This window comes from Podarcis muralis, chromosome 3, assembly GCF_964188315.1.
Source record: "Podarcis muralis chromosome 3, rPodMur119.hap1.1, whole genome shotgun sequence".
Taxonomy (NCBI): domain Eukaryota; kingdom Metazoa; phylum Chordata; class Lepidosauria; order Squamata; family Lacertidae; genus Podarcis; species Podarcis muralis.
The window spans coordinates 5,675,584-5,818,139 of record NC_135657.1 but is presented as its reverse complement, the minus strand read 5'-3'; the positions used below and the strand labels follow the sequence as shown (position 1 = coordinate 5,818,139).

Here is a 142,556-nt window from a genome sequence, read left to right as displayed (position 1 = left end):
GGGGAGGACATGCCAAAGGACTCAGCAGAGCGCAGTGAGCTCATAATGTCCAATTTTTGGAGACACAAAACTGGGACATGCATCTTCTGTGCTGCGCTCATTGGCAAGTCACATGACCCAAAGGCAGGATCTTTTGAGAGGCAGGATCTTGCCCTACACCCAAAGATGCAATTGGCAGTTATACGAGCCAGAATATGCCACAAATAAAGGCACTTTAGTAACTAGACAAACCAGCGCTTGTAGACCCCTGTAAATTCTCAGATGAAAACGGGTTTGTAGACTTTGGCCCCTTTGGAAGATGTAAAGGTAAAGGTACCCCTGCCTGTACGGGCCAGTCATGTCCGACTCTAGGGTTGCACGCTCATAATCAGCTGATTAAAGAGCATTCAAACCACGGGGAGAGAGGGGGAGAAGCAAAGGAGGAGGGATGAGGAAATTCTGAAGCACCTCTGCTGACCACGGGAACAATAAACACACACACAAACAGCAACGCACCAGCGGAATTAACGACGAATGGCTATGCAGTCACCCCCAGGCACCCCAATCAATTAAAATTCAGCCAAAGTACCCAATTGTGAAGAGAGCAGCACAATAAAGGCAAATTAAGCAGCGCTCACTCCTAGAGGAGAAAGGAATAACGAAAGGTAAACTTCCCTGCAGGCAAGCCTCTTCCGAGATAGCTCCACGTGGTCCAGCAGCTGAGGGAAACAGCAAACCGCGTCGTCTCCAGGGAAGAAAGGGGCGAGCCAAGGGCTGCCATGACCTTAAGTGGCCTTAGAAGGCCCGCCCCTGCCACCAGCTGATTGGCTGGCGCCACAGGGTATGCTAATTGGGGGAATCCCTGTCTCACGCGAGGCTGGCGCCAGCCTCGCGAGAGCGAGTGTGGGCGGGGTCGTGATCCCACAACCCCCCCTCCTCCTGACGATCGGAAGGGGCATTGTAGACTTTGGCCCCTTTGGAAGATGTAAAGGTAAAGGTACCCCTGCCTGTACGGGCCAGTCATGTCCGACTCTAGGGTTGCACGCTCATCTCGCTTAAGAGGCCGGGGGCCAGCGCTGTCCGGAGACACTTCCGGGTCACGTGGCCAGCGTGACGAAGCTGCTCTGGCGAGCCGGCACCAGCGCAGCACACGGAAACGCCGTTTAGCTTCCCGCTAGAAAGCAGTACCTATTTATCTACTTGCACTTAGGGGTGCTTTCGAACTGCTAGGTGGGCAGGAGCTGGGACCAAACGACGGGAGCTCACCCCACCGCGGGGATTCGAACCGCCGACCTTTCGATCAGCAGGTCCTAGGCACTGAGGTTTTACCCACAGCGCCACCCGCGTCCCTAAGAAGTGCTACATATCAATTTCATAACTATGATTAATTGTTGCTGGTGAAGTTTCTTTTGTTCTTTATTCCCCCTTTCTTTTTTATTTATATAATTTTTTAATTAGTTTTTTCAACATATCATTTTCAACAGAAATTAAACATACTTTTAAACATATTATTCAAATTTTTGACTTCCATCAATCCTGTCTGAAAATTTTCCAATCTAATCTCTTAGTATGCATTTCTTATCTTCCCTATTACATTTCAAACTCATACCCAATATCTCTATCTTTTTCTACTTTGTAACACTTCGCATATTTCTCCTTACAAAACTTCTTGTAGTCCGACTAGCGTAATTTGTTGATTACAGTTGCTCTTCAAATAATTCATATACTTCTTCCAATCTTCTGTAAATCTCTGGTCCCGCAGGTTTTAAATCCTTCCTGTCATTTTGTCCAATTCTGCATAGTCCATTAATTTCGTCTGCCATTCTTCTTTTGTCGGAATTTATTCTTGTTTCCATTTCTGGGCTAACAATACTCTTACAGCAGTTGTTGCATATAAAAACAATTTAACATCTTGTCGGTTAATGTCCTGACCTATAATACCAAGTAAAAATGCTTCTGGTTTTTTTAAAAAATGTATATTTCAATATCTTTTTCATCTCATTATATATCATTTCCAAGAAGTTCTTTACTGAAGTTTCTTTTGTTCTCTGTTTTAGCTAACCAACCATCACTTGCCTCCGGGATCCTCCATTGAACCCCTTTCCCCTCACTTTCTCGTTTTTCCAATCTTAATCTGAGTTCTCCACATTTTCACAGAAATATTTTCAGCGGCCATTTTGCCTAAAACAAACATTTCCCTCTTTCTTTTGCAAAACAGTATTCCCTAATATAACACATTTTTGATGGGTAGACTTTGAAGGATGGATGTGTTTCAGTCCACATGTGGTTTGGGAAAGTGACGATTAAATTGGTTTATTTTTAAATGTGAATGGAGCATAATTTCTTCTCCTTTTCTTCTATTTTCCCCTTCCCATTTTCTCTCATTCTTCTTTCTATTCATTGTATCTAAGTCCTCCACACTGGACAGTTCTGGGGGATCCTCACATCTCTACAACAACTTATACAAAGTGCTGTCTCTGAAGATGGTGCAGAATCTTCGTCTGGTGCAGAATTCAGCCCCAAGATTGCTCACCATTACAAAACTGATCCTGAGCATATTATACTGATCCTGCCCTGGCTGCCAATTAGTTTCCAAGTGGAATTCGAAATGCGTTTTGTGTTTTCCTCTTAGACTTTTATGGAGTGAACCGTCCTGAGATCCTACAACTACAAATGCTCATGCAAAACTGTTATAAAAAATCGTGAATTTGGGTCACTGTGTGCAGTTCTGGCCAACACTCCTGTAAAAGGATATTGTGGAGTTGGAAAAGGTGCAGAAAAGGGCAATCGCAATGATCAAGGACATCAAGCAACCACCTTAGGAAGAATTGATTATTGGGAGAGTTACCGCCAAAGCACTCAGCATCCATTTCATAGAAGGCATTGGGTTGTCCATGGTGAGAACCTCACTGCTTTTCAGCTTATTACTGTGTACGTAGCCCAAGCCCAGGAAATTGTTTTCAGTACCAGAACATAATGGAGCTAATGGTCCTTCCATAGAAAAATTCACTCTTGGTTACCCTTCAAGCTTTCCTTATCTGAGTCATAAAGTTTAGATGGACGGGGCAGCAGACCATGGAGGATGGACACTCTGTGCTGTTCTCCTAAACAATTGAGATTCAAAGGCCCGTATCAAACTGCTGCATGCAACTTTCCTCTAAGGTATAGATGCTGCAACCTTTCTTCATACAGAAATTGCTCCATTCCTTTCATTGTTTTGGTTGCCCTTTTCCAAACTTTTTCCAACTATTTGATACCCTTTTTCAGGTGAGGAGAACTGTACACAGTATTCCAAATGCAGACACATCATGTTGTTGTTTAGTCGTTTAGTTGTGCCCGACTCTTCATCACCCCCTGGACCAGAGCACGCCAGGCACTCCTGTCTTCCACTGCCTCCCCCAGTTTGGTCAGACTCACGTTTGTAGCTTCAAGAACACTGTCCAACCATCTCGTCCTCTGTCGTCCCCTTCTCCTTGTGCCCTCCATCTTTCCCAACATCAGGGTCTTTTCCAGGGAGTCTTCTCTTCTCATGAGGTGGCCAAAGTATTATCATATGTGGCCAAAGACACATCATAAAAAGGTAAAGGTACCCCTGCCCGTACGGGCCAGTCTTGACAGACTCTAGGGTTGTGCCCCCATCTCACTCAAGAGGCCGGGGGCCAGCGCTGTCCGGAGACACTTCCGGGTCACGTGGCCAGCGTGACAAGCTGCATCTGGCGAGCCAGAGCCGCACACGGAAACGCCATTTACCTTCCCGCTTGGTAAGCGGTCCCTATTTATCTACTTGCACCTGGGGGTGCTTTCAAACTGCTAGGTTGGCAGGCGCTGGGACCGAACAACGGGAGCGCACCCCGCCGCGGGGATTCGAACCGCCGACCTTTCGATCGGCAAGCCCTAGGTCTGAGGCTTTTACCCACAGCGCCACCCGCGTCCCATCATAGATTTGTATAATGGCATTATAGTACGAATAGTTTTTTCCCCGATTCCTTTCCTCATGCTTCCTAGTAAGAAAGAAATCAGTATTTCTGACATGGGTTCCCATGCGCCAGAGTTTCCCCGGACATTTTATTTTATTTTTTTAAAATAATATTTATTACTTTTCCAACAATTTAAACACTACAAAAAAATAAACACAATACAAAAACACTACATAGCATAACATAAAAACACTACATAACACTAACACATTAAACTAACAAAACAAAATAAAAACAATTTAAAACACATCAAACAATTTCAATATCTTATCTTTCATTCACTTATTTCAACGACCTCCTCACACCTCCCTTTTTGTATTCCACTTCTGTTAATTGTTTCAGCAATTCCTTTCCATCTTCCTCTGTTTTTTATCCTATAATTATCTTAACATATTCTAACCTTATTTTTCCTTTTAATACTCTGATAATCTATTTATACTTAGTTCCTTATAGCATTTCTACTAAAGCCATATAACTTCATTTCCACATTTTTCTAGCATTCATTAATTTTACAGTATTTCTGTAAATAGTCTTTAAACATTTTCCAGTCTTCTTCCACCGACTCTTCTCCCTGGTCTCGGATTCTGCCAGTCATCCCCGGACATTTTAACCACTTTCTGAGCATTCTGGTTGTTGAATCCCAGATATGTCCAGGATGTGTGGCATGTTGGAAAACACCCTGGGGTGTCCCTGCAGCCCCTACTGTCCGAGCATCCTCCGGTATGCGCAGCAATGGAAAAGTCATTTCCCTTCTTCTCCAGGGTGCTCCGGCAACATATATAAAATGATACATGCACACTTAAACTTCTGGCATAACACAGCAAGACGCGTGATACATCGTAGAGCTAAGCAACATATTTATTTACACACAATTTTCGAATCCTGCTTGCAGGGTCCTCACTCAAAGGGCATCTGTTTAGCCACTGCAAGAACAGGATGCTGCAGTAGATGGGCCACTGGCCTGATCCAGCAAGCTCATCCTATGTCCTGAATAAATAAATAAATAAAATAATAATAATAATAATAATAATAATAATAATAATAATAATAATAATAATAATAATTTATTTATACCCCGCCCATTTGACTGGGTTTACCCAGCCACTCTGGGCAGCTTCCACCTGAATATTAAAAACAATACAGCATCAGACATTAAAAACTTCCCTAAACAGGGCCTTTTAAAAGTAAAATAGTTGTTTATTGTCTTGACATCTGGTGGGAGGGCATTCCACAGGGCAGGCGCCACTACCAAGAAGGCGCTCTGCCTGGTTCCCTGTAACTTGGCTTCTCGCAGGGAGGGAACCGCCAGAAGGCCCTCGGCGCTGGACCTCAGTGTCCGGGCTGGATGATGGGGGTGGAGAACGAGGCCGTTTAGGGTTTTAAAGGTCAGCACCAACACTGAATGCACATTGGGGGAGCAGGGGAGTAACCTCAGTGCTTTTCGGTCCATTAAATTGTACGCAGCCCAAGCCCAGGAATTTGTTTTCAAATGGAGCTCACGGTCCTTCCACTCAAAAATTCACTTCTGGTGACCCTCAAGCTATCAAGATGGAAAGGGCAGTAGAGCAGGGAGGGTGGGCTCTCTTTGCTGCCCTGTTAAACAATTGAGATTCAGAGGCCCTTATCAAAGCAGCCATGCATAGACCAGTAGGTACTCAGTGGCACAGCTGGGTGCTTTTTCCTGGTGTTCCATCTTTCAGGTCTTGTATGAGGCCAAAGCTTCTTATCTCTATATCTCGCTGTCTCATTCTAGAGAGGACACTGTGCTCTGCAAAGTCCAGCAGCCCCACCTTCCATCAGGGCATGGTGGCGACCTGTTGGACTTCACAAAGAAGTGGGAGGAAGCAGCTCCCTCAGGACCCTACAAATAGCTCAGCCTTGCCAACCTAACAACCTTCTGACTTGCAGCCTCTCTGCATCCGTCCATTCTGACTGAGCCATGAAGATCCTTCACCTGTGCTTAGCTGTCCTGTCTGTGCTGCTGCTGACTACTTTAGGTAAAGGATGGAGGGAAAGAAGGAAAGAGAGAGTGCTGTTGCACTCAGGATCTGCACAGGGAAAAATAATAGCAGTAATTCTATATATTTTTTTCAAATCTTTTTTATTAATTTTCCAATTTTATAACAAACATATCCACAAACATAAAAAAGAAAACATCAAAAAGAAAACAAACAAACAGATATCCTGACTGTAAAAATTCCATTTTTGTTATCATTGTTAGGTGATTTCCTTGAATCCCCCTGGCTGAGTTTCCACATAAATCATTGCAGCAGTTTTCCAAAACTGAGTTCACATAAAATTTACTTAGTCCATTAACATCTTTCTTTCTTTCATTTTAACTTTTATCCATAGTATTCTACAACATCACATATTTAAATCCTAGGCCAATCTGATACTCGCAAGTAATTCTATTTAAGTTATCTTAACATATTTAACTAAATAGTCTTTGAATTTCTTCCACTCCTCTTGATACTCCTCCTCCTTCTGGTCGCGGACTCTTCTGGTCAGGTCGGCAAGCTCCGAAAAATCCATCATCTTCATCTGCCATTCCTCCACTGTTGGTACTTCTTGTGATTTCCAGGTGTGTTTTTTAGAAAATAATTTTTATTAACAGGCCAATCAGATCACATTAATTCCAAATCACATCAGTTCCAAATTACAGTGGTGCCTCGCAAGACGAAAAGAATCCGTTCCGCGAGTCTCTTCGTCTAGAGGTTTTTTCGTCTTGCGAAGCAACCCTATTAGCGGCTTAGCGGATTAGCATTATTAGCGGTTTAGCACCTTAGCGGCTATTAAAGGCTTAGCGGCTTAGCTGCTAAAAGGCTATTAGCGGCTTAGCGGCTTAGAAAAAGGGGGGGAAAGTGGGAAAAAAATCACAAGACTAGCAAGACGTTTCATCTTGTGAAGCAAGCCCATAGGGAAATTCGTCTTGTGAAGCAACTCAAAAACGGAAAACCCTTTCGTCTAGCGGGTTTTCCGTCTTGCGAGGCATTCGTCTTATGGGGCACCACTGTACATAGCCAAATTTTTAAATTTTTGTTGGGGGTACCCAAACTTCCAGCTTCAAACGGGATCCAAACATCTCTCTTGCTGCTACTTTAATTACATAGTTCTGTCCAAATAATAATTACAGTTCTTTTCAATCTTCTCTTTGTTGTTTTCCTCATCTTCTTGTTGTTATCATATATTCCTTTCTTTTCTTTGTGATCTCTGGTAGTTTCCACAAGTGGGTTGAAAACAAACGTTGTTATATCCTGTGTGGCTTTTACATTCATCCAAGAGCTATATCAAAATAAACAGACATTATTTCAACACTCCATACAAAACATTTCCCACAGTCTGTCCTGTTTTCCACAGACCTGCCACTCTCATAAATTTTCTCAGGTGGCCCTGCCAGGCCGAACTCACATTCCGATATAGTTACGAGCCATAGTCCTCCTCCCCCTCATTCCTCCTGCGGACAGGTCTGCCATAACAGCCTCTTTTTCTAACTGCGTCACAGAGAACCTTTCCTTTCTCGATGTTCCGCAAGCCATATCTTTGTTTAGTAATTAATTTCCACACAGTTCTTATCCTCCTGCTTGTGATCAGTAAATTGCAACGATTCTTTCTTAGGGGGGAGGGTTATTAGATACTCACATAAGACACACACAAAAAAGCCCCCCCCCCTTTTCAGTCTCGTTCCGACATACCAATCTTCTGATGGGTCTTCTTGATTTATTGTTGAATCCAGCCCGTCGCTCCACATTCCAGAGATCCCTTTAATTAGCAGACTTTTACTCCCGATCTTCACTTGAAGTATGTGCATTTGCTTCTTTTCTAATTGTTTATTTCGAGCTGATGCAGCCAGTGCGTGATTAGAGACAGCGTCCGGGAGAGCCGGACCCACCTGAGGGCTTTGTGCCTAGTGCCCTCACCCCCTTCTTTTGAATCTGGGGGTGATTTATGGCCACAGCAGGCAAAGGCAGTGTTCCCCATGTCCTTGGGGCAACAGGGAGGCTGCATACTCCCATATCAGCCTCTTAATTTCCTCGTATGAGCTGGAGAGATGGTATTGTCGGCCATCTTCCAATGCGCCCCCTGGTGGCCCCCTGTGATTTCCAGTTTTTGGCCAACAAAATTCTAGCTGCAGTTGGGGCATACAAAAACAATCTAACATCTTTCTTGGGCAATTCCAAACCTATTATTCCAAGTAGAAAGGCCTCTGGTTTCTTAATAAAATAATAGCAGTAATTCTAACCCAGCAGCACCGGGGAGCAGTGCTTGCCTTGGGCATTTGGCTGCCTGGGGTGGACCAGAAAACGCTTCATCCTCACCATAAAACTGTGTGGAGGCTGGAGTTGCATGAGACAGATGAGCCAAAGGGAGAAGAGTAATCTCACTCCAAATGCGCCACCACCATCATGTTTCAAAGGGCTGGACTAGATCTGATTGACATAAGTTACAAGAGTGTTGGTTCCCCAAACCACTTTGAAAGACTGTGAACTTGTGCTCCCCTTTCTCCCCGTTCTGATTCTACTTTGCTCTCCACATTGGTCCACAAACTTTTTTTTCTCCCTTTGCTTAGGATTCGCACAGAATGCACCAACGACAGGGAGGCAATGTGTTAAAATAGAGGGTGCTGAATGTGTTGGAAATGGATGTCCCAATTACTGGACTGAGATTGGAAAATGCAACGAAGAAAAGAAATGTTGCAAAAGGTAACCTCCGCTCACCAAAGAAAAGTGTTCAGACAAGCTCGCTGACATAAGCATCACCTCTCTTTCACCCACCCCTGTCCCACTGCCCAAACCCTGTAGACTGTCTGATCTGTAGTCTCTGATCTGAGGGACTTCAGGCTGAGGGATTCTCAGTACCTTTATTAATGAGTCCTTTCTATGAAACACAATGGGGCTTACTCCCAAGGAAGCACATCTGGTTTTTGCAGCATTCTAAACCATGGATAGGCAAACTAAGGCCCGGGGGCCGGATCTGGCCCAATCACCTTCTAAATCTGGCCCACGGACGGTCCGGGAATCAGCGTGTTTTTACAGGAGTAGAATGTGTCCTTTTATTTAAAATGCATCTCTGGGTTATTTATAAGGCATAGGAATTTGTTCATTTCTCTCCCCCCCCCAAAAAAAAATAGTCCGGCCCCCCACAAGGTCAGAGGGACAGTGGACTGGCCCCCTGCTGAAAACGTTTGCTGACCCCTGCTCTAAACCTTTTAAGGAAAACGGGGCATTGGCATCTGATTCCAGGTGAAACAGAAGTAAATCTTATATACTGTATTTTTTGCTCTATAAGACTCACTTTTTCCCTCCTAAAAGGTAAAGGGAAATGTGTGTGCGTCTTATGGAGCGAATGCAGGCTGCGCAGCTATCCCAGAAACCAGAACAGCAAAGAGGGATTGCTGCTTTCGCTGCGCAGCGATCCCTCTTGCTGTTCTGGCTTCTGGGATTCAGAATATTTTTTTTCTTGTTTTCCTCCTCCAAAAACTAGGTGCGTCTTATGGTCTGGTGCGTCTTATGGAGTGAAAAATATGGTACATTTTCTGTTTTTCAGACCTTAACCTCGTAAAGTGAGATTGCTCCTGGATCCTACTTCAGTCCCAGCTAGAGTCTCCACCTGCTTCTTCACCAAAGCGTCCAGATCAAAAGAAGAAGCCTTGCAAGATTCTGCATGATAAGATGAACTTCTCCCTTGCACTAAAAGCAAATTAAAAAGTCCCTTTCCCTGTGTTTCTGAATTTCGAGTCTGGGTGTCATTGTTTACGAAGTCAAAATGATACATTATTCTCATGAGGAAGAGGTCTCAGCAGACATGTTGGTGCAGAATAACAGCATGTCTTTAGAAAAGAAGTCTAAAAGGGGAGAGGATCTCCCTCCCTGCAAAAAAATAAACCAGTCCAGTGAGGAGGAGTGAGAACATAATGAGGAGGAGGAGGAATGAGCAAAAGTGGGAAGCAGGGAATCAGAGGGAGAGAGGAAAAATTCTATTCAGTTCACATGTTAAAGTAAACCAATACAAAGCAACATGTGAATTGAAACTGGACTTAACTGTCAGGGGTCCTTTACCGTTTTCTATTCTTCAAAACCGGTACTTCTCCAAATCTTGTGATGCCGTTCTCCAACTAAGGAGAACTAAGACAGATAGTTGTGACAAGAGATGAATTTCCAGGACTAATAGACAAAATAAAAACTGACACAGCAGCAGGTCTGGATGGCATCTACCCAAGAGCTTTCCAAGAACTCAAATATGAAATTGCTGATCTTCAAACCAAAACATGCAATTTGCCCCATGGTTCATCCACCATAGCAGAGGACTGCAAAGTGACCATGCCACGCTAATCTTCCCAAAGTTATCCAAGGGTGATTTAGGAAAGTACAGGCCGGTTAGATTCAAGTGTGTCCTCAGAAAACTGGTGGAAAGCATTCATAGAATCATAGAATGGTAGAGTTGGAAGGGACGCTGGTGGTCATCGAGTCCAACCCCCCGCAATGCAGGAACCTTTTTTGCCCAAGGCTGGGCTCGAACCCACAACTCTGAGCTTAAGAGACTCGTGCTCTTAAGAGTTCTTGCTCTCTGTGTGCCAAGTAAAACAACTCTGCCTGAAACAACAACTGTTTCACGTTGGTGCACTAGACAGCTTTGCTGAAGCTTCCCTGGCGCAAACAGAAAGTGTCAGATGCTGATGGTGGTTGCTCGTGAGTAACCAGGCAGGACTCCGACCTGGCTTTTACAGATTTTATTGCGCAAACTATTTAAAGTGTAGATCTACCAAGTTCATGTCCGTCTCATTCATTTTAAGAATCCGGGAGTGGCCACTTCCGGCTTCTCCCCCAACGTAAGAACTTCGGCACCCCAAACCTCCTCCTCCCCTCCTTGCGTCTCACCCCTCTGCGCAAGCTGGGCAACAAAAGTGGTGTGCGTCCCTCCTGGCCAGCCTGGAGAGGTGAGGCGCTGGGGCTCTCAGCAGCATCCTCGACCCCTTTCCTCGCTTGGCTGGCCCTTTCCCTCTCTTCTCCACTGGAGGTGTGACTTTTCCCACCGCTGAAAAAGGAACTGCTCCTCAGGAGTTTCGGAGGCTCTCTGTATCCCAACAGCCCCCCTGCCTCCCTCTCCTGTTCCGATGGCAGTCCCCTGCCAGAAAGCAAGATTAGTAAGTGTGGATGATAAACACACACACACAGCCCAACACTGGATACCAGTGGCTGAAATCCACAGATGGCTGGGGGGGGGGCCCTCTTGTGCTCGAATCCTGATTGCTAGTGTCCCAAAGGCATCATGTTGGCCACTTTGGGAACTGAATGCTGGACTGGATGGGGCCCTGGCCTGATCCAGCAGGCTCTTTTGATGTTCTTCACACAGGTGGGAGGGGCAGTGATGACCTCACTGCATTTCAGGCCACTAATGTGTGCGTAGCCCAAGCCCAGGGATTTCTTTTCAGTGCCAGAACTATGAATGGGCTCATTGTCCTTCCACACAAAACCTCACTCCTGGTTACCCTCCAAGCTTTCGTTATCTATCATCTAGATTGGAAAGAGCAGGGAGGATAGAGACTTTTTGTTGCCCTCTTAAACAATTGAGAGACAGCTCAAACTATTGCAAATCATCCATAAATCTACCAATAGGTACTCAATGTCTCAGGTGGGTGCTTTTTCCTGGTTCTGCATCCTCCAGGTCTTGCCACAGGCCTGAACTTCATCATCTCTCCATCTCATTCTAGGGGGCACACTGTGCTTATGACTTGGCTAGAAGCCCCATGTTCCTTTAGGGCATGGTGATGTCTTGCTGGAGATTGCAGAGTAGTGGGAGGAAACAGCTTCCCAAGGGGCTACAAATACGGAAAGTTCATCCCTCCTAATCCTGACAACATTCTGCCTTGTAGCCATGCGTTGAGCCTCTCTGCATCCTCTCATCCTCCCTAAGCCATGAAGATACTTCACCTGTTCTGGGCTGCCCTGTGTGCTATGGAGAGTGCCTCCTTTTAAGACGGCATTTGTTCAGACACATGAATTGGCTTTAAAAATGTGTTTGGCAAGGTATTGTGCTCCTATCAAGGTTTCTGTGTCACTTCCAGCTCCTCTGCTTTGTGCTGGAGGAGATACGGGAACAAGGGTACTTATTTCCACGTGTGGTTGGAGTGCCCACTGGGGCTGCCATTTTGCCTAAAGTTTTTCACTGAAATAAAGAAGATTATCGGGGATCAGGTTCAGTTCTCAAACAGATTGGTTTTTGCTGTCTTTACTCCTAGATCTAGTTTGCTTAAATTACAACAAAAAGGTAGACTCCCTGCTCCTGTTCTACAGTCTGTGAACCTTTGCCTCCCTTTCCTCCTATTCTGAATTTACTATCCGCTTCCCTGTGGACAATGATTTTCTCTCTCCCCCCCCCCCCCCCTTTCTACAGGATTTGCCAAGGAAAGACCAGAGGGCAGCAAGGATTGCAATAAAACGAGTGGTGGTTGCACCCACAATGGTTAAGATTGGAAGTTGTGGAAATGTGAAGGGATGTTGCAAAAGGTAATGTCGGCTCCCCCCCCCCAAAAAAAACACCCCAAACATAATCTCACACACAGCCTCTTCCACTTCCAAAGCCCCTAGACTTAGTATGTCAAGGATCCTCTGATATGGGGGACTTCAGACTGCCCTCCTTTACCAATAATTCATCCTTTACTAATGATTTGTCTCCCATGAAACAAAACGGGGCGTACATATTCCTAAGGAAAGACATTTCTTCTTTCCATTACTCTGAATTCAAGTATGAGTATTCATGTTGACCTCCTTCTGCCCTTCCTGGTCTTTATAAGTTAATAACTTACTTGAGCAGTAATTGGCCACCTTGGATTTCGGCTGAGGGACCTGCTGAACACAGAAATCACTTTATATCACATATAACTCAGGTCACATTTTGTGCAGGGGAGAATCACTTAAGACAGTTTGTAAGATGCTTGCTAGACTTAACCATACATTTCTTTACAGGTTTACAACATTTCATACAGTATGTCTATTTGTGTGCATTCTTGTAAGATTCATTGCTTGCAGATATCGAAGGCTTTCCATGGGACAGCGTCCATAATACGATAAGAGGGTGAAATGACTTGTAGTGTAATCCTGTACAAGCCCACATGGGTAGCATGTAGCTGCAATTCTATACCTAGTGTATTTCCATTTATTTAGTGCTTTTGTGAAACCAACGACAATTCCATAAATAGAAACAATGCATATATGTAACATTTAGTTTTAAAGGAAACTCCCATATACATTGAAGTCCTCAGCTCATTAGCATATCCATTAATAAAAAAAGAAAGATGTCATTCTCTGTGTTTCCATAACAACAGAACTGGTTGCGGGAAGGTGCAATTCAATTTTCATCCCTGGGCTTCTGCATATTCCTCCCATCACTAATTCCTTTGATGATGAATTCTAAAAAAAACCCTCATGTGAATATCTCTTGAGTGTTTCTTCTTTTGTACATTCTCAAAGCTGACCTCGTTATTGGAATATGTAATTTGTTCATTAGAATGTGACAGAACAGCCCTAGGCATATCTACTCAGAAGTAAGCCTCACTGAGTTTAATAGGACTTAGTTCCAAGTATGTGAAACATTCTGGCCTGAGTTCATTATGGGAAATGAATGTTCTGAAGAATCACCTAAATTCTTCCTTCTTCCTTTTCTTTTAGATCTATAATGCTAGCTATATTTTACCTGCTTATATTATGGACATATAATATTTTATTATATTCCTTTTTTCCATTAAGTGAGTTTTCATTTGTTGCTGTTGTTCAGTGCCAAGCTGAGCTAGATCCTAAATAAAGATGTAAAACCATGACAGTATATTCATTCTTGTCTACAAGGTCTGCCCCCCCCCTTTCCCCTTCAATTTCATAGTTTTCTGAGTGCTGCTGAAACAGAAGTAACTCTTGTAATTTTCGCTTGATTTTTGGGCAAACTCAAGAACTGATCACTGCTTGATTACCCAGGATCCCTTAAAAAAATCAGAGGTGTCCCCTCACTATGAGAATCACTGGATCCTGTTTGATGTCCAGCTAGAGTCTCCTTCTTCTTCAACCACATCAAAACAAGTCCTTCTAACATTTTCAGTGATTATATGAGCTTGTCTCTTGGAATAAAAGCAAATTAAAAATCCCCATTCCATCTGTTACTGATTTTCAGTGTCATTGCTTATGAAGCCAGGATGGTACCTTATACTCATGAGAAGGAGGTGCCAGCATGCATGGTTGTGCAGAAGCGCAAAATGTGTTAAGAAGCCTAGAAAATGAGAGGGCCCACCAAAACAGTACAATAAGGACTGAGACGCAGAAGGAAGAATGAGCAAAAGTGGGAAAGAAGGAATGAGAGGGAGAGAGAAGAGATTCGATTCAGTTCACATTTAAAAGTAAACCTACCAAATTCTCACTTTCTGAAGCAAGATGCGAGGCAAAGCACATCTTCCATTCAAAATCAGTGCTCCATCGAATCTGGCGATTTGCTTCTCCAACCATGAGATGTATCAAAAGAAAACGCATATAAAGTATTCATGAACATGACCTACAAAAATGCATCACATTGAGGAATATTGAGACACCCCTCAAAAAACACCCTCCAGCTCAGGAGACCCCTCCCCTCCCGAAAATCATCCCCCCCCCCTGTCAAGTGTCTTTTTCTGCTTCTGCAGCCGCTTTTCATCCCAGGAAAAGAGACGGAGGAGGAAGTGTCCCAGGCGAGGAATGAAACGCACCTGCGATCCTGGGGGGGGGGGGCAGGTGTGGGGGCGCATGTTGCTCAGGGGAGTGGCCCCTCCCTCTGGGACTCTTCCCAGTTCAAAGCAAGAGGGACCCCTGCCATCCTTTCCCTGCGTTTCCTGCCAGAAAACCAGTTTCTACTGGGCTCCCAGAATCACATGGAGGCAGGAGACCCCATTTCCCACCCCAGAGCAGGGCTGCACCAATCAGAAGCCTCTCCAGTGGACAGCTGGCCAATCCCCTTTCAGATTCCCCTGGGCCTCCTCCTCTCCTTCGCCCGGTTTCCTGAGGGAGTCCCCCCCCCCCCCGTATCCCTCATGGCTGCTCCCCTCCCAAGTCCTCCTAGATTTCTCCTTCATCTTTTTCTTGTTCCTCCCCCCCCCCCCCCACTGTTTGGGGCAGCTGGATTACCCCCCCCCCCCATGGCCAGGCAGGCTGTTTAGGAGCCCACGGAGGCGGCAGGGCCAGGAGAAGGCGTTTCCCGCTCTTTTCCAAAATAGGCGGGAACACCATTTTGTTTCTTCCAGAGGCCCCAGCCGCTCCCAGAGACGCCATGGCTCCCCTGTGGGCCTCGGGGGTCCCACGCTCTCGGGGTCTCTCCTCTCGGATCAAGGAGGGCGGCACCTTTGGTCCTCAGCTGCCTTCCTGCCATGATGGCTTGGCCTCCACAGGGCAGCCTCTCTCCTCGCCATGTTGCCCCACGGAGGAGGCCTCTCCGTTGGGAGATGCCAGGCAAGTGGCCTTGAGGGATCCGCCAGGGGGCCAGGAGGGAAAGGCCCTCTCTGTCTCGGAGGCCCAAGGAGGAGAATAATAACAGTAGTTGTAGTAATAATAATAAGGGCTTTATCCCCTCAAAGGTGGAGGGTTCCCTCAGGGGAGTTTGACCCCCGGAGCAGCATCCTTGGTCACCCCAAGAGTCAACGCAAGCAGAAGGGCTCCACCTGCAGACCATGGGGAAAAGGGTCTCAAGAGGCAGTGGGGGGACTCTAGGGAACTGGCTGAACTGGGGCCCTCCCAGTCCAGCCCAGACAAGAAAGAGAGGGAGCTCTCAGAAGAGGAAGCCATTGTGGAGAACCGGACTTGGCCAGAGGAAGAGACAGGGCCCCCACCCTGAATCCCCTGCAGGGCCCTGGGGAGCAAGCAGAGCCTGCCTCAGTTTCCTTCCCTGAACCTTGGGGTGCGGAAGGAGGAACCCCAAATGGAGCTCAGACTCCTGGCAAGTGGGGAAAGGAACATGAAATGGCGCTTTCCAGATGAGTCTCAATACAATATGATTTTTATTGTCATTGTCCCATACAGAACAACGAAATTGAAAAAATGCACATCAGACATTCAAAAACCAACAAGCCTGCTATCCCAACCTGGAAGGATGTTGAGCAGTTGGGGGAGTGGTGCAGGAAAAACAACTTACTGCTTAGCTTAAAGAAAACAAAAGAGATTATTGTGGACTTTAGGAAATGTAAATTGAATATTCAGCCACTCATTATTGAGGGGAAGTATGTGGAACGTAGCACTTGGAATCGCCTCCAAGGTCCAGGGACTGACCCACCCTGGCTTCCACCTCGGAGGTCCCTTCAAGGAGAAGCGGTCCCAGGTCTCCATGGGGGAAAGCGGTCCTGAGGCCTGCATTCGAGGCCAATGCTTTCGCCTTTCAGGCTCCAGCCCACCTTCTCTCTGGTGTTTTTGTGAGCTGTAGAGATGAGATCACATGCAGACATTCCCAAGTTTAATAAGGATCCCTTGAAAAAGCTGAGAAACCTTTAGTCGAAATTTCTTCTTTTGCCAATGAACTTTGTCTCTGCGTGATTTAAGGAGAACCGATGCATCCACTCCAAAGAAGCTTCTGCAGCTCTGCTCTCCATGCAGACATGGAGCACCTTGGGACTGAAGACACAGAAAAAGAGACGGAGGGGAATGTGTGGGTCATAAGCTGGGAGTCATTGGAAAGGAGTCGCTGGGAGAGGCAGAAGGTTGTGTTGAGCAGGCAAGGGAAGAGGAGGAGGGGACAGAAAGAGCCCCAGGGAAAGACGAATTTGGGCTGAGCTGGTGTGGGAATGAGCGGCAGAGAAAAATGTACAGCCAACAAAAGAGGATGCAAAGCAACTCCTGAAACGGTGAACAAGGCAAGCTATGATTTCGTTTGAGGAAAAGGAATTAAGACGCCTTCTTCCCCATCCCCAGTGGATTGAAATGTCCAAAGATTAGGAAAAGAAGAAAGAAGAGGAAGCAGGATTGGATGAACGTTATAAGAGACCATAATTTTCCATTGTGACTTGGCTGAGATTTGTTGGAACAGTTTTTAAAGGGCTTTATAGAAACTGGACCTAGAAACTGGAGAAATACTGATTTGGATTATTAGACGATCCTTATAAGAGTCATATTGCACTGTCTGAGTTGATTAAGATTTGAAAGCTGGGCTGGGAGGGAAATGAAGGGAAAGTGTCATCTTGGTGAAGAGGATAAGAAGAGTTTGGATTTGATATCCCGCTTTATCACTACCCAAAGGAGTCTCAAAGCGGCTAACATTCTCCTTTCCCTTCCTCCCCCACAACAAACACTCTGTGAGGTGAGTGGGGCTGAGAGACTTCACAGCAGTGTGACTGGCCCAAGGTCACCCAGCAGCTGCATGTGGAGGAGCGGAGACGCGAACCCGGTTCTCCAGATTACGAATCTATCGCTCTTAAGCACTACACCACTGTATACGAGATACAGCTGGGTTTATTCTGGATTGCAAATTATGAATAATTGTTGCTACAGATGATTTTCAGACGGAGATGGGAGTTTGCTTTTCGGTGCCTTCCCTGTGGAACACCCTCCCAGTAGATGTCAAAGGAAAAAACAACTACCAGACTTTAAGAAGACATCTGAAGGCAGCCTTGTTTAGGGAAGCTTTTAATATTTGATTGATTACTGTATTTTAATATTTTGTTGGAAGCTGCCCAGAGTGACTGGGGAAACCCAGCCAGATGGGAAGGGTATCAATAAATGATCATCATCATCATCATCTATTTTTTAGTAATTTTTATATTTTTAATATTTTATATTAAGATTCCTTTATTTTGAATTTAGGAGGACACACATACGAAGAGGACAGTTGGAGGTCCGAGGGACCTGCAAGGAAAGCAGGGAAGGAAGGATCTCTCTGGGTGGGATACGGGGAGAAGAGGGGGTCACGCAGGGGAGAAGTGGGGGAGCCTGCCTTTCTATGTGTTGACGAATGATATGATATATATGACACAAATGTCATAAACAGTATTTTTAGTTTATATCCCCCCCTTTCTCTTTTCTATACAATTGTATTTTGTAAGGGTTGTTTAATATTTTTTCTTTTATTTCTCTTTTTTGGTTTCCCCACTGTATGAATTCTTTGATAGCAACTGAGATGGGAGCTCCTTCTGAAGCTCTTTCCACATTTCAAGCACTGATAGGGTTTCTCCCCTGTATGAATTCTGCGATGGGAAGTGAAATTCACCATCTTACTGAAGCTCTTTCCACATTCCAAGCACTGATAGGGTTTCTCCCCTGTATGAATTCTGCGATGGGAAGTGAAATTCACCATCTTACTGAAGCTCTTTCCACATTCCAAGCAGTGATAGGGTTTCTCCCCTGTATGTATTCTTTGATGCGAAGTGAGACTATGCCTCTGACTGAAGCTCTTTCCACACTGCAAGCACTGATAGGGTTTCTCTCCTGTATGGATTCTTTGATGGGAAGTGAGATTCACCTTCTGACTGAAGCTCTTTCCACATTCCAAGCAGTGATAGGGTTTCTCCCCTGTATGAATTCTGCGATGGGAAGTGAAATTAGCCATCTTACTGAAGCTCTTTCCACATTCCAAGCAGTGATAGGGTTTCTCCCCTGTATGAGTTTTTTGATGCAAAGTGAGCTGCTTCCGCTCCCGGAAGTTCTTTCCACATTCAAAGCACTGATAGGGTTTCTCTCCTGTATGTATTCTTTGATGCGAAGTGAGACTATGCCTCTGACTGAAGCTCTTTCCACACTGCAAGCACTGATAGGGTTTCTCTCCTGTATGGATTCTTTGATGGGAAGTGAGATTCACCTTCTGCCTGAAGCTCTTTCCACATTCCAAGCAGTGATAGGGTTTCTCCCCTGTATGAATTCTTTGATGGAAAGTGAGATTCACCTTCTGACTGAAGCTCTTTCCACATTCCAAGCAGTGATATGGTTTCTGCCCTCTATGAACTATTTGATGGGAAATGAGAGTGTCCTTCCGCCTGAAGCTCTTCCCGCATTCGAAGCACTGATAGGGTTTCTCCCCTGTATGAGTTCTTTCATGCAAAGTGAGTTTGGCCCCCTCCCCAAAGCTCTTCCCGCATTCGAAGCACTGATAGGGTTTTTCTCCTGTATGAATTCTTTGATGGCAAGTGAGACTGTACCTGCGAATAAAGCTCTTCCCACATTCCAGGCAATGATAGGGTTTCTCCCCTGTATGAATTCTTCGATGGGAAGTGAGATGTGCACTTTGACTAAAGCTCTTTCCACATTCCAAGCACTGATAGGGTTTCTCCCCAGTATGCATTCTGTGATGCAAAGTGAGCTTGGCCCTTTGACTGAAGTTCATTCCACATTCCAAGCACTGATAGGGTTTCTCCCCTGTATGAATTCTGCGATGGGAAGTCAGATGGGAGCTATTAGTGAAACTCTTCCCACATTCCAAGCAGTAATAGGGTTTCTCCCCTGTATGAATTCTTTGATGGGAAGTGAGATTTGTGCTTTGATTAAAGCTCTTGCCACATTCCAAGCACTGATAGGGTTTCTCCCTACTCTGTGCTCTTTCATGTGAAGTAAGGCTATCCCTCTGAACGAAGCTCTTTCTTTGACGGGAGGTGGACTGGGAGCTCTGACGGATGTTCTCTCCACACTCTGAATATTTATATGACTTCTCCACTATGTGGATTCTGTTGTGCTCCCCCTTGTTCTTCCCTTCCAGTTCATCACCATCTGCAATGAAGAGAGAAGCGAATTAGAGCCTCAAAAAGAAATGGAGCTCCAGATCATTGAACAAAGTTAATGAATGCTTGTGATAGAGGAAGAACTAAAAATAGTTAGATGTGGGGCCTTTCTATAGTTTTCACTGCCTTTGTTGGCTGGTATTTACTGACATATTGCTTGGCTTTTATCTGGAATGGATCTTGTTCAATCCTGGAATCCACTCCATCTCCAAGGTCAGTCATCTCTTTGGTCAATCAAATGCAAACAGAAGCAAAAACAACAAGCCTGACAGACTTTACATCAACTTCCCTAAAAACTCTGAAGCCAGCATTTAAGAAGGCCTGGGTGGTTCAGAGAATCCTGGTCACTGTTTTAAAAGGCATGACTAGACGAAGAACATTCACAGAGGAAACAGTTGATATCCCTCCATTCTGGGTTCACGGTGGGGGATGTTAGAATCCCAGATGCTGTTGGTCTCCAGCCAAAGAGTTGAAGTTCATCACATACAGGTATGTATGGAACGTCCACACCTTGTCTGTGAAACAAACAGCAACATCTTCACCTGCACACTCCCCGTCAGTTGTTGCCTCAATCTGGTTGGTCTAAATTTAAATTTATACGTAAATCGCTTTCTTCTCTTTGAACCGCTTTCTTCTCTTTCTTCCCATGTCCATGAGGAGACCAACTCTGTATTGTTTCATTAGCAACAGAAGAGGAAAAGTGACTATAACTCAGTTCAAACCAATTCATGAACCCAGAACTAATACACCGACCACTAATGATGAACCGTATGTTAAAGATAATCCTGCAAAATGATTCTGCTATTTTTGATATGCAAATGGCATGCGAAGACTTAGTCTACATATTTGTATCATTTATTAGTCCTATGTTCCTTGTTTTTAAAAGCAAATAAAAAGTTATTCCAAAAGGAAAAAGACAACACACAGAGGCCCCATCTGCATTCAAACTGCAAAGCGGGATCAGTGAGTTGTCTGACATTGGCAGGGCATTCAGATCACAGAACTGGTTTTAGACCTTTTGAGCTGCGGTGGCCGGGGAGCTGTGACCTATTCCTAGCTCAAATTGCCTGCAGATGACCAAGGAGCAGGCAGGCAGGTGGGGGAGCCCAAAAAGGTGCTCCCCTTCTCCATCTCCATCTGCCTGCCTGCCTGCCTCCCCCCACCCCCTAGCTGAGCAAGCCCCTATACCTCTCTGGCTCCATCCATCCAGGTCCCCATCTCCACTCTCCTGGAACTCACCAGATCTCTCGGAGGTCCCTGGGAGGGAACGCTCAGTGGTTGAGAGGAGGGATGCAGGAGACAACCTGACCAGGTCAACCATCCATCTTCCCCCTTCCATCCTCACTAGCTTTGAAGGATCTGTGTCTTTCATCCTTCCTGAGGAGTCAAGGAGCCAAAAGAAGCTGCAGGGTCCTGGGAGAGAGGAAGAAGCAAAGGCAGCCTCAGAGGCCCTGCAGGGATTTTCTGGCTGGAGGGGAAGCCTCCCAATATGTTGGAGGCCCCACCCACAGCAAAATCCCTGCTTTATCTCATTTCTGGCCAGAGAACATTCCCTCTTCACCCTCCATCCATCCATGTCCCCATCTCCACTCTCCTGGAACTCACCAGATTTCTCGGAGGTCCCTGGGAGGGAACACTCAGAAGTTGTGGGGAGCGATGCAGGAGACAACCTGACCAGGTCAACCGTCCATATTTTCCTGTGACGTTAACATATAATAATAATAGTAATAAATTTTTATTTATACCCCCCTCCCCAGCCAAGACCGGGCTCAGGGAGGCTAACAACCAATAATAAAAAGTTGATTAAAATACAATTTAAAAGATTCAGATACAACATTAAAACATTAGGATGAAGTCTCTTCATAGGAGGAGAAAGGAAACAGAAAGAGGGGGAGGGAATCAAACTGATTCTAAGCCAAAGGCCAGGCGGATCAACTCTGTCTTACAGGCCCTGCGGAAAGGAATCAGATCCCGCAGGGCCCTGGTCTCATGAGACAGAGCGTGCCACCAGGTCGGAGCCAGTGTTGAAAAGGCCCTGGCTCTGGTTGAAGCTAATCTAACTTCCTTAGGGCCCGGGACCACTAGGGTGTTGCTATTTATGGACCTTGAGGCTCTCCGTGGGGCATACCGGGAGAGGCGGTCCCGTAGGTACGAGGGTCCTAGGCCGTGAAGGGCTTTAAAGGTCAAAAGCAGCACCTTAAATCTGACCCTGTACTCCACCGGGAGTCAGTGCAGCTTGAAAAGCACTGGGTGAATATGCTCCCATGGCAGAGACCCCGTGAGGAGCCTCACTGCAGCATTCCGCACCCGCTGGAGTTTCTGGGACAGCTTCAAAGGCAGACCCGCGTAGAGCGAATTACAGTAGTCAAGCCTGGAGGTGACCATCGCATGGATCACTGTGGCCAGGTCGGGGCAGGAAAGGTAAGGGACCAACTGCTTGATGCGGCGAAGGTGGAAAAATGTCGCCTTGGCTGTTGCTGTAACTTGCGCCTCCATGGAAAGGGATGCGTCAAGGATTACACCCTAGTAGATTCAGAGCTGATGAAGCGGCTGGGCCAAAGCTGAAAGGTAAGCTGGATGTGGTCAAAAATGAGATGGCAAGAATAAATATTGACATCCTGGGCATCAGTGAACTAAATTGGACAAGGATGGGCAAAATCAGTTCAGATGACCATCATAACTACTACTGTGGGCAAGAATCCCGTAAAAGAAATGGAGTGGCCCTCATAGTCAAGAAAAGAGTGGCAAAAGCTGTACTGGGATGCAATCTCAAAAATGATAGAATGATCTTGATATGAATCCAAGGCAGACCTACAAGAAGTTGAATACAGATTTCCAAAGAATAGCAAGGAGAGACAAGAAGGCCTTCTTAAACGAGCAATGAAAAGAAATAGAGGAAAACAATAGAATGGGAAAAACCAGAGATCTGTTCAATAAAATTGGAGATATGAAAGATCGTACAAAGATTACCATAATAAAGGACAAAAGTGGAAAGGACCTAACAGAAGCAGAAGACATCAAGAAGAGGTGGCAAGAATACACAGAGGAATTATACCAGAAAGATACGGATGTCTCATACACCCCAGGTAGTGTGGTTGCTGACCTTGAGCCAGACATCCTGGAGAATTAAGTCAAATGGGCCTTAGAAAGCACTGCAAATAACAAGGCCAGTGGAAGTGATGGTATTCCAGCTGAACTATTTAAACTTTTAAAAGATGATGCTGTTAAGGTGCTACACTCAATATGCCAGCAAGTTTGGAAAACTCAGCAGTGGCCAGAGGATTGGAGAAAATCAGTCTACATCCCAATCCCAAAGAAGTGCAGTGCCAAAGAATGCTCCAACTACCGCACAATTGCGCTCATTTCACACGCTAGCAAGGTTATGCTTAAAATTCTACAAGGCAGGCTTGAGCAGTATGTGGACTGAAAACTCCCAGAAGTGCAAGTCGGATTTTGAAGGGGCAGAGGAACCAGAGACCAAATTGCAAACATGCACTGGATTATGGAGAAAGCTAGAGAGTTCCAGAAAAATATCTACTTCTGCTTCATTGACTTCGCAAAAGCATTTGATTATGTCGACCACAACAAACTATGGCAAGTTCTTAAAGAAATGGGAGTGCCTGATCACCTCATCTGTCTCCTGAGAAATCTCTACGTGGGACAAGAAGCTACAGTTAGAACTGGATATGGAACAACTGATTGGTTCAAAATTGGGAAAGGAGTACGGCAAGGCTGTATATTGTCTCCCTGCTTATTTAACTTATATGCAGAATTCATCATGCGAAAGGCTGGGCTGGATGAATCCCAAGCCGGAATTAAGATTGCCGTAAGAAATATCACAACCTTGATGGCAGAAAGTGAGGAGGAATTAAAGAACCTTTTAATGAGGGTGAAAGATGGTGAAAATATGGTCTGAAGCTCAACATCAAAAAACGAAGATCATGGCCACTGGTCCCATCACCTCCTGGCAAATAGAAGGGGAAGAAATGGAGGCAGTGAGACAATTTACTTTCTTGGGCTCCCTGATCACTGCAGATGGTGACAGCAGTCACGAAATTAAAAGACGCCTGCTTCTTCGGAGAAAAGCAATGACAAACCTAGACAGCATCTTAAAAAGCAGACATCACCTTGCCAACAAAGGTCCGTATAGTTAAAGTTATGGTTTTCCCAGTAGTGATGTATGGAAGTGAGAGCTGGACCATAAAGAAGGCTGATCGCCAAAGAATTGATGCTTTTGAATTCTGGTGCTGGAGGAGACTCTTGAGAGTGCCATGGATTGCAAGAAGATCAAACCTCTCCATTCTTAAGGAAATCAGCCCTGAGTGCTCACTGGAAGGACAGCTCCTGAAGCTGAGGCTCCAATACTTTGGCCACCTCAGGAGAAGAGAAGACTCCCTGGAGAAGACCCTGATGTTGGGAAAGATCCACAAGGAGAAGGGGCGACAGAGGACGAGATGGTGGGACAGTGTTCTCGAAGCTACCAGCATGAATCTGACCAAACTGAGGGGGGAAATAAACACCACCTAACAGGGTGGGTCCAGTATCACCAAATAAATGAGGTCTTCAAAGCTGACAAGAAAAAGGGTTTTGCAATTTCAGTATTCGATAAAGAATTATTACAAAGCAAAACAAAACAAAAGTAGTTTCTAAAATGTATGGAACCTTATTGGAGTGGGAGGATGTGAATGAACAGGTAAAGGCAGTAATGATCAAATGGGATATGGATTTAGGTAAACCTATTCAATTAACATCATGGGGGAAATTATGGAAGGAGAGTTGGAATTTTACGGCTTGTGAGGCAATAAAAGAAAATTTGATAAAGATGTTTTACAGATGGTATTTAACACCAACCAAGATATGTAAAATGTATAAAAGAAAATCAAAATTATGTTGGAGGTGTAACCAAGTAGAGGGGACACTTCTGCATATGTGGTGTCTATGTGATAAAATCAAGGGCTTCTGGGATACGGTGTATGAAGAACTAAAGAAAACATTTGAACAAAATTTTGCCCCCAAAACAGAAGCTTTTTATTGGGAATATTGGATGCACATATACCAAAAGAACATAAGGAAGTATTTCTTTACGCCACAGTGGCAGTGAGAACATTAATTGCCAATTAATTGCCAAAAATTGGGAAAAAAGAAATAATTCCAACAAAAAAAAGCTCTTTTTGGAGGAGGGTCCCTGCACTCAGGGGGAGACCATAAATTTTGTAACTACTCCAGGTCAACGCTATCTTTCCCCTTAATTCTTCATGAAGTTTCCTAAAACCAGTTATACCATATGCCTTATACCATTTTCTAAAATTCTATGATTATCCCTGCTGTGTTTTATTTAATGGAAATTGAGACTGGTTTCCTAGGTGAAGCTTTTTCCACATTCTAAACAGTCCCCTGCAGGAAATATTTCATGGAAAATTAGATTCACCAACTGAATGAAGCTCTTTCTACATTCCAAGCACTGATATGGTTTCTGACATGTATGAAGCTTTTTCCAAACACCCCCCTGTATGAAGTATCTCATGGGAATTGTGGGTGGAGCTGCGAAGGAAGCTTTCCACATTTCAAGCACTAATTTCTTCCCCCCGTTAGTTCTTTCTTGTGAAGTGAGGCTCTCCTTCTGAATGAAGAGCTTTCCTTGATCGGAAGTGTACTGGGACCTCTAACTAAAGTTCTCTCCACACTCTGAATATTTCTATGGGTTCTCCATTGTGTGGATTATCTTGTTGTCTCCTTTCTTCTTCCTTTCCAATTCACCACCTACAATCTGCTGTTTTATGGCAGTATTATCATTAATAATAATAATCCTAGCCTGAGGAAGAAATTGAGCCTGAAATGACTGAACAATGAAAATTAATACTTGTGACAGAGGAAGAAGGGAAGGGAGTTACTGCCTTTTTTGGCTGCTATTAGCTAACTTATTTATGGGAACCGGAGATTCAAAAAGCCTGGCTCTTTCCAGGGACGGATTTAATTTGGCTCAGTCATGGAATCCGCTCCAGCTCCAAGCTCAGTCATTTCTTTGCTCAGAGAGCAACAGAGAGATGCAGAAAGGGAAAGAGAAAATTGACAGGATGTACCTCCACGTCCCTAAGATCTCTGAAGCCTACACTGAAGAAGGCCTGGGCAGCTCAGACCAGCCTCATCATGGTTTGAAAAGGCAGGACTGGTGGAAAAATATTCCCAGAAAGAACAGGAAATACATCTCCTATTGAGAGTTTTCCATTCCAGGAGAGTTGTGGGTGTGTTAACATATCAGGTGCTGTAGGTGGCGCTATTGGGCTCCCTCAAAATAGGGGAGGTTTGTCCTTCAGAGATCTGTATGGAATTTCAAAAGTGATCTTATGATCCAGCAGGGAGCCTTACCAGAGAGGCCACGATCCCACGATTCTCCTCCTTGACTTCCTTCTGCAGAGCTCTCTGGTCAGGATCCAGGAAAGCCCAGCCCTCCTCTGTGAAAGGAACAGCTACGTCTTCAAAGCACACTGGACCCTAAGAGAAAAAGGGAGCGTGTTCTTTTCTGTAACAATTTTCTTGTGTATTTAAATGATGGGTATTAATCTTTGTGTAAGTGGGGCAATTCCATAAAATAATAATTTTGTTATCTATATGGCACTCATTTTCAAGTAAAACTTTGCAAGCATTCCCATTTTCCAGATGGAAAGACCTCCTCTCTCTTCATCTGGTGGGGTGGACCCTCCCAATGCCCTCAAGCCAACTTCAAGGGGCACCAGGAGGGGGAGGGGAGGGAATGTTGGTTGGTTGGCATCCATCTGTCTTTAGGAGACCATGGAAGAGTGTGTCTTTGGGAGTGAGATCTGGGGGAGAGACATGTGTTGTTGCATCTGGGACAGAGGAAGTGGTCCGGTTGTGCTGCTGCAGATGCAGAAGGGCTTTTCTTCTCCCTGTGCTCCCCCCATGTGCAAATGTTCCCGTCTGGCTGCAGCCTCTGTTCACAAATGTGACTTTTCCCTCCATCTGAAGGGGGTTTATTTTCTTGACCCAAAGTCCCCTCCCCCAAAAGGAAGGCAGCATCTGGACCCCAGGGAAGAACAGGGCAGCAGACCTCCTGCGAAGTGGCCCCTCCCTGGCTTGGCAGAGGACAAAGGAGGACCCTCTGCTCCCTGACTTGGGGGTCTCTCCCCACCATGCATGATCTGAACAGGGACCCCCATGCCCCCTCCCTGCACCCCTGGGACCCCCTTCTCCCCATTGCACCCTCAGGGGGAAGAGAGAGGAGACTCACCGGATTCCAGGAGGGACACCAAGGAAGCTTTTGCAAAGGAGAGGGAAGAAAGCAGGAAGGGAGGGGGAGGGAGGGGCTTCTGCTCTGGAGGACCTTGCCCCTTCCCCCTTCACTTCCCGTCCTCTCTAGGAATCCAGCTCTGCTCCATTTAACCCTTACAAAGCCTAGCGCGCCCCTCCCTCTCCCTGCCTTCAGTTTTCCTGCTTCTGCGCCTGCGCTCTAGCGGCTGCCCCCCTTCCCTCCCTCTTTCTCCCTCCGGGTCAAGGACTCTGCCCCACGGAGCCCACATCCAAGCAGGCTAACTGCAAGGGAGACGGGGTGGGGTCCCTTGGCTCTCCCCCAACATAGAGGCTCCTGGATCCCAAGGAAAGGCTGGGAGGGAGAAGAGGCGAAGAGCTGCCTAGTGGCGGGAGGTGCCTTGGGCTCAGAAATGGCTCCCTCAAGACACCCCTCCAAAAAACACCCTCCAGCTCAGCGGGGGAGGATGGGGGGGGGCTTCCCAGCCGGGAGACCCCTCCCCAAAAAAATTATTCCCTGCGCTCAAGTGTCTTTTTCTGCTTCTGCAGCCGCTTTTCATCCCAGGAAAAGAGACGGAGGAGGAAGTGTCCCAGGCGAGGAATGAAACGCACCTGCCATCCTGGGGGGGGGGGCAGGTGGGGGGGCGCATGTTGCTCAGGGGAGTGGCCCCTCCCTCTGGGACTCTTCCCAGTTCAAAGAAAAAGAGAGACCCCTGCCATCCTTTCCCTGCGTTTCCTGCCAGAAAACCAGTTTCTACTGGCCTCCCAGAACCACATGGAGGCAGGAGACCCCATTTCCCACCCTAGAGCAGGGCTGGACCAATCAGAAGCCTCTCCATTGGACAGCTGGCCAATCCCCTTTCAGATTCCCCTGGGCCTCCTCCTCTCCTTCGCTGGTTTCCTGAGGGAGTTTCCCCCCTGAGTTTCCCTCATGGCTGCTCCCCCTCCCAGCTTATCCTTCATTTCTCCTTCCTTCTCTTCCTGTTCCTCTTTCCCCTCATTGTTTGGGGGCAGCTGGATTTCCCCCCCCCCCCCAGGCCCAGGCAGGCCGTTTAGGAGCCCACGGAGGCGGCAGGGCCAGGAGAAGGCGTTTCCCGCCCTTTTACAAAAATAGGCGGGAACGCCATTGTTAAGTCGTGGGTTGACATAGCAGCCGGCACAGCGATCTCTTCAAGTAGCTCTTTATTATGGTAAGCTGGAATAGAACTGACAGTGAACAGCTCAGCCGGCCTGTATTTATAGGCAGCCGGCTGTCACATTGTAACCACAACAGCCCAGAGTTCCCGCCTAAAATAACTGCCGCGGACCTGAGTGAAAACTATCTACAGACCTGAGTGAAAACTATATACAGTATCCCCCTGTTGGCCCAGGGTGAAACTACACTACATAACACCCCTCCCCACCGAGATAAGGCGTTAGTTACAATCGTAATGGTTTCCTTATATACAGCACTACGCGTAATGGTTCAATTAGGCACAAAAGCATATCGGTTACATTTCCCATACTTAGACCAACAGTGATACCTGTCCAACAACATAGTCCTTTAAATGAGTTGGGCGCTTGGAAACTCTGCCAGACCGCCGGGGACTGGTAGCCAAGTCCGGAGGGCCACACAGTTCTCGCTGAGGCTGTGGTGCGACCCTAGGTGGCGTTGGAACCAACTCCCCTGGATCCGCTGCTGTGAGTGGAGCCTCCGCAAGTGGAGTGGTCTGAGTCTGTTCTGAGACGGCTTGGTTCGGCTCCACGCTGGCAGTTTGCGAGGGAGGTGTAGGTGGAGCCTCGCCATCTGTACGTGTCTCTTCTGGAGCCGCAAGCGCAGTTGGGGGCACCTCGGTAGTGTCCAAGTCCCCAACCCTGCGCCTAAGTTGGTCTATGTGCCGTCGCCACAAGCGCCCGTCTTCGAGTGCCACCTGGTACGAGCGAGGTCCAGTGACTCCCACTACTGTGGCTGGCACCCAAGGGATGTCCCCCACATAGTTCCGGGCAAAGACCTGGTTTCCTGGGACAAATGACCGTGGTGCGTTGGCACAGCCTGGGGGTTCAGCCACGGCAAAGTCTGGGTGTAGCCGGTCGAGCGGTGACCTGAGGCGGCGGCCCATAAGCAGTTCCGCAGGACTCCTCCCTGTGGCCACATGAGGGGTGATGTGTTGCGCGAACAAGTATTCGGCGACCCGCTCATGCCAGTCTCCCCGGTCCAGGCGCGCCAGTGCCTCTTTTGTCGAGCGCACCATTCTTTCCGCTTGCCCGTTGCTGGATGGATGAAAGGGTGCCGTTAGGGCATGGCGGATGCCCAGTCCCAAAAGATACCGCTCAAACGTGCCTGATGTGAACTGCGGTCCGTTGTCAGAGACAAGGACATCAGGACACCCATGCGTTGCAAACAGGCCTCGCAGCACCCGGATGACAGCTTCGGTAGTGGTGGAGGGCATCAGGGCGACCTCCAGCCATTTGGAATAGGCGTCCACCACTACCATAAAGGTCCGGCCGTGAAAGGGGCCAGCCAGATCGATGTGCACCCTCGACCAGGGTGTCTTTGGCGTCTCCCACGTGTATCCCTTAGCTGCCGGTGGTGCAGGCCTCGACTCCTGGCACGCTTGACAGGCGGACACCCAGGCAGTGATGGCATCGTCCATATTAGGCCACCAGACGTAACACCGAGCCAACGCCTTCATTTTGACAATTCCCGGGTGGCCAACGTGCAGAGCCTCCAGGACGCGCTGACGGAGTCCCTGGGGAATCACGACGCGGTCTCCCCACAGCAGACAGCCGCGATGAGCTGAGAGTTCATGTTGTCTGGTTGCGAAGGGCTGGAACTCCGATGCAAAGGGCCCTTGTGGCCACCCCCTCCACACCCAGTTGAGCACCCGGCTGATGGTGCGATCCTGGGCAGATGCGGAGGCCACAGTGGCAGCCGACACAGGCGCTGCCGGAAGATCCTCAATCAGAAGGAGCGATGAAGCTGGAGCCGGGTCTTCCACAAATGCTGGAAGAGGGCAACGGCTGAGGGCGTCGGCATGGCCCATCGATTTCCCCGGGCGGTGGATGAGCCGGTAGTGGTAGGCAGCCAGGAAAACAGTCCATCGCAGCATGCGTGGTGAGAGGACCGGTGGAGTTGGACGATCACCGGCGAGGAGGCCCAGGAGTGGCTTGTGGTCAGTGATGAGGTCAAAAGTCCTGCCATAGAGGTATTCATGAAACCTCTTCACTCCAGCCACAAGTGCCAATGCCTCCTTGTCGAGCTGGCTGTAATTCCGTTCCGTCGGAGATAGTGTCCTGGAAAAGTAGGCGAGCGGTGCTTCTCTTCCATCTGGAAAACGGTGACTAAGGACAGCCCCGATGCCAAAAGGTGAGGCGTCGCAGGCAAGGACCAGCGGCCTGGATTCACTGTACTGTACCAGCACACTGTCCGAAGAAAGGAGAGCCTTGACCGCGTTGAAGGCCGCCGTCTCCCGATGACCCCAGGCCCAAGGCGTCTTAGTGCTAAGGAGTCGGTGAAGAGGCTCAGCCACTGTGGCTTTGTGGGGCAGGAACATGTTATAAAAGTTCAGCAGCCCCAGGAACGCCTGCAACTCCGTTTTGTTCTTTGGAGTGGGGGCCTGCTGGATAGCGCGGATCTTGGATGTGGTTGGATGAAGACCGGAGGCATCGATAAGATAGCCCAGGAACTCTACCTGTGGAACGGCGATCTGGCACTTCTCCCTTTTTACCTTGAGCCCGGCCTCCTGGAACCTGGTCAGCACGGCACGGAGGCGCTCGAACAGCTGCTGGTGTGAGTCTGCAGACACCAAGACGTCATCAAAATATGGTACCACGCCCGGAAGCCCTTGCAGGAGACGCTCCATAAGGCCTTGGAAGATGCCAGGAGCCACACTCACCCCGAACTGCAACCGGCGGCAACGGAATGCCCCCCGGTGGGTGACGATCGTCTGGGCTTCAGCAGTGGCATCATCGACTGGCAGTTGTTGATAGGCTTGGGCAAGGTCCAGCTTAGCGAAGACCTTACCCTCACCCAGGGAATGCAGCAGGTGTTGGACAACAGGAACCGGATAAGCGTGCTGCTGAAGTGCCTTGTTGATCGTGCACTTGTAGTCAGCGCAGATTCTCACCGACCCATCTGGCTTGACAGGCGTGACGATGGGGGTTTCCCACTTTGCGTGGTCAACCGGCTCCAAAACTCCTTGGGCGATCAGTTTGTCCAGTTGTTCGTCCACCTTAGCCTTGAGAGCAAAGGGAACCCGGCGTGGCTTTAGCTTGATGGGGGCGACTTGTGGATCCAGGCTAAAGGAGATGGGCGTACCTGTATATTGGCCCAAGGTGCCGTCAAAAACCTCGGCAAAGTCTTTGACCAGACCCTCAGTCTCTGCGTTAGAGATGCAGTTGATGCCGGTGACTTCCAGGCCGAGGGCATCAAACCAGTCTAGCCCTAGGAGGCTTGGCCGCTGACCTTCGACCACCACCAACCGGAGCAGGCCCGAAAAATCCTTGAAGGCGATCCGGAACCGGCCAACGCCTACCACGGGAACGTCGTTTCCCTGGTAGTCTCTCAGGTGTACGCGGTGAGAGTCGAGTTGCCTTTTGGACACTCTGGGTACCAGTCTTTTGATGGTGCTCCATGACACGATGGACAGGGCAGACCCGGTGTCGATCTCCATGTCACATGGAGCTCCTTCAATGAGCACCGTGACGTTCAGCTTGCGTCTCGTAGGCGAGTCGGTTTGGCCAATCGTGGTTCCAGACGGGCAGCGGCAGTTGGTGAGAGCGAAACAACTTTCCTTGGCAGACTGGAGTGAAGACTTGGACTTGCGAGTCGATGAAGGGGGGGTGTCAGACGGAGCCGATCGGCAGACCTTAGCGATGTGGCTCCTTCTGGAACACCTCCTACAGATGGCGTCTCTGAATCGACACTTGGCACGGGAATGGTTGCCTCCGCAGCCAGCACATTCCGGTTGGCCCTTGGACTTCTGTTGGAACTTCCTGCGGTCCCGCTTTGTCTGGTGCACATCATCGTCTTCACTGGAGGATGCCTCCTCACTGCTGGCCTCTTCATGATGCACCGGAACGGGCTCCCTAGCAAGACGCAGGCTGCTGGACTTGCGGATCTCCTGAGCGGAGCGTTCAGCAGCTTCTGAGGCCACAGCCTCCTCAATGGCTTTCTGTAGCGTGAGGTCTGGCTTGGCTAGGAGACGCCGTTGCAGATGGATGTCCCGGACCCCGCAGACGATTCAATCCATCAGGGCATCGTCTAAGTCTCGGAACTCACAGTGCATTGCAGCCTGTCGCAGGGCGGTGGTGTAGTTGTTGATTGACTCCCCCTCTGCCTGGTTCCTGTAGTAGAACGCATGGCGGGCAGCAATCTTGGACGGCTTTGGTGCGTAGTGGTTGCGGAGCTTCTCTTGGATCGTGTCCCATGGTGATGCCTGGACTGCTTCAGGCGCAACCAACGCTCGGGCCGTCTCAAACACCTCAGGCCCACAGAGGCTGAGGAATAGGCCCCGCTTCCGATCCTGTGATACTGCTGTCAGTTCGTTGGCTTGGAGGTAGCAGTCGAACCGAGCGAGGTAGGAGTCCCATGATTCAGAGGCTGGCGCAAACGGCGGTAGAGGCACAAGTGAAGCCATGATTCCGATGCCGGCGTGAAGGGCGATGGATGGAACACAGTGCTCTAGCCAGAACAGTCAGCTCTGAACTGGTTCTGCCCAGTGATTTCGCTCAGTGATTTCGCTCTGTGATTCAGCTCAGTGATTCAGCTCAGTTCAGAGGCTGGCCGCATCTGGCTGTGCTCTGATGTCCATCCATCCCACCTTCGTCGCCAGAGTTAAGTCGTGGGTTGACATAGCAGCCAGCACAGCGATCTCTTCAAGTAGCTCTTTATTATGGTAAGCTGGAATAGAACTGACAGTGAACAGCTCAGCCGGCCTGTATTTATAGGCAGCCGGCTGTCACATTGTAACCACAACAGCCCAGAGTTCCCGCCTAAAATAACTGCCGCGGACCTGAGTGAAAACTATCTACAGACCTGAGTGAAAACTATATACAGTATCCCCCTGTTGGCCCAGGGTGAAACTACACTACATAACAGCCATTTTGTTTTTTCCGGAGGCCCCAGCCGCTCCCAGAGACGCCATGGCTCCCCTGTGGGCCTCGGGGGTCCCACGCTCTCGGGGTCTCTCCTCTCGGATCAAGGAGGGCGGCACCTTTGGTCCTCAGCCGCCTTCCTGCCATGATGGCTTGGCCTCCACATGGCAGCCTCTCTCCTCGCCATGTTGGCACCACAGAGGAGGCCTCTCCGTTGGGAGACGCCAAGCAATCAGCCTTGGGGGATCCGCCAGGTTATGCAAAGTGGGCCAGGAGGGAAAGCCCCTCTGTCTCGGAGGCCCAAGGAGGAGGAGAATAACTACTAGTAGTAGTAGTAGTGTAGCCTTATGAGGCTTTGCCTTCGGGTGGGAAAAATATTGCACCCGGGAAAGGGAAGTGGGAGTCAACAGACACTCAAGGAATAGTTTCGGAGAAAAAGCTTTATTTCTACCATCCATGAACTGGTAGAAGGAGCAAGTGTGATAAGTCACAAAAAGCATGCACGGGTTCACAGTCATGTGCACAGAGTTTATATACCACTTCCAGTTCCCTCCCCTTTTCTCCCTCAGGAGTCCTGCCCATGAGTTCCTCTGAGCATGAACAGAAAGCTGTCTTGGGACTATTGTGGACTCTTGGCGCCCTTCCCAGGAAAGGGGGGGTGAGAAGCCGAGGGGGTGGGTCGAGGAGCCCTGGCATGTCCAAGATGTTGCAACCGAATGAGATAAGATTCGTTTCTCAGGCCTGAGTATTCTTGGCAATGACAGAGCCTATGCATTAGCCTTTTGAAGCCTTCTTGTGCTGATAAAAGTAATGGTTTTGCCTTGCAACAGCAGAGCAAATGAGCAGATGCTTAGCTAATGCCTTTTAGCTGAGAAAATGATTTTGAAAAGCTTTGAGCCTGCTTGGGGGGGTGACTTTGGGCCTAGGTGGGGTCATCTGTCTTCACCTTCCTTCAGTAGTAATAAGGGCTTTATCCCCTCAAAGGTGTAGGGTTCCCTCAGGGGAGTTTGACCCCTGGAGCAGCATCCTTTGTCACCCCAAGAGTCAGCGCTAGGAGAAGGGCTCCACCTGCAGGCCTAGGGGAAAGGGGGCTCTTGCCTAGACGAGGCTGGAGACTCCCCTTCTGGCCCCTCGGGGTCCCAAGAGCCCTTTCTGGATGGCCCTCACTTGCCCCCCAAATGGGCCAAGACGTCTGTTCCTCCCCCTCAGGCAGTAGTTGAACGGGAGAAGTCGCTCCCACTCCTGATCCCTGCGGGTCTCAGGAGGCAGTGGGGGGACGCTAGGGAACTGGCTGAACTGGGGTCCTCCCAGTCCAGCCCAGACAAGAAAGAGAGGGAGCTCTCAGAAGAGGAAGCCATTGCGGAGAAGAACCGGACTTGGCTGTTCTCTGCTGAGGGTCTCCTCCCTTTCTTCCAAGGCTTCCTGGGGGTGCCATGGTCAGAGGAAGAGACAGGGCCCCCACCCTGAATCCCCTGCAGGGCCCTGGGGAGCAAGCAGAGCCTGCCTCAGTTTCCTTCCCCAAAGCCTTGGAGGAACCTTGGGGTGTGGAAGGAGGAACCCCAAATGGAGCTCAGACTCCTGGCAAGTGGGGAAGGAACATGATATGGCACTTTCCAGATGAGTCTCAATACAATACGATAATCTTTATTGTCATTGTCCCATACAGAACAACAAAATTGAAAAAATGTACATCAGACATTCAAAAACCAACAAGCCTGCTATCCCAGCCTGGTCAGCCCCCTAAAAACTCTGATACCCCATAATTAAAAGATCATTTCCGGGGTGCGCACTATCCTGCACTATCTCTGTAGCTTTTTTATGTAGCACCAACTGCAAATGCCTGCAGGGCCATAAGTAGTATGCATGAAAACATCAATGCTAAATTGAGCAGATACCCTGAGGCAGCGCGGATTATTGTGGGGGACTTCACTCACACAGATGTGAGGGCAGTACTCCCAAAATCCCATCAGCACATTGAGTTTGCAATAAGGGGAGAAAATACTCTTGACAAGGTGTATACGAACATCAGCCGGGAATATGAGGCGCACCTCGGTGGTTCAGATCATGTGTCCCTGCTTCTGACACCAGTGTACACACCCCTCAAGAAACAAGGCCAGCTATAAACACGGATGGTTACTCTGTGGTCTGAGGGAGCCTCTCAGCAGTTGCAGGACTGTTTCCAGGAGACCGATTGGAATATGTTCGACCATCAAGATCTAGAAACTTCTACATCAACGGTCCTGGATTATATTAGATTCGGCACAGGAAATGCACCAGGGAAAAGTATTTTAAGTTGTATCCGAATAGGAAGCCCTGGATGACGGGAGAGGTTAGGAGATTCTTGAAGGCCAGAAACTCTGCTTTTAGAACTGGGTACCGGGTACCGTATGGTATAGAAAGAGCGAACTTGAAAAGGGGTATCAGGAAAGCAAAAGTGGGTAAGGAACCATATCATTTCTTGTCTGCCAGTAGGACTTGACCCTTACCAGTTTGCATACAAGGCAAAGAGATCTACGGAGGATGCTGTGGCAATGGCTTTACATCATTCCCAAGGCTCTGTTTATATTTCAGAGACTCCAGGCTGTTGGAAGTCTCACGGAAGATGGATGTTGATATTACTGGTTTCCTGGTTTCTTTGTTCCGGTTGCTTCTCTGCTTTCACAGAGAGAGGGTGTATGTTTCTTTTATGTCTGTGTAGTTAGAAGTAAAACTAGCATGTAGCAGTTACCCCCTTCGGAGATAAGATTGCAAAGGTGGCTACTTTGCAATCCTTTTCTCCGCACAATTTAAGGTGGTAAATATTAACCTGCTATTCTCCGTCCCAGATGCGTGTGTCCATGTGAACCTGAAAGGGACTTGGATGTCATGCTTCTTAAGGATATTTGCATAGAAATATAATGGTGTAACAGTGCACATAGTTAGACATAGGATATCACGTAAAATTAATATTTTGTTGCTCAGTTACTTGTGGTATTCTAGCACCTTGGAAGAAATATTTTCTCAATAGTGGCGTATGCTTTACATTTACCAGGAAGGTCCACTAATGACTGAAAAATGTAGTTTGCTTTAACTGTAGCAGGAACCACCCCAATCATTCTGTTTGTACAAACCTCACTCACACTCACACACTACATACGCCACACTTCTGTTATAAATTCATAGAAAAATCAACCATACATTGGATTTGCACTGTTCCATTTTTATTTTACTCCATATGACAAGGACTATCAAAAGGGGGTGGCTTGGTTCTGGTCAGCCATAATCCCTTCACCATCCCAGCACATCCACAGGAGCCCTGCCCAGTTGCTATGCCAACCCTGATGATCCCAGACAGAAGACAATCAAGATCACAAAGAACTTGCATATGGGAGTGGATTCAGCATGGACTGAAACAAAGGACAATGATCAGATCTTCCCTCTGGGGCAGGAAACTGCCAACTCCCCTTTGTTTCCTGGAAGTGACTCATGGGGAGGGGGGAAAGGAGGAACCAGCCAGGTGACAGGACACTCAGGTTACCACCAACTCCTCCCTCAGCCCCTCCTTTCTGTAATGTATGCATGATGCTTCTGGGGGTGGGCTTGACCTAGAGGAGGGGAATTTCAAAAGTTTTTATAAGACCTTGCACACTATATTTCTTTGTCTTTCCTCTCTCTTGCAAGTGAGGGGAACACCCTGTTGCAAGAGTTCAATAAAGGCCAAGCCTACAGGCTGCTGTTTTGCTCCAAGTTATCCTGGTTGGTGTCTTTGTTTTGTCCAAGGGAGCCCTCGGATTTTTCCGGTAACAGATACATTCGTACCACGGAAGTCGAACAGAATCTGTTCCAGAAGTCTGTTCGACTTCTGAAAAGTTCGAAAACCAGGCTGCAGGAAGTTCCTTGGACGTTCGGCTTCCGAAAGAATGTTCAAAAACCGGAAGACTCGCTTCCGCTTTTCAATCATTCAGGAGCTGGAACGTTCGACTGCCAAGGCATTCAGGAGCCAAGGAACAACTGTAGTTGTTTATTTCCTTGACATCTGCCGGGAGGATTTTGGGTATAACATTGAGTATGATGTGTGGTTGAGGTTGCGTGGTGAGTTCCCGCCTCCCACCAGAGGAAATAAAGACTCAAGACACACTTGTTTAGGTTAATGGGCTAAAATTGGCCACAACTTTATTGATTACAGGTGATGAGCGGTATTGGCCTTAGGCATTGGTCCTAGTCAACTATCTGGCTTCAGTCTGTCTACCTGAACACCAGTAAGGGTTAACACCAGCAGGGGGTTTCCTGCTGATGCACATCAACAAGGCACTCCCCCGGGGTCACCGCTCGGGGGTGCGCTTTAGGCCCTGGCCTCCCTAGGTTTCGGACGGGGACCACGCCCCCTGGAGTCCTTTACTAGACTACCCTTCCCAACTGGGGGAGGTGATGGCGCTCCTCCCCCCCCCAGTCATCTGAATAACAATACCCCGACCAATGCCTAACGGCCAAACCAAGAAAGTTGTGACGATTTGCTAAGAGGGAGGCAAAAAAACCAAATGGCTGGTGCCAATTTGCCAAGTGGAAAAATTCCTACCACGCCCCTTAACGGCGACCAACGGGAGTCCATAGAAAGGTCAAAGGAGAACCTTAAAGGGTGGGTGGGTGGGAAATTCTACAGTTGAGCAGCGGCCAAAAAGGAAGATCCTCTGCTGCACTTGCCTTAAATGCGGCAAGCCACACCCCCCAAGCCTGCAGATTGGCTGGCCAGGGGGATGACGCAGCAGAGGATTCCCCCAATCGCGCGGGGCTGAGAACCAGCCTCACGAGGTCGGAAGTGGCTTTGTGGAATGAAAGTCTAAAATTTACAGCATGTGCCACCTTAAAAGAGGATGTAATGAAAATGATGTACCGGTTAAGCTGGCCAAAATGTACAGGATGAGTAATAAATTATGCTGGAAATGTAAAGAGAAAGATGGAGACCTTTATCATATGTGGTGGACATGTGAGAAAACAAAATTATTTTGGGAATTAATGTATAATGAATTGAAAAAGATGTTTAAATATACCTTTCCCAGAAAGCCTGAAGCTTTCCTGCTAGGCTTGATGGGAGAGGAAATTGCAAAGGTGGATCAAAGATTATTTATGTACGCAACAACCGCAGCGAGAACTTTATTGGCCCAAAATTGGAAATTACAGGAAGTACTGATGTTGGAGGGGTGGCAGACGAAAATGATGGATTATGAGGAATTGGCCAAACTGACCTGCAGGATTTGAAACCAGGATGAATCAAAATTCCAAAGAGACTGGAGTAAATTCACTGACTATTTAAACAAGAACTGTAGAATTCTGAAGACACTAGCAGGATTGAAATAAACCTTACGACATGGATTTGAATAAAGAGGAAACTATGAGATGTAGATTGGAAATAGAAAACTGTTGGCGGGAGGGAGGGAAGTCATTTCTTGGCAGAGCAGGGAAGGAAGAGTTGTACAAATGAATGTGGAAATTTACTGTTGTTTGGTTAAAGTGAAAATTTAATAAAAAAGTATTCAAACAAAATTAATAATAATTCAAATTGCCCTAGAAGTATTTTGTAGTTTTGCCTTCCTTCCAGGTGGTGGCATCATATGCTCACTTTCAGAAGAAGAAGAAGAATTGGAGGGAGGGAGGAAAAGTTTTCCCTTTGGGTGGATGCATTTCTGTAAAAAGAAGAAGAAGAAGAAGAGGAGGGGGAGGAGGGGGAGGAGGAAGAGGAAGAACAAGAGGAGAGAGCTCTGTGGTGTGATTTTATTTTCCGTGTTAAGCATGAACAAGGAGCAGCTTAAAGATTTACAATTCTTAATGAGGCATAACAAGGAGAACAGTGTTTCCATGTGCTGCTCTGGTTCGCCAGAAGTGGCTTAGTCATGCTGGCCTCGTGACCCGGAAGCTATACGTCGGCTCCCTAGACCAATAAAGTGAGATGAGCGCCGCAACTCCAAAGTCGGCCATGACTGGACCTAATGGTCAGGGGTCCCTTTACCTTTAAGGTTATATCAGAGACTATGCTTTACATGTTTGACCAAACTGCGGGAGGCAGTGGAGGACAGAAGTGCCTGGCGTGCTCTGGTCCATGGGGTCACGAAGAGCCGGACATGACTAAGAGACTAAACAACAACAACAACATGCTTTATATGTGAAGCTGAGGCTCCAATACTTTGGCCACCTCATGAGAAGAAAAGACTCCCTGGAAAAGACCCTGATGTTGGGAAGGATTGAGGGCACAAGGAGAAGGGGATGACAGAGGATGAGATGGTTGAACAGTGTTCTCAAAGCTACCTGCTGGAGGCAGTGGAAGAAGAAGAAGAAGAGTTTGGATTTGATACCCCGCCTTTCACTCCCCTTCAGGAGTCTCAAAGCGGCTAACAATCTCCTTTCCCTTCCTCCCCCACAACAAACACTCTGTGAGGTGAGTGGGGCTGAGAGACTTCAAAGAAATGTGACTGGCCCAAGGTCACCCAGCAGCTGCATGTGGAGGAGCGGAGACGCGAACCCGGTTACCCAGATTACGTGACTACCGCTCTTAACCACTACACCACACTGGCTGTCAGGAGTTGTCTGGCATGCTCTGGTCCATGGGGTCACGAAGAGTCAGACACGACTAAACAACTAAACAACAACAACATCCTTTATATACCCAGTAGATTGCTGCAGCCCACAGGAGAGCTTCTCCAGCAAATTCCAAAGATATCAGAAGCCAGCTCTGTGGTAACTCAGAGCAGGGCTTTTAGTGTGGCTGGCTCTGTTCTGTGGTATAGCATTTCTCTTGAGATATGGCACTTTCTGGAAACAATCTGTAAAACAGTGGGAAAGATGAACGAAGGACATAGCTCTATTAGATTCACAGCTCTTTAAGCCAATTAAGTACTATCGTTTTCATGTCCGAAGAGGTTCCTCTGTTGCCATAGAGACAAAGGGTTGGGCCTTCCCCAAATCACCTGGATGGAAGCCATGCTATTCTAAGAGGAAAAACCATATGTTGGGGGGCGGGGAGCTCTGAGTGTCAGAGAGAGAGAGAGAGAGAGAGAGAGAGAGAGAGAGAGAGAGAGAGAGAGAAGAAGAAGAGATCTGGCTGATTCTGGAAGCTGGAGACACAGAGGCTGGTCTTGCTGTGTGCTGAAACCCAAAGCCCCTCCATCGTACAGTGGTACCTCGGGTTACAGATGCTTCATGTTACAGACGCCTCAGGTTACAGACTCCACCAACCCAGAAATAGTAGCTCGGGTTAAGAACTTTGCTTCAGGATGAGAACAGAAATCGTGCGGCGGCAGCGGGAGGCCCCATTAGCTAAAGTGGTACCTCAGGTTAAGAACAGTTTCAGGTAAAGAACGGACCTCCGGAACGAATTAAGTTCTTAACCAGAGGTACCACTGTATACTCACATCATGTTGCACATATGTGAAAATAAAACCATAGATCCTAATAGACACCACAGTCTCCTCTGGTCTTCATTCCAGGGAAACTGAACCCTGGGTAAACGATGAACTCTCTTAACACACAGAGATTGATTTGCATGCAATAGCAACAACAGCAGTAATTATGGTTTAGTAATCACCGATACCTTTATTTTCCAGGAACTCCATCATTCTCTCTTTTCCCCCTTTCTTCTCTTCCCTCTCTCTGGTATTCAGAGGGAGATTCACCTCCAGTGATTTGTTCTGGGTTTTGCATCTCTGCCAGGTCTTGCAACAGGACAAAACCACTTATCCCCGCATCTGTGCCTGGTTAAGCCAGTGTGCTTATGGGTTGGACAGCGGCCGCACCTTGTCTCAGGTCATGGTGATGGCATGCTGGACTTTCCGAAGCAGGAGGAGGGAACCACTTCCCAAGGAGCCTACAAATACAGGCAGCCCAGCCCTCCTCCAATAAACACTGGACACCCGTCTGGCTTGTAACGCTGCATTCACCTTCGCTGCATCAGTCCACCCCAACGGAGCCATGAAGATCCTTCACCTGTTCTGGGCTGTTTTGTCTGTGCTGCTCCTGGCTTCCTCAGGTAAGGGATGGAGAGTAAAGAAGGGAGAAAGGGGCTGCTCAGCCAATAGCCGAGTGGAAGGGAGAAAGGAATTGAGATGTTCTATTTCCTCGCAAAGGAAAGGAGCATTTCTCTCTAGCTTTTCTGCCATAGAAGGATAGAATCGTAGAGTTGGAAGAGACCCAAGGGTCAGTGTGGTGTAGTGGTTAAGAGCGGTGGACTCGTAATCTGGTGAACCGGGTTCGCTTCCCCACTCCTCCACATGCAGCTGCTGGGTGACCTTGGGCTAGTCAAACTTCTCTGAAGTCTCTCAGCCCCACTCAGCTCACAGAGTGTTTGTTGTGGGGGAGGAAGGGAAAGGAGAATGTTAGAATGTTAGCAACTTTGAGACTCCTGATAAAGCGGGATATCAAATCCAAACTCTTCTTCTTCATCATCTAGTCCAACCCCAATGAAATGCAGGAATCTCAGCTAAAACATCCAAGACAGATGGCCACCCAACCTCTGCTTAAAAGCCTCCAAGATTTCCCAGACAGCTAGGTCCAGTGGTCAGGGACGATGGGAATTGTAGTCCAACAACTTCTGGGGGCACAAGGCTGGGAAAGACTAGAAACTGAACAGCAGTAGCTTTCCGGGAAGTTGGAATGCAGCAGTTATCCAGATGGTTCTGGGGTTCCCCACTCCTCTCATAAAGCTTGAAAACTTGTGCCTCCTTTTCTTCCTCTTCCTAATTTACTGTATTTTTCGCTCCATAAGACGCACTTTTTTCCTCCTAAAAAGTTAGGGGAAATGTCCGTGCGTCTTATGGAGTGAATGTGTGGTTGATCGCTGGCTCCCTTTCCGGCCCCGGCCCCTTGCCCAGGCCTCCATTGCTGAATGTTCTGCAGAAGGAGGCTGTTTGTTTTCCCAGTGACATGCGACTGGCTGATTAGATTATCTGTCTGGAAACTGTAGAAATGGCTCCCTTTCCTTTCCTAAAGAAGCTGCAGAACTGTGAGTTGAACTCCATACAAACAGGATTTTTTCCCCTTGCAAAGTAAGCTCAACAACTTTGGGCTGATCCTCAAAAAGGGGGCTTTTCCCCTTTGCAAAAGAAGCTGCACAACTGTGAGCTGATCCCCCCCCAAAAAACGGGGCTTTCCCCCCTTCCTCCTCTAAAAACTAGGTGCTTCTTATGGTCAGGTGCGTCTTATGCAGTGGACATTAATCTCTCTCTCACTCTCTCTCTCTCTCTCTCTCCCCACTTTCCGCAGGATTTGCCTTTTTCAAACCACACACCAAACGGCAATGCTATGAAGCCAACGGTGCTTGCAAATTTTTCAAGTGCCCCTCTCCCATGCTTCAGATCGGGAAATGTGGAGCCCTGAGGAAATGTTGCAAAAGGTAACTTCAGCTCGCCAAAGGAGAGGTCATACAAGTTGCTGGGGTTCTTCCCTCCCCAGCGCCTTCTGAACTGAGCATGCTGAGAAGACAGCCAAAGCTGTGGGGGAGTTAGCTGGGGTTTTTTGGGGGGGGGGTTGCCCCAGGTGAAGCCTCCAAGGGGTGCCATTGAGGTTCTCAACCTGGGTTTGGGTGTGTACGCAAATGTTTGTGGGGCGTGCCAAACTGGGTTTTTGTCCCGGATGAAATAAAGTCTAGTTTTGCCCCTGTAAAAAGGCCCTGATTTGAGGGACTTCAAGCTGCCATCCTAAGCACGAGTCCATCATTTCCATCAAATTTAATGGAACTTGCTTCCTAGGAAACACATTTGGTTCCCTGCCCACCACCTCCAGTACTCTGAATTCCAGAAGTCCAGATCAAAGCTTAAATGAAACCCTGTACAACCTTCCACAATGAAAGTCGGCGTGAAATCCAGAGTATATTACTGAACTAAACTGATTTCTATCTCAGTGTTCATAATGACCTCCTACTTACCCTCCCCAGTGTTTTTAAGTTGGTATTTTACTTGAGCAGTAATTTGCCAGTCTGGATTCAGCCTAAGGGATCTACTGAAATGAGAAAGCAGCTTAATTGTATATCTCTGATACCTTTGTGTGCAGAAGAGGAGCAATAACAAAAGTTTTGAGATGCTTGCTAGAGTTAACTATACTTTTTTTTTTTTTGCATGTTTACCATAATTTGTACATTAAGTATATTTGTATACTTTGTTATAAGATTTATAGTTTGCACATCAAAAAGCCATTCTCCAGAGCTTCTATGGATAAAAGATGAAAATGACTTACAGTGCAATGCTTATTTAGGTTAACTGTGCAACTTGGGTAGGCAATCCTATGGCTACACTGGGGCCAAAATTGTGGAAACCTTTTGGGGAAAGTGTGTTTCTGAGGTTTGATGGTTCGTAACACCTGATTGGCTCTCTTAACGCTCGTGCTCATTGGCTACATTCAAATGAAGGAAAGCTACTGCAAATCAACCTGAGCAAGTTGTGCTTCCTTTTTGTGGTTATTTGGCTACAACATTTGATGGAATACAGATAATTGAACAATCTTGGTTGCATTACATTCTTCATTAAATTATCTTCCCATTGATATATAATTTTATGGTATTACTCCTCAAAAAAGTGGTCTTATGAAACATCAGAAATACACTTTTCCCCAAAAGGTTTCTACAATTTTGGCCGCTAGTGTATTCTTGTTGTTTAGTCATTTAGCTACGTCTGACTCTTTGTGACTCCATGGACCAGAGCACGCCAGGCACTCCTGTCTTCCATTGCCTCCCGCAGTTTGGTCAAACTCATGCTGGTAGCTTCAAGAACACTGTCCAACCATCTTGTCCTCTGTCGTCCCCTTCTCCTTGCGCCCTCAATCTTTCCGTACATCAGGGTATTTTCCAGGGAGTCTTCTCTTCTCATGAGGTGGCCAAAGTATTGGAGCCTCAGCTTCACGATCTGTCCTTCCACTGAGCACTCAGGGCTGATTTCCTTCAGAATGGAGAGGTTTGATCTCCTTGCAGTCCATGGGACTCTCAGGAGTCTCCTCCAGCACCAGAATTCAAAATTCTTCGGCGATCAGCCTTCTTGATGGTCCAGCTCTCACTTCCATACCTCACTACTGGGAGAACCATAGCTTTAACAATACGGACCATTGTTGGCAAGGTGATGTCTCCGCTGGTGTATTTATCTCAATGCAGTGGTACCTCAAGTTACATACGCTTCAGGTTACAGACTCCGCTAACCCAGAAATAGCGCTTCAGGTTAAGAACTTTGCTTCAGGATGAGAACAGAAATCGTGCTCCGGCGGCGCGGCAGTAGCAGGAGGCCCCATTAGCTAAAGTGGTACTTCGGGTTAAGAACAGTTTCAGGTTAAGAACAGACCTCCGGAACAAATTAAGTACTTAACCCGAGGTACCACTGTATATCTGTCGCATTTGTAAAAAAACAAGGACAATTCCACATATAAAAACAATGCAAATGTCTAAAAACTCTTCCATGATTATTTTTTTAAAAAAGTAGAGGCTAGCCTATCAGAGAAAATGGGGCAATGCCCCACTAAGCTCAGTCTGAATTCAACAAATCCCCACCAGTCTGCTTTCTTCCTTGCACCCAGTCCAGAGGTCAGCCCTGGCTGTCCTCTTTCACGTTGCCTTTGCAGAACTCAAGGAGCATGTGAACGCAACTGGAATCAGTCGACGGTTTGGTTCCCACACCTGTCCCAACACTCAGCTGATGTCACTGGTTCAAAATGCTCACGTTGCAGCTGCAGGCTGAGATAAAGATCTTCACCTGGAAGGCTTTGCTGAAAGGGGAATTCAAATGCCCAAACAACATGGTTAAAGGTGTAGCTCAGGCCTTTCACACCCAAGAGACATAGGCAACATTGGGTGGAGACCACATTCCAGTTGTACACATCTAGGTCACATCAACAACACACATGTCAAGAACTCTGGGAACCAGGCAGAGGGCCTTCTTGGTAGTGGCACCCACCCTGTGGAATGCCCTCCCATCAGATGCCAAGGAAATCAACAACTATCTTACTCTTAGAAGATATCTGAAGGCAGCCCTGTTTAGGGAAGTTTCTTTTTCTTTAAATCAACCTTTATTATACATAAATCTTAAAATACATACAATTTCAAACATCACATTTCAGACATTACAAATTATAGACATACAAAAGAATATAGAAGAAGAAGAAGAAGAAAAGAGAAAAGAAATAGGAAAAGAGACAGAATATGATTTCATTTATATGGGGGGGGGAACCTTCCGACTATACCCGTTGTACTATTTTGAGATTAATTTTTTTACACAGTTTCCTGAAAATATTTTCCTCCTTTTTGATTCTGGTTTCCTCTGATATCACCTTATGTTACATGACTCATTCAATCTCTGCCATAAAGCTTTTGTTATCACAGTAACCTTTGAGATATATTTTGATTGCTATCCATTCTTTATTAACATCTTGTATCGAGTTTCCGCTCACTAACCCAGTTATCCTTGCTAACTTTAGATATTCTAACAATTTGGTCTGCCATTCGATTTTTGAGGGGGTGGTTTCACTTTATTATTATTATTATACAGAGGCATAAGATTTCTTTGAATGTGCTTTGTGGGTGTGACCAAGGTTAGCACAACTAAGGAGCCTCAAATACCATATCCATCGTCTTAGTGGATGCCCAGCAGCCTCTTGCTCAGAAGTAGGCAAAAGATAGCTCAGGATCTGCAGGCTTTTGCACCGATCCCTGCTCAGTGGATCTTGGGATTCTAATTAAAAAAACAAAACAAAGTAAATCCCAAAGGCCTTTAAGGTCTTAAGAAGATTAAAAGTAACCTTCTACTTTTTCTTTTATACCTACGATGAGAATCCTATATTGTTTACACTTATTATCCATATCTCCCAGTTAACTCTTTTAAGTAATTGGTGTGTGGTTTTTTACTTAGTGTGAAGATGAGTTGGGACCCCTGCTATATAAATAAATGCATAAAACACTGTCAAGTTATTTATTCTTGTCTCCAAGTTTTTTACGTTACCTTTCAATATTACCGTAATTGCCCATTTATTCTGCCCTGCACTGTTATCTTCTTGAGCGCTTCCTTTATAATTTTTACATCGGATTCAAGTTTAGCATCCTCTAATTTAGCATTTATCCTCTGTTAAAATCCATTTAATTTTTCCATTTAAATTCCTCTATTACTGAAAAACTTGATCCATACAAAAACTCCCTCCATTCCTTCCTTCCTTCCTTCCTTCCTTCCTTCCTTCCTTCCTTCCTTCCTTCCTTCCTTCATTCCTTCCTTCGACTTGTAACAATCATTCTATTTCTTCCCAAATCTAGAAGACAAAAAAAACTCAGAAGCATGTACACTTTCATTGTTGTTCTTGAAGGGAATTACTGATTATGCAGCTTGCTAGATTTATAATTACCTTAATTATGAAATGTGTTAATTGAACAGGCACTGGTTGTGCTAAGTATAACTAAGACAGCTTACGAAATACCGACATGCAATTTCAGTTTAATGGGCCAATGAGCGCTATTTGCATATCCCATTAGTTACGCACAGTGTATCAAGTACGTAACTTGTTAGCTGCTCAGAGCATGAAAGGCACATTGCACTATACATGTAGTCTTTTAATTGCACAGTCGATGGCCCAGTTAATGTCACAAGGCTTGCAAAAGTTCACGAGGAAATTTTTAAAAACAAAATTTGCATACCGATGGCGAGAACTGAACATAAAATGGTGAAAGTGAGAAACTGAGATTGACAGAGTCACCCAATGGGGTTTTGGTATGTTTCTGATGAGCTAACATTGCTTCCTTCACCTTTTTCCATTGCTAACATTGCTTCCTTCACCTTTTCCCATGTCTCAGAGACTGTGACTTGGCAATGAAATTGAAATAATTATTGTTGTTTGCTTTTAAGCCCAATGTGATAGAAGACTAATTGATGCCTGCTGACCCAGGATCCTTTGAAAAATGGGAGGTGTTCCCTCGACTTTGAGAACTACTGGATCCTGCATCACCCCCCCCCCCAGCTGGAGATCCCGTCCGTTTATTCACCAGAGAATCTGGCTCAAAATGAAGGGGCTTCTGCAACATTTACAATGAGAATATGAGCTTGTTCCCTTGCAATAAAAGCAAATTCAAGAGATTTGTCTCCTTGGTTTGAAGTTTTCAGACCTGAGTGCTGTTGGTTATCTAGCCCAAATGCCACCTTACAGCCATAAGAGGGAGGTGTTACCAGGCATGGTTGTGCGGAAGTCCAAAATGTAATGAGGGGGGAAAGCCTAAAGGGGGGAGTGAAATATACTCGGAGTCGAGAGTGGATTTCATGAACTTTATTCAGCTCATAGTGGTGAGGAGGAATGAATTTTCCCCCAAAATATCTGCTTTATATACATTATTTACACAATGGGCCCCACGTGATTGGCTAATTCCAGGATTCTCCTGTAGGCCAATCAGGTTGTGGATTCAATCAGGTTGTGGATTCAACTTGGAGCTGGATTGGGTGGCTCCTGTGGACCAATCAAACTGCTGCATTGTTCTAGGACCAATCAGACTGCTGCATTTTGGATCCTATTCAACTCAGTACATAACAGGGAGAAGATCCCCAAAACAATCCAATGAGGAAGGCTGAGCAGCAGTTAGGACAGGCTTCCTCAACCTTGGCCTTCCAGATGTTTTGAGACTACAATTCCCATCATCCCTGACCACTGGTCCTGTTAGCTAGGGGTCATGGGAGTTGTAGGCCAAAAACATCTGGAGGGTCGAGGCTGAGGAAGCCTGAGTTAGGATGAGGAAGAGAAAATGAGAAGGAAGGAATGTGAGGGAGCAAGGGGCTAGCTGGAATAATATATGGGGAGGCAGGTAACATAATAGATCACAATACACAGCATACCAAACACACCCCATTTGAATGGCAATGCACATCAACTTGGGGCTGGGCCCCTAAAGCATTTTATTGCGGGGAGCGGCAAAAGGAACTCAGTCCCAAGGAGTTGGCTTCTATGGGAGGGAGGGAGAAGAAATTTGATTTGGTTTTAATGGAGAACCAACCTAACTGGCACTTCCTGAAACAAACATGTCGACGGAGGGAAACAGCCATCTTTCAAAATTCACAGTTCTCTGAATTTTGTGGCACATTTCTCCAACCATAAAGGTAAAGGGACCGCTGACTGTTAGGTCCAGTCCCAGAGATGGCTCTGGGGTTGTGGCGCTCACTTTATTGACCGAGGGAGCCGGCGTACAGCTTCCGAGTCATGTGGCCAGCATGACTAAGCCGCTTCTGGCGAACCAGGCTTGCTCATATTTCGCACAGTGCAACAAAATATGTTTTATAGAATCAATGTCTTGAGCACACGAGCAAAGTCTGTCCTGGTAGGGAACTCCTCTCAACCTGCCATCCAGCACTGCAGAAGGAAAGACGTTTAGTCTGGCTTTGGTGAAAAGCCTTCGATAATTTGGTACTGTCAGGTTTTTAATGTAAGATGTTAAACTTAAAGACATGCCCATATTGTACTCCTTCTGCCAGTGGACTACAGACTGCGTGTGATCGAGATCGCAAGTCACTGTGTGCATTATCCCATTATTATTATTATTATTATTATTATTAGGAGCCAGTGGTCCACCTATCTCAGTTTTGTCTGGCAGCAAGCTCTCCAGAGTTTCAGACCAGGACGATTCCCATCCCTATCAGAGATTAAACCTTGGGCTTCCTGTACACAAACCTGATGCTCTACCCATGAGCTATGGTGCTTCCGTAAATGTGGCAGACCTGGGGCACGGGAGACGAACCAAACAGCAACCTTGATTTTGGGCTGCAACAGCTCCAGAGCTCATCGATTTTGTAATTTTTGACATTGCAGTATTTGGAGAAAGCGTTGCGAAACTCGAGAAGGGTAATGCCCACAGTTGCGAAATAACATAGCCCAGGTCACCGGGGACAAAGAGTCAATGTGGGTTAACGAAGCCCATAATGAGGGAAGGTGGAGGACATTTCTTCACAGACATCTCAAAATCTGCTTGCAAAACTAGCCGCTGTGTGTGATCTGTTTCAAAGGGGGGGGGGGAGTGAATCGAGATTTTTAGAACAGACCTGTTAATTCAGCGGATGGCACCACTTCAAAATGCCAGCAGAATGGACAAGCTAGGTTCCTTAGAATCACAAAATGGTCAGCTAAGAAGTGGAAAACGCAAGAACTACCAACTGTAGAAGAATGGCAGATGAAGATGATGGACTTTTCGACTTGCAGATGAAGATGATGGACTTTTCGGAACTAGCCGACCTGACCGGGAGAGTCCGCGACCAGAAGGAGGAGGAGTACCAGGAAGAATGGACGAAATTTAATGATTATTTCGTTGAATACGTTAAGTTAAACTAATTGGAATTAGCTTGCAAATACTAGGTCGGCCTAGGATTTTATATAAGTTAAGTGATGAATTAATATGTTTAATCCTGAATTGAAAAGATAGAATGATGTTAAGAGATTAAGTTAAGTTTATAAGAACTTTGATTTGGAAAACCGTTAAAAAGATATGCATTGAAGTCCAACCAAGGGAGAGCAAGGAAGCCACTTAAGAATGTTAATAAGCATAATTTTAATAAGGTTATGATTTATGTTTGTTTGTTTGTTTATAATTTTACGAAAACTATTTTAAAAAATTGGGGGGGGGGGAATAGAATCACAAAATGGTAGAGCTGCATGGGACCCCTGCAATGCAGGAATATTTATTTCCAATCCCTTCCACACAGCACCATCCAAACAGGCTGACCCAAAGCCTGATATCTTGGCCTTTGAAACAACATACATTTTCTACCCACAAAGAATTCTCACAGGACTGAAGTGTACAAATGCCCACAACCTCCGACAACTGCAGCCTTATACAAAAACAAAACAAAACCACCCCTCTCAAGTCCACAACACCATAATTCAGCCTTTCGCCCTCCCAAACAAGATGTGTTCTGGAGACTATCCTCAGTTTATAATACCCTGCTCGCGGGATTCGCACAGGCCACCAATCTGCTACTGGGCCAAGTTCAAGGTGTTGGTACTAACATATACAGCCGTACCTCTGTTTACGTAATGCTCTGGTTACGTAAACTTCGGGATGCGCGGCAAACCCGCTGGGCGGCTGCTCGATCCGATCACCGCGTGACTGTGTGAGCACTGCAAGACACACGGTGGGCGGCTGTGCGAGCTGTGGGGCCATATTAAACCAACCAGTGAGCCACAATTGGCCCCTGGGCCAGACTTTGGCTATGACTAACTTACATCATAGGAGCCTACGCAACACAAAGCACTGTTGCTGTATGTAGGTTTTATTTTATTTGTTTTTTATCTTATACAGTGGTACCTCGGGTGAAGTACTTAATTCGTTCTGGAGGTCCGTTCTTAACATGAAACTGTTCTTAACCTGAAGCACCACTTTAGCTAATGGGGCCTCCTGGTGCTGCTGCGCCGCCGCCACACAATTTCTGTTCTCACCCTGAAGCAAAGTTCTTAACCCAAGGTACTATTTGTGGGTTAGCGGAGTCTGTAACCTGAAGTGTATGTAACCTGAAGCGTATGTAACCCGAGGTACCACTGTATTTTGGAAATGTACATCCAGGTGTTTTTTTCCTTTAATTTTTTTAGGGGCCCCCCAAGAGAGTAGGGCCCTAAGCTATAGCTTGTTTAGCTCATACGTAAACCCGGCACTGATTCTGGGACACTTGGTGGGCCTGTGACAGTTCAGGCTTCAGGACCTAAAAAATGCACATCCACCACTGTTTCCATGACGTGCATCATTTTCTATTTCTCTTGGGTATTAAAAGGCACAATCGGCAGCTCAGCTCAGTGCTTTTCCCTGGCCTTGGAGACACCTCCAGGTCTGGCTGCATGCCCAGACTTCTTCTTATCTCTGATTCCAGTTAGGCCAGTGTGGTTTTGGGTGGGCCAGCTGCCCCGCCTTGCTCAGGACTTTGTGGAGGCATTCTTTCTAAAGAAGCAGGGAGAAACCCAGACGCGATATATTCAAGCCGGCAAGGAGAAGAGCCATGACTGTTGGATGACCTGAGCAGGGGCTGCCTGCAAAGACACAGAGCCTGGCCTGTCAAGCAGAGACTCCGGGGGGGGGGGGTTATTTACTAGCTTGACCTGCCATGCAGCTGTACCCCTGACCCCTTCACCGTCTGTCGGGAACTGGTGTAACCTGAGTCCCAGAAACCCAGCCCTGCCGGGGAAATCCAGCCCAGGCAGGGATGTGAGCTGCATCAGCTGAGCTATTGGTGCAAACAGCCTGGATTCTCCTTCCTGGACTGGGAAGGAGAGTAGGAGGAGAGGGAAGTTATGCACTGGAAGGATACAAAGGCTGGAGAGATGGGAAGAAGAAGAAGAAGAGTTTGGATTTGATATCCTGCTTTATTACTACCCTAAGGAGTCTCAAAGCGGCTAACAATCTCCTTTTCCCTTCCTCCCCCACAACAAACACTCTGTGAGGTGAGTGGGGCTGAGAGACTTCAGAGAAGTGTGACTAGCCCAAGGTCACCCAGCATGTGGAGGAGCGGAGACGCGAACCCGATTCTTCAGATTACGAATCTACGACTCTTAAGCACTACACCACACTGGCTCTTGTGCCTGAAGAAAAGCAAATGAAGTCTTTTAGGGGTAGAGGCATCAGTACTTTGGAAGACTGTTCCATATCCTAAGTAATTTCTCTGATGAAGATTGTTGTTGTTGTTGTTGTTGTTTAGTCATTTTGTTGTGTCCAACTCTTCGTGGCCCCATGGACCAGGCACTCCTGTCTTCCACTGCCTCCTGCAGTTTGGTCAAACTCATGCTGGTAGCTTCAAGAACACTGTCCCACCATATCGTCCTCTGCCGTCTCCTTCTCCTTGTGCTCTCCATCTTTCCCAACATCAGGGTCTTTTCCAGGGAGTCTTCTCTTCTCATGAGGTGGCCAAAGTATTGGAGCCTCAGCTTCACGATCTGTCCTTCCAGTGAGCACTCAGGGCTGATTTCCTTCAGAATGGAGAGGTTTGATTTTCTTGCAGTCCATGGGACTCTCAAGAGTCTCCTCCAGCACCATAATTCAAAAGCATCAATTCTTCGGCAATCAGCCTTCTTTATGGTCCAGCTCTCACTTCCATACATCACTACTGGGAAAACCACAGCTTTAACTATATGGACCTTTGTCGGCAAGGTGATGTCTCTGCTTTTTAAGATGCTGTCTAGGTTTGCCATTGCTTTTCTCCCAAGAAGCAGGTGTCTTTAAATTTCGTGACTGCTGTCACCATCTGCAGTGATCATGGAGCCCAAGAAAGTAAAACCTCTCACTGCCTCCATTTCTTCCCCTACTATTTGCCAGGAGGTGATGGGACCAGTGGCCATGATCTTAGTTTTTTTGATGAAGATAGGGACACCCTATTCAAATCATCATCATCATCATCATCCACCCATCTGACTGGCTTGCCCCAGCCATTCTGAGTGGCTTTCGACATATATAAAAATATAATGAAACATTAAATGTTAAAAACCTTCCCTATACAGGCCTGCCTTCAGATGTCTTCTAAAGGTTGTACCGTTGCTTATCTCCTTGGCTCGGGAGTCGCATAACTTTATACCCTCCAAAATTTCTCCCATGAAAATAGGGATGTCCTAAGGAAAAGCGTGGTTGGTTAGTGTTTTCGAGGTTACCAGCATGAGTTTGACCAAACTGCGGGAGGTAGTGGAGGACAGAGGTGCCTGGCGTGCTCTGGTCCATGGGGTCACAAAGAGTCGGACACGACTAAACGACTAAACAACAACAACAAGGAAAAGCGGGACATTCTGGAATCAAATCAGAAACAGGAATGGCTTCTGTAAATCTGGGACTGTCCCTGGAAAATAGGAGCACTTGGGAGGGTTTGCTGTTTCCAGTAAATCCAGACAGGGACCTGCAATGCTGATATATTGTGGCTTGCTAAAGACCTTTAAGAACATGCTGGGCCTTTTTTATGCTTTGCCAAGTTTTGTACAGAGTTAATTTGATTCAGGGCTGGATATTTGTTCTGTATTTTATGGTTTTTGCTTCCTGGAGGTTAATAAACCACCTCTGTTGGCAAATACACCAATTGGTGCTCCAATCTTTTCTGCAAATATACTCTGCTCCATCTAGGTCATGTATGCGATTGGAGCTTGTACCCAGGTCACAGATAGTTCACGAGGGTCACAGATAGTTCACGAGGGGAATATTTTATATTGAACTGTTCTGTTCTGCCAGCTGTTCTAAGGCCACAATCCTTAGAAATAAACCATGCATAAAGTTTTTTTCTTCCTGTTGCTCAAGTTGTACATTACGGGTACTTGGATATTTCCTGTCTCTTTTGAGGCAATCAAATACCAGCATGATGTTGGATGAAGCCATTGCAGATCCTAATAGCTAAACAAACAGGATAGCTCTGATTCTTTGCTTTCTCTCTCAACGCTAAAACTGCTATGCCTCTCTTTCAACCTTCAACCAGAAAAAACTAATTGCACAAGGTTCCTGTTTCCAAGAAATGGATGCTTTCTGGGAAAGTTGCCTGAACTGTGGATTCCTGTTCTTCTGCGTTCCTTTTGGTTTCTGTTCTTTGCAAACTCCCCCACCTGCCCATCAAAAAGTAGGCCCAGATCCAGCATCAGCCCCCAGCTCCTCACCTGTTCACAAAAGTTCACCACAAGTCCTATGTTTAGATTAGCATGGTATTTATGTGGTTTGTGACATTTCAATGGTTTGCAACAGTATGGTTTGTAACATCTGCAGAAGCATTAAAATGGTAGCAGCAGCATTCATCTCAGTCAATAAAGCATGACACTTGGGTCATGGGTTCGATTCCCATGTTGGGTGAAAGATTCCTGCATTTCAGGGGGTTGGACTAGATGGCCCCTGTAGTACCTTCCAACTCTACAAATTGGTGATTCTGTGATCTGTGATGGCCCAGAGAGTCTCTTTTGCAGAAAGGTGCAGAGAATCTGATTCTGGCAGCTGCTCTCAAAAGGAGTGGCCTCAGAGATCATTCTAAACCAGTCCCACAGAGTTCTGTCCTGGGCCCTGTCCTGGTTGTTCAAAGTCTTTATAAATAACTCGGATGAAGGAATTGAGACAATGCTTATCAAATTTGCAGATGACGGCAAACTGGGAAGGGGAGCTAATGAAGACAGAATCCAGATTCAATATGACCTCAACAGACTGGAGAACTGGGTGCAAGCTAACAAAATGAATTTGAATAGGGACAAATGTAGAAAGAACTTGCTGCACAAATATAGGATGGGGGACACCTGGCTTACTAGCAGTACATGTAAAAGGGATCTAGGGGTCTTGGTGGACCACAAGCTTAACATGAGTCAGCAGTGTGATGCAGCAGCAAAAAAAGCTAGCACTATTCTAGGATGCATCAACAGAAATCTAGTGTCCAGATCAAAGGAAGTAGGCTAATAGTACTACTCTATTCTGCCTTAGTCAGACCACACTTGGAATACTGTGTCCAATTTTGGGCACCACAATTTAGGAAGGATGTTGACAAGCTGGAACATGTGCAGAGGAAGGCAACCAAGATGATCAAGGGTCTGGAAACTAAGACTTATGAGGATCAGTTGGAGGAGCTGGGTATGTTTAGCCTGGAGAAGAGGAGACCGAGAGCTGATAGGATAGCCATCTTCAAATATCTCAAGGGCTTCCACATGGAGGAGAGAGCATGCTTGTTTTCTCCTGCTCTGGAGGGTAGGACTCGAACCAATGGCCTCAAGTCACAAGAAAGGAGATTCTGACTAAACATTTGGAAAAACTTTCTAGCAGCTGTTCGGCAGTGGAACAGAGGTGGTGGACTCTCCTTCCTTGGAGGTTTATAAACAGAGGTTAGATGGGCATCTGTCATCAATGCTCTAGCTGAGATCCCTTCATTGCAGGGGGTTGGACTAGATGACCCGTGGGGTCCCTTCCAACTCTTAAGATTCTATAAAAAAAAATAGTTGGGCCATTCTACTGATCCAGCAAGCTAATCTTATGTTCAGTGCAATGGACATATTGTGTGGTTCATGCCAGGGAAGAGAGGAATGTGTTTGGGTGGTTTGGCAGGGGTCAGTATTTTTCTAAGACCACAGATTGATTTGGGTTTTTTTTGTTTCCCTGAGTTCAACCACCCCCCCTTAAAAAAAACCGGGGGGGGGGGGGAAATCCAGTTCAATTCAACAAGAGTTCACTCATCTCTTCTTCTTAGATCACTTCTAGATATCCTGTTTATTGAGCAAATGGCCAGATACTGTTGCAGAGATGTTAGATGACCACAGCTATGGACTGGAAGTTCATCCTGGTGTTTTGGAGATGTTAGATGATGTTGCACCAAGCAATGGTTATCCCCCCCCCCCCCGGGTGGTGCCAACTTGAATAAAATATTGGAGGGTCCAGATAAGCCCCATGAAATATACTCAGAGACGAGAGTGGATTTCATGCTCTTCTTTCAGCTCATAGTGGTGAGGAGGGAATGAAAGTCCCCTCAAAGTATCTGCTTTATATACATTATTTACACAATGGGCTGCACGTGATTGGCTAATTCCGGAATTCTCCTGTAGGCCAATCAGGTTGTGGATTCACTTCTATCTGGAGCTGGGTTGGGTGGCTCCTGCCGACCAATCATACTGCTGCATTGTTCTAGGACCAATCAGACTGCTGCATTCTGAATCCTATTGTTCTAGGACCAATCAGACTGCTGCTTTTTGGATCCTATTGTTCTAGGACCAATCAGACTGCTGCAGTTTGGATCCTATTCAACTCAGTACATAACACCCCACCTCACATAATTGATCACATGACAAAGCACACACATACCATTTGAATGGCAATACCCAGTAATTCTTTTTGGGGGGTGGGGAGTTTGCTCCTATGTTCCCACCCTTTCCAGTGCATTTTACTGCAAAAAGTCTTTGGAGGCAGCCATGAACATATTAGAGAGACTCTGAACCTATCTAGAATGTGCTCCCCTTATTGCGGGATAAGCAAAAAGAAGAAGCACATTTGGGATCTCAGGAGCAAGTACTGTACATTACATACTGCATTAAATCCCACTTGGGGGAAAAGGAACACTCTTATTCTGCTCTTAAAAGCAGAAAGCACACCTACACCTGTCTCAAGATATCAACCCCAGGGTCAGGATTCTGCAATACACACAGTTTTTTTAAAGGAAAGGCAGCACAATGGAAACAACAAAAGCACTCCCTTTTAATAACAATCTGCCACAACAAATTTAAATTTCAAGAAAACAGCCGCCTGCATTTGCTAAGGCATCGCCGAGAGCCCTTCATTCCCTGCTCCTGCTCTGATAAAAGAATGGCAGCGTTCAGTGTCCACTCAACTGTCTCGGTTGCCTTTTGCCTCTCTATCTTCAACAGCTCCTTCCTCAGGTCCGGCACCTTGAAGGTTCTAGGGGAGAAAAATCCAAAACCAATAAACTTTTATGGCAAATACTCCACTGCCTGATTTCCTGTTTGACACATGACACCTAGTGTCTGTAGGCTTTATTCTTCCTCACCACCAAATTCCACCCGGAGCAGGGGTTTGGTAAACTTTGGGTGCAGCTCACTGGATAGATGTGAAATTTTGTGAAAGCATTGTGGGGGACAGTCCTGACACAGATACCATGAGTGCATGCTATAACACATAATAAACAACAACAACAACAACAATAGTAAACGTAAAGGTAAAGGGACCCCTGACCGTTAGGTCCAGTCGTGGCCAACTCTGGGGTTGCGCGCTCATCTCGCTTTATTGGCCAAGGGAGCCGGCATACAGCTTCCGGGTCATGTGGCCAGCATGACTAAGCCACTTCTGGTGAACCAGAGCAGCGCATGGAAACACCGTTTACCTTCCTGCCAGAGCGGTACCTATTTATCTACTTGAAGTTCTTTGACATGCTTTCAAACTGTTAGGTTGGCAGGGATTCAAACCACCGACCTTCTGATCGGCAAGCCCTAGGCTATGTGGTTTAACCCACAGCGCCACCCACGTCCCTTAGTAGTAGTAGTAGTAGTAATTTATTTATACCCTGCCCATCTAGCTGGGTTTCCCTGCATTCAGCTACTGCTGAACTTGCTAATGGGGAGAAGCTCTTTGTACCCCTCCTCTGTTCAGAAGAACATGGATGTCCAGTCCTGGATTCAAAGAAAATGGGGACTTGGAAAGGGTGTGTGTTCAGTGTAAGACAGGCATAGGCAAACTCGGCCCTGCAGATGTTTTGGGACTACAACTCCCATCATGCCTAGCTAACAGGACCCGTGGTCAGGGATGATGGGAGTTGCAGACCCAAAACATCTAGAGGGCCAAGTGGAAGAGATGCCAAGTCAGTGTAAACAGGAATTGAATGGGAAGAGCAAACAGTCTCTTAGGCACTGTGGATTTTTGAGGGGATATTCAGTGAGACCTTTCATGGAGGCCAAAAGGGATACTGGCAGCACCTTGGTGACCCCTGGTAAAGTGTGTCTGGGCCTGACTAGAGAATAATAATAATAATAATTTATTTATACCCCACCCATCTGGCTGGGTTTCCCCAGCCACTCTGGGGGCTCCCAACAGAATATTAAAAACACAATACAGCATTAAACAGTAAAAGCTTCCCTAAACAGGGCTGCCTTCAGATGTCTTCTAAGTGTCAGATAGTTGTTTATTTCATTAACATCTGATGGGATGGTGTTCCACAGAACAGGCGCCACTACCAAGAAGGCCCTCTGCCTGGTTCCCTGTGGTTTCACTTCTTGCAGGGAGGGAAGCACCAGAAAGCCCTCAGAGCTGGACCTCAGTGTCCAGACTGCACGCTGGAGGTGGAGATGCTCTTTCAGGTATTCTGGGCCGAGGCCATTTGGGGCTTTAAAGATCAGGACCAACACTTTGAATTATTCTTGGAAACTGTTAAAAGATGCCTGGAAGTTAAAAGAGACCTGGAAACCAAGGCTTATGAGGATCAGTTGGAGGAGTTGGGTATGTTTAGGCTGGAAAAGAGGAGACTGAGTGAAGATGTGATAGCCATCTTCAAAATTCTCAAGGGCTGTCCCATGGAAGAGGGAACAAGCTTGTTTTCTCCTGCTTTTGAGGATAGGACTCAAACCAATGGCTTCAAGTTACAAGAAAGGAGATTCCAACTAAACACATGGAAAAACTTTCTGAGAGTAAGAGCTGTTCAGCAGTGGAATGGGCTTCCTCGGGAGGTGGTGGACTCTCCTTCCTTGGAAGTTTTCAAGCAGAGGTTGGGTGGCCATCTGTCATGGATGCTTTAGCTGAGATTCCTGCATTGAAGGGGGCTGGACGATGATTCCAAGATTTGTCCAGGTGGGGGCGGGCAAGAGGTTGCAGCTATTAAGTCATCTTTCTGCATTTCAAAGTATATATATTTTTTTAAATCCCCAGAAAGGGCAAGACACTTGCCTGGAAAGTTGGTGGAGCATTTTCCATTTCAACCTTCAAATGGGTGAATTCAAGCAACTGGATTTGGAGGAGGCAGCGGCGGGGAGAGAGGGACAATTAGCCACATGAGTAAGTCACCATCAATCCTAGATTCATAAGAAATACATTATTCAGCAGTCAAAATTGCCAAAAAACCCCACAAAACACCCAACCCTTAAAAGATGGACTCTGCATGATTCAGAATTCTATATCTGTAATGCTTTTTAATAGCAAATTGTAGCCTAAAAAGGAGATGAGGGAGAGCTGGAAACCTGAGAGTGGGTTTTGCTCTATAAGACTCACTTTTCCCCTCCTAAAAAGCAAGGGGAAATGTGTGTGCGTCTTATGGAGCGAAAGCAGGCTGCGCAGCTATCCCAGAAGCCAGAACAGCAAGAGGGATTGCTGCTTTCGCTGCGCAGCAATCCCTCTTGTTGTTCTGGCTTCTGAGATTCAGAATATTTTTTTTCTTGTTTTCCTCCTCCAAAAACTAGGTGCGTCTTATAGTCTGGTGCATCTTATAGAGCTAAAAATACGGTATTTTCCCCCCCAGCGCCGTTTACCATTTTGAAAGCCGCAGTCATTTATCTCACATCACTAAGATTCGTCCCCTATTTCACCCCCTGAAAAGTGGCTGCCAGGAAACAGAATATTGATTTAGAAGGGAGAAGAAACTTTGTTTTCATGTGTGAGTGGGGTGGGTGGGTGTTTTTGAATCAGGTTAGCCAGATTGATTCGTATGCTGTTGGCGGATTCTTGTCGTTGTCTTGTTGGGCTGTGTATGTGATAAAGGGGAGGCATGCTGGGGTGAAGGCGTCTTCTTTCATTTGTCCCCGTGTCAGTTTCAGTTTATTGGTTAGTTTTTTTTTCTAATGAGGCTGTTTCCCATACTATTTGGTACCATTGGCCCATGCTTACTCCTGACAGGTCTCTCCAGTGTCTGGCTATGGTGTTTCTGGCTGCTGAGAGTAAGTGAGTTATGAGCTCTTTGTGATGAGAGAGGGCATTATTATCTCGGAAGATTATTATTTTTTAATTATTTAACATAATTGTTGCAAAATATAAGCAAAATATTGCAAATAAATACATACATATATATTTCAAATAACCACATATATTTGAAAAAGGAACAAAAGAGAAAAGAAGAAGAAAAGAAAAAAGAAGAAAAAATAAAGAGAAAAGAAGAAGAAGAAAAGTTGGAAGAATTTCTTCCAAGTTTATTCTACAAATATCTCAACATGAAAATAATAATAAAATTTCATTGATTGACTTCCGTCGCTTACACTGCACTTCCTATATACATTTTAAGCAAGATTGTATCTGTTATTCTGTATTTTCTCACAATCTCACATATTCTAATCAATGTTTTCTAAATCTTTCATAAATCTATTCTATACACAACCAATACCTTACATTTAATCTTTGTCTACATAGTCATTTCCATTGTTACTGGATTATATTTTTTGGTTTTTGTCTTATCAAATCAGTCAACTTTGCTAATTCCAAGCATTCGCATAATTTATTCAACCATTCTTCTTTGGTTGGAACATAATTTCCTTTCCAATTATTGGCTATCAACATTCTCGCTGCTGTTGTCGCATACAAGAAAATGTTAATTTTGTCATCTTGGAAGAGGTTTAGTAGGGCCAGTTCTGGGGTGAAAGGAGAAGAAACAGAGAAGGTTGCCTTGAGTGTCTAAGGTTTGTGACATCGCAAGGAGCCCCTAAGGCCTGGCAAATGAAGCACAGATCCTGCCCCTCCCAATCTTCCTCCAATTTGGGCATTCCCTCCCACCTGTTCTTATCACAACCTGCAGTGCACCAGACACCAAGAGATTTCTCTACTCACCGCACTTTCCATTTTTTCAAATAGCTGACTGGAGAAGGAAAGATAAGAATGAAAAAGAGACATTAGGACCCTCATACACAAGGATTTTAAATGACATTTTTAAACTTATAAACACCACCCCCAACTCCTCGAAAGATTCCATCAACGGTGTGTCCCAAAAAATTACACATCACTTATGAAGACAGGAGAACTAATGCCAGTGCACTGGAAGAAGCAAAGATCACCAGTATCAAAGCAGTGATTCTTCAACATCAACTTCGTTGGACTGGATGCCCGATTATCGTCTTCCAAAGCAACTACTCTATTCCGAACTTAAAAATGGAAAGCGTAATGCTGTTGGTCAACAAAAGAGGTTTAAAGACTCTCTCGAGGCAAATTTTTAAAAATGTAGTATAAACACTGAAAACTGGGAAACACTAGCCTGCGAGTGCTCCAGCTGGAGAACAGCCTTTCCCAAAGGTGTCCTGGTCTTTGAAGACACTCAAACTCAGGACGCAAGGGAGAATCATGCTAAGAGGAAGGCACACTTGGCAAACCCTCACCGTGATCAACTCCTGCTCGGAAACAAATGTCCCCACTGTGGAAGGACGTGTGGATCCAGAATTGGCCTCCACAGTCACTTATGGACTCACTGTTAAGATTGTATTCATGGAAGACAATCTTATTCGGCCACGAGGGATCACCAAAGAAGACACAAGGATTTGGGTGAAAGGACACTTCCATGCCCTCTAATCCCAAACAAGTTCAATTTAGACTTACTCTGAAAGTAGTGTGTAACGTATTGCAGTCTAAGTGAGTTTCCTTGTGCATTTTGGTGGGTGGGAAATCCATAAACAATGGAGTCCCAGAAATCCTTTGCAGGAGGTGTGTGTGTGTGCATACAGAATCCCTCATTGTGTATATGGGGCAGGGGGGACTGGATCCAGCTGTCGGGCCAGATTCTTCTCTTCCCTCCCCATCCTCCCATGGGCCAACTCTTGGAGGTGAGAGGGACCACAACACCTGTCAATCACCTGACATCATGACACCAGATGACTGACACCTGTCAAAATTCCAAGGGGGGGGGCTGTTGCTTCAATCACCAATTGGCAGTTATAATGAGCCCCTTGGGGATTTCTGCAGAGGACAAAATTCCCTTTAGAATGGAGCGTTCCCTCCTCTGTGGAGAAAGCAGTTTTGATCCATAGTGCTTCCATGAACAGATTTGCACCCAGATGTGCTGAAATCATAAGGCCCAGTTGTGTTAGCGAAGAAGAAGAAGAAGAAGAAGAAGAAGAAGAAGAAGAAGAAGAAGAAGAAGAAGAAGAAGAAGAATTTGGATTTGATATCCCGCTTTATCATTACCCGAAGGAGTCTCAAAGCGGCTAACATTCTCCTTTCCCTTCCTCCCCCACAACAGACACTCTGTGAGGTGAGTGGGGCTGAGAGACTTCAGAGAAGTGTGACTAGCCCAAGGTCACCCAGCAGCTGCATGTGGAGGAGCAGGGAAGAGAACCCGGTTCACCAGATTATGGATCTACCGCTCTTAACCGCTACACCACACTGGCTAAGCTAACAATCTACAAGAGAAGGACAAAAAGACTTCAAAAGAGTCTGGGAACCATTTATAGTTTATTTGCAGAAACAACAGAATGGACTGGATTCACTGGCAGGATTTGAATAAACTTTCACAAGTTCATTTCAGTAACAGATATTTCAGATAAATGATAATGGATTTTATTTTTGTGTAAGAAAAGCAAGATACGATAGATAAAACTAAATAACTCAGCAGAGGGGGAGTTGAGGGAAGTCCAGAGGAGGGGAGGGAGAATAATTGTAAATATCATGGTGAATGAGATTTGTACCATTAATTGTTATGAAATTCAATAAATATTCAAAATAAATAAATAAGGCCCAGTTGTGAATCCCCATGCAGGCCACTCGTTTCTGCATGTGATGGGCCAGAGTCTAATTGCCTTCCTCAAAACATTAGAAAGGCTCCCTGTGCTCTTTTCCCCACAGGAATTCAAGTTAAGGAGAACGGCACAGGATTATTCCTGTATTTTGAGAATGGCTCGGGTGTACGTCTCTGAAGTTCTTTTGATTCAGCTGGTCTTTAAAGCTAGACTTAAACTGGTAGAGTTAAGGGTGTTTGAACACACACCCTGCACACAATTGGTTGTCACTGAGAGCCCCCAATCACCCCATAACACAAAATTAAATTTTGTGACTTACCGGGAACTAGCCAATAGGGACTGTCCCTAGCAGAAGGAAGCAGCAAGAGAGAAGCTGCCAAAATAGATGGGTTACAAATAAGTCCACTGGAGTATCAACAGAGGGATTTAGAGCATCTGTGCGACAGGCACACCTGCAAACAGTATTATGCGTGGCCAATTCCACAGCTCAAAGGTCTAGAACCCACCTTTATATTGTATCCCCAGATCAATAACAGCACATCAGAAAGGGTCACACTCACCAGTCCCAGTCTCTCTGCAGCTGGTAAATGGTCTCCTGCAGAAGGTTGTCTGCCATTGTCTAAACACAGAAAAGATTGCACAATACTGGCTATGTTCCTTGCAAACTCCTTTGGTCCCAAGGTGCACATTAACCTAATGCTTTTGTTAAAACCTGCTTTTGGAGTTACCCTCATTGGGTGGATGAGGAATGTGTGCCTCCAGTTTTAATGCGGCAAAAAGTGATTTGGGACATAGGCACAGTGTACCTATAAGGGACAGGGGGGAATTCAGTTCAGTTCATATTTTAAGCACCATATTTTAAAGATCTCATTTTAACGAAGACTTCCCTAGATTTGGCCTTCCCAAAACTATCGGTTTCTGCGTTATCCCCTCAGAAGTGGCGGCCTATTCTGGCAGAAAATAAATACATTCCTGTTTTTTAAAAATAATAATAACCAAAAGTTACTTAACCAAACTCCCTTGGATTCTGCCTCAAATTTGGCAGTCTTGATCCACTCTTTGCCTGCAAATTTCACCCACTTATGTAAAAATATATAGCCATTTTTAGATTCCCCGTTGTAGTCAATGTGGTCAAAACAGAGTTTTTGGTTTAACAGATCAGATTCAGATCTGAATAATGAACTGGAGTTACACACAGTAGTTCCAAAACAGATTGGGCTGCTTCCAGATGCTACAGATACAGAGGAAAGGTGAATCTTGCGATTTTCTCCACATCCCTGGTCCTTAATGAAGACAGTGTCACTGAATAGCCACATCCTTGGCCTGTTTTCAGCTATTAGAAAACACCAGTCCTGCATAAGAATAACTTACCTGAAACCACCTGGCTTTCGTCGTTCCCAAACTCTGGACACAGAAATGTTCTCAGACTCCAGTTCTTCTGAACTGATGACGCAACTACGAGACTGGAATTCTGAGTAAACCAATGTCTCGCCGCCACCAACGGTCACACAGCTCCATAGCAACGCAATACTCATTTGGAACGGAAACCATCTTGCGGCTTCAGGAATGGCTGACCACACTGGGTATCAGAAAATTGGTTTAGATGGACTTTCAGTCTGATCCTGCAGCGCTGCTCTTATCCAGACTATACAACCAACAAGAGATATTCTTGTCTGACTTACTTGGAAAGAAATTTATTGGCTAGCCACAGAGGGTGGTGTTCAACTAGCTGTTACTCAGAGCAGACCCACTGAAATCAATGACAGTGGTGTTTGTTGTTGTTGTTTAGTCGTTTAGTCGTGTCCGACTCTTCGTGACCCCATGGACCAGAGCACGCCAGGCACTCCTGTCTTCCACCGCCTCCCGCAGTTTGGTCAGGCTCATGTTTGTAGCTTCGAGAACACTATCCAACCATCTCATCCTCTGTCGTCCCCTTCTCCTTGTGCCCTCCATCTTTCCCAACATCAGGGTCTTTTCCAGGGAGTCTTCTCTTCTCATGAGGTGGCCAAAGTATTGGAGCCTCAACTTCACGATCTGTCCTTCCAGTGAGCACTCAGGTCTGATTTCCTTAAGAATGGATGCGTTTGATATTCTTGCAGTCCATGGGACTCTCAAGAGTCTCCTCCAGCACCATAATTCAAAAGCATCAATTCTTCGGCGATCAGCCTTCTTTATGGTCCAGCTCTCACTTCCATACATCACTACTGGGAAAACCATGGCTTTAACTATACGGACCTTTGTTGGTAAGGTGATGTCTCTACTTTTTAAGATGTTGTCTAGATTTGCCATCGCCTTTCTCCCAAGGAGCAGGCGTCTTTTAATTTCGTGACTGCTGTCACCATCTGCAGTGATCATGGAGCCCAAGAAAATAAAATCTCTCACTGCCTCCACTTCTTCCCCATCTATTTGCCAGGAGGTGATGGGACCAGTGGCCATGATCTTCGTTTTTTTGATGTTGAGCTTCAGACCATATTTTGCGCTCTCCTCTTTCACCCTCATTAAAAGGTTCTTTAATTCCTCCTCACTTTCTGCCATCAAGGTTGTGTCATCTGCATATCTGAGGTTGTTGATATTTCTTCCGGCGATCTTAATTCCGGCTTGGGATTCATCCAGCCCAGCCTTTCGCATGATGAATTCTGCATATAAGTTAAATAAGCAGGGGGACAATATACAGCCTTGTCGTACTCCTTTCCCAATTTTGAACCAATCAGTTGTTCCATATCCAGTTCTAACTGTAGCTTCTTGTCCCACATGGAGATTTCTCAGGAGACAGATGAGGTGATCAGGCACTCCCATTTCTTTAAGAACTTGCCATAGTTTGCTGTGGTCAACACAGTCAAAGGCTTTTGCATAGTCAATGAAGCAGAAGTAGATGTCTTTCTGGAACTCTCTAGCTTTCTCCATAATCCAGCGCATGTTTGCAATTTGGTCTCTGGTTCCTCTGCCTCTTCTAAATCCAGCTTGCACTTCTGGGAGTTCTCGGTCCACATACTGCTTAAGCCTGCCTTGTAGAATTTTAAGCATAACCTTGCTAGCGTGTGAAATAAGTGCAATTGTGCGGTAGTTGGAGCATTCTTTGGCACTTCCCTTCTTTGGGATTGGGATGTAGACTGATCTTCTCCAATCTTCTGGCCACTGCTGAGTTTTCCAAATTTGCTGGCATATTGAGTGTAGCACCTTAACAGCATCATCTTTTAAAATTTTAAATAATTCAGCTGGAATATCATCACTTCCACTGGCCTTGTTATTAGCGATGCTTTCTAAGGCCCATTTGACTTCACTTTCCAGGATGTCTGGCTCAAGGTCAGCAACCACACTACCTGGGGTATACGAGACATCAATTTCTTTCTGGTATAGTTCCTCTGTGTATTCTTGCCACCTCTTCTTGATGTCTTCTGCTTCTGTTAGGTCCTTTCCACTTTTGTCTTTTATTATGGAAATCTTTGTACAAAATGTTCCTTTCATATCTCCAATTTTCTTGAACAGATCTCTGGTTCTTCCCATTCTATTGTTTTCCTCTATTTCTTTGCATTGCTCGTTTAAGAAGGCCTTCTTGTCTCTCCTTGCTATTTTTTGGAAATCTGCATTCAATTTCCTGTATCTTTCACTATCTCCCTCGCATTTTGCTTGCCTTCTCTCCCCTGCTATTTGTAAGGCCTCGTTGGATAGCCACTTTGCTTTCTTGCATTTCCTTTTCATTGGGATGGTTTTAGTTGCTGCCTCCTGTATAATGTTACGAGCCTCCATCCATAGTTCTTCAGGCACTCTGTCCACCAAATCTAAATCCTTAAACCTGTTCCTCACTTCCACTGTGTATTCATAAGGGATTTGACTTAGATTGTATCTTACCGGCCCAGTGGTTTTTCCTACTTTCTTCAGTTTAAGCTTGAATTTTGCTATAAGAAGCTGATGATCTGAGCCACAGTCAGCTCCAGGTCTTGTTTTTGCTGACTGTATAGAGCTTCTCCATCTTTGGCTGCAGAGAATATAATCAATCTGATTTCGATGCTGCCCATCTGGTGATGTCCATGTGTAGAGTCGTCTCTTGTGTTGTTGGAAAAGCGTGTTTGTGATGACCAGCTTGTTCTCTTGACAGAACTCTATTAGCCTTTGCCCTGCTTCGTTTTGAACTCCAAGGCCAAACTTGCCAGTTGTTCCTTTTATCTCTTGATTCCCTACTTTAGCATTCCAATCCCCTATTATGAGCAGAACATCCTTCTTTGGTGTCATTTCTATAAGGTCTTGTAAGTCTTCATAGAATTGGTCAATTTCAGTTTCTTCAGCACCAGTAGTTGGTGCATAAACTTGGATTACTGTGATGTTAAAAGGTCTGCCTTGGATTCGTATCGAGATCATTCTATCATTTTTGAGATTGCATCCCAGTACAGCTTTCACCACTCTTTTGTTGACTATGAGGGCCACTCCATTTCTTTTACGGGTTTCTTGTCCACAGTAGTAGATATGATAGTCATCCGAACTGAATTCGCCCATTCCCGTCCATTTTAGTTCACTGATGCCCAAGATGTCAATATTTATTCTTGCCATCTCATTTTTGACCACATCCAACTTACCCAGGTTCATGGTTCTTACATTCCAGGTTCCTATGCAATATTTTTCTTTACAGCATTGGACTTTCCTTTCGCTTCCATGCATATCCGCAACTGAGCGTCCTTTCGGCTTTGGCCCAGCCGCTTCATCAGCTCTGGATCTACTTGTACTTGTCCTCCGCTCTTCCCCAGTAGCATGTTGGACACCTTCCGACCTGAGGGGCTCATCTTCCAGCGTCATAACTTTTATATGCCTGTTGTCTTTGTCCATGGAGTTTTCTTGGCAGGGATACTGGAGTGGCTTGCCAGTTCCTGCTCCAGGTGGATCACGTTTGGTCAAAACTCTCCACTATGACCTGTCCATCTTGGGTGGCCCTGCACGGCATAGCTCATAGCTTCTCTGAGTTATTCAAGCCCCTTCGCCACGGCAAGGCAGTGATCCATGAAGGAGAATGACAGTGGTAGTGTCCATTAATTTTGATGGGCCAGATTCAGTTACCGCATTCCACCAGCAAAAACCAGCACAAGGACTGGTGCTAGCACAGTAGCGGCTCCCTCTGGCCTAGCCCCCCCCAAATCTGCTCTGGAGGGTCGGGGAACCCCCAGAACAGTACAGGGGGTGAGATCCTCAAAGGCGCCCTCAAAGCTATTTCTTTTTTGGCCAGCCATGGATGTTGTGGTATCATCCTAATAGATACTGAGATTTGGTCGGACAGGTGCACTCTGCGCATGCTCGTGTCATTTATTTCTGGGGCTCACAATTTCTTTTCATACCTACGTCAGCCTCCTAGATCTAGAAAGCTAACTTTAAATTCCCCCTTTCTGCCACAAGCTCACCTTATCGTTTTGGGTAAATTACTCCTGGTACTGTGTCAAAAAGGGATGCGGGTGGCGCTGTGGGTTAAACCACAGAACCTAGGACTTGCTGATCAGAAGGCCAGCGGTTTGAATCCCCGTGATGGGGTGAGCTCCCATTGCTCGGTCCCTGCTGCTGCCCACCTAACAGTTCGAAAGCACATCAAAGTGCAAGTAGATAAATAGGTACTGCTCTGGCGGGAAGGTAAATGGCGTTTCTGTGTGCTGCTCTGGTTCGCCAGAAGCAGCTTAGTCATGCTGGCCACATGACCCGTAAGCTGTATGCCGGCTCCCTCGGCCAATAAAGCGAGATGAGCGCCGCAACCCCAGAGTCAGTCACGACTGGACCTAATGGTCAGGGATACCTTTACCTTCACCTTTACCGTGTCAAAAGAGTAGCAGGAATGGGGCAATAGACCAGTAGTACTCTAAAGGCTACCAAATGTATTACCATCTAAATTTTGGTGAATTACCACAAATGATGCTACTGCACCAAATCTTTTAGCCTTTAAAGTGCTGTTCCTTTTGTTGTTCCCCTAAAGTTACGGATGAAGGACTATAAAAAAACTACAAAAATAAAAATGTTTCAAATGAGAAATCAAGTGTGGAGACCTTATATATAGTATGGGAGCATGGAACGCACTTCCAAAGTTTCTGAGCACAATTCAAAGTGTGATATACAAATATAATTCATTCTGCTGACAAAATTCAAAGGGCTGGTGCTGACCTTTAAAGCCCTAAACGGCCTCGGCCCAGTATACCTGAAGGAGCGTCTCCACCCCATCATTCAGCCTGGACACTGAGGTCCAGCTCCAAGGGCCTTCTGGCAGTTCCCTCCCTGCGCGAAGTGAGGTGACAGGGAACCAGGCAGAGGGCCTTCTCGGTAGTGGCTCCCGCCCTGTGGAACACCCTCTCATCAGGTGTCAAGGAGATAAAACAACTATCTGACTTTTAGAAGACATCTGAAGGCAGCCCTGTTTAGGGAAGTTTTTAATGTTTGATGTTTTATCATGATTTTAATACAGTCATACCTCATGTTACATTTGCTTCATGTTACGTTCTTTCAGGTTACGTCCCGCGGCGACCCAGAAGTACCGGAAAGGGTTACTTCTGGGTTTCATCACTCGTGCATGCACAGAAGTGCAAAATGGCATCACACGCATGTGCAGAAGCGGCGAATCACAACCTGTGCATGCGCAGACTCGCCGCTGTGGGTTGCGCTCTTTTCATGTTGCGAACGGGCCTCCGGAACGGATCCCATTCGCAACCAGAGCTACCACTGTATTCTGTTGGGAGCTGCCCAGAGTGGCTGGGGAAACCCAGCCAGATGGGCGGGGTATAAATAATAAATTATTATTACTCTGCCTGAACACTTGACCCAGGTAAGCCTTTCCCAGCAGGCAGCCACACACTGAATTTGCTGAGGATCAATATGTAAAGTCTGTAGTCATGAATATCTTAGATGTGATGCAAGGGATGCCAAGGGTCATCTAGTCTGACCCCCTGCAATCGCAGCTGAAGGCCCCCTGACAGATGCCCATCCAACTTGCTTAAAAGCCTCCAATGAAGTAGAGTCCAGTACCTTCAGAGGGAGTCCACTCCATGTTGAGCAGCTCTTCCTATCAGGAAGTTATTCCTGTTTTTATTTCAATATATTGTAACTTAGCGTTGCTCTGCTTATAAGCCACCAAGAGAATATTCACCTATGGGCAGCTATAGAGATTAAGTAAAGCAGACAGCATTGGTAGCAGGTGACTCTAGTTAACATCTGGGTTGCAGGGTAAATAGAAGCAAACACAGTCACCTTTGCATTTAGGATTTTATTCAAGTAACCATTACTGATGTCTTACACTAGATTGGGGGGGGGCAGTGGAGAGAGAAGACAAAATCCTAAAAACTGGCACATAAGTGATACAGAAGCCAAGTAGCAAAGCTCTTCTCAAAAACAGGAATTTATTTTTGTTAAAACAAAACTGCAGAACTTGGAAAGGTGCAGAATGAGGTGGTTTGCTTACTTCCAACTAAATACACCAGGCTGTAAACCAACAGGATTTAGTTGCACTGCACATTGGAGGCAAAACCCAAATGACAGAACCCTCTTAAATGTGTCCTCATATGAATAGTAACTGCATCTACAGCCCAAATCTTAACATAGATCATGATGGTATGTTTGACTTCTTGACACCTCCTCTTATTCCCCTCTCATCATCACAGGATAAAGGACACTGGGAAACATTTTGCTCGTGAATTACTGCTTATTTATATTGTTCATTGAACATAGTTAAAGGAAATGGAGAAAGCAAAACAAAAATGCTGCTGAGTTACTCCTTGAGATCTTGAGGAGCCCTAAAATGTATTCGATCAAGATCAACTTTGTAAGGCCCACTGGGCCAAATCTTGTAAGTCTGAACTGTTTGGCAACAAAGAATTGACCAGAAGTTCAAATTTCTCTTGGAACGGTAAATATTATGGGCAAAATCTGAACATGGCAACACACAGTTTTTTTCAGATGAAAGTATTTTGGGTAAGAAACTAATGAAAGAAGTGTATCCTGGTACCTAACTGAGAAAGGGAGAGGAGGTTGCAGTAGATAGCCCATGTGTCATTATGTACTTCTTATATGAAGATGCTGAATGCAGGAAGCCTACTGGATCAGGCCAAACACATCTGTGTGGTTAAGCATCTTACTTTCCACAGTGGTCAAGCAGATGACCCCAGAGCCTACAAGTGAGACATAGCCCTTTCCTGCTGCTTCTGCTTCCTGGCTACTTGTATTCAGAAACATATCGTGTCCCTGAACCAGTGGCAGGGGCAAGAGAGAAAGATAATACATGCAGTTGGGTTAAAAATGCCTCTCCCATGCCAGCTTCTCCCCACCCCATATTTTGAGTGTCTAAAATATCAAGCCTACAGACATGGTCCAAAAGGATTGTCAAGTGAAAGATGCTAATATAACTATATTTCTAGCTCTCAAGGAAATCTTCATCCCTAAATGGCGAAGATAATCTGCATCAGCCTAGAACACCTGGAGTTGGCATCAGCCATTATTATTATTACTACCACTTAAATCTGTATACCATCCTATACCCGCAGCCATGTTATCCAAAAGATGAAGTGAATAAACATTGCTCTTTATTTTGCAAGGGCAGACTTGTTTATTTTAAGATTGCACCCCAGGATCAACACAACTGGACGCTCAGCTGACCGGCAATGTGTGCTTAAGGTGAGCCCCACAGATGACCTGTTCACCCCGTAGATTGAGTCCATTCTCCCCATAATGATCACCCACTGTCTATTCCCATTATCGTAGCAGCTTCAGGGTTAAGACCACAGTGTACATGTCATCCTCAAGACCCTCAATCAATGTATCAACTGCAACCTGGAATAAGGTCTCAAGGAGATGTGCACATAAAATAATTTAAAAGTCAAGAACGCAAACACATTTAAAACAAGGTGAAAACAGGAGAAAGTAAAGACTCATTTATCCAGCCTATCAGAACAGAAATATCCCCAATTGTTTCCAGAAAGTGCAAATAGTGAGAGCCTGTAATATCTCTATGTGAATACAATTCCACAGAATATCATCCAGTAACTAAGCCAAATATTTGATCACATGGAAGAGGAACTCAAGAGGGAGAGGAGACTGTCCCTGTGAACATTTGTTGGAGCCTGTGGCAATCAAGTTGCACATTAGGAGTCAGGAATGATGTTTTTCTGTGAAACCCAGGAGCTACACAGCATCCAGAAGTGCTTTTGAAATTATCTATGTGGGTGCACAGGAGATGGGGGGCAAACAGGAAGAAAGATGAACGGAGACATGAGCAAGCCTTCCTAGAAGATGGTATTCTGGTGCTGTGCTGCTTCAAGACTTCAAAACAGATGAACACTCAGTATGGTTCTGCCCAGGTCTTGCCAGCTGATCACTTGAGGCTGCATCACACCTGGAGAGTCAGTTGACCTGGGCAACCCTGGAAATGGAGCGGGTTGAATCGAGGAAGGTGAACATGGTGTTCACCAGGTCTGGTAGATCATAATCGTGTTTCCATCCCCAATCTTGGCGAGCATTGCTGTCGTCAAAAATCATCGGCCAGCTGTCAGCTATAGCACGGGGGGGAAAGACAAAACAGATTGTGTCATAAGCAAATTCCTCCTCGCTTTATGCTTAATTCAATAACTTCAGTGGCTCTCCCCATCCCCCCCCCAAAAAAAACCCAGGTTTGCTTTTCTACTTCTAAAAGAAAAAAGAAAAGGAACAGCAGCTTCAGGAGGGAGAAGTTTTGAAACAGGAAAGCATCAGGGAGGGGAGAGGGCACAAATCTTCTCTCATCTCTTTACCAAAAAATAATGTTCCAAAGGGAGGAGTTTCCTTCTTTCACTGGGATCTATATATGATATACAAGCTATTTGCAGGTCTGATTGTGATGGTAAATGTCTATAGAACACAGCCTTCCCTCCTTCATTTGAATGTCACCTCCTTCATGAAGTAGGAAAAGCTTCTGCCTAGGTTTAAATGCACACATTTCCCCACTTGGCCCAAAATAAAGCAATTTTTACCTGGCATTAACTGAGAGATGTTGCCTTTGGGGTGCGGGGAGGAAGACAAGATTCTGGTGGCCCTGCAAGGTTTTCACTGGAATGTGTTGCCCATTTTACGATGGCATTTTACTATTTTATAAAACCCAGTGGTTTTTGCCTTACCATTTTGAGGCTCTGCTTCCCACACACCCCAGTACATCTTTTAATATTTCCTGTCTCCCAAGAGCAAATTTGAGCATCCCCATTGCCTATATAGCACCAGACCACTGCAGAACACCACCCACCAACTCTTCTTAGCAGGGGAACAAATGCTCCTCTGATTGATCTGACTCCTCCATTGCTCACTATGGATAAGATCCGACATAATCCACCTGTAAGACTCCTCTCGTTATCAAGATGCCTTACAAAGTCAGACCTTTGGATCTGCCGAGCCAACTGTATGCCAATTGACAGGAGTCTACCAGCTGAAAAGTGTTTTTCCAGGCGCAGCCTTGCTATCCAAGTCCCCCACCTTCACTTCACAACTTTCAAGTACTACTTAGATCAGCCTTAACCAACCTGACGGCCTTCAGAAGTTGTGGGTTACAGCCATGTTGGCTGGGGCCAATGGAAGCTATAGTCCAAAAGTTCTGGAAGGCACCAGGTTAGTGAAGGCTAGTTACATCTATCATGCCTTGGCCCAAAGCCCGGTGCCATTCATACGAAGGAGCGTCTCCATCCCCATCGTTCTGCCCGGACACTGAGGTATAGCGCCGAGGGCCTTCTGGAGGTTCCCTCCCTGCAAGAAGCCAAGTTACAGGGAACCAGGCAGAGGGCCTTCTCGGTAGTAGCCCCGCCCTGTGGAACACCCTCCCACCAGATGTCAAAGAGAAGAACTACCAGACTTTTAGAAGACATCTGAAGGCAGCCCTCTTTAGGGAACCTTTTAATGTTTAACAGACTACTGTATTTTAGTACTTTGTTGGAAGCCGCCCAGAGTGGCTGGGGAAGCCCAGCCAGATGGGTGGGGTATAAATTATTATTATTATTATTATTATTATTATGAAGAAGAAAAGGAACAATGGGATAGAGCCAAGAGGAACACCCAGACCCAACTACATCTAGCCTATTTTAAGATCCAACAACAAGATGAACACACATTGCAGTGAAAGATCAGAGCCCAGTACTGACCTATGGCTTGTCTGACAGCATCTACTTTGTAGGAAACTTCAAGTTCTGGAATATGCTTCTGGACCTCTTGAACCAGCTCCTCGGGAGTAAAACTCAAAGCGCTGATGTTGTATGTCCTCATGCTCAGCCCTTCAGCAGGGGCTTCCATGATCTCCAAGGTAGCTCTCAGGCAGTCATCAATGTACATCATTGGGAGGCGGGTGTCTGGTTTGAGGTTGCACTGGAACTTGCCCGTCTTCATCGCATCGTGGAAGATTTGGACGGCATAATCTGGAGATGAGGAAAGTTAAACACAATGCTAACTGGTAATGCAGCTGTAAGAATATAAAAAGAGCCTTTCGGATGAGGCCGATGGCCCATCTTACAGTAGCTGGCAAACCTAGACAGCATCTTAAAAAGCAGAGACATCAGCTTGCCGACAAAGGTCCATCTAGTTAAAGCTATGGTTTTCCGAGTAGTGATATATGGAAGTGAGAGCTGGACCATAAAGGCGGCTGATCGCCGAAGAATTGATGCTTTTGAATTATGGTGCTGGAGGAGACTCTTGAGAGTCCCATGGACTGCAAGAAGATCAAACCACTCCATTCTGAAGGAAATCAGCCCTGAGTGCTCACTGGAAGGACAGATCCTGAAGCTGAGGCTCCAGTACTTTGGCCACCTCAGGAGAAGAGAAGACTCCCTGGAAAAGACCCTGATGTTGGGAAAGATGGAGGGCACAAGGAGAAGGGGACGACAGAGGACGAGATGGTGGGACAGTGTTCTCAAAGCTACCAACATGAGTTTGACCCAACTGTGGGAGGCAGTGGAAGACAGGAGTGCCTGGCGTGCTCTGGTCCATGGGGTCACGAAGAGTTGGACATGATTAAATGACTAAACAACAACAACAATTTACTGTTTACAACTACTTCCCTACAGGAAGCTGGCAGGCAGGACCCAAGCAATAAGACCACTCTTTCTTCCTGCTGTTTCCAATAACTGGTATTCGGATGCATTCTGCCTCCATCTGTAGAAGCAAAACATAGCCATCGTGGCTAGTAGCCACTGGCAGCAGTCACCTGAATGAATTTGTCTACTGTAAAGCCATCCAAGTAGACAGCCATCTCTGTCACACACAGTGAAGGAGGAGCTGCTGAATGCCTCTCTCTCCTTGATGTTCATCTTCCCTTACATACCAGTTTCCCCTAACAGTTGAGAAGAACAAGTAAAGTTACTCACTAGGGCAAGGATAACCAGGCAGAGGGCCTTCTCGGCAATGGCACCCGCGCCCTGTGGAACGCTCTCCCACCAGATGTCAAGCATCAAGGAAATAAACTATCTGACTTTTAAAAGACATCTGAAGGCAGCCCTGTTTAGGGACATTTTAAATGTTTGATCTTTTATTGTGTTTTTAATATTCTGTAGGGAGCTGCCCAGAGTGGCTGAGGAGGTCTGGCCAGATGGATGGGGGAATACATTATTATTATTATTAATTATTATTATTAACATGAGGACCTCCAGATATTGTGGACTACACTTCCCATTAACTCTGGCCACTGACCATGCTGGCTGGGGCCAATGGGAGTTGGAATCCACGGAAGGTATCACACTGGCTACTCCTGCACTAGAGAAAGAAATAAAGGATGATAAACAACGGCTGGAGTGTTTATGTGTGAGAGATACCAATTCCCTCCATCGTTCCCTTCTCCTATGGCACATGAAATGTTCTGCCATGATCTAAGGCAAGACCCCCATTTCCCCCTCCCTCTTAGTATCCCTATTGTATTTTATAGGCTAACTTTATAGACTAACTTACCAGTTGTTCCCCCGCCAGGCTGGGAATCAGCTGAGATAATACCAGGATATCTTAGGCACCGGAAGTCTAGTCCATACCTGTAATGGTAATACTGAACAAGGAAAGAAAAGATACAATTAGCTACTAATTCTTCTACAGTAGCAACTCTAGCTACCTGGTGTTAGCGGCTTCTTAAAATGTTTATAGAGGAAATTAGGGAAACAGACTGATTTTAGGAGCAAAAAAGGGACGTTTGCTGCAACAAAGTCTTGTGGCACCTTCAAAACTGAGAGATTAGTTGTGGCTGATGATAGCATTTCACAACCTATCAGCTATTTTTCTTTAATTAATTAAATTTATATCCCTGCTTCTCCTCCATCATGGAACCCAAAGCAGCGTACATGCAGGTCCCCCTTTCCGAATGCTCACGATGTGAAAAAGCAATTATCCAACGTGAAGAACTGGCACCTAAACCTCACTATGCACACCACAGATTAAGTTATCAGAGCAGATGGAGTTTTCTCACTTTCTTACTTGTTTAAAAAGGTAAAGGTACCCCTGCCCGTACGGGCCAGTCTTGACAGACTCTAGGGTTGTGCGCCCATCTCACTCAAGAGGCCGGGGGCCAGAGCTGTCCGGAGACACTTCCGGGTCACGTGGCCAGCGTGACATCGCTGCTCTGGCAAGCCAGAGCCGCACACGGAAACGCCGTTTACCTTCCCACCAGTAAGCGGTCCCTATTTATCTACTTGCACCCGGGAGTGCTTTCGAACTGCTAGGTTGGCAGGCGCTGGGACCGAGCAACGGGAGCGCACCCCGCGGCGGGGATTCAAACCGCCGACCTTTCGATCGGCAAGCCCTAGGCGCTGAGGCTTTTACCCACAGCGCCACCCACGTCCCTTCTTACTTATGTTATGCTAAATTGTGGCAGCCATATGGGAGGGAAACAACCATGCAGAGAGACTGGACTAATCAGTTTTTCCCTTATGTCTTCTTTGCTGTTTGGCTGCAGCCATTTCAGGAAGAAACCATGAAGGGAGCGGGGAGAGAGACTGGACAAATCACGGATTAGAAATGTTCCCATAGGAAATATTGGAAATCGTCAGCTTGCTATGCAAACACTTGCCTAGCGAACCATTTACTGGGAACGCATTGTGTCCAGAAAGCGGGACTTGCATGTACATGTGGTTCTCAGGCAGGCGGTCCATCCACAAACCAACCAGAGCCAGACCTGCTTAACTTCAGCAAGGTGGTGGCCTCATGTACCTTCATAAACATAGCTAGTGGCATTGGTAATACAAGAGTTTGTTGTTTACATTCTCTCTCATAGAATGGAAAAAGGCCTGAAAAGTTATGAGTGTCAGTCCAGATTTTATGGAGTGGGAGGAGAGAGGGAATGTTCTACAGTGCATTTTCATACAGTCGTACCTTGGAAGTCGAATGGAATCTGTTCCGGAAGTCTGTTCGATTTCCAAAACATTTGGAAACCAAAGCGCGGCTTCCAATTGGCTGCAGGAAGTTCCTGCAGCCAATCAGAAAGCGCAGAGCATGTACAGCTTCTGAAAACCGGAACACTCACTTCCGGGTTTTGATTTGTTTGGGAGCCAAGGCCTTTGAGATCCAAGGTACGACTGTACTGGCATTTGATGAATTCTCTTGGGTTAAGATGCCATCGGTACAGGTAACTTAGAAACAAAATACAAGAAATTCATTTAAGCAACTTTAAGCAATGATGTGCGCTTTTAGCAGCATTCGCTGTCCATCCACAACACCACAGACAAATGCTCATGAAAGGGGAACCACCGCCACATATTGAAGGGGGCTGGAGGCATCTGCACAAGGAAAGGGCAACTCTTACTTCTCCCATGAGCTCAGCATGAACTTTGGAAACACCGTAGATTGTCCTTGGCCTCTGGATGCAGAGATCGGGAGTTGGGTTCCTAGGGGACGTGGGTCCAAATGCTCCAATTGTGCTGGGGACAAAGAGTCTCAAGCTGTGCTCAGCAGCAATATCAAGAATGTTGTGCAATCCTGGGAACAGCAAACAGAGTTATCAGGCTTGAAACCAAGCGTTAACACTCCCCAGAGGGAGGCAGGGACAGCTAAACAAACAATGTGAAGCAAGCTGACATCTACCAGTGATATTCACAGATCTTGCCAAAGGGACATTGGCTTCTCCAACGGCACTGAGCAAAGCGCTGTAATGAAACAGCCACGTAATCCGGTTGTTCACCACTATCTCACGGAGGTTCTTGTAGTCCAAAATGTCAGAGTAGATGAAAGGACCTAAGAGGAGGAGGAAGGTGAAAGCATGAAGGTAAGAGGCAGCGTAAGAACCTACAAACTGGAGAGGGTCACCTGCCTTTTGGACAAAAGCCTGTTGATGGAAAACAGAATCTCAAGGAATTCCATTCTCATGTTCTCTGCAGAACACTGCATGTGTAACAAACTTCATACACAAGTGTGTGCATCCTTTCATGTACATACAGAATGATCCATTACAAACAGGTGCAAAAATGTTTTGACCATGATGTTGTGCACCATCAGTTGTGCACATTAATCAGCAGGTGTCCATTGCAGTCACCCCCAAACATACATACATCTACTGCATAGCAGCTAGGCCAAATTTGACTCGTTTCAGTTTACCAAGGTGCTGTTTGAAACACCACAAGAACTGCAAAACTGATTTCGCCAGAGACCTTCAAAGTATAAAAAAAGTTGAGTGCATGCGCAACAAAGTTAAGGACAACTTAACTACAGCATCTCCAGCTCTTGAAAAGCTATGCACTGTTCACAGAGCCAGATCTCATTTGATGCAAGCATTTTGCTTTGTTTGAGCGTCCATTTGGAGGATATTTTTGCTTTGATCAGTTTCCTTCTGTACCAGGAAAATACCACTGACAAGGCAAACTGCATGGCGAGATTTAGAGAAAAATGTATCAGGCATATGAGGAAAAAGTTTCCCACCACACCATTTACAAAACTTGGTTAAACTGGTTACTTCATTTTTTAGTGTGCTATGATAAGCATGCAAGGAATCTATAGCTAGCACTAAGTTGGTCAGTCAATACTGCTTGTATAAACACTGAAGAGTTGGTTAAAATATAGAGCTGCATACATGGAATACCACACGGGATTTTCTTACATGCCTGGGGTCATTATGATAAAGGTTAACAATATGCCCTAAGCTGGAACCAGACAATAGCTTTTAAGAAAGGTAAAAGAGTGATAAAAACATTGCTTTCCACTGGAATACACACTCATTTGTTTTTCCTGCCATTGGCTTCTGTCAAACAGGATTTACAAGGTTTTGAAGTACTGTAATACCCTGTGAACCAAAAGCAGCAGTGGAATGAGTGAGTACACCACAAATTAGGATGTCCCTTCATTCCACTTTTCAACTCGACTGCCTCTCTTCAAAGCAGAACATCACACTGTTGCCTGTTCAGCATGATTAGATATGGCATACATTTAATGTACAGGTGTCCTTCGGTTTGTTTACCATTTATGTTCACACAGAAATAAGCGAGTCAATTCAATTGCTGTTGCACTAGCATCAACACAAACCCTTTCTAGCTATACTGCATACATGTTGGCTTTGTTTTATGGAAGGTGAGATCTAGCATATAACTAAGTTTTCAAGATCCTTTGCCAAAGAGGATCACTGCTGCTGGAATGTAATCATAGTGTGGCTCAGTGTAGCTCTCTCATCATAATCTGGTCACTTACCGCTATGAAAGACATTATCAGGGGGCTTCCTAATATCTGATAGGATTACATTGTTCTTTCCAAAGCGTTTTCTAGAGAAGACAGAAAGATTAGACTCAGAACAGCTTTCCTGAAATCATTTTAATTAGCACGATAGGTTCTTTGAACAGAACTAGCTTTGCTAGGTGCTGTGCCTTCTAGCCCAAAGTTCCTGCACTCTGAAATAGCAGCATCAACAACCCTCCTGCATCAGGAAACATTAGCCGATGACATATGGATTCAGTTTTGTGATCAACCCAGATCAGTGTACAATGCAATCTCCATTTCCTCCCTGCTTTTCTTCCCAGGACACAACTTTAGGATTGTGAATGAGATGTATGTGCCTGATTTTCACCTTCTAACTGCAAGTAAATGTAATCATTCATGGGAAATCTTAACCTATATCTTCAAAAAGGGCACCAGAACTTCTAGTTGTAAATCGAAATTGCAGCTTACCTCAAGAGCTTAGCAAGTCCTACTCCAAGTTGGCCAAGTCCCCCTACAAAACAAGATTAAATGTTTACAGCACCTGAAATGTTATGCCTTATAACAACACAAATAAAAATACTTTATGTTCTGCAGAGACTGAGAACTTTAGACATAAACTCAATTAACAGAAGCTATCAAAGGAAGATACAGATGGGTTATTTAGTTTAGTGATTTTGACCTGCACAAGAATGATCTGTAGCGTACTAATCCTCAAACTTCAAAATTACTACCTCATGAAACGTTGGCATCTCAAGAGGGCTTTGGCTCAAGAAAGAAGTGGCAGATGATCCATCATCTACAATAATCAGATGGAAGCTGAACCCTCTTTTTCCAGGGCTACATTTGGAGCAATGCTCCTGTTCTCAGTGGTCTGGAGTGAGGTAGAATGGACAGGCCTATGTGTACAAGGGGATAAGGGCTCCAAGAGGGTTCACAGTGTTTCTCTAAACCAGTATTTACATATAATCAGATGACTATCAATACATGTGGTCTGATACAAAGAAATACAAACAGAACAGAGGAAATCAACAGCAGAGTACTGCTTAACAGCAGACTGACCTGTAATTAACACCCGTGGATGGTCCGATTCTGAGAACGACACCGAGTGAAAGCTGGCATCTGAGGCTACCTGCCGTGGTGAGAAACCAAGACACCTAACCGGCACAACAGCAACTTGACAGCCACAGCCAGGTTTCTGCAGCACCTGCTTGACAGCTCGGCTCAAGCTCCTCATGGCTGGCATTTTTCAAGGCTGTTGGAAGAAAAGGAAATTTCACGGTCACTAAGAAGAGGTTCCACAAGCAGTCATTTTTCATAAGCGCTTCAGAAAAACCAGCTCTGCCTGAATTACCCAACAATTCATTAGCTACAGTGGGAGTACTCATATACAGTGGTACCTCAGGTTAAGTACTTAATTCGTTCCGGAGGTCCGTTCTTAACCTGAAACTGTTCTTAACCTGAAGCACCACTTTAGCCAATGGGGCCTCCTGCTGCAGCTGTGCCACCGGAGCATGATTTCTGTTCTCATCCTGAAGCAAAGTTCTTAACCTGAGGTACTATTTCTGGGTTAGCGGAGTCTGTAACCTGAAGCATCTGTAACTTGAAGCATATGTAACCCGAGGTACCACTGTACGCTCAATGGTAGAGCTGCTGGTCGATAGTACACAGCAGTCATGGCTAGTATCTATGTCAGGCATCCCCAACCTTCGGCCCTCCAGATGTTTTGGACTACAATTCCCATCATCCCTGACCACTGGCCCTGTTAGCTAGAGATCATGGGAGTTGTAGGCTAAAACATCTGGAGGGCCGCAGGTTGGGAATGCCTGATCTATGTCCTGTATTGAAGGCAGCATGTCTCTGAATAACAGTTGTTAGGGAGAGTGTTAGTACATTCAGGTCCTCCTTGTTGACTTCCCACGGGAACAGACTGCAGAGCTAGATGGGCTTTTGGTTCTGATTCAAGATGGCAACTTATGTTCTTAGCATGTGCTTTGCATCTTCACATAGGAGTCTTTCCAGGAAACCATAGGAAAATGCTGCCAGTCACAGACAACACTCATGTAGTTGGAACACTTTGACTCTGCAACACAGTTTACCATGCGCTCAGAACACTGGCATGCCACTGTCAGAAAGGGAAGTGCTATCCCAATATGGCAATTTGCTTGAGGGGACTCCCTTGTTATAACTGTTTATTATAAAACAAATTGTCAGTTCTGACAGCTAAATTGTCATGTCTGCTGGTCTACACGGTCAAAGTCGACACCAGGGCTTTCCAAATTTTTTCATGTTGGTGACACACTTTTTACACATGCATCATTTCGCCACACAGTAATTCAGTTTTACTAGCAAACCACAGGTTAAGCTAACCTCTTTCCAGCCCTGGGAAGAGCACGGGGAGCATTTGTGCAACACACCTACACACTGCAATCAGCACATTAATGTGTCGCGACACACAGTTTGGAAAGCTCTGGTCTACACTATATTAACAACACGGCATGCAATGAACTTCTCTTGCACAAGACCCATTGAAATGAACAGATGCTACAGAAGAACATATTATTTCAGGGACTACATTAAATTTGTACCATGCTTTTCCTCAACCATCAAGTTCTGCACACCCTACTTAACTCAGTAGAGCATGAGACTCTTAATCTCAGGGTTGTGGGTTTGAGCTCCATATTGGGCAAAAGATTCCTGCATTGCAGGGGTTAGACTAGATGACCCTTGTGGTCCCCTTCCAACTCTACAATTCTATGATTTTATGAATCAGCTAAGATTAGCTTTGATTGTAAGAGAACACTGTATAATGTTAAGACCAGAATGAAGACCAATAATAAATCTTCACTGATGTAATATAATAGCATAGACACTTTTTTAAAAAAATCATAATACATCACTGCAGTAAAAATAGAAATCATATTGCATACTAATCATATTTCTATCCTAAATTCCTGTTCAGCATGAGGCATACTTTTGAAACTTCCAAGTAACAAACGCACGCACAACACAGTATTAAGTACCATTCCTGCTGGCTTGCTACCTAATGTTACAGCTTCTTGAAGGCAGCCAGAATCAGCAAGGTCCTAGCTACACCTGTTGTCTATAAATCTAGTGCAGAGGGGTTAAGAAGTCTGACTGCAGGGTCATGCAATTCATTAAATTTGCAGTACCTTCCCTCACAACCGTGCAAAGAAATAGGGATTCGATTAGAGAGAACACACCTATTACAAAATATATACCATTTTCCTGTACACACACGCCCAACCACAAAGTAGAATCTTGCTCAGCCTAACTTCACTTTAATAACTGCTCAAAACTTACAGTTGATAAAGCTCAGCCAGAAATGAATTAGTGAGACACATACATTTTGGGGGTGGGGAGGTAGAAGGCCAGACAACACACTTATTGACACATTTAAAAAATAATAAATAATAAATATTCCCCCCCCCCACACACACACTGCAAAGATATAGCTGTCCAGGGGTCCTTTACCTTTTTACCTTTACCTAGTCAACAAGTGTTCCATCTAGCTAGATGGCCAGTCTAGAAGTAAAGGGTAATTGACAGCTGAAGTCAGGCTAGGGCGAAAGCTTCACAGTCATCTTGGGGTGCCAAGTTCTTCCCCATGATGGCTGTCAGTCTGGAGTTCTTAATACCTTAGTACCCTCAGCTGTTAAAATAAATTGATCATTTGACCTCCTTCATCTGTTTGCAAATGCATACTGGTTTCTTTTTCTGTATAGGCAAAGCACTTGCACGACGACTCCAGGTTTTCCAGCCTTATCAGAACGTTGCTCGTCTTTTTGTGCACTGGGTGTCCTGGAAGTCTAATTTCCATCCATTATGCCTCTGAATGTGACTTTCAAGAAAGGTTGCTCTTATCCCATGTTTTTCTTTGTTGTAAAAAGCAGAGTTCTAATGCCCTAATGACCTAAGATCCTACACATCTCTTTACTCTAGCTTTTGATACCTGAGCTTCATATTTTTAGGACTTGCTTTGTTTCTGTGTTGTTGTAAACTGTTTTTAACATTCTGTTTTAATTGTTGTATCCTGCCCTGGGACCTTGGAGAGGACAAGAGCTAATGATGGCTATTTCACTCTCTCAGCATCCAGTCAGAAATCCATTCTTGACACTCACACAGTTCATAATTGATTACATTATACTGGGGTATTAAAAGATTAGAATAGAAAAGGGCATTAAAGTGCTTCAATAAGGTTGAAAGCTACACACCTTCTAAAGTTGATATACATGAATACAAGAACACACATTATACTCTCGGAACTTACATAAATCCTCACATCACCAACTGACGGAAACGACTACTTTTCATGTAGATCAGTAATAGTGCTAAGCCTTAGCACATGAAGGAAAAATGATATCTGTGTCTGGTCATTAAAATTATACTGACAGGGTCCCATTTAGCATCTAAGAGAAGCCATCAAACTAGAGATAATTCATTTATTCTAAATGCAACTGAAAAAAATAATCTAAAAAGCAAATATTTAAACAGTGTCTTCCTTCTTCCCAAAACAATAATATTTTCTTCCCTCATCTTACCTTCCTCTTTTTTGCCAGTGGCTTTGCAAAGCAAGAAGGAAAAGAAGAGGGGAGAGACATTTATAGGGCACAGCCTCTCTCCGTCAAGCCAATTGGAGTTCTTGAAAGAGTGGGAGTTGTCCATTACACAGAAAAAGGGCGTGCGAGAGAACACATGGTATCAGCACCAAACACACATCATAATCCAGGTTGTTTGATTTAAAAATAGCGTCACCACACAATGGGCACAGAACTTTGAAGACAAGAAGCAACAGCAACGCTGCTTTTCTAATAAATACAGGGCCTGCTTGCCTGGTTCACTGGATTAATACTTTATCCTAAATTAACACCTGCCGACTATTGTTTTAATGGAAACTGAAGTAATGGTACTATAAACTGGATTTGTTTGGCTTAAAAAGAAAGATTAAAAACTCTCCAATAGTACTTCAATTTACACAACTGGTAAACTAAAAAGCCTCTAAGGTTTAGTCTGAAATGATGATGGTGATGATGGTGATAATAATTTATTATTTAATAATAATAATAATTTATTATTTATACCCCACCCATCTGGCTCGCTTTCCCCAGCCACTCTGGGTGGCTTCCAGCAGAATATTAAAATACAATGATTCATTCAGTATTAAAAGCGTCCCTAAACACACACATACATATACACTGTATATATAAGAATATAAGATGGATCACAAAGTATGAATGGTGGGGCATTTTTTTTTTACACTTATTTAAATTTATTAACACAAACTTGATGGACCAATGGTGTGACTCATCAGTACCAGGCAGTTTCCTAAGTTCTAAAAACAAAGTTATGTAAGCCTTACTGCTGGCAGATAGGTAATAGAAGTAATACTCTCTGGCTGCAGCGTGACAGATCTCCAGAGTGATAACGTAACCTAGGCACCTGCTACGCACACAGAAATCAAGAACATTTTGCATAAATTGGCAGACCTCAGGTTCATTCAGCAACAATAAGGCTATTCAGAGAGAGTTAGGGACCCTAAAGGTCTTATTTTGCTGTAATTAACAAATTTAAGGGAGAGGGTAGCAATTTGAAGCATGAAATCAATAGAAGGCCTCTAAAGAAAACTGAGGAACTGGACTATGACTTACCAGCTGGTTTCCTACAGAAGAAAACTGGTAGCAACAAGCATGCTTTTATGAAGAGTAACTTAATGTACCGTGTAGTTTGGTCCTTAGGTAAGCTGAATTGAAGCTTTTAAGTGCTGTAGATTCCAGTGAACAAAATGGGAAAACTAGAGATTATGCTATATCAAACTACCGTAATTCTTTCACTGATGTACTTAATAGCTGTCCAATTAAAGTTAAACACACTGCTATTTGGAGAAGCCATCCAAAGGGACAATATTCACACCCAAAGTTTTCAGCATTAGAAAACTGCAAGTTAGTCCTGCAACAAAATGTTGCAGTGCAAAGAACTCCTTTTCAGGGTTCCAGATATCCAACTCCCCACCTGGCATCCCCCCAACCCCCCCCCCCCCCCCGTCCTCTCACACATAGTATGTTCAGTGCTCACTGAGTTGTTTTGGGAGGTCTCTCCTGTTAGGGGTTTCCACCTTTTCCCATTCCGCTTGCTATTTCTGCAAGCATCAGGGCTCCCCTGAACTTGCCAATACCTCCCTCTTGTGCCTGGATGGTGCCATTTCTGCTACGAATGGATTGGCAGTCAGGAAGAAGTTCACAATTTGTGCAGACTCTGCTACTGAGCAGAAGTCACCAACACTGCACCTGCCAGTGTCCACAGAGGATTCAAACTCTGAGCTATCATAAAAAAAAACAACCACAAAAAACATAGCCCTCCTAGAAAGAAAATTAAGCAAATTGTGCAAGCACTCTTCTATTTATTATTATTATTATTATTATTATTATTATTATTATTATTATGGTGAAACGACCCAACCTGGCTGCTCCCACCTATCCATGTTTTTAGCCAATGAGTGAAGCCAATGCAGTGATTGATGAATTGTATTCGCAGCAGGAATCCCTGGGACCTTAAAGAGCTGTTTCCCCCTCTGCTTTACTGCCCTTTTCCATTTTCTAGTAGTCCTTGGAATCTCCATATTTTGCACTTCCTGGGGATCAAAAAATTTAGAGGAGGAGGAGTGGAGAGGAACTGACAGGATGCATTTCATTCCACTTGCAGAGACGTAGGGATGACAGTGGACAGTAGCCAACCTTCTCTTCTATGTTCTTTTACAAGGGAAATATAATTTCCAAATGCAATTTCTTTTCTCCTTCATTGATAGAGAAGTGTTGCAAAACCCACCCCACCCAACATGCTGTAAATGATCAGAGAATGCAAGAACGTTGTTCAATGGCTTCTTCCTCAAGCAAAATAAAATATTTTGTGCACCACCCTTTTATTTTTATGAACAAATCCTGCATGGGGACTGTGTGGGGATTTCTTTATCAAAAATACTACAAATTAACTCTTCCCAACTGCAATCAATGAGATTCAAAAGTATTTACTTGGGCTGAATTGTACCCTACATTATTCAGGGGAGCGGGTGGCGCTGTGGTCTAAACCACTGAGCTTCATGGGTTTGCCGACTGGAAGGTTAGGGGTTCAAATCTGCACAACGGGGTGAGCTCCCACTGCTCTTTCCCAGCTCCTGCCAATCTAGCAGTTCGAAAGCATACCAGTGCAAATAGATATATAGGTATTGCTGTGGTGGGGAAGTAAACGGCATTTCCATGCTCTCTGGCATTCGTCATCATGTCCTGTTGCACCAGAAGCAGTTTAGTCATGCTGGCCACATGACCTGGAAAGCTGTGGACAAACGCCGGCTTCCTTGGTCTGAATTGAGATGAGTGCTGCACCTCATAGTCGCCTTTGACTGGACTTAACTGTCCAGTGGTCCTTTACCTTTTACCCATGTCATTATTGTTGCAAGGCAATTTTAGACTAGACGTATTATCCATTTAATAAGAGGATTTCATTTTTAACTTCTTGGCAGCACTGAACAGTGTGCAACGTCACTCCCATGTTTACGCAGATTCTCACTTTTATGTCTCTAGGTCTATTACAGCAAGTTCCTTTCCTGGAATTGCTTTTAACACTGCAATGCCCATTTTGATTTCAAGGCGCTCTTAAATTACTACCCATAACTCTTAGCTCATGACAGCCAAGTGCTAAGTTAACCTCTGGCTCACACACTGCATTGAGCAATATAGCTTGTGCAGCAGTTACTACGCACTGCCTGCAGCACAGTTAGTGGACGATTTATGGGTCTCCCATTGCCTCTTCAGCTACTGCAGGAATGGAGTGCTGCTGCAGCAACACGTGCAAGGACTTTTTTAAAAAAAATGCTGACGAAATAGAAGTTCAGAGGAAAGTGAAAGACAAACGTTGGAATTCAACATTAAGTGGCACTGAAATGAAATGCAGACCATGATGCGTTTTATTTCTGGGAGGCGGCAGGCAGCACCTTTGCCATTAATTTCTATGCAATTTGATACCTGAACTTTGCAGAACTTTTGCAAAGTGCAAAATCAAGCATAGTTTGTTTTCTCTTTTTAAGCCCACATTCCCAGAACATTCGCACTTCTATCTCAACAAGTCTTCACTGGCTTAGTCATGTACACAGAACGGAAGGTGGCAGGATCCCCAAGGACATGCTCTGCAGGGAGCTGGCTTCAGGGAGTAGGCCTGTTGGCAGACCAACTCTGTGTTACAAAGATGTCTGCAAACATGGCATGAAGCAGCATCAACCCTGCCGTGTGGGAATCCCTTGCAGACAACCGCAGTGCCTGGAGACAGACAGTCAGGTTGTGCATCCATGGCAGGGACCAGGAGAAGTGACTGCAGGGATGATTGCAGAGAGAAGAGGAGTTTGGATTTGATATCCCGCCTTTCACTCCCCTTCAGGAGTCTCAAAGTGGCTAACATTCTCCTTTCCCTTCCTCCCCCACAACAAACACTCTGTGAGGTGAGTGGGGCTGAGAGACTTCACAGCAGTGTGACTGGCCCAAGGTCACCCAGCAGCTGCATGTGGAGGAGCGGAGACGCGAACCCGGTTCCCCAGATCAGGAGACTACCGCTCTTAACCACTACACCACACTGAAACGCCATGGTGCATCTGCAGCAGCACAACTGGACACCTTGATCTGCCCCAGCTGCAACAAAACATGTCCCTCCCTTCCAACAGTTTGACTTCATCCCCATTGGTGCGCTCTCCCATTGTATCTTGGGACAGACAGTTGCCGCCTCGCATTTCCATTAAAGGCATCAGCCTCCTACAGCACAACAGGATGCCACGTTGAATGCAATCCAGAGAAAGGTGGTTGTGCCCTCATCCTATTAAAATGAGTGTAATTTAAATTATTAACTAGGAACTTGATAAAGTGGGACTTCAACACAATTAACTACAGTATACACATATTTTTGGCACCTTTTAATGGCAAACTCTGGAATGTAAGAAGAAAACTCCTTCTCCTCTGCACCTGCACTATAAATATTCTAATTGGGAAGCTACAATTTGCCCTAGGTTCTTAAGGCATATGTTTGCAGTTTGGGGGGGGGGGGAGAGATGAGGAAAGTTGGTATTAGCATTATGCAACTCCCTCTGAAAACAAAAGTTTCACCAACATGAGGAGTGACCCTCATGGCCTTGTTAAGTCATTGCCTCACCTCACCTTGAGGACACGAGATGAAAATTGTAAGGTATTGTGTAAACGGAATAGTATTACAGAAATAATCCTCTTTCTACACTGGGTGCCCAAACAGGCCAGGGAGAAATAAAGGTGGTTTCCTTTCTTTCTTAAAAAAAAAACATGAAGAGAAAAAGCAATAGCTTTCCCAAAATGCCCAAACAGACTACAGGCTACACATGTACATTGCTCTCCTGTGATCATGCTGCCTCAGCAGCAGAAAGCACCATAAAGCACCATGCAGGCAACCCTTATGGATCAGGTTTAGACTACTGTATAGGGAAAGAAGTTGACGCGGGTGGTGCTGTGGGTTAAACCACAGAGCCTAGGACTTGCCGATCAGAAGGTCAGCAGTTCAAATCCCTGTGACGGAGTGAGCTCCCGTTGCTCGGTCCCTGCTTCTGCCAACCTAGCAGTTCGAAAGCATGTCAAAGAAGTGCAAGTAGATAAATAGGTACCGCTCTGGCGGGAAGGTAAACGACGTTTCCGTGCGCTGCTCTGGTTTGCCAGAAGCGGCTTAGTCATGCTGGCCACATGACTAGGAAGCTGTATGCCGGCTCCCTCGGCCAGTAAAGCGAGATGAGCACCGCAACCCCAGAGTCGGTCATGACTGGACCTAACGGTCAGGGGTCCCTTTACCTTTACTGCTTGCCTGCCTTCAGCCTGGGGCAGTACAGGAGAAGAGTCCAGCTGAGGGGAATGTATGAGACCTGTGCCCAAGCCCCTGACTCCATTGAATTCTTAAAGCTCCAAGGGGACCCATGGGCACTTACACACACACACACCAGCTTAAAAGGCTCTTGGAGGTGAGAAAAGCTTTTGGGTAAGCATGCCTTCAAATGTACTCCCACATCCCTGGACCAGTTCCCTCCCCAGCAAAGACAACACTAGATTTCCCGCAGCCTCATCTTTCAAGAGCTGGCTGCTATGGAGGAGGAGGAGGAGAATGTGAGCAAGGAATAGTCCATGCATCCAGCTAGGAAGGCAGGACTCACAGCAGCAAGGGAAATAAATTAGCCAAAGGTTTCAAAGGGAGATGAGCTTCACACATCTTACTTTCTGCCCTTCACTTCTGCAGCCAATATGTAAGACTTTTTCTCTGTACAAGCATACCAGCAATTTGACCACATGGGATGGTGCTACTTAGCTGCCCGTGTGCAGAGGTGGACCAGCTGGACCTCAGGATGGGGAGAGACAAAGTCGGGTATGATGCAGGCGGTGATAACAAAACATCTTGGCCGCCAGGTTATCGAGAAAAAGGAAGTGAACTTAAAACAGGTTACCCTTTGCCCTTTAAGATACTATCTGAGACCTTTTAACTTTTTGCACTAATTTAACAGCAATTTGGTGCATGGGTCAGTCCTCATTAACTGCTGCTGTGTAGAGGCGGGCAAACAGATTCTACTCAGCCCAAGAGGGTGATTCAGGATGGGAAGAGAGAAGCTAAGCATGCTGCAAACACCAGTGATGAACTGGTGTCTGTGGGGGGTCACCTCGAATGTATCCATTTGGTGTCTCCCCTTCTGGGATACAATTAAAGGTAAGGGTAAAGGGACCCCTGACCATTAGGTCCAGTCGTGACCGACTCTGGGTTGCTGCGATCATCTCACTTTATTGGCCGAGGGAGCCAGTACAGCTTCCGGGTCATGTGGCCAGCATGACTTAGCCGCTTCTGAGAACCAGAGCAGCACACGGAAATGCCGTTTACCTTCCCGCTGGAGCGGTACCTATTTATCTACTTGCATTTCGTGCTTTCGAACTGCTAGGTTGGCAGGAGCAGGGACCGAGCAACGGGAGCTCACCCCGTTGCGGGGATTCGAACTGCTGACCTTCTGATCAGCAAGTCCTAGGCTCTGTGGTTTAACCCACAGTGCCACCCGCGTCCCTCATGGGACACCTGTGGCCCTGCAAAAGTGGCAGACGGACTTTCAGTGACAGGTACGGGAGAGGGAGCGAGAGAAGCTCCTGTCTGGGAGGGTCTATCATGGGGCAGGGAAAATAAGGGCTAGACAAGTGCATGCACTTGTACAGCCTTTGTGCCCTTTACAATTATCTCACTATTGATTTGGTATGAATAATCTTTTAAGCCTCTGGCTTAAGCCTCATCCCCTACTGAAACAGAGCCTAAAGCCAGTTCCACAACATACATTTAAAGCACATGAGTTCTGGGAACTTTAGTTTAAGGGTGCTGGGAACTGCAGCTCTGAGAGGGAAACTACAGTTCCCCAATATTCTTTGGAGGAAAGTGATGTGTTTTAAATGTTAATGGAACACACATGCCTTCTGCCACCTCCAGCCCCTAGCATATTAAATTTTCAAGACTGAGTGCCTCAGGGCAGGGACCCACACTTTTTGCCTCTGCTCTGTAAAGCACCAGGAATAAGGAGGATTGCAACATGAAGGGCTGGGAGTGCTATTCAGCAAGCAAGGTAGGTCTGCTTAAAAATAATAACCAAAATAAATCAGCATAGAAACAACACCTGGAAACGTACATCAGGGAAGAAAGGGGTTTGCTGGTTGTTGTTTTTTTAAAGGGAGGGCTAAGATTTTTCAACCAAAACAAAACAGCATAGATAATAAATTTAAATAAAATGCTATTTCAGTACATTTGCTGCTGAGACAGAGAGATTGAGATTGCTGAAAAATCTTAGTCATTCCATTGGGAGGGAAAAACAGAGGAGTTTAATAAGATTACACCACAAAAAAGCCAGCCAAGAAAACAAAAACCCTTTGTTCTTTCCTTTTTTGAAACTTACCACTTTATTCTGATCTTTGTTGTTAGCCACCCTAGAAATACTTTACAATTATTATTAATTTCATGTCTATACCACTTCTAATTAAAAACAAAACAAAACCCCAGCATCAAAGCAGTTTACAACCTACATTAAAGCACCTAATAAAACAACCCAGGATGAAACATTACAGAAGAAAGTCAAGTATAACGCATACATGCAAAATGCATTCTTGTTCTGTGTGCGCGTGTTTAAAGAAAAACACATAAATGTATCCAATAAATGCCCAGGAGACAGTGGAGGCTTGATGGAAATCAGAGCAGCGGGTGGAAGAGGTGAGGCTTTCCTCTGAGCATGTGCAGAGACCCTCTCCTACCCCCCCCCTAAAAAAAACCCCTTAAAATTAATTGAGGTGGAGCCTCTGGGGTCCCACCACGTCGCTGGTTAAGAAAATAAGGTATTTTGAAAACTCGAGTATTCGGTTTTTGTTTTATTGTGTTCTCGTTTTGTATTTTATAAAATAAAATAAAATAAAATAAAATAAAATTTAAAAAGGGGGAGAGAAAGGAGGACAAAGGACGGTTCTGAGGAGAGGAAAAAAATACGCGCTCCCTCACTCACCTGCTTTCTTTCTTTTTATTTTTCCCCCCTCACACGCGACTAAATCCTTCCCGCTCCTCCTCCGCCGCCTCACGACCCACCTGACGCAACGGCTCCGGCACCTGCCCTTATATAGCCTCGCGCCGGCTCGCGGCGACCCGCCCTCCGGTTCCCGCCTCCTGATAGGCTGGAGTCGGGCCGCCGCCTCCCTCCCCCGCCGCGCCTCCCTTGGCGTAGCGGAGGCAAAGCGGCCTCGGCCAATGAGGGGCGCCGGCGCCGGCAACTGCCGAGCCGCGCGGGGTTACTATGGAAACCGCTTTGGCGGCGGCCTGGCAAGAGGCTGCGCTGCTTAAAGCGAAGGCCGGAGCGGGAGTGACGTCACCCCCGCACCTGCCGCGTCAGCGCCTTCTCCTCGTGACGTCATTTGTGAAGGTTTAGAAAGGCAGGAATACATGGAAAGGAAAGGGATGCTGCTTGGGGGGGGGGGCAGACAAGGAGTAATATGGGAAGCGGATCCAAGTTTAGCATTTCTTACAACACAGAAGCTCAGCATTTAGGAAGGACACGCCCCCAAAGGGTCATCGACCCCCTGCAATGATGGAAAAGTCCTGACAGATGGGAATCTCCTTCCTTCTAACTGGAAGCCATTGCTTCTGGTCCAACCCTCTGGTCCAACGAGCTTGCTCCATCCTGCGTGAGGCAGCCCTTGTGATATTCGAAGATGGCTTTCATATCTCTTCCCAGTCTCCTCTTTCCCTCAACCGTTCCTCATAAGGTTTGGTTTCCAGACCCTTCTACTAAGGACCCTAGATCCTTTTCGCAAGTAATACAGTGGTACCTCAGGTTAAGAACTTAATTCGTTCTGGAGGTCCGTTCTTAACCTGAAACTGTTCTTAACCTGAAGCACCACTTTAGCTAATAGGGCCTCCTGCTGCCGCTGTGCCACCGGAGCACGATTTCTGTTCTCATCCTGAAGCAAAGTTTTTAACCCGAGGTACTATTTCTGGGTCAGCGGAGTCTGTAACCTGAAGCATCTGTAACTCTAGGTACCACTGTACTGCCAAGCCAGGTGTTGTTGTTGTTCAGTCGTTTAGTCGTGTCCGCCTCTTCGTGACTCCCTGGACCAGAGCACGCCAGGCACTCCTGTCTTCCACTGCCTCCCGCAGTTTGGTCACACTCATGCTGGTAGCTCCAAGAACACTGTCCAACTATCTCATCCTCTGTCGTCCTCTTCTCCTTGTGCCCTCCATGTTTCCCAACATCAGGGTCTTTTCCAGGGAGTCTTCTCTTCTCATGAGGTGGCCAAAGTCTTGGAGCCTCAGCTTCAGGATCTGTCCTTCCAGTGAGCACTCAGGGCTGATTTCCTTCAGAATTGATAGGTTTGATCTTCTTGCAGTCCATGGGACTCTCAAGAGTCTCCTCCAGCACCGTAACTCAAAAACATCAATTCTCCGGCGATCAGCCTTCTTTATGGTCCAGCTCTCACTTCCATACATCACTACTGGGAAAACCATAGTTTTAACTATACAGACCTTTGTCGGCAAGGACAAGGCAGTGATCCATGGAGGAGAAGCCAGGTGTACCTCATCTTATATTTTACAGCTAGTTCTTCCTGCCTAAGTGCAGAACCTTACATTTGTCCCTATTGAAATTCATTTTGTTAGCTTGCGCCCAGTTCTCCAATCTGCTGAGGTCATATTGAGTCCGGATTCTGCCTTCATTTGTGACGCCTCCCAGTTTGTCGTCATCTGCAAATTTGATAAGCATTGTCTCAATTCCTTCATTCAAGTTATTTATAAAGACTTTGAACAACCAGGACAGGGCCCAGGACAGAACTCTGTGGCACTGGTTTAGAATGATCTCTGAGGCCACTCCTTTTGAGAGCAGCTGCCAGAATCAGATTCTCTGCAGCTTTCTGCAAGAGGCTTTCTGGGCCAGCGCAGATCACAGAATCACACAGGGGCCATCTAGTCCAACCCCCTGCAATGCAGGAATCTTTCACCCAACATGGGAATCAAACCCACGACCCTGAGATTGAGTCTCATGCTTTATTGACGGAGACGAATGCTGCTGCTACCAATTTAATGCTTCTGCAGATGTTACAAACCATACTGTTGCAAACCATTGAAATGTCACAAACCATATAAATGCCATGCTAATCTAAGCATAGGACTTGTGGTGAACTTTTGTGAACAGGTGAGGAGCTGGGGGCTGATGCTGGACCTGAGCCTACTTTTTGATGGGCAGGTGGGGGAGTTTGCAAAGAACAGAAACCAAAAGGAAACCAGAAGAACAGGAATCCACAGTGCAGACAACTTTCCCAGAAAACATCCATTTATTGGAAACAGGAACCTTGTGCAATTAGTTTTTTCTAGTTGAAGGTTGAAAGAGAGGCATAGCAGTTTTAATGTTGAAAGAGAAAGCAAAGAATCAGAGCTATCGTGTTTGTTTAGCTATTAGGATCTGCAATTGCTTCATCAAGCATCATGCTGGTATTTGATTGCCTCAAAAGAGACAGGAAATATCCAAGTACCCGTAATGTACAACTTGAACAACAGGAAGAAAAAAAACCTGGATACAATAACTTTCATACTGAAAGCAAAACTTCTACCGGAGTTGAAATTTGAGCTCCGCACACTATGTTGGGCCCTTAAAGAAAGCTGAGACTTCAGGCATGGTAGTACAGGTCAAAAAAGCATTTTGCCATGCATGGCTTTCTAAATATTCTTCTTGGTTAGCATACCCTGCTGCTTTGAAAAAAGTTCTTGTATATTGTTACTGCACCAATTGCTGTATTTGCCAGAAAGATCCAGTTTATCAACTGCCAGTAAGCAAGAACCAGATTTCACACAGATGAGGAAGATCTCTTGAGTAGGACCCTGGCAGAGATACATGCCCGACTGGCATGTTCTCTCCCTCCTGGTCAATCGTTCGGGAGCTTCAAAAGCTTTCTTCAGCCCGAACATCACAGCGACCGATGCCAACAGACATCGGCACACTTAGGGATCCGCAGAGTCCTTGCAGCTTGCGTAACAGACCTCAGCAACTCAGCATTTTGGCTGATCTACTTTATTTACATATAAAGACACACGGAGCACTGCAACATGGCTCCCTCTCTCTCTAGCATCAGATAGCAAAGAGAAAAAAACAAAGGACAATAGTCCCACTTCACGGAACACAGTAAGAGAAATATCCTGTCTCCGTCACTTCCCACTCTGTGGAGTCAAAACGTACACCGTCATGTGATAGACAACAATCCCATGACTGCAGTCATGGAGCAGGAATTCTAACAGTTTCAACCTCAAGCTTGAAGATAATGATGAGTGCCGAGTGAGCCTCCTTGGATACAGCATTCCACAGGAGCAGAGACACTACAGAAAAGGCTGGTTCTTGAGCTGCCACCCTCCATACCTCTTGTGGGACAGCAACATGAAGAAGGACCTCAGGTGACAATCGCAGGGTCCCGGTTGATCATATGTGGAGAGGCAGTCAGAGCATGGGGGGGGGGGCGTGTTACCATGGCAACTGTTCCAGGCACAAAAATTTTTTAGAGGCGCACCTCTACAGTTGCTGCCTTGACTGGAGGCGCTGTCTGTCCCATGTACCTTACCTGAACAGGAGCTGGGAGAAGATGGGCCCTTGCATCTTTTGGGCATGCAGGGGAGGCAGGCAGACGGCGGGGCTCGCGGCAGTACCCCAGCCCAAGGAGATGCACACATGTGACCCACCGCTGCTCCCCAGCTCTGTCCAGCAGCAGCACTGCATGGACACTCTGGTTAAGGGGTGCAATAGTTGCCTTAAGGCAGCCTTTCTCAACCTTGGGTCCCCAGATGTTTTTGGGCTACAACTACCATGATCCCTAGCTAGCAGGACCAGTGGTCAGGGATGATGGGAGTTGTAGTCCAACAACATCTGGGGACCCAAGGTTGAGAAACACTGCCTTAAGTGGATTGAAAATAAGTGGTATTGGCTACAAGATTAATAAGAACATGTAAATACGGATGGATGATGGATGAAAATATACAGTTATAATAAGTTAAGAGATAGAGTAAAGATAAATGAAAGAGGGTAAGGATTTGCTGAAATGTTTTGTAAACGGGAATACAAAAAGGGGAGGTGTGAGGAGGTCAAGGAAACAAGTAAATGAACCCAAAGATATTGAAAAATGGATATTTTTTCTTTTTAAACTTCTTTTTTCAGCTACCTGTTTTTTGTATTTTTTTAAAATTCTTTTTCCTATGTGTGTTTTTTAGTTTGTTAATTGTTGTTATAATCTTAGTTTGTTAATTGTTGTTATAATTTTCTCTATTTTGTAAACTCATGCTTTCTTTTTGTAAAACTTGAATAAATATCTTTTTTTAAAAAAGAGAGAGAGAGAGAGAGAAACACTGCCTTAAGGCAGGCATAGGCAAACTCGGCCCTCCAGATGTTTTGGGACTACAACTCCCATGATCCCTAGCTAACAGGACCAGTGGTCAGGGATGATGGGAATTGTAGTCTCAAAACATCTGGAGGGCCAAGTTCGCCTATGCCTGCCTTAAGGGATGCAATACTTGCCTTGCCCTGGCAGCCCACACTTCACTACTGCAGGCGGTCCTCAGCGAATAAGGGTCCTGAGCCACATGGGGTGGTGGACGAGATGGGCTTTGGACCCGATCCAGCAGCCTTCTCCTCCTACTCTTCCTTCCCCCCTCAGATTAACATTTCTGTATTGTCCTATAGTTTAGACATCTTAGTGCAGGCATCTGCCCTCCAGATGTTTTGGGACTACAACTCCCATCCATCCCTGACCACTAGCTAAGGATGATGGGAGTTGTAGTCCCAAAACATCTGGAGGGCCCAAGTTTTCCTATGCCTTAGTGCTTGTCTCATCATTGCATTTTGTGGGGCGGGAGGGGAGCGCCCAAACAATAAAAGCTTGAAAGCAAATGGGAAGAAAGCAGCGTATTTTGCCAGATGTGACCACACACTCAAACACCCTACTTCATTCATCAGAAATAACACTAGCATAATTCAATACAAAAGACACACACACACACACACACACACACACACACACACACACAGGGGAAACCAGTAGAGAGAGCCAGCTGCTTCTTATCTCAGCACATTTTCCTTTTGACTTTTGCATCCAGGGATGGATACTGATGCAGCAATTCAGAGCGCCGGGATTGCTTCACAAACATTGTTGTAAGCCGTACAGAGATCCTGTGACACAGAACAGTATGATTAACCCCCTATTGCAAAAGTGTGGAAACATGAGGGAGAGGCCAAATGTTAACTTATCGCACTGCTTTCTAAGCAGACATCTGCAGAACTGAGCTGTTAAATACTTCCTGAGCAATAGAAGAAGAAAAAAGCAGTATTTTCCAGCACTTTGAAGACTATAGCAGAATCTGTATTAATAATAAAATAGGAGATGTATTGTGGCAAGAGGCTTTTGGAGACGAGTGTGTCATTAGAAGCATGAGGCATCACGCTCATCTAACAGAGGGCGAGGTCTTGGCAGAGCTGTCACTCAATTAAAGAAATCTTAAATGAATCTGATTAGTTGAAACTGATTAACAAGTGCAGTCCTGACCATGTCTGCTCACAATTAAATCCCAGAGTTTGGTATTTAGCCTACTCTTGGGAAAGCGGGGCTAGGAATGCAACCTAATTATGCATGTATGCATGCAGATTACAGAAATATCTGTTGATACAAGATTTCTGCTTTTATCACACTGTTTTATGTTTGTACTTTTGTATGGTGCTTTTATACTTCCAAATATGCAGCAGTTTAGAAATGCTTTGCGTATATAGTAAGATCGGGGGCAGAAAGCACTGTGCATCATGGCAGGTGTGATCTTAAAAGACCGAACACTGAGATTATCTGCAAGAGCGCCTCTGGTCATTTTCCAAGTTGGTGAGGCTCATTTCACAACAAGGAACAAAGCCTTTGGTGTCATCAGGCAAGTCTTGTAGAACTCTCTGCCACTGGTGCTTCAACCTATCTATTCAGCCAGGCCTATATATGTAATTAAGAATACAGTCATACCTTGGGTTACAGACGCTTCAGGTTGTGTGTTTTTGGGTTGCGCACTGCGCCGAACCCAGAAGTACCGGAACGGGTTACTTCCAGGTTTCAGTGCTCGCGCATGAGCAGAAGCGCTAAGTCACGCTTTGCTCATGCGCAGAAGTGCCGAATCGCGCGTGCACAGACAGGGTGCTGCGGGTTGCGAACGATGCGGGTTGTGAACATGCTTTCCGCATGGATCACGTTTGCAACCCGAGTGTCCACTGTACCATATTACACACACACACACATACAGTGGTACCTCGGGTTAAGTACTTAATTCGTTCTGGAGGTCCATACTTAACCTGAAACTGTTCTTAACCTGAAGCACCACTTTAGCTAATGGGGCTTTCCGCTGCTGCCGCGCCGCCGGAGCACGATTTCTGTTCTCATCCTGAAGCAAAGTTCTTAACCTGACGTACCATTTCTGGGTTAGCGGAGACTGTAACCTGAAACGTATGTAACCTGAAGCGTATGTAACCCGAGGTACCACTGTATATATATATATATACACACACACACACACACACACACAGGTATAGCCTGCTTTTCACTGCTAAAAGCAATTTCAATCACTAGAAGATATCAACTTTAGTCTCTATGTGTGTGAGAGAAAGAGGGAGATCCCAGATGACTCCCAAATTGTATTATTTGGGTACAGTATATCAAAGAAAGATCAGGAAAGGGCAATTCATTTACTTACAGTAGGCAGTTCAAATGGCCATAGCATAGACATGAATAAAGCTTCATCCAAAGAATTATGGGAACTGTTGTTTGTTAAGAGTGCTGAGAGTTCTTAAGAGAACCCTATTCCTTTCAGAGAGCTACAATTTCCAGAGTTGTGAAGATGGATTGAATGTTGAACCACGCTTGGGAATTATAGCTCGGTGAGGGAAATTTAGGGGTCCTCCTAACAACTCTCCGCACACCCTTAACACACCACGACTCCCAGAATTCTTTGGGGGAAGCCATGACTGTTTAAATTGGCATTATAATACTATAAATATATGGTGCTGCTGTAGTCTAACACTGCTACCACCCTGGGAAGTTGCTGCAAATGAGTAATAAATAAAAGCCTTTGCAAATGAAGCCTTCACAAGCTCTGAGGTTCTCACACACCCTATGGGAAGATGTTGGGCGTTGCCACCTTCTTCACCCAAAAAGGGCAATGCAAACTAGATTTGTCCGATAAGAGATGCTCCCGCAATTCAAGGCGGTGCAAGAGTTCACATGTCCCGATTTTCCCTTCAAGGGGAGGAAGTAATGACTTGCATTGGCTAGGAGGAAAAGCAAGTCTGAGAGCCAGAAGCAAAAACAGGAATTATCTTAACGAGCCTTTTGAACTAGACAAAAGGAAACATTGCAGAATCGTTCCAGAAGGCAGTCGCTTTACGCCTTCCCTAGGCTTGCTGCTATTTTTCTCTCCTTGTTTTAGGGGAGGAATTAAAAACCTTTTCACAGAGCTAATTAATTCTCCTCTCTACCCATTTTTATTTCAGACCTGCCTGGAACTGACTTTGCACGGGCAACAAAACAGTAGAGGATATACAATTCTGTGCCAAGTAGTATTTTTCCAAATTTCATGGACCTAATGGTTTGTTGATGAGATGGAAGAATAGCAGTGTTCTGGACGCAGAGAATACTGGTCCTACTCCTTCTTACACACAGAGATATGTGTTACAAAGGCACACTTTTCCAGACCACAGTGGATGCTCGGGTTGCGAACATGATCCATGCGGTAAGCATGTTCGCAACCCACAGCGCCACTTGTGCGCATGCGTGGGTTGCAATTCGGCGCTTCTGCACATGTGCAAAGCGCCAAACCCCAGAAGTAACCCATTCTGGTACTTCCGGGTTCGGCGCAGTGCACAACCTGAAATTGCGCCACCTGAAGCGTCTGTATCCCGAGGTATGACTGTACCTTAAAACCTGCACTCATCGCTAACCATTGAATATCATTTCCCCCTCCCCACCAAATGCAGAAAATGTTCACAGCTCAGGGGAGGGCCATAGCCCAGTGGCAGATCATCCACTTCCCATGCAAAAAACTCCTAGGCTCAGTCCTGGGCATCTCCAGGCAAGGTTGGAAAAGACCCCTGCCCAAATCCCAGAGAGCAGGTCAGTGTAGACAATACTAACCTTGGTGGGCCAGTGGTATGACTTGGTAGGAGGCTGCTTCCTATGGGCTCCACAGGCTTGGGTTCTCACAAAGACAAGGGCTGATGGGGGGCGGGTGTGGAGGACTCCTTGGTCCTGAATGGGGTAACTGTGCCCCTGAAGGGCCAGGTGCGCAGCCTGGGAGTCATTTTGGACTCACAGCTGTCCATGGAGGCACAGGTCAATTCTGTATCCAGGGCAGCTGCCTATCAGCTCCATCTGGTACGCAGGCTGAGACCCTACCTGCCCGCAGACTCTCTCACCAGAGTGGTGTATGCTCTAGTTAACTCTCACTTGGACTACTGCAATGTGCTCTATGTGGGGCTACCTTTGAAGGTGACCTGGAAACTATAACTAATCCATAATGTGGCAGCCAGACTGGTGACTGGGAGTGGCTGCCAAGACCATATAACGTTGGTCCTGAAAGACCTACATTGGCTCCCAGTATGTTTCCGAGCACAATTCAAAGTGTTAGTGCTGACCTTGAAAGCCCTAAATGGCCTCGCCCCAGTATACCTGAAGGAGCATCTCCACCCACATCGTTCAACCGGGACACTGAGGTTCCACGCCAAGGGCCTTCTGGCGGTTCCCTCACTGCGAGGGATATATATATATATATAATTATTAAATTTTGTTTTACAATTTCAAATAACCATTTTACATACACATCAGTGACGCTCCTTCTTCTCTTTCCATGGTTCATTTTGCATCTCTTCCATCCCTACATATTTTACAAAAACTATTCCAATCAGTTTGGCGTTATTACATCCGTCAAAAATTACTTACACTGTTTAATTTATCTTAATGTTGCCAGCGTTTTCAGCTGTACACAGCTATTTTCCATATACTCAATAAACGTTTTCCAATCTTCTTTAAACGTATGTTCTTCTTGCTCTTATTCTATATGTTAAGTCTGCAAGTTGTGCATATTCTGTCAATTTTAGTTGCCAATCTTCTTTAGTTGGGACCTCACTCATTTTCCATTTCAGGGCTAACAAAACGTGGGCTCCAGTTGTTGCATACATAAATAACCTTTTCTGACGCCTGGGGATTTCAGTCCGAGTTACCCCCAACAGAAAGGACTCTGGGTTTTTTGAAAAAGTAATTTTAAACATTTTTTTCAATTCATTATGATATGAATCATTTCCCAATACTCTTTTACCTTTTTACATGACCTACCCTTACTGATCTAGTCAGTTGTCACTTTTGAAGTGGGAGTCAGCAGGTCTACCAACTTCTTTATTTGCACAGACAATTTTTCTTTTGGGAGTGGGGGAAGAAAGTTCAGCTTGAAACCAAGCCAGTATCATAAAGGGACATCGCTGCATTTCCTGACACAGATGTTTTGGGCTTGCTCTTGCACCATCGCTGCATTTGCTTCGATCGCTTGCTTTCGTTTCTCCCATACTCCCTTCCACCAAGACGGAGAATTGTCTTTGGAAAAGACCACACTTCCCAGATGCTTACACTCAGGAGCCAAAACACAGCTGGTAGAGACATTAGGAAACAACACATCATGTACAGTATAGGTTCTACTGTGCAAAATACTAGAAACCGATAAGCCAAAATGAGTGAGCTGGAATGCTTGGTTTCAAGGGAGATTTTGGTGATATGAGTGTAACACAAACCGGGTGGAATGGAGAGACTTGGTGGGGTATGTTTATTTTCGGAAAGAGAAGCGCATGCTGAAGGTATATTGCTATGCAGGTCAAAGAGTACACAGTCCACCATGCTGTGCTTGATAGCACTGTATTCACCATACCCAATCGGTTCAGCATCTTGCATCAGGTCTTGGCCACCACTTAAGATCAAGCCCAGGTTCGTTTCCCCTCTCATCTATCCCAAGGCACAGCTTCCTGATGTATATTACGCTATAGCAAGCGTAGTTTTGGTCAGAATCAAGGAGACACTTCCAGAATTAATGCTAAATACATTACTTATGGGAAATGAGCCGCCATAGCTCAAGGAGGCTATGAAAATTTGTGTCCAGGAATTTTTAGACGTCGTCTACCCATGTATTGGGACGTGGGTGGCACTGTGGGTTAAACCACAGAGCCTAGGACTTGCTGATCAGAAGGTCGGCGGTTGGAATCCCCATGACGGGGTGAGCTCCCGTTGCTCGGTCCCTGCTCCTGCCAACCTAGCAGTTCAAAAGCACATCAAAGTGCAAGTAGATTAATAGGTACCGCTCCAGCGGGAAGGTAAACGGTGTTTCCGTGCGCTGCTCTGGTTCGCCAGAAGTAGCTTAGTCATGCTGGCCACATGACCCGGAAGCTGTATGCCGGCTTCCTCGGCCAGTAAAGCGAGATGAGCGCCGCAACCCCAGAGTCAGCCACGTCTGGACCTAATGGTCGGGGTCCCTTTACCTTTTACCCATGTACTATCTAAAACCAAAGGAGTGCATTGGTTGCCAATGATGTTGTTTTTTTCAGCTCTCCTACACTACTACTGGGTTCATGGTTGTACTGAGATTTGGTACCAGGGACTTCCTGATTCATAGCTCTTTCTCTCTTGCTCATAGCAGCTTGAGGAACATTTGTTGGGCTTAGGAGAGGACTCTGAGCATCATCTGCCCCCAATATTGGCTTTTGTTACCACCACCTTCCAGGGGTGCAGAGGCAGGAGCCAAAAGGTACCATTATTGAATGCCAGAGTCAGCACCTGGTATTCTGGGTCCATTACTATTGGGGGCAATATTACTAGGGTTGCCATATGTCTGGATTTCCCATTGATTTCATTAAAAAGCACAATAGTGCTAGGGAAAAAGCTCAACAACTTTCAGGGTGTCCTGGTTTTTAGTTTCTGAAATATGGCAACCCTACCTATACTTATGAGGGACGTGGGTGGCGCTGTGGGTAAAAGCCTCAGCGCCTAGGGCTTGCCGATCGAAAGGTTGGCGGTTCAAATCCCCGCGGCGGGGTGCGCTCCCACTGCTCGGTCCCAGCGCGGGCCAACCTAGCAGTTCTAAAGCACCCCCGGGTGCAAGTAGATAAATAGGGACCGCTTACCAGCGGGAAGGTAAATGGCGTTCTGTGTGCTGCGCTGGCTCGCCAGATGCAGCTTTGTCATGCTGGCCACGTGACCCGGAAGTGTCTCTGGACAGCGCTGGCCCCCGGCCTCTTGAGTGAGATGGGCGCACAACCCCAGAGTCTGTCAAGACTGGCCTGTACGGGCAGGGGTACCTTTACCTTTACTTACCTATACTTATGGCCTTCTTGATGTGAACCGCTTAGAGCAGGCATAGGCGAACTCGACCCTCCAGATTTTTTGGGACTACAATTCCCATCATCCCTGACCACTGGTCCTGTTAGCTAGGGATGATGGGAGTTGTAGGCCAAAAACATCTGGAGGGCTGAGTTTGCCTATGACTGGCTTAGAGACAGTTATGGCTGAAAAGCAGTATAAAAATACTGACCCAAATGGTTTCTCCCAGAAGGCAGGATATATTTAGAAAGTGCGGGGAGGGAGGGAGTGAATCTCCAGGAGTTGGTAACACAATGATCTAATCTGCATGCATAAATCAGTTTGAATGCGAATTCCTTGCAAATTTCATAAAATAAATGACACTGGAAAGGCAGACAAGAAAGATACAAGTGTAGCAAAAAAAGTCTTTAAATATTTTAATTGAGATCATTTACGCTACACCCACAAATCTAAAAGCAAAGTTGATAGCTATTTTTCCACTGCAGCTTTCCTAAAACAGACGAATAAACTTCAAACCCTTCCCCACTCTCTTTTTAAAATTTATTCCCCTCTCTGACAAAAGGCCGTGTAACAGCGTTTCCAGATTCTGTACAGAAAACGGCAAACATTCTCCAGCATGCGAGCACACGATTACCCCCAGGTGCTCCCAGGTCTGGTTCGCTTGAAAAATGAAAACTCGGAAGCAGCAGAAGGCCCACATTTAGGAATGAGATGCAGTTACAACTTAGTTTGTAAATAGTTAACAGACACGGTGTGGTACAGTAGGCTACAATGGTTCTACTCCGCTGCACAAAGATCTGCTAATATACTGGAGTTTTCCTGCTTTATAAAGAAAAGCACTGCTTTTTCTTTTTTTTTCTTTTGCAAGGCTTAAGAAAGCATCAAGGCGCCAATATGACATTAAATATCAGAGATGGAGGAGACAATAAACAGTAGTGCACTTGAAAACAAGATTGCCACATTCAAGAAAACGCTCAGTCCCAAATACAATCAAACTGCAGCCCTCCCTGTAAAGGTGCAATGCCCACTACTGAATTCAACTCCCAACGTGCAAAATCAAGTCATTTTTGGCAAACTGTGTACACACTTGTGGGGCTGTCCTTTGTGCCGCTGAAGGGCAGGGTCACTACATCCAGGCACCCCAAGCCCCACGGGAAACAGTAAAGCTTGGGTACAATCAGAGATGTTCAGCGTTCGATGCAAACAATCTACGACAAAAGTGTTTCCCTTTGGAAGGTCGACCATGGCTTCCTACATTCTACCTTTCTCAAGAGCATCCAACAGAATAATTAAGATATGGGAGACATTGGCTGGAGGTATGGGTAGCAGGGGCAGCTATAGGTTTCCGTCTGGCTCATGCTCTGGCGAGTAGGACTACTTAAAAGGCTTTGCGTTTTGAAGGTTGCACAAGCTCCCAAATTTAAGAGGAGGACTGGCACCAGGAGTTTGGGAAGCCTCGAGCAAAGCTTTCAGCAGGCATCCCTTTTTTCTGTTTTCACAGTAACTCACTAAGCCTATAACTCATATCATCCATGGACACAAGTGAAAAAAGTGCTTGGCTCCATCATTGCCCAAGTCTTTCCTTCTTCCCCGGTCCGAGGAACCCAATGTGAGACCTTCCTCTGGCAAAGTACAGTTGGCGACGCAGTGAATTTGGTGCGTTCTCCATCAACATTTGGGTCTGGGCGCTTGTGCAACCTCACACAATTTCAAGCATTAGCCACACCAGCAGGGATGTATCCAGCTGATACAACCATAGCAAAGCAACGTGGGCCAAATTTAAAGCTCTCAAGCATTTCTGCTAAGCACATTAATTTTTGGGTGGGTGGGGGGGATTCTATGTCCAGCAAGGGCACATCACAATGCCAAGTACTTGAAAAGTAAGCAGATACCTGGGCCTCTTACTGTGGAACAGCAGAGGTTCAGAAGAATATGGATTGATCCAACGAGTTGTTTCCTAAACGCGTGCTAATTTCAAAAATCAAGGTAGCAGAGTCTTCTTGAATGCCAGGATGAAGCCGTAACTTCAAAACATTTAAAGAGGGGGACTCAACAAAGTGGAAATTGGAACAGGAACACATCCACAACATGACGAGAATCTGACACCTATCAATCACAGCAAGCTCACCAATTTCTTCAGATGTAAGCATTCAAGGAGGGAGATGTACAGCTAGACAGTTAGGAATCCGACTGCTCAAAAATAGCTTTTCTCTGTTTTCACAGTAACTCACTGAGCCCATAACTCATCAGAAATAGGTTGAAGATTTGGGGTGGTATTAAGCTATGCTTTACTCAAGAGCAGACCTATTGAAATTAATGGTCTTAACTTGGCTGTGCTCATTCATTTCAGTGGGCCTACTATGAGCAAATGTAGCTGAATATCATTCTTGGTACAGTAGTGAACTTGAGGGGAAAAATTATCAGTAGCATAATTTCATGTCACCCTTTGCAACAGCATCAAAGAAAGAAAGAAAGAAAATGCAGTTTTACTGCTTTAACTGGGTGAAAAATAATCACTTCCGAAAACAAGTAGGCAAGCAGATTTTGGTGTCCTCACACCAATTTTTAACCAACACCTATGTATATATACAGAAAAATAAAAATGGGAGAGGGGATTTATGACAGGTCCAATCATTAGGAATTGTGATTCTGTGAAGGCTTTTTGGAATACACCTGGAAGAATTCCCAACCATCTCCCAGGACTACAATTCCCAGAATTCTTTGTAGTGTAGAAATGCACTTGGAAAAGATGCCTTCAGGGGAGTCCCAAGATCCTTTGCCCTAATGAAACTCACATGGGGCGTCTAACAACTGGAATCAACATGATTAATGCTTCAGCTGGCAACATTCACCAAACAGTTTCAAAACCAAGCAAACAACATGAAATAATAAAAATAAAATAATAATAATAATATTACAGACAGTATGTACAACTCCCTTTAACCAGATACTTAAAAAAATTAAAAGCACCAAAAGATTAGCTGTTTTCAAACAGTGCAATCGAGATTAAGAACCATACAGTGCCAGCCTTCAAAGATTATGAACGAGCTTTTAAAAAATCCTTTAAGAATAAGCATGAAGAAGAAGAAGAAGAAGAAGAAGAAGAAGAAGAAGAAGAAGAAGAAGAAGAAGAAGAAGAAGAAGAAGAATTTCAAAACCAGGCAAATTTGAGATGGGACTGAAACTGAAACCAGTTCTGGAATTAGGTTTGATCTTTCTTAGGCCTCCAGAAACTGAACTGTGTCTGTAAGTAAAAGGCGAAAGATTTATACAATCTGAAGAGAAACCTGTGTCTATAAGGGCTTCCAATTCTCCTCCAGTTTATTGCCCAAAACTTAAAGAGACTGGGAACATAAGGAAGATGCTCCATAGATTAGGGCTGAAGCAGAGTGGGGACAGAGCTAGGATGCATCTAGGGCAGGGGCAAGGAGTCTATGGCCCTCCAAAGGTTGTTGGGTTACAGCTCCCTTCACCTCCAACCACTGGACATGCTGGCTAGGGCTAATGGGGCTTGGGGAGTCCCCCTGGAAAGTCACAGGAACCCCCATCCTTGGGGTGGGGATGTCTAACGGAAGAGAACACAAGCTGAAGCTAACAGCAAATGCACTCAAACTGAGCATCCTTTCACCCTGAGATTTTACTCCTTCCCCTGGAAAGCAAACCACTAACACGGTGCATTTTCAACCAGGTCTGTCCCTTTTACACTGCAATGTGATGCAAAGCCAAGGGAAGGTGTCTACAGGCCTACTTGTCAAAGACTTGGAGGGTGCCCAGCAGCTCTGAGCTCCCCCCTGCGGCTTGGGGGAAGGTAGGACTGCCTTCTCCTTGCACCAACCCAGATGAGAGAAATCCCTGCCTCTCCATCCATGCCGAAAGACCTGGGATGGAGTGTTCATTGCAAGCACCGACAGGGGCTGTAGCTGGTTAGCCCAGGATGTGCTTGCCCTCTCCAAGAGGGACAGAAATGTGTGCTATTGGGAATGGCAAGGACACTGTCCCTAAGTGCAGGGATTCCTCCCCTCCAAGAGACAGAATGAGGGAGATATGCAAGTCAGGTAACAACCGTCGATTGCCTATTCCAGATTTAGAATACCTGCCCTCCCGGGCAGCGGCAAGTTCTAAGGAGGAACAAGTTGTAACCTCTCCAGGAAGCACTTTGCCAAACTCAGTAAGCGACAGCGGAACCTGTATTTCAGCACCATAAAAATATTGGTTTGCAATGAACCACCGGTTTCGCAAAAGCGCCTCGTGTCAGATCCAATCATCTTTTGCATCTGTTGGGGTGGGAGGGAAGCCCTGACAGCAAATGGCCGAGCTGATGCGGCGACGTGTTCAGCTGCCCAGCAAACCTTTGGTGTCCTGGTTCTGTGAGGGAAGCGAGAGTTGTCAGTTTGGCTGGGACCCATGGCAAGAGGAGGCAACTATCCAGAGAGGGGGCTTGAGGAATTTCCCTCCGCTTCAGATGAGGAGGGGCCGTATGAGAGGAGGAGAGGGTTAGAGATGGGGAGTCTGCAGGAAGTGGGGTGGAAGCAGGCCGTAAAAGCATTTCAATACTAGGAGGCAAAACAGCTGTATAGATGGTAGTCAGAAAAAAGCATCTAGGCCACAGCCACCTGAAAAGGGTGGCAAAGATTTTAAGCCACAGGAGGAGCTATAATATATATATATTCAAACCGCACAGCCAAAAAGCACAGCAATGTTCTCCAAAAGGCTTTGACTCACTCGAGGTTCCACAATAAGACGCGACGGCAGCGGCCACACCAAGCGTTAGTCACCCATTGCCAAAGGATGAGCAGGTGCAAAGACACACACAAGCAGAGGAGATGGTTATCTGGAGATCCTGATTCCATGAGCAGGCCTTAGATCCACAGGATCAGAGATGACAGCTCAACCCACACCAAACTGACTGCACGTGCGAGCTAAGCTGAATACAGACGACCAGCTGGGAACGGCAAGCCTAGCAGATATTCAGAATCTATACTATTCGGAATCTATCCCAGACAGCAAACACAGGGGCTTCCCTGTTCAGTTGGGTGGGCTGGAATTCCGTCACTCCACTTGGAAGCTTTTAAATCCTGGGCTTCACGGCCCACAGAGCAAGTCTTAAGATTCCATGGCGTTAGGATAAGGCTTTGCAAAGCACACTTGCCATCATGGCTTAACCTCCGTTTTCTTCCTATTAAATAACATAGGCAACAATCAAGTTCGGGAGATTATGGAGCCATGGTCTTGGCATGCTTCTTCCTACATGGGACGCCTGCTTGATCCTCAGAGCTGAGATCTTCACCAGCATTCACAAACCCTTTGCGCCCTCCAGAACTACAATTCCTAGGGGGTATGATGGGAGTCCAAAACATCCGGAGGGCACCAGGTTGGTGGAAGCTGGTTTGAGGCAGGTAGGTCAGCCGCTCCTGGGAGCAAGCGAGAGGACCATCAGTATGGATGTTTCCTCCGCAGCAGAAACATTCCCTGGGGGTTGTTCAGCTGCCCTGTCCCTTCGGAGCAAGGTTTCCTGCTTGCGCAACAGGAACCGCCCTCCCGGAGCCCTCCCTAAATCGGATCCCAAGGCTTGGGGGAACCCCTAGGAAAGATTCAGGAGGCATGCGGGGGAGTTCTGCAACGTAAGCTGATATCCAAAGCTGCACTCGAGGAATGATTTGCTTAGCACCTATCCTGTAAGTGCCTGCTGGACCAGGCCAATGGTCCATCTAGTCCCGCATCCTGTTCTCAGTGGCCACCCAGGGGCCCGTGGGAAGCAGGATTCTGAATGTCACTCGCTTTGGAAGAACAGCAGGAAGGGCCGTTGGCCTCACCTCCTACTTGGGGGCTTCCCGGAGGCATCAGACTGTGAGAAAACGGGATGCTGGACTAGGTGGGTCTTTGGTCTTCTCTGCTCATGCATTTATGCAAAAACTGGCAAGCCATTCTCACTTTCCACATGCAGGGCTTAAGAACAAACTCTCCCCCAAACACAATGGGCAACCTTCCAACAACACCCCCCTCCCCCCTAGCGTGAAGTGGTACGGTCCTTAAAGGGCTCTACCATACATTTTATCTTGTGCCCATTCAGATATCCAAATTAAGATTTCAGGATGGTGTAGGAGGCACCCAAGGAAAGTGGTGGAAAGGAGTCCCTGCCTTTTGCGAGAGATCATCTCCACGTTTACCGTCTGTGTGCCACAATGCCAAGCACGGAAAGATGCTATTAGGATTTGGGATTAAGCTGAAGCAAGCTGTCTAGCCCAGGAACAAAATCAAAAATCAAAACCCATGTGCTTGGGAGAAGCAGGATAGACGCGTCATCAAGACAGCCTTTCTCAGGCCAGGCAAAGAGCGCAAGACGCCCGCCAAGTCCTGAATGAACGAAACCTCTCTCAAGCCAAAAGACCAAAAGGCACCCCCTGCTGAATGCCACATGGGGGATGAGGTTCGGGAGCGGCTAGTGCTGACACTGGAACTGTACACACCATTTATTAGAGGTGGCAAGAGCTGCCGGGAGAGGACAGTCAGCTGAATTAAATCAAGAGTCTTCTCCTGTAAACAAAAGAGAAATGCCGCCATTCCAAAACAGGAGGGGGGAGGTGAGAGAGGGGGAGAAAATAGTGTCAAGTGAGGAACTGAGATGCAATAATAATAATAATAATAATAAAGACAACGTGTGTGTAGGGGGAGGAATGTTCGACTCGACTTCACCAGAAAGGAGCTCGAGCGCATGCAAGTCTTGGAGGGTTTAGTGCTTTATAGTGTGTGGGGGCAACTTGCCCGACAGAGAAAGGGGGACAATCTGGCCCGCGGCAGGGAGCCTGGCGCAGCCTCAGGGGCTCTCCGGCACCCCGTCTTCCTGTGTGGTGTCATCCGTCTCCAGCTCGGCCAGCTGCCGCCTCAGCAGGTTGACTTTCACCTGCAGCTCCTTATTGTACTTGATGATGTTGATCATTTCTTCGTAGGATTCATCCAGGAATTTGGACGACCGGTTCCAGCGGAGGAAGACACCTGGTGTGGGAGATAAAAAAAATTTCTCAGACAATTGAGAGATATGGAATAAGACACAAAATGTAACGTGCCAAAACTTTTGACTGTGAACTTAAGTCTTTGTACTGCATAGCTGTCAATGTTTTCCTTTTTTAAAGGGAAATTCCCTTATTCCGAAAAGGATTCCTCGCAAGAAAAGGGAAAAGGGAAAAGATGTAGAAACAGCAATAATCTTGAAGACCAAAAGGGAGCAGTTTTTAAGATGAAGACCAAAAAAAGAAAAAAAAAAAGAAAAAAAAAGGTTGGAGACTATAGTAGGATCAGTTTCCTGTACTTGGGAAAGTAATTTTATTTCAGGAGACCAGACTGCTACTGCTATTAACAAGTGGCATTTAGTGATTTGTGTGTGTGTTTTAATGGATTGTGGCTTTTTAAATGTATTCTTCTTGACCAGCTTTTATCGTAAACCACCTGTGCAAAGGGTGATATATAAATCCCCTTTCATCCACATTTCGCCTTTAACAATAACCCTGTAAGGGTGAGACAGTGATTGGCTCAAGGTCACCCAGCGAACATTATGGCTGACTGGGGATTTGAACTCGGGTCTCCCAGGTCATAGCCTGAACACTCTAACCACAATGTCCTCCCAGGCACTTTATCTGCTCAAAATCCCCTTTGCACAGCTGGTTTTCCCGCTAGCAGAGGGTGAAAAGGTCGTGCAACTTTTCTCCCGCAGTCCAAGGAAATAAAGGCCACGTAATCATTGAAACATGCTGTGCCCTGTTGCCAAACCTGTGCTGAGAGGAGGAAATGGAGCAGAACCTCTGGTGGTGAACGTACGGGAATGTGACTCCAAGAGGAGGCAATCCTTGAAGTGAGAAGCGCTTTGCACCTCTACACTGTTCAGAATATTAGGCTGGGTGGGCATCTAATCCTGGCATCCCATGAAACGTGACCGTCTTGACTGGGTGTTCAATGCAGGAGAGGCTGAGTGAGCGCAAACAGGAACTGGGCAGGAAGATTAAATGGTTTCTTACGCATTGTGGATTTTTGAGAGGTTACTTCCCCAGATCCTCTGCGGGCAAAGGGAGGCACACTAGTGCCCAGGGGCAACATGCTGGCATCTTATTTATTTACAAAAAATATTTGCATACTACTGTGTCATTAAAACCCACCACACATATTGGAGCAGTTTAAAGCAACAAAAGCAAACAATAAAACCATAAAAAGTTTAAAATAGACATCAATGAACCGTTGTGTATTATTAACTGCCTGCATAGGCCTGCAGGATAGACGAGTTTTAAGCAGGTGTTTAAAAGCAGGAACAGAAGGCACCTGCTGAATATCTAGTGGCAGAGAGTTCCAGAGGACTGGGCCGATGACATGAAAGACTCGGTTTCTCACTGTTGTTAAATGAACCTCACCAACTCAGGGAATGACCAAAGGCAGATGTTTCTGTGATGATGTTAAGGCACGGGTGCCTGACTATGGCCAGGAATATCTTCCTTTCCCAAAGAAAGGGGACAGCTAGCACACCAGCCTAAGCAGGCAAAACTTGCTGCCAGCCACTGCCACCACCTGGGCACCCGTGAATTGCACCAGATCAAAGAACCTCTCTACGACCTACCTTCCCAGAGCTGCAGGCTCTGCGGTGCCACAGAAGGCCAGATGACCAGGCTGTTGGCCTCAAAGAGGGGGTTCTTGAATCTGTTGAGCTCTTCCGGCCGATTCACCCAGGACCACAGGGACATCGTCTTCTGGGGCAGCTTGAGCTTACACCTGGCAAAGAGACCAGCCGTCAGCCACATGTCTCTTTTGAGCATAAAAAAACATCAACTCCATTCACTAAGCCAAGCCTAAGAGTTCAGAAAGCATGGGAATCACCTGCTTGTTGCCAAATCTTTCCTCTGATTTCTCTGCAACTTTGCAAACAACCTAGAGGAAGATGGATCTCTCTCACACACACACTCTCTGTACAGGGCATGTGAGAAGGCAGAAACAAGAGACCTTCATGCTGCCTTTGCCTAACTTCCCATGGAATCAAGGGAGCACCAAGTGAAACTCTGGATACCGACACTGACCCCGGGGAAAACAGTAGATCACGTGCTCCTGAATAAGCCAAAGGCAGGTGTGAAGGAACTCTTGCAGGGGCCAATGAAGAGCAAGCCAGTAAAGCCCGTTTTGCAAATGTAGAAATTTAGAAAATGCGCCTCTTTGCTACTCTGTGCAAATAAAAGCGATGTTTCAGCAATGCTGCCCAGTAACATGATGCACGGCTTCCCTCTTGTGGTGGGAAACTTAAGCGCATGTGGATTAGCAGGTTGTTATTATACAGTTCAAGGTCACCTCTGAGATATAAACACGGAGGGTTTGCACAAAAATCCAGGCCCACACACTGTTATGATTATTTATTTCATTTGTATGCCAATTGGCAGTTCACTACCTGCTAGTCACCCGATATCCTACAAAGCAAAACTCTAAACTAGCTCAGAAGCTCAGTAAAAATAAAATAAAAAAGGAGGATTACTGGATGTAAGCAATTGATTAATAAATCAGTGATGATCATAATTACAGTGGTACCTCGGGTTAAGCACTTAATTCGTTCTGGAGGTCTGTTCTTAACCTGAAACTGTTCTTAACCTGAAGCACCACTTTAGCTAATGGGGCCTCCTGCTGCCGCCGCGCCGCCAGAGCACGATTTCTGTTCTCATCCTGAAGCAAAGTTCTTAACCCAAGGTACTATTTCTGGGTTAGCGGAGTCTGTAACCTGAAGCGTATGTAACCTGAAGTGTCTGTAACCCGAGGAACCACTGTATTGATTTATTGATTGCCTTTTATGCCACTGCCAAGAGGCTTGTATATTCCTCATTATGAGCCTCATCCATATTGCACAGTGCAACTGAGACTGCCTAGACCCCTACATCCCTTTGTGTTTTCTCATCCATGATGCAGAGTGCAACTGAGACTGCCTAGGATGCCGACACCCCTCCCTCTTTGCCTCAGGGAACCCCAGAAGCGAAAAGCTCACCTACCTTTCGCTTTCATTGTTGCCCAGGAAAGTGCCGAACTGGGAGGCGTACGAATGCTCGAAGAGCATGATCAGGAAGTGGTAGTTGAACTCAAAGGAGCAAGGGAACTGGCGGAGGATCTGCCAGACGCAGTCCAGGAAGAGAAGGAAGACGGGGGCCTCCCACTTCTGCTTGCTGTTGGAGTAGGCGGACTGGGCACAGCGCTGCTGGAATGGGTGGCCGGCCTGTGGGGGCAAAAAAAATTAAAAAATAGAGAGAGGGTCTTCAATTAAGCAGAGCAAAGGGCACAGCTAGGAAAGAGTTATTTTAAAAATCTGTAACATAGCAAGCCTGTTGTCTTTGTCCATAGAGTTTTCTTGGCAGGGATACTGTAGTGGCTTGCCGGTTCCTGCTCCAGGTGGATCACCTTTGGTCAAAACTCTCCACTATGACCTGTCTGTCTTGGGTAGCCCTGCACGGCATAGCTCATAGCTTCTCTGAGTTATTCAAACAAAGGTCCGTATAGTTAAAGCTATAGTTTTCCCAGTAGTGATGTATGGAAGTGAGAGCCGGACCATAAAGAAGGCTGATCGCCAAAGAATTGATGCTTTTGAATTCTGGTGCTGGAGGAGACTCTTGAGAGTCCCATGGACTGCAAGAAGATCAAACCTATCCATTCTGAAGGAAATCAGCCCTGAGTGCTCACTGGAAGGACAGATCGTGAAGCTGAGGCTCCAATACTTTGGCCACCTCATGAGAAGAGAAGACTCCCTGGAGAAGACACTGATGTTGGGAAAGATGGAGGGCACAAGGAGAAGGGGACGACAGAGGACGAGATGGTGGGACAGTGTTCTCGAAGCTACCAGCATGAGTTTGACCCAAATGTGGGAGGCAGTGGAAGACAGGAGTGCCTGGCGTGCTCTGGTCCATGGGGTCACAAAGAGTCGGACACGACTAAACGACTAAACAACAACATGGCAAGTGTAAAAAACAAAGAATTCTGATGGAAAGAGGCACCGTATAGTAAGTCTTTTTGCTGGGCTGCAGAGAGGAAATTCTATGCGTAAGCAGAAAAGTGCATGACACTTTCCAAATCACAGTAATGGGTTAATTCCCTGCCCACAAGGAGCTTACAATTTAAGTCCGGGAGCAAACAGAGGCAAGGTATGGAGTCGTGAGTAACTGGAGGAAGAATGTGCATTTATTTCAATTGCAGGCTTAGTTATAGTAGGATACGGGGACTAAGGGGTTATGTGATGGTTGATCGTTAAGGTGGCCACAGTCATTCTGCTAGAAGTGCAAGGATTTCTGCTTCCATCATGGAACTTCTCCTCCCTCTCTCCATGCACCCTCCGCAGATCTGCTCTGCAGAACTGGGTGAACAACCAGAATAGATTTAAGAGGTGCATGTGTGGAACGGAGTGGAGGAGTTTGATCCTGCGGCCAGAAGTCCTTCTGCTAATAGAGCGACTTCATTGGATATCACCCTTGATGGAAAAATGCCCCAGAAGTGGAAATACCTGTAAGGTTTATTCAAAGTCATAAGGGACGGTGACAGCTAAGTGGAACCTCCAGAGCAAGAAACAGCGTACCACAGAATACCAACTACTGGGGATCAAACAGGAAGGGCTCTTAGTCCCTCCCCCCATTTTGTGAACATCCCAGAGGCAGCTGACAGCTGGAGCTACTTAAAGAGTGGAACGCGCTCCTGCTTGATGCAGTCATGGCCAACAACTAGGATGGCTTTGGAAGAAGGATTAGGCAAATTCATGGATGTAATAATAATAATAATAATAATAATTTATTTATACCCCGCCCATCTGGCTGGGCTTCCCCAGCCACTCTGGGCGGCTTCCAACAAAATACTAAAATACAATAACCTATTAAACATTAAAAGCTTCCCTGAACAGGGCTGCCTTCAGATGTCTTCTAAAAGTTTGATAGTTATTTTTCTCTTTGACATCTAGTGGGAGGGCGTTCCACAGGGCGGGTGCCACTACCGAGGAGGCCCTCTGCCTGGTTCCCTGTAACTTGGCTTCTCGCAGTGAGGGAACTGCCAGAAGGCCCTCGGCGCTGGACCTCAGTGTCTGGGTAGAATGATGGGGGTGGAGACGCTCCTTCAGGTATACTGGACCAAGGCTGTTTAGGGCTTTAAAGGTCAGCACCAACACTTTGAATTGCGCCCGGAAACGTACTGGGAGCCAGTGTAGGTCTTTCAAGACCGGTGTTATATGGTCTTGGCGGCCGCTCCCATTCACCAGTCTAGCTGCCGCATTCTGGATTAGTTGTAGTTTCCAGGTCACCTTCAAAGGTAGCCCCACATAGAGCACATTGCTGTAGTCCAAGTGGGAGACAACTAGAGCATGCACCACTCTGGTGAGAGAGTCTGCAGGCAGGTAGGGTCTCAGCCTGCATACCAGATGGAGCTGATAAACAGCTGCCTTGGACACAGAATTGACCTGCGCCTCCATGGACAGCTGTGAGTCCAGAATGACTCCCAGGCTGCGCACCTGGTCCTTCAGGGGCACAGTTACCCCATTCAGGACCAGGGAGTCCCCCACACCCGCCTGCTGTTGACATTTCCATTCCACCTTAAGGAACAGCATGAGATTGTTGCGTGTCACATGCCTGTTTACATTTCAGCACAGCTTGTTGGGAACTTCTGTTTGTGTATAGCTTTTGCTGTTCTCTCTGAGACGACATGAGAGAGAGAGAGACGACATGTTTCTTTGTTCTGATTTATGTTCAATAAATCTGTAGTTAAAGTACGACGTCACAAGCCTCACGCCTATTCCGCGTGCGCAGCACACTCTGCTAATAGCGTGCCCTGGCTTTTGAAGTCCGGGTCGCTGATTTACGTCGGAGCACGGGCCGATGGATGGAGACGGCACAGCTGGGGCTTGTCAGCTGGCCTCCCGGCCCTCTGCATATTGACAATGGCTACTAGCCACAATGGATGTGTTCTGCCTCCTCTGTTGAGGGCAATATGCCCCTGAATGCCAACTACTAGGTGTGCCAAGTGGTGAAGAGTCCTGTTGCATTCAGGCTTTCATCAGGGTATCTGGTTGGCCACTGGGTGGCGATGGGACGCCAGACTAGCTGAACCTTTGATCTGATCCTGCCGTTGGGCTTCTCTTGCCAGTCTTCTACAGTTAGTGCTTCCTGTCCATACACTAGTAACTCCCTGCTGTGCCCCCCCCCACGTCTTTTCAATTTATGAAGCAGGTCGTGCACTCGCTAGCTAAACGTGCGCTTATATGCATCCGAGTCGTTTCCCCTTACAAGCCTCCGTTTTGACAGATTAAAACGTTAACCCAGACGTGCATGGATGCGTCTCGTGCGGGTCGCTTAATGTTTTGTTACAAGGGGCAAAAAGCGAGGCGCTTCGAGCTGACTGCCGCGAGTTGGCAGTTGCTCGGAAAGGAGGGCCAGCGCAGGGATGCAGGCCACGGTTTTCCAGCCGGTGATTGTTTTGCAAGAAATGTCGCAGCACATCTCACCACGGGCGAACGCACCAGAGGGGTATAGTCAAGCGCAAAGCTGCCAAGCGGGCAGGACAGTGTTCTCGAAGCTCCCAGCATGAGTTTGACCAAACTGCGGGAGGCAGTGGAAGACAGGAGTGCCTGGCGTGCTCTGGTCCATGGGGTCATGAAGAGTCGGACATGATTAAACGACTAAACAACAATATTCTGGGCAGTGTACTTCTTACTGTGGGCTCCTCACCGCATCCAGGAGCTAGCAATCCGTCAGCTCTTACCTGCAGCCACTCCCTCTCAACCAGAGCTTCAAAACCGCGGATGGTCCTGCATCTGGGATCTAGGATGATCTGAGCCAGCGAGGTCACCTGTAGTGTTGAATCTGTGCCTTCAGTCCCATGGACCAGGACAGATGCTCCCTCCCTAGGAAAGGGCCAGAGGAACGTTGAGAAAGGGAGGCAAACATACTGAGCTGGCGTATGCACAGGGGCAACAGATTAAAGGCGGGAACACTTTTTCAGCCCAAGGTCCATGTTCTCTGGCAGGAAACCTTCTGGAGGCCAGAGGTGGGCAAGATCTTACCAGCTGCCCCAGAGCAGAATAACAACTCCCAATGGTTGTTAGCCAAATCTATTGATGAGACGTTTTGGTTTCTCAAGGGCTGCTGACCACAATAGGTGGACAGAGCCTCCACATTCCAGTGTACCTCTGGATATCAGTTTCTTGGAGAAAAACAACAGGGGCCGTAACCGCCAGCGAGTTTCCTGGAAAATTCTGCTATGAATGCAATAAGAGGACTAGATGGACCTTTGATCTGATCCAGCAGCAATCCTCTTCTTATGTTCTTTATTAACGTTCTAAACAAGCAAAGCTGTTTGGAGCGGCTCATTCCGTTAAACTGCAGTTCATCTCGAAAGCCCCAAACAACTTCAGACCTGAGGACTGGAGGCCTTATACATTCCTGCCCATCAACTGCACTCCTCAAACGGGGCACTGCTAAGCGTACAACATGCTCCCTGTGCACGTTTTTAGAGCATGCACCAGAAACGGGGCTTTTAGTGTTGCATCTCCAGCCTTCTGGAATCAGTTGCAAACCTAAGTTAGACAAGCACCTAGCATTTTGATATTCAAAAAAGCCCTTTTTTGTTTGAAAACGCTCTCCCTGAAGTATGACCCAATCATTTTACGGAATAATAATTTTGCAATTGTAGAAGCGTGTTTGTTTCTTTATGTTTACTGGGCCAGCGAACCTCTTGGATCTTATCTTATTGCATACCGCTTTGGTGACAGTGACGCTGCTTATAAATCTGCAAATAAATAAACAGATAACCGGAAGATGGGTCCCACCTGTCGATGCACTGAGCAGCCAAGCAGGCAGTGGTCAGGATCTCCTTGATGTGAGTCAGCCAGTTGGAAGCCTCCAGTTTGCTCAGCCAGCGGTCCATGTTATGCGACTGGTCATTGCAGGCCTCCACTAGCTTGATGAGGCTCTCTTGCAGAATGTTGTACCTGTGGGGAATGTTGTACCGGGTGAAGGGACAAGAATGACCACAATGAGCCTGCAGAGGGATCTGGTTGTACCTGGAGTGCTCAAATGCCCCAGGGAACTCTGGCCTTCCTTGTTATAGCAAAACAGCTTTGGTTTGAGACCTGCTCCCTCTGACCTGCAGGGCTGACATCAGGTGGAGCAGAAAGAGCCCAGGGAGCGACTCTGTGGCAACTGTACACCCTGATCTATACCACCTGGCTTTGGTCACTGGTCTACTAACTCCAGGCAATACCATCTTATCTACACACCAAATTTACAGGAAGAAAGACGGGGTGTGTGGGAAGAGTATGTTTGCATGGCTCTCCGCCCTTGCAAGCAGGACAAGAGCTGGAGATAGGCTGGACAGCAGTCTACAGAACGACGACAGCAATGCCACAGCTTATCCCCAAGTGCAGCTAACATTGAATTGTGCCATGGCATCAGCCAAAGCATGGCAAGACGCACAGCCTTGCTGTTTGTAACTGGGGACAATGCTTACCTTTGATTCTGCGTGTGAATGCACATATATAATACACATCAGTGGTTTGTCCATTAGGACGAATGGGGCGCTGATCAACTAATCTCAGCCTGCCTTCTTACTGACAACAAGTCTAGAGGGTGCCTGGCAGCTTCTTCCCCTGGCTCAGTGTTGCCTTTGCAGAACTGAGCCAGGGCTTTTTCGGCTGTGGCCCCGATCTGGTGGAACGCTCTGTCCCAAGAGACTAGGGCCCTGCGGGACTTGACATATTTCCGCAGGGCCTGCAAGACAGAGCTGTTCCACCAGGCCTTTGGCCAAGGCGCAGTCTGACCCCCTCCTTCTGTAATCCTCATAGCACTCTAGCCCAATGGTTGCCATTAATTTGATTTTGAATTGATTTTAGAATGAATTGATTTTAGAATGTATTTCAATTAATTTGATTGTGATTTTATGTAAACTGTGTTATTTTTACTGTTGTTAGCCGCTCTGACCCTGGCTTCGGCTGGGGAGGGCAGGATATAAATAAAATTTATTATTATTATTATTATTATTATTATTATTATTATTATTATTATTATTTGGCTGACTGACGTCCGAGGCCCTTTTAAATGTGTTGTGTAAGGGGGGGGGGCAGGAATTACTGGTTTGTTTTTGTTCTTATTTTTATTATACATTTCGTCTTTTTTATATTGCAATTTTATGTTGTGAAACGCCCTGAGATCTACAAAACAGTATACAGTCATACCTCGGGTTACAGACGCTTCACGTTGCGTTTTTTCGGGTTGTGGACCGCCAAAACCCAGAAGTACCGGAACGGGTTACTTCCAGGTTTCAGCGGTCGCGCATGCGCAGAAGCACCAAATCGCAACCCGCGTGTGCGCAGACACGCAGCGGACGCTGCGGGTTGCGAATGTGCATCCCACACGGATCACGTTTGCAACCCGAGCGTTCACTCTACAGATTTAATAAATAATAATCATAATAATAATAATCACAGGATTTTGGCTTTTGTGGGTGACATCTCCCCCCCCCCTTAAGCCAACGGCCTGTGGTTTAGACAGAGAGACCACTGCATCCAGTCCACCCAGCAAGTTCCATGGCTGAGCACGGGTTTCTAACTTCTGCCCGGAGGTCTAAAGCCACCTCCTCTCTCCTGCGTCCAGGGACTGGTCACAGGACATTTAATTGGTTATGAATTGGGACACTTAATGTCCTTTGATTGGATGCCCACAGGGCAGAAGGGGGAGATGGAGGAGAGGACAAGAAAGCAGAGCAGGAAGGATCTTAATTGAGAGAAGCAAACTTGGTGAACTCAAGGTCTGTCAGCTGCAGAAGCAGCAGCAAGAAACAGGGGCAATGAACTGTAAGGCACGAAGGCTTACGGGGCAGGATTTAAAAGGAAGCTGACAGGAGCCTCCCGTGGAAATGGACTTCGGGGTTCTAATTTACTGGACACACTTACTAGGATGAAACCAATTAAAAGAGGAGTCCATGGAGGTGCTTCACCTAAAAGTATAACCAAGAAAACCCCAAACCCAGACGGCTGTCAGCAAACCAAACACAAAAGAGGTTAATTCTCTCCCCTCTACCCACACACTTGAGGAAATCTATCGGGGATAGTTCCTTTCTTTAAATAGAAAAATAAAATGTTGCAATTAAGAATGGGCAATCTTTTAAAAAAGATATAAACCAAGAATTGCGTAATTTCTATATGCACCCAGAATTTTATTAATTTTGCATTAGTTCTGATTTATATTTTTCCTTCCTGTTTTTAATTTGCAAAATTGGTTTTTAAAATGCCCCCACTCATCTTCTGCAAGAGTGAAACTGCACCTCTGTACAAAATGTCATTTTATTTAGAAATAATTTATCTTCTATACTTTTAGAAATATTATTACCTCACAAGTGAAGAACCTGGTATCAGCTTTCCGGAATCTATAAATTCCTGCTGGAGGCTAAGGGCAGTGTTTGCAAACAAAAAATTTACAGAAATAACCAGATCTGCAGAGCTAGATTAACTCTTCCAAAATTGACCGAAACAAAACTAGTACAGTCAAACCTTAGTTGTCGAACGTAATCCATTCCAGAAGACCATTTGACTTCTGAAACATTCAATAACCGAGGCGTGGCTTCCGATTGGTTGCAAGAGCTTCTTGCACTCAAGCGGAAGCTGTGTTGGGATGTTTGAGTTCTGAGGAACGTTCGAAAACCGGAGCGATTACTTCCGGGTTTTCGGCGTTCGGGAACCGAAATGTCTGAAAACAGAGCTGTTTGAGGACCAAGGTTTGACTGTATGAGGTTTTTTTTTTACATTAGCCATCCATTCTCAAGCCTGTGCAAAAATATTCATATTTCTTGGGGCCGTGGGAATCCAGTAATGAAGAGGCCCCTGTTACTTTCTATTTTGTGCAGAGCTTCCCTCAACCACTATCTGAAACCCTGCAAAACCATCCTCTGGTTCTAAAGTCTAACATGCTTTCAAATTGCATGCTGCGACAAAGCCTCGAGGACTGGAAGCTTGATTTAAGCAAAAACGAGAGCCCAAGCTCTCAGTGTGCCATACTAACGTGGGTTTTGTTTCTGTTTTTTTAAAAAAACATTTCCACACTACAGTGCGATCAGGCAATGTGCGATCAGGCAGCTGAAGTTGCCTAGACACCACACTGCCTGTCGATTTACAATAAATTTGAAGCCAGTCAAATAAGAGACATCAGACACAATCGTTTGGGAAGGCGGTTCACACAGAATGCTGCCGTGATTCTTTTGGTGCCCAGTGGATCTGAACTTTCAGATTTTGTACTCTCAGCTACCTTGAACAGAGAAATAAATGTGTTTGCGATATCATCACAGGCTGCTTTACAAACTCGGTAGACCACAGAGACAACCCACTCCGGTTGAGTTCACTGGCCGTGTGCAAGCATTGGACTGTAAAATATCCCACCTTAAAATTTATTATATTGCTACCACAGCCTTCCTCCAAAGAGCTCGGAGTGGAGTGCACACAAACACCACCTCTGCATCTCCTTAAGCCTCATGCAGTGATTCTAAAGGGAAGCATAGGTAAACCTGGCCCTCCAGATGTTCTGGGACTACAACTCCCATGATCCCTAGCTAACAGGACCAGTGGTCAGGGATGATGGGAATTGTAGTCCCAAAACATCTGGAGGGCCGAGTTCGCCTATACCTGTTCTATGGGATGCGGGTGGTGCTGTGGTCTAAACCACTGAGCCTCTTGGGCTTGCCAATCAGAAGGTGGGTGGTTCGAATCCCCACGACGGGGTGAGCTGTGTCCCAGCTCCTGCCAACCTAGCAGTTCGAAAGCACGCCAGTGAAAGTAGATAAATAGGTAAATAACGGGAAGATAAATGGCGTTTCCGTGCGCTCTGGTTTCCGTCACGGTGTTCCGTTGCGCCAGAAGCGGTATAGTTCTGCTGGCCACATGACCCGGAAAGCTATCTGTGGACGAACGCCGGCTCCCTCAGCCTGAAAGTGAGATGAGCGCCGCATCCCCATAGTCGCCTTTGACTGGACTTAACCATCCAGGCGTCCTTTACCATTTACCTGCAGTGATTCTGCAGTGGGCTCCAGGTCTGTAGGAGAATTTCTCCTTCAAGTTCCAAAGAAATCAGAAGCCAGCTCTGTGGTAACTCAGAGCAGGACTTTCTGTGTGGAATAGCATTCCTGTTGAGATACAGCAAACACCCACTGTCTGCACTTTCTGGAAATGACTAGAGACATTTTTGTTCCAACAGGCCTTCCCAGAAGGCAGGTTCCCATAAGAAATATCTGGGTAGATACAGATATCTGTGAGGGGAGGATGCTTGAACTAGATAAACCATTGACCTGATTCTTATGTTTAACATCTGGGATGCCACAGGTTCCCCATCCCTGTCTTAGAACATAGCAACAACCTCATGAGGTCCTTTATACCATGCCTTTATACTCATGAGGTCCTTTACACCATGCCTCACTCATCAACTCACCTCTCAATGGACTTGTGGATCCTACGCCATTGGGGATAGTGGGCTTCCTGCTCAAAGCCTCCCCCTTTGGCCCGGGCTTGCTGAGCGACGCTCAGAGAGCGTGTGTCAATGATGTAGCCCCGCTTGCCGGCTCTCAGCGTGGCGTTGATCAGCTTCTCGTCCTCTTTGCAGCGCCTCCCGTTGGTACCCGTGAGCGGCTGGCTGCTGCGCATCATCACCTAGGAAGGGCAAACGGTTTCCAGTGAGCAGGCGACGCCTCAGCTGAGTCTTCCACCGGCCCACGGATCTGACACCTCACTTGAAGAAGAACGTCCACTCGGCCCAAAGGCAAAATGGGTGTCAGGAATCCTTGGCGTGGGAAAGCAAGGACTTCCATTTACCTTGCCAAACCATCTGCTTGGCAGAAGTTATTCTGCAAACGCGCGCCCCATCTCCCCTGAACACAAAGGTAGCGGGATGAAAGTTGGCATGCACACTCAGGGTGCAATTTTAGGTTAAAATGCCAAAAGTGTAATGCAACCTATGCACTTGTTTTCAAAGGGATGGGGAAGGAGGATTTAATATTTGCCCTCAAGGTCAAGATCTGAGAATATGCACATCCAGGAAACAAGTATACGTTTGCAGTTGAAACTCAACCACCTCGACCAACTCACCATCCCATTTTTCTTATGGTAATAGCTGAGGACCGGGAAGCGCCCACCGTGGCGGAAAGTGGAAACTTTCCAGAGGGATTCGTCGTCAATCGATTTGGGGACAGTGACGATGGGCGGGTAAGAGGGGCAGACGGAGAAATCTTTGTTGATGTAGCTCAACCGCCATTCGTTTGTCTGGAGGGGAGAAAAATCATGGTTAACTAAGGGTGAAGGTAATGTAATGGGATTTCCAGAGGTTGGGGATCAGAAATAATAGTAAACTACTGTGGCTTTAAGCCATCAGATTTCAGGAGCAGACAAAAGTCCCCAAGGATCCTCAGCCGGCTAAGAGCAGCCTCTTTGCAACACGGTTTTCCTGACTCATTTTTCCTCCTAATCGAGGCACATACCCACCCACTTAGCTGCCTCTTCAAGAGACATCTTGTCGATTGGCCTTCCCCGCCTCTCAGTGCTGCTACATAATTTAGCACCCTACAAGGCAGCCACTTTACGGAGCTTTAAACAAAGCTGGTGTGTAAAATCAGACACACATGGGCAGGAGGAGACTGGCAGATTCTGCAATCCCGCAAGTGCAGAGGTCAATGCCAAACACAAGCTGTTTTTACTTAATCCAGGGCTGGGGAAGCTTTTCCAGCCTGAGGGCGCGAGAAGTCTTACAAGGCTGCAACAAAAAGCACTGTTTGCACTTCAGTTACAAATGCCAGAAGGGGAGAGAGGCGGGTGGAGTTTTCACTCTGCACCTCATGAGCCGAATGGTCTTCCCCAAGGTTGGAAGGAAGAGATTTCCCCTCCAAATGGTAGTGCTCATTCCATGGAGAACCACATCCCCTCCCCATCCCCACTACAAGTTCCCATTTTATGCAAGCTCCCTCTCCCTAAGCGCAGCAGGAGAGGCATTGCTCCAAGAACAGGGACTTACAACTGAACTGAGAAGCTCAAATTCCCGTTCCGGCAAGAAGGAGTGCCAGCCATCCTCGATGACTTCAAACATGGGCCGGTAAAAGAAAGGATACATCAGGGTGATGGAATCCAAGGTGGACAGTGCCTGCGGGACAGAAAACACAGATATGCAGAGACATAATTTTATTGAACGATCCTGAAGGTTCAGTGGGTCTCGGCCCCTTAGAAGCATTTTGCTTCCACAGCAGCTGTTTATTGTTTATTTAAAGCATCTGTACAACGCTCTTCGGCCAAAAAGGCTCCCAGACACATACAATCACATAAAACAAGACAGGTGGGTGTCGGCTTAAAGGCAAAGGGACCCCTGACCATTAGGTCCAGTTATGGTTGACTCTGGGGTTACGGCGCTCATCTCACATTATTGGCCGAGAGAGCCGGCGATGTTAGGATATTTCCGTTCCACCTTAAAAGGGAGCAAGCTTTGTGAGTCACAGAGTCTGCGCATTTCCTGTTCACAGGATGTTTATGTTTTCTATTGCTTTCGTTTCTCTCTCTCAGTGCCTGAAACACTGAAGCAGGCAGTCATGTTTTTCTCTGTTCTGACTAACGCAGAATAAACTTATGAAAAATGCTCTCCTGCGTGCATCTTTCGCTGTGCATTATCGGCTGATAAGAGCGTGCATCAGCCCCGGAATGTGGCAAGCTATTTCTGGAGCTCGTGTCGCTAATTGCTGATACTGCGAGTCTACGGGAGATCGATGGACGTCCGGAGGCGATGTGGGGCCATGATGGGCTTTGTCTCCCTGGCAGTATCCCAACAGGCATACAGCTTCCGGGTCATGTGGCCAGCATGACTAAGCCGCTTCTGGCGAACCAGAGCAGCGCACGGAAAGACCGTTTACCTTCCCGCTGGAGCGGTACCTATTTATCTACTTGCACTTTGATGTGCTTTTGAACTGCTAGGTTGGCAGGAGCTGGGACCAAGCAACGGGAGCTCACCCCGTCGTGGGGATCCGAACCGCCGACCTTCTGATCGGCAAGTCCTAGGCTCTGTGGTTTAACCCACGTTGGCTTACAAGCAGAGAAAAAGCACGGCACACAAGGGGAAAGGGCCAAGGAGGGAAGAGGAAAACCAGAATCAAAACCCGGGCATCAATTTCTAAACAGTTGTTCTTATAATGACTAGGGGAAGGAGCTGCACAGCGAAGCTGGGCTTTTGGCAAAGGGGTAAGCTCGGCTTCCCATCTCTCCCCCTGAGGCAATCTGCTGGAATGGCTGCGCGGATGGGAGGCCTGATGGAACTGGCTACATGCAGGCTATCCCAGTACATGGTGCACAGGGTATAGGAAGGAACAGGTCTGCCCTTTGCCACTTTTCTTTTGCTTGGTTACTAGAAGTGCCTACCATATCCTAGTTATGGACACCACATCACCTTACAATATCCTGCATTCAGAATGTCACAGAGAAATGTAGTAGCTGGGAGTGGTGCCGCCATCACGAGTAGGAGGTGCACAGAGAATGAAGCTGCACCTTAGAGCAGCCCAGTCTGAATAATGGGGATTACGGGAGGTGTGTTGTGTCCTGAACACTTATGAAGCCCTCCTCCTCCTCCTTCCGCTGGTCCGCACTTGAGTTTCTTTGCCCAGCCAGACTGACTTTTCCTCTTGCCTTCCTGATGGTTCACCATTTATCAACATTCCACTGATGACAGCTTTCCCCTTAGAGCAGTCTTTCTCAACCTGTGGGTCCCCAGATGTTGTTGAACTACAACTCCCATCACCCCTAGCTAGCAAGGCCAGAGCTCAGGGATGATGGGAGTTGTAGTCCAACAACATCGGGGGACCCACAGGTTGAGAACCGCTGCCTTAGAGGAATGTTCGCAAACATTCCATGACATCACAGCAGCTCAGCCAATGACTAAGGCTGCAGGTGAGAGTGAGGTTTCGGCCCATCAGAGCTACCCTTCGAGATGGGGGACTATATCTGTGAATATGGAATGAGATGATCCCAGCGTTTTGATAAGCAAACAGAACATCTCCCCACTCTTCAGATATATGCTATTTTTACACATACATGCTTGCACTTTTATTTCTTGATTCCCATTGTTCTTATGGAACTGAGCACCACCTTAGCCTCCGACTCCTGAAAAACCGGGTCAGGTTTTTGCCATGTTCTCTCAACTTCTACGGATCAGCTTACCTCAATGGAGCCAGCTATGTTCAAAGACTCCTCCATGCCGGGGATGTCAAGCTGGATAATCCGCAGGTCTTTGCATTTGACGATGATGGTGCCGATGGTGCCAACAAAACTGCAGCAACACAAAAGGCAGGTGTGTTTAAGAGGAGGATGCAAGGATGCTCTGCAGGGATGCTCTGCAAGCCTGCAAAGGCAGCCGCTTACAGCGAACCCGCTGCATTCAACAGCAAGCAGCGCAACCAACAAGAGATTATAGCCCATCGCAATGTAGCTGCTAACACGCCCTTCATTTAATGCGCAGAAGTAGCTGGTTTGAAAAATGGTAAGAACAGAACTGCAAGTGATCTTAGCAAGGGGTGGGATGGGATTCGTAAAGGAGAATTGTCAAGTGGGAAGGGGGTTGCTCAGCTTTTCCCACACCTGCTGGTTTGCTCCTGCAAGTATTCCACCCACCACTGCCCAAAACATTAAACATTCTGTAACCTGCTTAGAGGTTTTTACAATTAAGTGGTATGCAAATAAATAAATATGAAGTTCAATCCTTCGCCTCCGCAGAGTCTCTTTGGTTCCTTCACTTACCTAAGACATAGATTTCCCTCCCAAACCATGAGGGCTAGGAGCTTGGTATTATAATTTGACGGTGGTGCAGAAAGGAGAGAGACTACAATGACACAGGACTCTGCAGGACATGCACAGAAGAGCCCTTGCTTATATGGAAAACTGGAATGAGGGGGACTCCGAACAGTGTGAAGCATTAGAAGCAGAGAAAGTGAAGTGGGCTTAAAAAGAGGAAAGCGGATCACAGTTGTGATCAGGTTAAGCTCAATCAAGCAACCAGCAAGGATTAGGGGGAGTCAGACATGAAGGGCCAGACATAAAAGATCAGGGTTTCCATGGCGAGGGACTGCTAAGTCATTGGCGCAGACGCACCAAATTAGCAGGAGTGGATGAGGTCAGCCAGGGATTTGCGGGTTACATTATGCACTGTCAGGTCTAAGCAATCCTTTGGTCTAACGCAAGGGTTCTTAAAACTTTTGACCCTATACTGCATGTAGCACACATGCTTCCTCAATAGGAAACAGTTTCCCCACTCAGGAGGACGCTGCTCAGTGTATGAAGAAGGTCCTGGGTATCTCCATGTAAAGCCTGCCTGAAACCCTGGAGAGCTGCTGCCAGCCAGTGTGGACAATATTGAGCTAAATGGGCCAAAGGTTCAATTCAGTAAAAGGCAGCTTTCTCCCTTCCTGCAAACAGCTGAGCCTCTCTCTGTTGCTTCAGGCATCTTATCAGGGAGGAAACCTGATAACAAGGGAGTGTTGTGTTTACACTGGCAGTTTTTTGTTTATTGCCTGCAGAACATGTGTTAATACTACAAAACCCAGCAACCATTTACTGATATTCTAGCCAAGCTTGAGTAACAGGAAGGGTGTTTGTCTTCCACCTCATTCCAGTTATTTACCCAGAGGCAACTAAGACAGGTACACAAAGTGACATCTGTAGCCGCTGAACAGTTTGGGGGGAGGGGAGCGGAATTGGAAGGGAACCATGAGGGTCATCTAATCCAACCCCTTGTAAGGCAGGAATCTTTTTGTCCAACGTGGGGCTCAAAGCTACAACCCTGAGATTAAGAGTCTTGTGATCTAATTAATAAAAATAAATAAGAAATACAAAGGCGACACCCATGGCAGGGACCTGGTTATCCAGCTGGGAACGCCTATTGGAACAAATACGTCTTCTGTGGTTTCCAGAAGGTTCAGACAGCGAGCGCCTGTCGTATCTCAGCAGGAATGCTCTTCCACAGGGGCCCGTGGGAGGTGTATTCCAGTTACCTTATGACTTTTACAGCATGCATTTTGATTTACTGAAAACTGCTGTCTTTGGGGAGGCGTGAGACGGAAACGCAACGAGTGGTACATAAATAATGTTCTTTTTAAAACCTTTTCTAGGGAAATACGTACAGTTCAAACCCAGGCCACATCCTCAAAACACACTGCTCCCCTCCCAGGAGTACAATTGCCACAGTGGGAATCCCTCTTCCCAGGGAACGCTGGGAATGTAACTCTGTGAGGGGGATAAAGGGGTCCCTGAACAACTCTTGGCAACCTGAACAAACTACAGCTCCCAGATTTCTTTGGGGGAAGCTGTGACTGTTTATAAAGTGGAATTGCGGCATTTTAAATGTACAATGTGGATGCAGCCTCTGTATAAGGGACACAGGAAGCTGCCTTATACAGAGCCAAGCCATTGGTCAGTGTGGTCTACTCTGACCAGCAGCAGCTCTCCAGGGTCTCAGATGGAGATCATTTCCCAGCCCAAAGTGGAGATGCTGGGGATTAAAGCAGCATAAGCAAACTCGGCCCTCCAGATGTTTTGGGACTACAACTCCCATCATCCCTAGCTAACAGGACCAGTGGTCAGGGATGATGGGAGTTATAGTCCCAAAACATCTGGAGGGCCAAGTTTGCCTATGCCTTGATTAAACCTTCTGAATGGGGTAACTGTGCCCCTGAAGGACCAGGTGCGCAGCCTGGGAGTCATTCTGGACTCACAGCTGTCCATGGAGGCACAGGTCAAATCTGTGTCCAGGGCAGCTGTTTACCAGCTCCATCTGGTACGCAGGCTGAGACCCTATCTGTTTGCGGACTGCCTCGCCAGAGTGGTGCATGCTCTGGTTATCTCCCGCTTGAACTACTGCAATGCACTCTAGGTGGGGCTACCTTTGAAGGTGACCTGGAAACTACAACTAATCCAGAATGTGGCAGCTACATTGGTGACTGGGAGTGGCTGCAGAGACCACATAACACCGGTCCTGAAAGACCTACATTGGCTCCCAGTACGTTTCCGAGCATAATTCAAAATGTTGGTGCTGACCTTTAAAGCCCTAAACGGCCTTGGTCCAGTATATCTGAAGGAGCGTCTCCACCCCCATCGTTCTACCCGGACACTGAGGTCCAGCACCGAGGGCCTTCTGGTGGTTCCCTCACTGCGAGAAGCCAAGTTATAGGGAACCAGGCAGAGGGCCTTCTCGGTAGTGGCGCCTTCCCTGTGGAACGCCCTCCCTCCAGATGTCAAGGAGAACAACAACTACCAGACTTTTAGAAGACATCTGAAGGCAGCCCTGTTTAGGGAAGCTTTTAATGTTTGATGTATTATAGTATTTTAATATTTTTTTTGGAAGCCGCCCAGAGTGGCTGGGGAAGCCCAGCCAGATGGGCGGGGGAGAAATAATAAATTATTATTATTATTATTATTATTATTATTATTATTATTATTATTATGAATGCAGAGCAGATGCACTACTCCCTGAGCTACTGCCCCTCTCTGCCTTCAGCCAGGCCACACAACTCCACAGAAGTGACAAGCCAGCCACTATGGGACGTTAACGCCCTTCCAAGTAATCCTGTGAACTGCCAAACAGCCCTGGTAATATTTTTAAATAGATCAACCAGCCACTGCTGCCCTTACAAGGAGAAGCTCCGCTGCGCCAGTTCCCCATTTACCCGCATTCAAGGAAATTGCAAAAGAGCCTGGCAGGAGGGCAAGCAGGTTAATTGTCCCATTTCAACCCTGTTCCAAACTGCTTGCTGCTCTTTAGTTCGGAAGAAAGGAACGCGTGCCAGAGAGTAGGATGCGAGAACAAAAATGAAGGCTCCGCAGATTGCAGTTCGTCTTTCTCTACCAGGCTACCGGGAGAAAAGCAACACCGAACCCTTGCAAGCAAATTGCCTCTTGCTCGCTCAGGATTTTGAAAACGTCAGGGGAGAAGTCATGGAGACAAAGGCAGAGGAGGGACCCAAACCGTATAAACTTCAATACCTTTCCCAAAGTATGGTCCCACCCACCTGCATCTAGCTTACAGCCTCATTCTGAGTAGCAGTGGGCTCAGGACAAACAAAAGGAAGGTATTGCTTCTGCAAAATTACCTTACGGCAGGGGTTGCTAATGTGGTGCCCGTGGGTGCAATGATACCCCTTGCAGGCTTCTACTGATGCCCACAAAGCCTCTGACCTCCCCCCAGCACTGCTACTTGCCACCCCTCTTGGCCATGAGATGGTGAGGGGTGGTCACCCCTGCCTCCTTTGGAAAGTCCCTACAGTTGAACTAGGAAGTTGGAAGACTGACGCTCTTTCCCACTTCCTCTTATGTGGTTCTCAAGGCTCAGATTAATTCTACTTGATCCGACTTTTAGCCAGGTCCCTTGGAAAGTGAAGTGTGTCCACATGCACGTTCTGTCTGTCTCTCATTTGGGGATAGGAATTAATCTGAGGCAGGGGAAGAATTAAGCTACAAGAAGTATGGTGCCTAAGGCACCCACTTAAAAATCAAAGGCGCTCACTTAAAAATCCCAATGTGCCCACGAGCCTTAAGGAAAGGGCGTTTGAAAGAAAGATCAAGCACATTCATGGAGGTCAATTAGGTCTCCTAGTGCCTACAAGTTAAGGGAGCTAAGCAGAGCCTCCATGCTCAGGGGCAGTATACCATGAAATAACAATTGCTGGGGAGTGGGGCAATGCAAACAGACAGGCCCATTGACTTCAAGCCCTACTTGTGGGCTCCCTGTGGGCATTTGGCCGGCTGCTCCAGGAAGCAAGTTGCTGAACTAGATGCACCTTGTAGTCTGACCCAGCAGTTTAGATATGGTGATTAATCCCCAGAGTCCTGCCCTCCAGGGTGCAAATATAAAAACTGACAGCCATAAAGTAAAATTCAGTTGAGTATGAGCAGACCTTTCCCTTGTTTAAAGGCAGAGGCTAAGTCTTTCCCAGAATCGTGAACTGTAGCAGAGGTGGGGAACCTGTGTCCTTCCAGATAACAGTGCAGGACTACAATTCCCATCATCCCTCAACATCGGCCGTGCTGCCTGGGGCAGATGGGAGTCCAACAGCATCTGAAGGGTGGCAGGTTCCCCACTCCTAACCAGCGGGAAAAGTCAAAAGGATAAAACAGATCCTTAGCTAATCTGACTAGGGCAAAAGTTCTTCCTCACCACAACTGAAAAAAACCCCAGTCCTGAGGTATATGCGTTGGCAGGGCAGGGCATCCGCCCACTCAGTTAAGGGAAATATTACAAGCATGCCAAGTCATGCCATCAACCATTCTCGCAGAAGGGCTGCAGCTCAGTGGTAGTGCATCTGTTCTGCACACAGAATGTGCCAGCCTCAATCCCTGGCATCTCGATAGGGCTGAAAGGCTGCCCTTTCAAAATCCAGGAAAGCCACTGCCAGTCAACGTACACAGTACTGAGCTACATGGACCAGTGGTCCCACTCTGTACTAGACAGCTTTCCTTCAGCCCGATAGCTCAGCTGGTTAGAGCATGGTTCTGATAATGCCAAGGTCACAGGTTCGATCCCCATGCAGGACATACAATACATATTCCTGCAATGCTAGGAGTTAGATGAGATGATCCTCTATAATTCTATGATTCCATCCTTGGTTAAGACCCAGCACAAAACCAGGCATGCTTACACCCACGTTCATTTCCATGGGATAGCAGGACACTGGCGTGTAACCGCTGTCTCTGTCCAATAAGATCTGTACATCCCTTATGTCTAAATGTCAGCTCAGTAATACTTAGGTGGTCAGCCCCGGCAACCCCTCCTCTCTCAGTAAAATGGAGAATAATTAAACAGGGTTGTTTGGAATAGTATTGAGCACATAGATACATTTCTTCAGTGTTCTGTAAAAAAATATTATGCCAGCAAACAGTGTTGAAGGCAACAGAAAAAGAAAATATACATAATAGAAAAAAAAACCAAGGCAGGCTGGAACACATTAACAAAACTTTACAATGGCCATAAAAAACAGCTTATGAGACTGAAGACCTGTCCGAATAATCAAGCCAGGAGAAGGTAATTATAGAGCAGAAATTGGCTAGTGAGATGATGGGCTCACCTTCACTAGAGGTCCCTAAGCAGTGGCTGGACAGCCTTCTGCCAAGGACACTCTAGCGCTAGACTTCCTGCATAGAGGAGGACTGTCTGCAGGAACCTTAAGACACTGATTCTATGAGAAGGAGTTGGCAAGCTGCAGGTTGGCTGCTGTGAGAACAGGATGCTGAACTAGCTGGGCCTTTGGTCTGATCCAGTGGGGCTCTTACGTTCTTAAGAAGATCCAGAACTTGAGAGGAGCTACTGAGAAGGCCCTTTCTTGTCTTGAGTTCCAGCCAAACAGGCTACAGATTGATGGCAGGACAGAAGGACAGCATCTCCCAAAGATCTCAAAACTCAGGCAGTATGGAATGGGAGAACAGTCTTTCAGGTCACTTGGGGGCAGTTTATGTAGGGCTTTGTGGGACAAACTCATAAGGACCTAAGAAGAACTTACTGCTGGATCAGGCCAATAGCCCCTCTAGTCCAGCATGTTCTCGCAGTGGCCAACCAGATGCCTTTGGGAAGCAGACAATAATGACCTGAGTGTATATGTGCTTTCTTGCCCACCATGCTGTCTCCAAATGCTTTTTTCTTACACATTCAAATGTTGGCATTGAACGAAAATCACATGTTTCTTCTGCAGTAAGTAGCTCATTTTCCTCCTCCGTTAACTGCCTGCAACGCAAAGATAAAAGCTCCCTCACCGTTTTTCAATGGAATCAATGTTGGAATGCAGAAGCCACAGTTCCTCAACATTGTCTTGCCGCCGCGAGGAGAAGATGAGGTGATGGCCTGTCAAGCACAGCGTCCCCTCCACTGCCGGGTAGAAGGGGCGGTGAAGGACCACGTTGTCGGCCCGTGGCGTCTTGATGAGCTCAGCAAACTCCATGTTTCCCTCGGCTTCAGCACAACGCTCCTGTAAGCAAACCGGTGCCAACTCGAATCTTCCAGCAAGATATAACCCAAAATTCTTGGTAGCTTCCACAGGAGGCCACAAGCTTCAAGATCACGGCACTAGCTGAGAGTTAGCGGCCCAGCAGAGGTCATCGCTGCAGGATCCAATTTCTTACTGGTTGGGGGAAGACATGAGAAATCATGAACCATTTCTAGCTTAGAAAAGGATAGCAAATATTAAGGGTGTTTTGAGGAAGGGGCAGGATAACTTACAAGGTATGGGAGAAGTTTTAGGAAAGAGGAAAGCTCTCTGGGGAGTGGGTGGGGAAGATGTCACAAACCAAGGTGCTAATGAAAGGCAGGTATCTGGGGATGTCACAATCACAGCTCTCTCCAGGTGCAAATGTGCAAAAGGATGTAAAGCAGAAGTCTTAACACGTTATTAAGGGCCTTAAGGACTTTTGGAGAGAATTCAAAGGTCCTGCCCTCCCACCCCTAAGGACTAAAATCACAGCACCTGGTGTGGTCAGAACACCTCAAACCCACCCACTCGGACCCTCCCATCCACAAACCACCAGAAGTGGATCCATTTCCAGCTCCTAGGCATGGATAACAGGTGCAGAATAAACCCACGCTCCCCTTACACAGAAGCCAGGGAAGACCTTGTGCAGAACAGAGATCCCAATTCAGTGGGGGGGGGGGGGTGTCCAATTGCCTGAGAATGGTTCCTCCCTCCACACATATACCCCACACACTCAGGGGAGGGAGAGGCAGCTGAAATCCCCGCTCCTAACAACAGAAAAGGGTAACCGCCTCCCACCTACCCACCCACCCACCCACCATGACTTCAAGATGGGGAGTTAACACCCCACCCACTCCTGCCCAGCTCATGGAATCAGAAATGGGAGCAATTATGACTCTATTACTATTTATTCAAACTGCACGCCGCCCTTCGCAAAATGAGAACGCCAAAAGCTCAATGAAAACAAACCAATAACCGACCAACCCCCCCACCCCTTCCTACAAATCACAGGGCTGTGGGGTGGGGAACCCCCCTAATCTCAGAAGAACTTGTTGAGGTTAGGTGGGGGGGGGGGAGGGAGAGAGAGAGAGAAAGAATTAAAAGAATCAATACCCACCTTTTGGAGAGGGGGAGGAGGTTGGGGGGCTGGGCCCCCAGCTGTCAGAGGGGGGTCTTGGACTCCATAGTGGAGGAATATTTGGGGGGGGGGAGACTGGCAACAAAAGGCTGGCTTTTTAAAATAATAATAATAATAGTCTGGATGCCACACGCAATATATGCAATATTGTAGAGATAGAGGTGTACACACACACACACACACACACACACACACACACACACACAGCCCGCCTTTCTCCCAGTCTAGAGGGGGGGACCCCTTTTCCTTTGCCCCCAACCAACCCTCCTTCCTTCCTCTGCCTCCCCTATAGAGGCTCCAGGAGACAGGAAGAACTCCCCGCCGGTACCCGGATGTTGAGGCGGTTGGCCGTTATTTTGGGGAGGGGGAGGGGGAGGGGGAGAGGAAATGAGGAGAGGAGAAATGAGGAGAGGAATAGTGATGATAATAATAATAGCGATAATAATAATGGAAATACACACGAAACAGCCGGGAGGCGGGGCCGGCGCTGCCCGGGGGCGGAGTGGCGGAGGGGGCAGGGCCGCCTCGCCCCCACGTGACGCTCCCCGGCGACCAATGAGGGGAGGCAACTGAGAAGCGCGGAAGTTGCCTCCGGGTCCTTCGCTTTTCTCCTTCCCCACCTCTCTTCAGTGTGTTTCTCTCTCTTTTTGCCCTTACCGGAAATAGGCCGCGGGAGGGAAGGTGCCGGCTGGAAACTCGGCCCCGCAGCGAGGCGGTTCCGGTATCAAATCCTGCTCCGTCATAATCGGGCGAGGCAAGGCGAGGGCTTGCTTTGGATTGGCCGTTGTGCGTGTGAATGTGACTGTGAGTGAATGAATGTGCGTGTATATTGGTGTGGGTGGGTGTAAGATATAAAATATATTATGTGTGTGTATATGTGTGTGTGTGTGTGTGTGTGTGTGTATGTGTGTGTGTGTGTGTATGTGTATATATGTGATATGTGTGTGTGTATGCACTATATATATATATATGCATGTATGTATTAAATATATGTGTACGTGTATATATGTATATTATATATATGTGTGTGTGTGTGTGTGTGTGTGTATATGTATGTATGTATGTGTGTGTGTGTGTGTATATATATATATATATATATATGCAAGTTTTGGTGTCCTCGGGTGTCTTCCCGTGTAAAACTTTTACACGGGAAGACACCCGAGGACACCAAAACCTGTATTCCTGTACCCGTGAAAATCTACGAAAGCATATATATATATATATATATATATATATATATATATATATGTGTGTGTGTGTGTGTATATATATATATATATATATATATATATATATATATATATATATATAGGTAAAGGGACCCCTGACCATTAGGTCCAGTTGTGGCCGACTCTGGGGTTGCGGCGCTCATCTCGCTTTATTGGCCGAGGGAGCCGGCGTACAGCTTCCGGGTCATGTGGCCAGCATGACTAAGCCCCATCTGGCGAACCAGAGCAGCGCACGGAAACGCCATTTACCCTCCCACCAGAGTGGTACCTATTTATCTACTGTCACCTTTATGTGCTTTCGAACTGCTAGGTTGGCAGGAGCAGGGACCGAGCAACGGGAGCTCACCCCGTTGCGGGGATTTGAACCGCCCACCTTCTGATCGGCAAGTCCTAGGCTCTGTTAACCCACAGCACCACCCGCGTCTCTCATATACAGTCATACCTCAAGATAAATACGCTTCAGGTTGAGCTTGTTCGGGTTGTGCTCCGCGGCGACCCAGAAGTAACGGAGCACGTTACTTCCGGGTTTCGCTGACAGTCAAAAAGACATTATGCGCATGCGCGGAAGCGGCGACACACGCAGACGCGCTGTCACGTCTTACGGTATGTTCAGGATGTGAACGGGGCTCCGGAACGGATCCTGTTCGCATCCTGAGGTACCACTGTACGTGTATGTATGTGTGTGTGTATTGTATTTTCTTTTACGTATTGGTCATTGAATATGTGTGTGTATTTTTTTTTAATTTAAAATATTTATTTATTTATAATACCCCACCCATCTGGCTGGATTTCCCCAGCCTCCCTGGGCGGTTTACAGCACATATAAAAACATAATAAACTATAAAGCATCAAACATTAAAGACATCCTGATACGGGGCTGCCTTCAGACGTCTTCTAAAAGTTGTGTAGTTTTTTTATCTCATTGACATCTGAAGGGAGGGAGTTCCACAGGGTGGGCACCACTATACTAATATGCATATATGTGTGAGTGTGTTGTTTTTATGTGTACATACGTATGCATATATTGTGCCTGGGGGCTTGGCTCAGTCCTTTGTAGAATTTGAAGGGAGAGAAGTGCCTCTGAGTGTATGCAGAGTACCTTCCCATGTGTGTGAGATGAACGGGTAGGGTGCTCTCTGTCTTTAAGGACTAGCCCCTTAAATGAGGTGCTTCAAAATTGGGAAAATGAATGCTGTTAAAGCAAATAACAAGGCTTTGTGGTTTTTTGTGGCTCTGGACACTAGAGGGAAGCAGTTTGCTGTTCCAGTGTTGGTCAAACAGAACACACAAGTCCATTCCCTTCCATTCAGCAATATTGTATTAGTATCATAAGCTATCATCCTCAATAACTTGGGATAAAGGTTCAGGTAGGTAGCCGTGTTCGTCTGACGCAGTAGACCAACCCAGTGGTACCTTGGGTTACATACCCTTCAGGTTACATAGGCTTCAGGTTACAGACTCCGCTAACCCAGAAATAATATCTCGGGTTAAGAACTTTGCTTCAGGATGAGAACAGAAATCGCACGGCGGAGGCGCGGTGGCAGCAACACTTAGCTAAAGTGGTACCTCAGGTTAAGAACAGTGTCAGGTTAAGAACGGACCTCCAGAATGAATTCAGTTCTTAACCCGAGGTACCACTGTACAATATTAAAAAAATAATTAAAATGTCCAAAAATAGACTGGAAAGAGAAGTTGCTGAATTACAACTGATTACCAAACTTAAAACCATGGAGAGACATTGGATTCTTATCTCATTATACATGATAAAGCTATTTTTGGCCATCGCATCCCTTGTTTTCCCCTGTAAGACCAACTGCAGTCGTTAACAGTCGTCAACAGGTTTACCACACCTATCAGCCAAAATCACCCATTCCCAACACCCTTCTGAGTAATACCCCTCCCCACCCTCTCACTATATATACAGGTCTGGTGACTTCTGTTTCAGTGTATCTGAAGTGTGCATGCACACGAAAGCTCATACCAAACACAAACGTAGTTTGGTCTCCAAGGTGCTACTGGACAATTTTTTTTATTTTGGGGGGATAAAGGAATATACTTCTCAAATTTGCCAATGGTGCCAAACTGGGAGGGGTAGCTAATACTTCAGAATATAGAATCAGGGTTCAAGAGGGCTTTAACAGATTGGAGACCTGGGCCAGAACTATAAAACTACAAAAAATCAGTCTCATTACGGACAAACGAAAGGTTCTGCACTTAGGCAGGAATAATCAGACTCACAACTGGGCTGGCCAGTTGAAAAAGACCTAAGGGTCTTAGTGGACCACAAGCTTAACACAAGTCAACGGCGTGATGCAGCAGCAAAAGACGCTGATGTGATTCTAGGCTGCATCAACGTAGTGTCCTGATCAAGGGAAGTGGTGGTCCTGCTGCATTCTGAGTTGGTCAGGCCCCAGTTCTGGGCACCACAATTTAAAAAGGATGTTGACAAGCTGGAAGGTTGTTCAGAGGAGGTCAACCAAGATGATCCAGGGTCTGGAAACCAAGCCATATGAGGAACAGTTGAGGGACTTGGGTATGTTTAGCCTGGAAAAGAGGAGACACAGAGGTGATAGGATGGCCAAGTTTGTTTTCCCCAGTCCTAGGGGAGTCCTGGCAGCCATTTCTGCAGCTTGCAACCCATATAACAATAAGAATAATAATTTATTATTTATACCCCGCCCATCTGGCTGAGTTTCCCCAGCCTCTCTGGGCGGCTTCCAATCAAGTGTTAAAAACAATATAGCGTTACATATTAAAAACTTCCCTGAACAGGGCTGCCTTAAGATGTCTTCTGAATGTCAGGTAGTTGTTTATCTCTTTGACATCTGGTAGGAGGGCGTTCCACAGGGCGGGCGCCACTACCGAGAAGGCCCTCTGTCTGGTTCCCTGTAGTCTCACTTCTCGCAATGAGGGAACCGCCAGAAGGCCCTCGGCGCTGGATCTCAGTGTCCGGGATGAACGATGGGGGTGGAGATGCTCCCACCATTCAAGGAGCTCAGTGTGATACCCATGGTTCTCCTCCCCCATTCCCCTCCCATTTATCCTCACAACAACCCTGTGAGGTAGACTATGCTGAGTGATGGTAACCATCTCAAGGTCCCCCCATGAGCTTCATGGTCCTATGGGTCTTTGACGTGAGGCATCTGCAGACTTAGCTTCCAGAAGTCATTTTAATTACCTGCAATGCCTTGGAGCAGCCACTGTAGTATCACCCCAGGTTCATCAACAGAAGTATATTGTCCAGATCAAGGGAAGTAAGAGGTTTTGCTCTATTCCATCTTAGACCACACCTGGAATGCTGTGTCCATTTCTGGACACCACAATTTAAGATGTCAACAAGCTGGAATGTGTGCAGAGGAGGGCAACCAAGGGGATCAATGGTCTGGAAACTAAGCCTTATGAGGAGCGATTGAAGGAGCTGGGTATGTTTAGCCTGGAGAAGAGGAGACTCAGAGGAGGTATGAGAGCTATCTTCAAATATCTCCTTATATATATATATATACAGTGGTACTTCGGGTTACAGATGCTTCAGGTTACATACACTTCAGGTTACAGACTCCGCTAACCCAGAAATAGTACCTCGGGTTAAGAACTTTGCTTCAGGATGAGAACAGAAATCGTGTGGAGGGACTCTGGCGGTCGTTCTCTGGGGCTTCAGGGAAGAGAACTTCCCAGTCCTGTCATGCAAACCCTCTGCCTGCAGAGCCAAGACACTAAGGCAAAGCCCTTCTTCCCTTCTTACCTTCCCGAATGAAGAACACACCAAAGGAAAGGAAGGCAATTGTCACGGCTGGGGTCCATCTGAGATCTCCTGCAGGCTGGGAAGCTAAGGGAGAACGTTTGGAGTCAGACCATGAAAGCATAACAATTCTCCTTTTGCAACTCTGTAGTCATTTTCCACCTGTAGGGAGTAGGAAGGGGTGTTGTCACCCCCCCCCCCGCCCGCCCTTGTAGTTGTCCTGAGCCCTGGGTGGAGTGGGGGGCTGATAGGGTTGCCATATTCCAAAAAGTGAAAACCCGGACACAAAAGTTGTTGCGCTTTCTTTGCAAAATATCAGAGGGCCTTTTTGGTGGTGGTGCCCGCCCTGTGGAACGCCCTCCCACCAGTTGTCAAGGAAATAAACAGCTGTCTGACTTTTAGAAGATACCTGAAGGCAGCCCTGTTTAGGGAAGTTTTTAATGTTTGATGTTTTAGCGTGTTTTTAATATTCTGTTGGGAGTCGCCCAGAGCGGCTGGGGAAACCCAGCCAGATGTGTGGGGTATAAATAATAAAGTATTATTATTATTAAAATAAAAAACCACCAAAACCCTACAGTTCTGGGGCTTTTAAGCAATCTCAGCCCAGACACTGCTTCCAACTGCAGTATTCTGGCTATGTCTGGGACGTATGGCAACCGTTGGGACTGATAGGGTCAGGCAGTGAAGAAGAGTAGCCAACACATGACCTATCATTATTTCCATAGCAGGGTCTTTGTCTCCAGTATCCTAGAGTCAGGGTTCATCTACGTTAAACCACAGAGCCTAGGACTTGCCGATCAGAAGGTCGGCAGTTCGAATCCCCGAGACAGGGTGAGCTCCCATTGCTCAGTCCCTGCTCCTGCCAACCTAGCAGTTCGAAAGCACCTCAAAGTGCAAGTAGATAAATAGGTACCACTCTGGCGGGAAGGTAAACGGCGTTTCCATGCGCTGCTGTGGTTTGCCAGAAGTGACTTAGTCATGCTGGCCACATGACCCGGAAGCTGTACGCCGGCTCCCTCGGCCAATAAATCAAGATGAGCGCTGCAACCCCAGAGTCGGCCACGAGTGGACCTAACGGTCAGGGGTCCCTTTACCTTTAAGGTAGTCTCTATGGGAGTATATTGCATTTAATTATGGGTTATGAGAGTTTCAAGGGGGTTAACCAGGCTGGGATAGCAGGCTTGTTGGTTTTTGAATTTCTGATGTAGATTTTTTCAATTTCGTTGTTCTGTATGGGACAATGACAATAAAGATTATCATATCGTATTGTATAGTCGTAGAAGGCAGTATAATCTTAGAAGGGTTGTGGATGTCAGTGGGGCATGCTGTGACTATCATGAAGAGAGATGTTTGCCTGGCGCCCTCCAACAAAATATTAAAATACAGTAATGCATCAAACATTAAAAGCTTCCCTGAACAGGGCTACCTTCAGATGTCTTCTAAAAGTCTGGTAGTTGTTTTTCTCTTTGACATCTGGTGGGAGGGCATTCCACAGGGTGGGTGCCACTACCAAGAAGGCCCTCTGCCTGGTTCCCTGTAACTTGGCTTCTCGCAGTGAGGGAACCGCCAGAAGGCCCTCAGAGCTGGACCTCAGGGTCCGGGCAGAACGATGGAGGTGGAGACACTCCTTCAGTGGACCGAGGCCGTTATTATTAGTTTTCATTTATTTATTTATTAGTAATTAATATTAATATTAATATTAATATACCCTGCCCATCTGACTGTGTTGCCCCAGGCACTCTGGGAGGCTTCCAACATATGTAAAACATAATAAAACATTAAATAGTAAAACAAAACCGAAAACCTTCCCTACACAGGGCTGCCTTCAGATGTCTTCTAAAGGTTCTATAGTTACTTATCTCCTTGGCTCAGGAGTCGCGTAACTTCATACCCTCCAACATTATCGAAAATAGGGACGTCCTAAGGAAAAGCGGGACATTCCTGGATCAAATCAGAAACCGGGATGGACTCTGTAAGTCTGGATCTGTCCCTGGAAAAAAGGGACACTTGGTGGGGCTGTGACACTATCAGGGGGCCACACCAAGGTCAACAGCTTTGGGCCTTAAATCTCAGGATCTGGGATGCTCCTCACCTGGCAACCCTACGAACAGACCCTGCAGTTCTGAATTTGCCACAACACTGCTGGTGTCACTGCTACAAGCTCCCTTACCAGTTCCTCAGGTCGGCAACACCTCTCCTTCCCGTTGGCGCAGGTCCCAAGGTCTAATTCTGGGATGGCCCAGGTGGTCTCGTTGCATTTGCTCCTGCAGTAGCCATCCCGTAGGATGCAGGTCTGCGTATCTGTTTGCCTTCTCCGTCCTGGACCAGGAAAAACGGTTCTGGGTGTCAGCTTCGGGTCATAGCTGTCAACTTACAGATTTGAAAATAACTGACCAGCAGCCTTGAAAATAAGGGATCAGCAGCCAAAATAAGGGATTTTGCTTAGCTTATACAGAAATCCGGTACTGATGGAGCCATGCTGCTTTTGCTGCCACTGACTGTGTTTTGCAGGGGGTTGGACTAGATGATCCTAAGGGTCTTCAACTCCGACCAAAGAAGAGTGGCAGACAAAACTGATGAATGACGTTGAGATGGCAAAGCTTACAGGTAGAATTAGAAACCAGGAAGAGGACCTCTTTAATAAAGAATGGGGCAAGTTTAAAATTTATTTGAAAAGCTATTGTAAAGAGTTACATACATTGGTAGGATTGACAGGAAACTTGTAGTAAAAATTTGAACTATGGATGGACAAATGATTTATAAAAATGGAGTTATGAAAGGGATGCAGAGGGGGAAATCACTACGTTAAGATGCTGCACTGGTTGGATATAAATAATAAAATCGTCATCATCACTCTCTGTGTGAAGAAGTCCCTCCTTTTGTCTGACCTGAATATTTCCACGTTCAGTTTCTCTGGATGTCTAGTAGTTTGAGAAAGGGAGGAAAACATCTCCCTTCCATTTAGGGTACATCCTCACTTCTGCTTGTCCTGTGGCTAGAAAACACGGGTCTGAGAACTTTCCTGCATGTCCTGCACTTTCTAGGCATGCGTCCGAGTGGTTTTGCCACTGCTGCACTGTTTCCCCCCTGGAAAAACTGCTCTTTAGTGCTAAATTGGAGCAATCCATGGACAACCCAATTGTCGTTTGGTGCTAAACTGCATGTTTTCCCAGGGGGAAGGGGTGGGGGAAAATGGAGCTGTGCATAAGCCCTTAGAAGACAAACCAAGGCTATCAGAGGAACCCCCCCCCCAACACACATAGACAAAATGCTTTTCTTACCTGCCTGAGCAATGGAGAGAAAAAGGAAGAGAGGGAAAAGAACTACAGAATGCCCCATGGGTGTGAGTTGATAGGATGTGAGAGACGTGAAAGCACCCAAGAAGGAAGGTGCACGGACGAAAGAGATGTGCCTAAGAAACTGCAGTGTGTGTGTGTGTGAAGGAACACAGAGTCTCCGGCCTCCCAACTCTTCCTCCTCCATGCTCGAGTGTCGCTCCACCCCAGTGCACCAGCTCGGAGAACGATGGGCGCCTTGATTGATGTGTAAGGCTCTTGTAGCATTGCTCAAATTCAGGGCAGCCAACTCCCATTATTGCATATTTGGGTGATTCACCCTACTTTCCGGTCACACCTTGTATTATGCCACTCAAAGTTAGAGCCTGGATTCTCTGCTCCAAATCCCCCTTCCCAGGCCTGTAAGGTTGTAAACGGCCTCGGTCCAGTATATCTGAAGGTGTGTCTCCACCCCCATTGTTCTACCCAGACACTGAGGTCCAGCGCAGAGGGCCTTTTTAAATTTTTTTAAATAAATTA

At 46.3% G+C, this 142,556-nt stretch overlaps 5 protein-coding genes across 9 annotated transcripts; 1 reads left to right on the top strand and 4 right to left on the bottom strand.

The window, feature by feature from the left end:
* Positions 1–15,941: 15,941 nt before the first annotated feature.
* Positions 15,942–21,353, bottom strand: LOC114593433 (uncharacterized). Its single transcript, XM_077925413.1, has 3 exons — positions 21,262–21,353; positions 20,896–21,069; positions 15,942–19,645 (listed from the first exon to the last, which is right to left on the bottom strand). The coding sequence occupies exons 2-3, from the start codon at positions 21,026–21,028 to the stop codon at positions 17,970–17,972; spliced, it is 1,809 nt and encodes a 602-aa protein (XP_077781539.1). The 5' UTR covers positions 21,029–21,069; positions 21,262–21,353; the 3' UTR covers positions 15,942–17,969.
* A 16,292-nt stretch (positions 21,354–37,645) lies between these two features.
* Positions 37,646–46,923, top strand: LOC144327189 (antimicrobial peptide THP2-like). Its single transcript, XM_077925415.1, has 3 exons — positions 37,646–40,990; positions 42,223–42,352; positions 46,824–46,923. The coding sequence occupies exons 1-3, from the start codon at positions 40,933–40,935 to the stop codon at positions 46,831–46,833; spliced, it is 198 nt and encodes a 65-aa protein (XP_077781541.1). The 5' UTR covers positions 37,646–40,932; the 3' UTR covers positions 46,834–46,923.
* A 9,168-nt stretch (positions 46,924–56,091) lies between these two features.
* Positions 56,092–63,831, bottom strand: LOC144327188 (uncharacterized). Of its 3 annotated transcripts, none has more exons than XM_077925410.1 (6): positions 63,439–63,831; positions 62,628–62,686; positions 62,387–62,440; positions 60,173–60,200; positions 58,310–58,434; positions 56,092–56,314 (listed from the first exon to the last, which is right to left on the bottom strand). In XM_077925410.1, exons 1-5 carry the CDS (start codon positions 63,600–63,602, stop codon positions 58,359–58,361), a joined length of 381 nt encoding a protein of 126 aa, XP_077781536.1. In that variant the 5' UTR covers positions 63,603–63,831; the 3' UTR covers positions 56,092–56,314; positions 58,310–58,358. The 3 variants fall into 3 exon arrangements, with proteins under 3 accessions (XP_077781536.1, XP_077781538.1, XP_077781537.1); XM_077925412.1 differs by having other exon boundaries at positions 58,310–58,366; XM_077925411.1 differs by lacking the exon at positions 62,387–62,440.
* Positions 63,832–69,269: 5,438 nt separating this feature from the next.
* LOC114594915 (L-threonine 3-dehydrogenase, mitochondrial-like) lies at positions 69,270–91,407 on the bottom strand. 2 transcript variants are annotated; one of them, XM_028725191.2, is made up of 9 exons: positions 91,259–91,407; positions 79,741–79,933; positions 79,150–79,192; positions 78,676–78,746; positions 77,083–77,232; positions 76,805–76,977; positions 74,968–75,058; positions 73,176–73,445; positions 69,270–71,567 (listed from the first exon to the last, which is right to left on the bottom strand). In XM_028725191.2, exons 2-9 carry the CDS (start codon positions 79,922–79,924, stop codon positions 71,419–71,421), a joined length of 1,131 nt encoding a protein of 376 aa, XP_028581024.1. In that variant the 5' UTR covers positions 79,925–79,933; positions 91,259–91,407; the 3' UTR covers positions 69,270–71,418. The 2 variants fall into 2 exon arrangements, with proteins under 2 accessions (XP_028581024.1, XP_028581025.1); XM_028725192.2 differs by lacking the exon at positions 91,259–91,407 and adding an exon at positions 83,241–83,319.
* A 13,712-nt stretch (positions 91,408–105,119) lies between these two features.
* On the bottom strand, positions 105,120–134,376 carry MTMR9 (myotubularin related protein 9). 2 transcript variants are annotated; one of them, XM_028725195.2, is made up of 11 exons: positions 134,235–134,376; positions 132,424–132,788; positions 125,851–125,959; positions 123,671–123,796; positions 122,752–122,925; positions 122,099–122,316; positions 117,457–117,618; positions 116,391–116,532; positions 112,658–112,878; positions 111,253–111,404; positions 105,120–109,646 (listed from the first exon to the last, which is right to left on the bottom strand). In XM_028725195.2, exons 2-11 carry the CDS (start codon positions 132,606–132,608, stop codon positions 109,468–109,470), a joined length of 1,668 nt encoding a protein of 555 aa, XP_028581028.1. In that variant the 5' UTR covers positions 132,609–132,788; positions 134,235–134,376; the 3' UTR covers positions 105,120–109,467. The 2 variants fall into 2 exon arrangements, with proteins under 2 accessions (XP_028581028.1, XP_028581027.1); XM_028725194.2 differs by lacking the exon at positions 134,235–134,376 and adding an exon at positions 133,753–134,163.
* Positions 134,377–142,556: the final 8,180 nt, after the last annotated feature.

Bases quoted from the DNA above. Each gene is read 5' to 3' on its own strand.
- LOC114593433 (XM_077925413.1), bottom strand. From the start codon at position 21,028: ATGAAAGACACAGATCCTTCAAAGCTAGTGAGGATGGAAGGGGGAAGA. The intron at 19,646-20,895 runs GTGAGTTCCAGG...TCTTCATTGCAG, and splicing joins AGGGACCTCCGAGAGATCTG to ATGGTGATGAACTGGAAGGG.
- LOC144327189 (XM_077925415.1), top strand. From the start codon at position 40,933: ATGAAGATCCTTCACCTGTTCTGGGCTGTTTTGTCTGTGCTGCTCCTG. The intron at 40,991-42,222 runs GTAAGGGATGGA...CACTTTCCGCAG, and splicing joins GCTGCTCCTGGCTTCCTCAG to GATTTGCCTTTTTCAAACCA.
- LOC144327188 (XM_077925410.1), bottom strand. From the start codon at position 63,602: ATGAGTATTGCGTTGCTATGGAGCTGTGTGACCGTTGGTGGCGGCGAG. The intron at 62,441-62,627 runs GTGAGTGTGACC...CTATTTTGGCAG, and splicing joins CTGCAGAGAGACTGGGACTG to CTTCTCTCTTGCTGCTTCCT. The intron at 60,201-62,386 runs GTAAGTCACAAA...TTCCTTCTCCAG, and splicing joins TCCCTATTGGCTAGTTCCCG to TCAGCTATTTGAAAAAATGG.
- LOC114594915 (XM_028725191.2), bottom strand. From the start codon at position 79,924: ATGCCAGCCATGAGGAGCTTGAGCCGAGCTGTCAAGCAGGTGCTGCAG. The intron at 73,446-74,967 runs GTAAGTTAGTCT...CCTCATCTCCAG, and splicing joins GCCTGGCGGGGGAACAACTG to ATTATGCCGTCCAAATCTTC. The intron at 71,568-73,175 runs GTCAGTACTGGG...CCCGTGCTATAG, and splicing joins TGCTGTCAGACAAGCCATAG to CTGACAGCTGGCCGATGATT.
- MTMR9 (XM_028725195.2), bottom strand. From the start codon at position 132,608: ATGGAGTTTGCTGAGCTCATCAAGACGCCACGGGCCGACAACGTGGTC. The intron at 123,797-125,850 runs GTAAGCTGATCC...TCTGTCCCGCAG, and splicing joins ACATAGCTGGCTCCATTGAG to GCACTGTCCACCTTGGATTC. The intron at 112,879-116,390 runs GTAAGAGCTGAC...TTGCCCCCACAG, and splicing joins TTGAGAGGGAGTGGCTGCAG to GCCGGCCACCCATTCCAGCA.